This window comes from Eumetopias jubatus, unplaced genomic scaffold, assembly GCF_037043125.1.
Source record: "Eumetopias jubatus isolate StellerSeaLion01/CBP00866 unplaced genomic scaffold, mEumJub1_p1.0 scaffold_4, whole genome shotgun sequence".
NCBI lineage: Eukaryota > Metazoa > Chordata > Mammalia > Carnivora > Otariidae > Eumetopias > Eumetopias jubatus.
This window is the reverse complement of record NW_028274810.1, coordinates 3,626,420-3,768,968: the sequence shown is the minus strand read 5'-3', so window position 1 is coordinate 3,768,968 and position 142,549 is coordinate 3,626,420. Positions and strand designations below refer to the sequence as shown.

Sequence of the window (142,549 nt, the reverse complement as noted above, 5' to 3'; positions counted from 1 at the left end):
GAGTGAGACATTGTCTCAGGAGCCCTAATTCAGTGGACCACTTCATATTTTTTATTTTTTTATTTTTATTTTTTAATTAAAAAATTTTTTTATTAGACACAGAGAGAGTGCAAGCAGGGGGAACAGCAGAGGGAGAAGGAGAAGCAGGCTCCCTGCCAGCAGGGAGCCCGATGTGGGGTTCGATCCTAGGACCCCAGGATCATGACCCGAGCCGAAGGCAGACGCTTAACCGTCTGAGCCACCCACACACCCCTACTTCATATTTTTTAAACAAAAGTTGGCCACAGCATTCTAAGGTCTCTGTGTGTCATGAGTGTATTTGAGAGTAGTTGAGTCTATTTCCTGATCCACGTTATGTGGTCAGCAACCTGCTGCTCCCTTCTACCCAACTCTAGGCACAGTAACCCTAGTCAGAAGGGTTATTGGATTGTTATGCTTTCTCTCTCATCCAGATGGCCTTTTTGGTTTCTGGTGTCTCTTCCAGGAGCTTCAGATAGGACCAGCTGTGAAGCTGTGGTTCCAGGTTGCCTTAGTTTAATCTCCTGTCTTACCTCCCTCCCTGCCCCCACCCCAGGCTCAGGAGGGAGCTCCAGGAGGAAGAAGAGAATGAAGTCTCGGAAGACTCACTAGGTGAACGGTATTTGACTCATTCCAGTCGCTGTGACTCTCACCAGCCTCCCAGCAGCAGTGCCTTCCCCTCTGATGTGCAGGAAGCCAGCTCTGCTGCGGAAGTCACCGGTGAGTACTCCCATTATAAAGAGAATAAAATTCCACCAACACTGGAAAAATGGAGAATAAAGCTCCAGTAGCTTCTACATGCTTACCACCTCTGTCTAGGCTGAATGAGATCATCTCTGCAGGCAGGCCCTAAAGATTAACCTTGAAAAAATTATTAGGCTGAACATAGCTCTGGGACCAAGTTTCAAGTACAGGTCCCTGGTGGGTCAGGTAATTTGCATTGTTCCTGGTCCACACCTCACCTTAGTCACTCTGGTCCCCACTGGCATGTGCAAGCTGATGGACTCCAGGCAAGTCAGATTGAGAGTGAAGGGATCATGGCAGACTCTCTGCTACCACTTCAGCATGTGTACAGAATCTAATAGACCTCCTCTAAGATGAAACATCTTAGCTTTCTGGGAATGTTCTTGCTAATTATAGTTCCTGAACAGTGTCCCTTAAGCTTTTCTAACTGCCTGAGAAATACTAGCAGTTTTGCCCATATTTTTGGAGGTGCATTATCATGGTTCCAATCTTTAGTTTTCATCTCCCCTCAGATGACTTGCTTCTTTACAAGGTTCCATCTGAGTACCAGAATATCAGGTGGTTTCCCTAAGGACAAGGCTCATCTTTTGGCAGCCCTTGGGTAGCTAGGGTTCCCATCCTTTGTGTGATACCATTTTTAAAAAATGTCTGTGGGTCTAGTCTCAGTGCTTTAAGAGCCCCTAGGTGTCACAGCCTCACTGGTTGTGTGTGTGTGTGTGTGTGTGTGTGTGTGTGTGTGTGTGTGTAGATTAAAACCCCAACCTTCATCTCCATTCCCTTTTTTGACTGTTCGACTTTATTTGGGGATAAAAGTTTGGATTGTTAGAGAATTATATGTCTTGTGTCCTCTTGTAGGCATGAGAAGGAAACTTTTTAAGATTTTATTTATCTATTTATTTGAGAGAGAGAGAGCACGCAGGGGGAGGAGCACAGGGAGAGGGACAAACAGACTTTGTGCTCACCATGGAGCCCTAGGAGGGGCTTGATCTCAGAACCCTGAGATCATGACCTGAGAGGAAATCAAGAGTCAGATGGTCAACCAACTGAGCCACCCAGGCACCCTCAGAAAGAGACTATCTTAATCCAGTCAGTGTTAGCTGAGTTTTTTAATAGTGATATAAGCCATGTCAGGTTTTGTCTTTTTGCCAATGGTGGGTGCTTTTTATTACCCAGGCAGTCCCCTTACAAAGGCTTCCTCATTCCTATTTCCCATTTCACCTTGAGATGTCGAGGGAGGTCTTTGTCATCTATTAAAGATGTCCAGTCATAAATCATGTGGGAGAAGTATTTAGTAGAGACATTAACTAATACCTGAAAGTCTTACGTGAAAAGTGGCCACATCTCGGGGCGCCTGGGTGGCTCAGTCGTTAAGCGTCTGCCTTTGGCTCAGGTCATGATCCCAGGGTCCTGGGATCGAGCCCCGCATCGGGGTCCCTGCTCGGCGGGGAGCCTGCTTCTCCCTCTCCCTCTCCCCCTGCTTGTGTTCCCTCTCTCGCTGTGTCTCTCCCTGTCAAATAAATAAATAAAATCTTTAAAAAAAAAAAAAGTGGCCACATCTCTCCCAGTACTAGATAAGCCCTACTCAGAAGGCTTATTTGGTGTTTTCCCGCCTTGTGTCAACCTCCTTTATACTTCCCATATCCTTGTGTGAGAGGTGGTCCTGTGGAGTTTGCTTAGCATTGGACCATGCTTTGTTTGAAGGCCTTTAAGGGCTGTTAAAGGAAGTCCCCTGGTGTTCCCTGATGAAAGAGGAAGTTGGCAGAAGAATGGCGAAAGGCAGGGATCTTGCTGAGAGGCCCTTGGCCACCCCATTAGTGATGAGGATTCTCCATCTTCTACCTCATTCCCTGTCCTGGTGGAATGGCTGCAGAAGATGAGATCCAGAGCCTGCACCAGCACCTGAAGGAAATTATTTTCATCAATGACTGCCTTCAAGAAAAGCTGGAACATCATCTCAGCATTTCTGACCAAGGAAATGGTAGGGGCGGCTCAAGTCGGCCTGCTTCTGGCAATATGTATCTTTCTAAGGACTTGTCGTGTGTTTCAGGGCTTCACAGATTGCAAGAACTTGATATACCTTACTTCACTTACTCTTAGAAATGGCCCAACTAGGGAGAATAGGGCAAGTATGAATAGTCCTACTTTTTTTTTTTTTAAGATTCCATTTATTTATTTGACAGAGAGAGACACAGCGAGAGAGGGAACACAAGCAGGGGGAGTGGGAGAGGGAGAAGCAGGGAGCCCGATGTGGGGCTCGATGCCAGGACTCCGGGATCATGACCTGAGCCGAAGGCAGACGCTTAACGACTAGGCCACCCAGGTGCCCCTGAATAGTCCTACTTTTTAGATGAGTAAATAAACTCAGATAGAGATTTGCCCCAAGGTTGAGCTATCCCTCCATCTTCGAGTTGTCCGACCTCCAAAGCCCTTCTTGTGATTCCTCTGCTATATGCTTTCTGCTGCTCCTGTCCTCTTGCATGGCAGTCATTCAGTAGAACTCAAGTTGCTGAGTACCACGTTCAGCAGAGTGAGGGTCCCTGCTGCTGCCGTCCTCATCCCCCTCTCTAATGTCTTGGTTACTCTTCATTGTCCCTAATGTGGTTCTTCTCCCCACATCCTCCTCTTGGATTGCACTCACACGGAGGCCATCATTCCTCAGTCTTGGGCTGGGCCAGAACAGTGACTGGGTCTCTTCCACACCAGAGCAGCAGCTATGTCATGAGAAAAGTCTACTTCATAATTTCAGCCACTGGGTGTGAATAATACTAATGAATGAGCTGGCATTTTTTAAGGGCCTTGTGAAAATTAAGCTTCTGTCCCATTACACTAAAGTCCCAACCTTTGAGTCCCCAGGGTTTTCTTCTGGGCTGAGAAAGAAGGGGAAAAGGAATTGCAGAAAGCATTATCTCAAGTGAATGTGTTTAACTTGCCTAAACTGTAATTATTTCCTGGACTAGGATACACGTCTAACCTCAACAGGCAGAGCTTGGAGTCTGTTGCCCAGCTGTACAATGAAAACAGAGGTATCAGGGGGAAAAGTCTGAGCCTTTTGGCTCACCTGAATCGTATTTCCAGAGGTAAGTGGTCAAAACCCCCGAGAGAAGGTCACTCTCAGAGCCTTCTTTTCTCTTGCCATACCCAGCTATAAAAACAAAAGGTGATAGGGAGGCCACAGCTACCCAAATCCTCATGACTCATAATTCTCAATCTAGAGAGGGCTACCTCGTAGGTGCTCCCTCTACAGGCCCCCAGACCCCAGGCTCCAGGAAGGAGTACCTCTGGGAAATCCACCGTTTAGGTACAAACCACAGCTCACGAATGCAAGCCTGAGAAAAAAAGAACAATCCTCAAAGGTGAGAAGACATAAGAGAACAATTATTTTAATTGAGTAAAATTCGCCAAGATTAGATAAACTCTGTCTTAGAATGCTGAAAGAATAAGGAAACAGAATTTAGATTCTAGGTCAGTAGTCTTTGAGGAAATGTGAGGACCAGATAGGTACCATGAGCTTAAAAGGAGCAAAACCCCAATTTTCAAACTGATGAAAATAAAGTACTAAAAAATTGAAATAAGTATAGCTTATATTGATCCTTGGCAAAATACAAATTTATTGCAAACTATAATATTCCAATTGCCTTACGGTTCTCAGCTCTTCCTATTGAGAAAAGCCAAACCAAACCAAATTGCCTTCAGATTGGCAAAAATATTTACAAACCTGCAAAATATCTTCAGCCTAACCCCTATACACCAGACTCAGCATTTACTGTGTTTTTGCTGTGTACAATGCCCAACCCAATAGACATCCCTGCCTGATCTGGTAGGTGCCCGTTAAGAAAGGTCACCCAAGATTCTTTTTACCTTCTTTTTTTTTTAAGGTTTTTATTTAGTTATTTATTTATTTGACAGAAAGGAAAAAAAGCATAAGCAGGGGGAGCTTCAGAGGGACAGGGAGAAGCAGGCTCCCCACCAAGCAGGGAGCCCAATGTGGGGGCTTGATCCCAGGACCCCGGGATCATGACCTGAGCTGAAGGCAGAAGTTTAACTGACTGAAACACCCAGGCGCCCCTACCTTCTTTTTTTGTTTTGTTTTGTTTTAAGGTTTTATTTATTTATTTGAGAGAGAGTGAGAGAGAGAGAGCACAAGTGGGGGGAGGGGCAGAGGGAGAGGGAGAAGCAGACTCCCTATTGACCCACTGAGCAGGGAGTCCCACGTGAGGCTCATTCGCAAGACCCTGGGATCATGACCTGAGCTGAAGGCAGACGCTTAACCGACTGAGCCACCCAGGCGCCCCTTCTTTTACCTTCTTGTACCTATGTTGCTTTTGTTTCCAAGGACTCTTCTAAATAGGACTGTCCTCAGATTCCTGGAACCAGTTGCCTGGTGGCTCAGAGAATGGAAGGACCTGGGAGTTCATGTCAGTCCTACAGCACCCAGTGACTGCAGGCATAGGAAAGCCCAGCTACTTGACTTGAGGGAGCCTTTGTGGTGAATTAGCTTTGGGCAAAGGGAATCTGGAGGTGAACTTGGTAAAGACCCAGGTAGATAAACAGAAGGAAATCCTTGCCTTGGAAATCCAATGGAGAAAGAAAGATTCACCTCAGATCGTAAGAAGGAAGATTAAAATCTTTAGGTCCAATGGGAAAGAAGCCCATGGTGGGACAGCTAGAGAGAAACAAAGAGAACCATGGGAAATAGGGCAGGTCTCCTAAGTAGCTTTAAATCATGCTGTCATTATAAGAACCTGGTAAGGTTTTGCCTAACACAAATGCCTAGATACCACAGCTAGAGATTCTGATTAATATGGTTTCACATGTGTTTAGGGTATTAGTTTTTAAAAGCTCCTAGGTGAGGGACACCTGGATGGCTCAGATGGTTAAGCATCTGCCTTCAGCTCAGGTCATGTCTCAGTGTCCTGGGATCGAGTCCTGCATTGGGCTCCCTGCTCAGCAGGGAGCCTTCTTCTCCCTCTGCCCCTACTGCTCCCCTTGCTTATGCTCTCTCTATCTCTCTGACAAAAAATAAATAAAATCTTTTTAAAAATTAAAAAAAAAAGCTCCTAGGTGATTCAAATATGTGGCTACCAATGAGAAGGACCATCAATCTACTAAGATCTCAGCTTACCAATACAGAAGTATCTCAAATGTGCAGTTTCTTATGAAAGGCCGACACTAGCCATTGATGGGATTTGCATTCCTCTCTCAACAGTCTTATTTGTATAGCATGGAAAAAAGAGAAGAGGTAGATGGATGGATTAGATCTATAACCAGTCTATCTGGAGCAGTTTCTCCGATTTTTTTGACCACAAGACACAGTACAATTCTTTGTAACCCAATGTTATGTTTAAAACAAACAAAAAACCTTACTATATATAATGGGCCATATGTAGTATTATCCTTCATGGTTCTTTAAGTAAAACCTATAGTAAACAGTCTACTATATTGATTTCACAACCCACTAGTGGTTCCATTTGCAATTTGAAAAATTTTGCTTTTGATTAGTCTTTTCATTAAACAAAATCCTAAAAGAGTATTGGGGCAAAATTTTTCCTCCACCCATTTAGGTTTGAATGGTCCAGGACCTTTGAATTAACTAATGATAGATAAACTAATGATAAATAAACAGGAGAAAAGACAAGATTCCTTTACATATGCATGTGGGAATTGCTTTGTAATGAATAACTCCCAGAATACCCAGAGGTAAAAGCTTGTATACCAACTTAACAAAGGGTTTCAGGGCTTCATGGAAAAGTATGGAAAATTCTGTTGGACTTTTGATGCTATTGGTAATGGACAGTCTGTATCCATGCCACTGAATTCTCAGGAAACTCTCTTGGAAGGGTGGAGGGTGGTTCATGTGGCACCTGTATTTTTGGGATGTTCTGCTCTAGTCAGATAAAGGAAATTCAGATAAGATTTTAGATTTTTTTTTTAAGATTTTATTTATTTGAAAGAGAGAATGAGAGAGAGAGAGCACATGGTGGGGGAGGGCCAGAGGGAGAAGCAGACTCCCTGCTGAGCAGGGAGCCCGATGCGGGACTCGATCCTGGGAGTCCAGGATCATGACCTGAGCCGAAGGCAGTCACTTAACCAACTGAGCCACCCGGGCACCCAAGATTTTAGATGTTTTAACTTGAAAATAATCTTCACACCAAATCTGATACCTTCAAAAGCTTTTAGATATTACTGCCCTAAAGAGAATATAACAGCAAAAAAATCTAAAACTTTAGGGAACAGGGGCACCTGGGTGGCTCAGTCGGTTAAGCATCTCCCTTCTGCTCAGGTCATGATCCCAGGTATCCTGGGATGGAGCCCCCAGTCAGGCTCCCTGCTCGGCAGGAAGCCTGCTTCTCCCTCTCCCACTGCTTGTGTTCCCTCTCTCGCTGCTTCTCTCTCTGTCAAATAAATAAATAAAATCTTTAAAAAAATAAAAATAAAAAAATAAAACTTTAAGAAACAAATTTATATTTGCTTTCCCTATACTGAAGTGAAATACTTAAAAATAAAATCTCCCCCCCCAAAAAAGGTCAAATAAATAAATAAAACCTTTAAAAAAAATCTTTCCCAAAGAAGTAGTTTGGAAAGAATAAGGTGATAAGGAACATCTAGGAATGATAAATTACTTTTTTCAGTTTTCACTTAGGAGCTCTGTTAGTTGATCCAGTGGAAATATTCCTACAAATGTTCCTAGTAGCAACTGTGTGTTGCCATGTGAACTGGAGAGACCTCCGGCCCTGGTGCTTCCACCCAGCCAAGACCCAAAGGAGTTACTGAAGGTTCTTGGTCTTGTCACGAGAAGAAATTCAAAGACAGACACGCAGTGCAGTAGATGAGTAAAAAAAAAAAAAAAAAAAAAAAGCAAGGAAGCAAGAAAAGTTCATTAAAGCAAAAAAGTACACTCTTGAGAAGTGAGAGCAGGCAAGCTCAAGAGATATGAGAGCAGCATTCCCTGGGGGTTGGGTGTCTTATATTCACAGTTGTTAACTAGGGAGCAGGAAGCAGGGTTTTGGCTTTTTCTTCCTAATTTGGTCAGGGTTTCCTGTGATGGCATCTGCCATCTTGGCTGGTCTGGTTTGATCCAGCTTCTTGTGGAGTGCTGCAGGGACAGGCCTCTGACCTTCCCAGTATCTGCCCATGACTTCCTCATTGTTGACCTCCAGGTATCCTGTCAGAACTTAACTGCCTACTCTAACAACCTGATGTAGAATTAACATTATAGAATATTGTTCTCTAAAGGGTGTAAATGGATCAGTCCAGGGTTTAACGTTGCTCTTTATTTGCTAATTTTCCCTTTTCTCTTTCTGATGATTCCTTTCTTTCTCTGTAATCTCTTAAGACGAATACTTAAAAGAGACTTCCTATAAAGTCTTATTCCAGTCCCAGCTAAGGTACCCAATACACTGTCGGAGCCTGTTGGCTTCCTCCAGATTGGAGCCTTTCCTCTCCCTTTGCTTCAACTTTGTAACATAGTGAAAAGGCTCAAGGTGTGGATTTTAGTCTCAGGATTTTCATTTATAGGTCTTGTGGCTTTAGTTAATACTTTGCCTCTTGATACCACTGTTTCCTCATGGCCAAAGGTGGAACTGTACTTGGATGGTAAATTAATTCCGGTACCAATTCCAACTTGGGGGGGGGGTTGTTTCCCACACCAACAGGCAATTTTTGGGACACCACCTGGATGTCCTACGATTCAACTCGATTCTGACATTACCTACTAGGTTTACCTAGTAGAAGATAGCATCAGATTCCAGAGGTTAAGGGTTCAGTCCTATGAGACTGTCCCCCACCCTGGCTCCCTCTTCAGATGCTAGTAGCAAATCTGGGTTGTCACCCTATATATCTGACTATGAATCAGAGTTTCCTGCGAACCCCCTCCTAGGGTTTGATTAATTTGCTAGAGTGGCTCAGAGAACTCAGAGAAACATTTTACTTACTAGATCACTGGTTTATTTTTTCCATGTATATATGTGTGTATGTATGTATGTATGTGATCTCTGCACCCAGTTTGGGGCTGGAACTCATGACCCCAAGATCAAGAGTCACATGCTCTACTGGCTGAGCCAGCCAGGAGCCCTGATTACTGGTTTATTTTAAAAGGATATAACTCAGGAATAGCCAGAAGGAAGAGATGCATAGGGCAAGTCAAGGGGAAAGGGTGCAGAGCTTCCATGCTCTCTCTAGGAGCTCCACTCTCCCAGCACTTCTGTGTGTTCACCAACCCAGAAGCTCTCTGAACCCCCATCTTTCGGGTTTTTAATGGAGGCTTCATTACATAGGCATGATTGAATAAGTCATTGGCAGTTGATGACTGAAGTCAACTTCAGCCCCTTTCTCATCCCCAGAGGTCGGGGGATAAGACTAAAAGTTCCAACTCTCCAAATCATATGGTTGGTTCCCCCAGGTAATCACCTTCCATCCTTCCAGGACTTTCCAAAAGTCACCTCATTAATATAACAAAAGACTGATTCCAAGCATTTTAGGAGTTCTGCCAGAAACTGGAACAAAGACCAAATTTACATTTCTTATTATAAATCACAGTATTACAGATGGTGTTTAAGGACCTTGCTGGTTTTCACATTCTAGGACTCTTCCCTTGGCACCACCCTCCTATTAAAAAAAAAAAAAAAAAGACATGTATTTAGGAGCAGGATTTCCATGCAAAATACGCTCTCATTTCTAGAACAGACTGTTTCTGAATGTGCATGTTTGAAGCAAGGCACATCTCCTGGGAGGTGTAAAGGCCTTCATTTTTCTCCAGAAGAGTAGAATGTAGAGTAAACTGATCCAGAGGGAGGAGGTGGTAGGGATCTGGCTAACCCACTTGGAGCAGCTTTGAGCAGGGCTATTAGCATTATGAGGTGGTGGGGCCCTGTATACCACACCACCACAGGGCACATGGTATATTTCAGGGGACTTTCCATCTAATCTGCTAGTATAACTCTTTCCAGACTGTAGTTTAGCACCACGACTTACCCACTTTTCAGGTTGCGCTCAGCCTCTTTTCTTTCTTAGCTGTCACTTCAGCCTCAGGTATCAGCAGAACCAATAGAAGGTTCTCATTTAATCTAGTTTTTGTCTTCTCTTCTATTTCAGGTAAGAACTAATAGTGGAAATATGAAAAGTTCTTATTTCAACAAAGCTTAGTCATAAATAGTTCCCCCATTGATGAGAAAAGCTAAGACAACAAAACAGTGAAATTCCCAAATCTGAAAGCAAGAAACCTTCATCTCTAAGAATCAAATTTCACAGCCACTCTAGATTTTTACTCCAAATGGATAGTTTGATTGCAGAAATCACAGCTCTTCAGCCTGCAAATTTGACAACTACGTAAGAGACACCAATACCTAGATTCACAGATGATCTTGAGATGCCTAACCCTTTTCTCTCTCCACCCCCATCCTGTGCATAACTGGAGTCAGCAGCAGCTGGAAGAAAATGTCAAGGACTTGGGTCAAGAATAAGGCAGAATAATGTCATGGCAGACTATTCAGCTCTTCAGCACATGTCCATTTCCTTGAAGGATGAAAGTTTAGAATCTCAAAGAATAAGGGTTATTTTATATACATTCTGTTGCCTGTCATTTTTTTTTAACAAATCAAAATTACAAAGTTTTCTTTCTCCAGCTAACAACAGGAAACTCAATATGTCCACTATATTTATATCCCAGAGTGACAGCAACCAAGTCTGGGTGCATCACTTCATTCCAAAATTAAATGTTATTGAACACCTGGTACTAAATACAAAAACTACATTGTGTCTCACACTCTGGGAACTGAGATAACTCAGGCAGAAAAATCTGCCTTCACAGGCATCTGTAAACAGAGCAGCAGTCTCATACATGTCTACCTGTGGGGGACCCCAAAAAAGGATGATAGAATCACTGCCAGAGAAGGATCCTGAGAGTTTTTGTTCACTCTTGTACTTCTGTATAGGTCTAGCAAAAGTTGCATCCTAGAGGTCTCTGTTTAGAATACACAGGGAGAAATAGTATATCTACAGGAACTGGTAGGTTTCGGATAACTCCACTCTCATTTGGAGCTTTTTTCTGAAAATAATTTCTGAAAATAACTACCCATTGATTTGTCTTTTGCAATTAAATATAAAAGCCAGACATCTTATTCTGAAGCTTTGAAACATATAAAGTAGCCTCAAACTTATCAGATTTCCAGGCTTGAAGGCTGATTAATGTAAGAAGGACAAATCCTGGATGGCAGGAAAGGATCCTTTGATGGGTGTATACAGCAAACTAGTGATTTAACCTTTTCTTGTACTGGTAGGTAGTATTGAGGACTGCCATACCCTCCTGCAAGTGGGAGACACATAAAAGGCCAATTTTTAGTCCAGGACTCAGATAGCTGTTCAGTGTCACATATTTTACAATCAATGTCCCTCAAAATTATTTACTTTGAAACATTTCAAACCTCCAGAAAAGTTGGAAGAATACAATTATCACCTTCATTCTGTTCATCTCAATTCAACAATTAACATTCATTTCTCCTTTTCTCTGTCTACATAGACCCACACCTGCATTCCTATTACTTTAGTAAATGCAAGCCCACTTCACCCCTAAATACTTCAGCATGTATTTCCTGATATTAAGGGCATTATCCTATATAACCATAATACAATTCAATTATCAAATCTAAGGACAATATTAAATCAATAACATCTAATATATGCTGCGTAAATTTTCCCATTGTTTAAAAAATGTCATAGCTATATACACATGTATGTATATAGATAGAGATGCATTTAATATCTGTGTCTATATCATATATATACGAGAGAGATTAAGGATTAAGAGTGTGTGTTGTGATACCGATATTTCCCCAGCTCTAATTAAAGTTCCCAGATTTCACTTGAGTCCTTATTACCTGGAACTCTCTCCCGATGTCTTTTTTTTTTTTTTTTTTAATTTTATTTATTTTTTGACAGAGAGAGAGCACAAGCAGAGGAAGCAGCAGGCAGAGGCAGAGGGAGAAGCAGGCTCTCCGCTGAGCAGGGAGCCCGATGCGGGGCTCGATCCCAGGACCCTGAGATCATGACCTGAGCCGAAGGCAGACGCTTAACCGTCTGAGCCGCCCAGGCGCCCCTCCCGATGTCTTTGTTTTTGTTTTTTCTGATGATATTACATTTTCGAAGAGAACAGGCTAGTTATCTTGTTCAAGATCCTACCTTCTGACCAAACAAGAGTTTTGAAAAGAACAACACATAAGTATTTGTGTTTCCTATTGCAGCTGTCAAGAAGCAAGCCATCCAAGAACAAAGCTACACAATACTGTGAACATTCTTATGTCAAAAATATTAAAGGAAATGCAGCATCTGCCAGCAGGGTTAGTACTCTGTGTTGTGGCAGCAGTAACCTCGGCTCCAATCCAAAACTGTAGTGCCTGGCTTCTATCTTGACAGGGACTGATTCTTTCAGTTTGTTTTTAATCCCAGCACTGACTGTGACCCTGTTTTGCCGCCAGAGATTTACTGCTGACACGCCAGCACAATGTGGTCAGAAGGGAAGGAAAACCCACAGTAAAAACTCCTAGTGTTTGGGAAACTTGGACATGCCCCATCTATGAACATGTGCAGAAACTACTCCAAAATGCTTCCTCTCAAGGAGACTTGTCTCTAATTTCCACTGCTGAAACTGTGCCATCATAGCTGTTTTTCTGGTTGGTATTTAAAATAGTGGAGGCTTTTTAGGAGAAATGAGGATGACCTTAGTGCATTTTTTTTTTAAAGATTTTATTTATTTGAGAGAGAGAGAATGAGAGATAGAGAACACGAGAGGGAAGAGGGTCAGAGGGAGAAGCAGACTCCCTGCTGAGCAGGGAGCCCGATGCGGGACTCAATCCTGGGACTCCAGGATCATGACCTGAGCTGAAGGCAGTCGCTTAACCAACTGAGCCACCCAGGCGCCCAACCTTAGTGCATTTTAAATAAAATCCAAACTCCTGTAGCCATAGGTCTACACAGGTTTATCTCCATTCCCCATCAATATGGACACTAGTTGTTCTAGCACCACTTATTGAACCTCATTGAACTGAAATTTTTACTGAAAACCAGCTGACCAAATAGATGTCAGTTTTAGGGCTCTCAATTCAGCCTATTTATTGGTGTATCTTGCTGCCATTAGCAATTTGCCTTGCCTGCCATAGCTTATAATAAGTCTTTTTTAAAGATTTGTTTTGGAGAGAAAACGGGGAGGGGCAGAGGGAGAGGGAGAAAATTTCAAGCAGACTCCCTGCTGAGCATGGAGCCTGTTGCCAAGGGGCTCCATCCCATGACCCCTGGGAGATCATGACCTGAACCAAAACCAAAAGTCGGATGCTCAAGCAATGTGGGCGCCCCAGGCGCCCCAGTAAGTCTTAAATCAAGTAGTGTAAGTCCTCTAGTTCTCTTCTTTTTCAACAGCTCAATTTTGAAAAATGTGAAACTCTATGTAAACAATTACATAGATTAAGATGTGCTGTCATTTTCATCCTTTTCATTCCAGTGCATTTCATGCCCACCTATGTATTGGTTGACCCCTGTGGTCCAAGGTTCTCTATTGTACCCTCTAGGAAAAATAAATCTCCTATTGTCTGCAGGCTGAGGAAGAGGCAGAATGTCTGCAACACTCAGCAGAGTCTGGATTTTTCCTGAACAACAACAACAAAAATTTGGATCACTTTTCTGGCCTTTGATCTTAGGAAATGTTTCCTTTACTTCTTCCTGAAACATTTCCACCTGTGAAATAAAGCCTTGTGTTATTTATAATTTTTCATTATAGGAAAAGAGTCCTATGAAAGATCCTTAATTTGTTAACCTGATTGTAAGAGCTGATGTTGCAAATTGGAGAGTAAGGAAGACTTGACTTTTCTTTGCTTATGAAAGAAGACGGGAGAGAGGCAAAGATGCGAAGTGGGAAGAATAATCTGGAACCTGAACACTAATGTTAGGAATTGGCAGTGAATGTCAGAGTTTGGAAAAGGGAAGTGACTGGATGGGCATATCTAGGGAAAAAAAAACTTTAGTGGAAACAACAGATAGCTGGGGTGCCTGGCTGGCTCAGCTGGTAGAGTATGTATGTGACCCTTGATCTCAGGGTTGTGAGTTCAAGCCCTGTGTTGGGCATGAAGCCTACTTAAAAAATAAAAGTTAAACATATTTAAAGTCCCTTTTATGACATTGCTTATTTGCTAATATGTAATTCTTTTCCATCTTTGTAAATGTGGCATAGTTGAGCTTGATGTGTTATTTTTTTTTTAGAATGTATATTTTTATTTTTGTAAAAGTATGCTCTATGCCCAGTGTGGAGCTTGAACTCACTGCCCTGAGATCAAGAGTGGTATGCTTTACTGACTGAGCTAACCAGGCACCCCAGGAATGTATATATTTTTTTAAATGACTATTCAGATACTCATCTGTGAACCTCTTAACCACATACATGGCCCTATCAGCTGTGCACTGAGAGTAAAATGGGCCCAACCTGGAGATCTACCTGGGAAAGTGCAATTAAAATTAAGGAGACGGGTGGTGACTGTCTCAGAAATAGTAGCTTTCCCTAATGTAGCAGTTTTCCTTCACACCTGATCCTTTCTTCTTTATTTTTTAAAAAGTTTAAGCGATGGCTACACACAACATGGGGCTCAGACTCACAACCCGGAGATCAAGAGTCCCATGCGCCTCTGACTGAGCCAGCAAGGCACCTCCTTTCTTCTTTAAGGGCAAATGAAAAATAGAAGTACTCAGTTGCACCCTTGGAATCCACAGAAACCTGGCTGAGGAAGTTCAAGGCAAGATTAGAGATTGCCTACTCACTGGTAACCTGGCCACGGCTGTCTGTTTCCCTTACTTTGGCAAGGACACTCAACTCACTTTCACCAGCCATGGGAAGCCAAAGATCCGGATGAGGCTGACGTCGGGTAATTTTGGATCCTGAAATCTCACAGGATTTCTTCCCTTCTCTTTGAACTACCTCTAGCCTACCTGACAGGAGGGATTCACTGCCTTTCTTTCTGGTCAGCACTCTTCGGGGGTCCCTCACGGACATGTGTGAGGTAGGCAGCTGGCTTCTATGTGTCTCTCCCAGGCTGGTTGTTTTTCAGTGACCAGAAGTGACCCGCGACATAACTCCCTACCTGTGGGACCAAAAGTATCTGCACACCAGCGCAAGCTGTAGAGACTGCGTACAATCAGCTCCCAGCTGCCCGAAGCGCACCGCTCGCTTGCTCCCTGGATTTCCGGTAAAGAAGAAAATACTCTCTCTCAATCTTCTCTGCAGGCTAAACTGAATGAAATGCGAGGTTCCAAAAAGGTCAAGAAGAACCTTACTGAGTCGACCCAAACCCCAGCCTGGCCTTCCAGGACAGGCTTGAATGAGGCTGATTTTAGGATAAACCCAAAGAAAAGGAGCAATGGAAGCACAACCCGAGGATAGGGAGACTAAAGACCCAAATCTTAACCTCCCAATGAGGTAAGGGCCATGAGTTGAATCGGTTTCCCACATTTATGAAGAGACTCATTCGCCCAACTTTCAGGGACCAGGACGGCAGTGAGAGCGCACATCAGTGGTTCTCAACAGAGGACGATCTTGCCCACCCCCACCCCTTGCCCACTACGACATTTGGCAATGTCTGAAAACTTTTTGCTTATCACGACGTGAGGGTGTGTTTGGCTTGTACTGGCATTTGGTCCGCAGACGCCTGGGAAGCCCCAGCCTACAATGCAGCCAAATAGCACGCAAGGCACGGGAAATCCCTCCGCAACAAAGACTTACGGTATTCAGTATCAGTGGTGCGAGGCTGAGAACCCCTGGTGTAGATCAGTGTCCACACTTTGTTTACTAGACCACACTAATTACTGACTTACGGATATGGAGTCTGGGGAAAACTGGTGTGTCAGGGAGAACTCTAACATTTTGGTCTGGGCACACGGAAAGACGGAGATCGCATTAACTAAGGCGGGAGAACTGCAGGGGCAGGAGGTTGTGGGCGGGAACAGACCCGGCGTCCAGTTCGGGGCCGCGGGGCCTTGCTGAAAGCGGTCTCGGTCGGCGCCGCCTTTGTTGCTGCGTCTCCCGGAGTCCACCGGGTGACGCTGGGGACCCAGGAGTCTCACGCCGGGCGCCTCCCCCTCCCTCGTGTCCCGAGGCGCTCCTGAGGAGGGCGGCTCCGAGGCGCGGCCGCGCCGGGCCTCAGCCATACGCTCTGGGACTTGCGGACCTGGCCGGGCTCAGGGCGCGCGTCTTTGGCTCCTCCCAGCGCTCAGTGCGTCGCCGGAGGGCTTGGTTTTGGGGCAAGCAGGGGAGGAATAGTAGTCCTCTGGATCTTCCCCGGAGGCAGGGCGGCAGCCCCAAGGGTGGGTGAGTAGTCGGAGCTTCTCGGTGCGCAATTCTAACGAAGCTACCGCCAGTCGGAGGCTGCGAGAAAACGAAGTAACACGTGGTGCCCTGGTGACGTAGTGGCTGGGACTTGGTGCTTTTCCCCCCACCTTGGCTTGGGCTAGATTCTTGGTCAGGTCACGTTTTGGCAACGTCTCCCTTCACGCAGGAATTCTCTTTATCCCTGGGTCCTTGGTGTGTTGCCAAAGCCGCATGCAGAAGAGGCTCCGCAGCGCGTCCCAAAGCGCCGGTGAAGAAGGGGAAGTAATGGCGGTCCGCTGGTGGCTTCTCAGTGCTGAGCACCCAGCTCCTCACGCTCGCCACAGGAGGCCCTCTTACTTGGCGCGCCCTCTTTTTCCCGTTCTGATCCTATCTCCATTTCACACACGGGCCGGAGTGGCTGTAATAAGCCGCTTGTCCAAACGTACACAGCCAAGCGCAGAGGTGCAATCTCGCCCTGGGTTCAGGCCCAGACCACGCTCTTGCTGTCGCCGCCCCTGAGGCGCTCGCTCTGCGGACTGTGACAGTCACAGCCTCTGTGCTTTCCTCTGGAAACGGGCAGGTCCGCTCAGCCTTTTTGGTTCTCTTTGCGTGTAAACTGCTTTTTGGGCGTTATGGAGGAGGTGGCTGCCGGCGATCCGGAAAGGAAAGGAGGGAGGTGAGCTGTGGGTGAGGTCCTCGCTCTCCCAGATGAAGCGCTGCGGTTGTCCGCAGGTCTTACCCTCTCCCGAAACAGGACACAACTTTTGTAGACTCTAGCCAACAATGAAAGGGTTTTTGTGTGCTAAATCTATATTTCTCAACAAATTTAGATATCTTTTTTTTTTCTGCCTTATTCTCTCTTTCCTCTTCTTGAACTCTAAATATGGTAGAACTTTCGGGGCGCCTGGGTGGCCCAGTCGTTAAGAGTCTGCCTTCGGCTCAGGTCATGATCCCAGGGTCCTGGGGTCGGGCTCCCTGCTCCGCAGGAAGCCTGCTTCTCCCTCTCCCACTACCCCCCCCCCCCGCTTGTGTTCCCTCTCTCACTGTGTCTCTGTCAAATAAATAAATAAAAAATCTTTAAAAAAACTTGTGTTTAAAAATAAATAAATATGTTAGAACTTTTGATATTGCCCTATAGGTTGCGAAGGTTCTGTTTATTTTTTTTCTCAATTCTTTCTCTTTGTGCTTCAGGCGGGATGATTTCTGTTTCTCTCTCTTGAAATTCATTGAATTTTTGTCATTTCCATGACTCAATTAAATCCATCAGTGATTGTTTTTTGAGAACTCTTTCCAATTTCCAATTTTACATTTTGGTCCTTCATTTATTCTTTCTATTTCCTGATAATTTTTTCTAACTTTTTATGTATTATGGTTATATTTTTCCTTTACAATCTTGAAATAGTTATAGCTGTGGCTTAGTATTTCTTGCCTCCTAGTTTCAACATTTGGGTCATGTCTAGGTCAGTCTCCCATGATTGTCTTATCTTGAGCATGGGTAGAGTAATATCAGAGTAATGTATTAGAGCATTTTGAGTTGTATTGTGGATATACTGTGAATGGTACACATACAGATTCTGGATTGCTATGTATTACAAAAGCACTGAATTTTTATAAAAGCAGGTCTGGTTGATATCAAACTGCAAATTCTCTCCCTTGCAATGGATGACAGGTGAAATCTCAGTTGTCACTTTAGCTTTTGCTGAACTACTTGGAGGCTGTCCAACATGCATTATGCAGGAGTCAGCCAGAAACTTGGGCAGAATTTTACAAACAACTTAGAACTTCCTTTCAGTGGCTTTTTTCTTTATGAGATTCCTCTCCACCTCTTGTTTTTTTTTCAACTGCTATGCTTGCCCAAGCATTGTCCTTGGCTCCTTTAATCAAGTAAGACAGTTTGGTTTTGTACTGGAATTTAGCTGACCCAAATAGGGCAGACCAAGGTGTGCTCTCAGCCAAAATTTTGTGAAGTGGAAAATTCACCATGTCAATTTTACCTTGTGTCTGCCTCCTTTTGTTCAGTCTCCCCAGCACCTTGAAGTAATGTTTTATTTATTTATTTTTAAAGATTTTATTTATTTGACAGAGAGAGACACAGCAAGAGAGGGAACACAAGCAGGGGGAGTGGGAGAGGGAGAAGCAGGCCTCCTACGGAGCCTGATGCTGGGCTCCATCCCAGGATCCTGGGACCATGACCTGAGCAGACACTTAATGACTGAGCCACCCAGGCGCCCCAAGATAATATTTTAAAAACATATGTTGTCCCCAGTTTATAGTTGTTATCTGTAGGAGTACTCTGAAAACAAGTAAGCAGCCATTACCAGAAGTTTAACTTATTATCTCAGTAATGGCAGCCTAGCAAATTGGGCTTGAATCTCTGCATGGTGGTCTAAGCTTGGCAACAAGCTGCTTCATGGATTTCTAAAGTCACTCCTGCCCCAAGTCTGAAAAGGAGATATGACAAAAACCAGGGTGTATGGAGAGAGATAAATAGGGGGCACAAGTAAGGGGATTAGCCTGTCCAGAGGGTGAGGAGCTGGGTCACCAGCAGCACTTTTGAGAAGGGACTACAGCGGACCATCATCACTTTTCTTCTTTTATCAGTTTTAGGGCTTCACAAATTGCAAGGAGACCAGACCCTTCTACATCTACCCCATTATGGTATACTGCCGAACTCCTCTGTACACAAAGGATATTGCTCCTGCATGCTGAGACTTTACAAGAAAGCACATTCCCTAGCCAGAAATTGAGCCTGGGCCGCAGAAGTGAAAGCCTTGAATCCTAACCACTAGATCACCAGGGAATTGACCTCTAGGTCTTCTGCCCTCTGATGATAGCTCCATTGGAATGGTACTCCAGCTGGTTTCTTCCCCCTATCCTTCCTTGTCTTGCCTGCCCCTCCAGGGATGGTCGAAAAGGTCCTACCCTCCAAATTTTCTCTAAGAAGCAAGCCCACAGGCAATGCACCAGATGTCCTGTCCCCTAAGTAGTAGGCTGCCTAGGCGGCCAGGTGTAAAATCACGGAGGGAATTTGCACCTCTTGGCTACAGACCTGGAGATGAGCCTTTTCACTGCGACAAGGAAGAGACCAGGTTGCTGGGAGGAAGGGGGAGGAGAGGCTCCCAGGGTGAGGAGAAGCTGAGCGCTGAGACCCAAGGGATTAACAACAGGATTCAGACGCATGCAGGAATGGAGATAGGGTGGATGAAGAACTCTTTCAAGCAAGGTCCTGAACAGAACTCCCATGTTCTCCCTAACACATTTTGTACCTTACAGTGTTTCCTTGTCAGTTGGAATCCTTTGTTCCCATCCTTCCAATTCTCAGAGCAAAAAAATTTAGGAGTTCTTTTTGACTCCAGTATTTTGCTCAACCCCCACATCTAATTAGTCAGGAATTCATGTTTTCCTGTCAGTCTATTGACCTCAGAGAGTCGGGGACCTGGGGCGGCAAAGGAACTGAGAAAAAGAGATGACAGTATAGCGAGGCACAGGGGACCCCGAGCAAACAGCCCGAGGTGCCGAGGTTTATTTTCCATAATCTAATATACCTTCTACAATGATATAGATCTATAATGATTTACAGCAGGGGCTTAATAAAGCACATTCTTACATGTACACAAGGTTAGTCAATGGGAGTGGAGAAGGAATAAAGAAATCTGTAACTGGGCGCCTGGGTGGCTCAGATGGTTAAGCGTCTGCCTTCGGCTCAGGTCATGATCCCAGAGTCCTGAGATCGAGCCCCACATCGGGCTCCCTGTTTCTCGGGAGCCTGCTTCTCCCTCTGCCTCTCTCTCTCTGTCTCTCATGAATAAATAAATAAAATCTTTAAAAAAAAAAAAGAAATCTGTAACTGGCTGTGATCAATTAATTGTAAACACCATTGTACTCGGACCTTAACACAGGATAAGAGAACAAAGAAGGGAATGCACAGTGTGCTGTTTACAGCTGGCTTCCTATCTACAAAACATCTTCTGCTGTGTACTTTAGAACAGACCACACACATCCCAAGGGCATTTCACTCTGATCCTTTCGGGTTATTTTTGACCCTGCAATCTCCAGTTTTCTCAGAGATCTCGGAGTCTGAACGAACATGCACCAGTGGTCGTTGTGGCGTTCTGTTTCCCACATCAGTCAAGTATGGATGTTGGTCTACACTATCCTCCTCTTTCTTGATCTCTGAATTAGAGCAAACAACTCTCTTGATAAAAGTGGAGAAATCAATTTAAACGAGTGATCCTTGGCTCGCTCAAGGTCTTAAGTTCCAGACACTTAGTCTCAGGATAGTTGGGTAATGTGAGTTGATGTTTGGGTCTGAGTGAACAGTCAAGAAAGAATTCTTGAGGTGTTTTTCAGTGCAAAAAGGTGGTTTTATTAACGCACAGGCATAGGACTTGTGGGCAGAAAAAGTTGCATTATAACTGTGAGGAGTGACAGATAATATAGGTTTTTTTGTTTGTTTGTTTGTTTTTAAATCCTGTGAAGGGGAAGGTGATGTTAGGGCTCCAGGAAATTGAGTCTATAGGTTCCTGGAGGCCTGGCTATTATTAAGATCGTGTTTTTCTTGTAAAGTTGTAACAAGCTTTAGTTTGTTGTAACATCAGTTTCTTGTAACAAACTGATGGAGTTTCATGTCCTGCATGACTGTGATTTTTTTTTTTTTTTACAGAGAGAGAGACACAGTGAGAGAGGGAACACAAGCAGGGGGAGTGGGAGAGGGAGAAGCAGGCTTCCCACAGAGCAGGGAGCCCGATGCGGGGCTCAATCCGAGGACCCTGGGATCATGACCTGAGCCGAAGGCAGACGCTTAAAAACTGAGCCACCCAGGCGCCCCATGATTGTGATCTTTATCAGTTGACCATTTGTTTTCTCTTTGTTCTTGGGCAGTCATTAGTGCTTGAGGAATGTCACACATATCCCACCTTGGGTGGGAGGGGAAGGAGTATGTGGAGTGCCAGTTTGCCTTTTCCCCTCAGCTTGCCTTTTGTTATCTCATCAGTGGGGTTGGCTTGTTTTCTCACCTTTTCTTTGGCTGTGTCCTCAACTTCAGCCTCTTATTGGCCTGTCCGCTCTTTGTGCCTCCTCTCCTCTAGCAGAGTCAGGGACCCCACACATTCCTGTTCGGCCTGCAGGGTGGCGCCTTGGTGGAATATGACAGGATCCTGAGAGGCGCAGGTGCACTTGAAGTGAGTTTATGGTTTCCCCAGTGAGTGCAGTCCTTCACACTCCTGTAAAGTAAAGGCAACTGCTCCCTTTTTTCTGTCCAGGAGGGACCCCAAAGTGTCCTACAAACAGAAAAATGATGGATGGATCTTCTTCTCTGACTAGGCAGGGAAAGAGGGAGATTGATCAAGGAGGGAAAGAAAGGGGGAAAATGTCATGAAATTTCCTGATCTAAAGCTACCTAGAAGTCTGCCTTATCTGATGCCCCCTGTCACTGATGAGAGTGATACGGTCCATTCCTGCCCTGGTCTCCAGTTTGAGCCAGAGGTGAAAAAGGCCAACCACCTCGGCCTGGTGTCTAATAAACCCATTAGATCTTTCAATTACTCAGTTGCATTTTTGCTCTTTAGCAGAGGCAAACCTGAAAACTTTTCAGACATTACCTTTCTCTGAAAATTAGCTTTACCTCTTTGCTAAAATTTACACTCCAAGACCTGTTTTTTTTAAGATTTTATTTATTCATTTGAGACACAGAGAGAGAGAGAGAGAGAGAGCGCGCACAAGCAGGGAGAGGAAGAAGCAGGCTCCCCGCAGAGCCAGGAGCCCGACGTGGGGCTCGATTCCAGAACCCTGGGAGCCAAAGGCAGACGCCTAACCATCTGAGCCACCCAGGCACCCCACTCAAAGAGCTGTTAAGCAGGAAAACTAAAAAGGCAAATAAAAAGATGTTTTGGGTGTTGCGAAGTTGAAATAAAACTACCCCTAAAAAAGAATCTCAAGACCAATGAGGGAGAAATCCTGTGATCATGAAATGGGCATGGGCTGTCCCCGGGTCCTCCACATTCAGACAAATCCTGAAACCTTTGTGGTCTATATTCCTCCTGGTAGCCTGATCTTCAAGTGAATTTAATACAGGTCAGAAAACAGTTTGGCCTATGTTGGACATCTTCAAACACACAAATGCCCTAAGGACGTCAACTTCTGCTCCGGAACCTGCTAAAAGATGAAAGCTGTGATTAAAACGTTCGACTTAAATCAGTCGACTAGAATAAGTGACAGCGGCGGGAATCGGAAGGACCCCCTCTGCCGAGAGGACCGCGGAGAAGCGCAGAGCGCAAGGGCCGGCGAAGGACGAGCGCGCGGGTGAGGCGCCGCGGGGCCGGCGGGAGGCCGGGGAGGGCGCGTCCTCCGGGTCCTGGGAGGATTCCCGGCGCCGAGCCGCGGCCACGAGCCGAGAGCACCGACCGCCCCCGCGGTGAAAGCGGCCGCCGACAGCCCAGGAGGGCGGGTGACCCCCACGGCCGGGCGGCGGGAGCTGGGGAGTCGGCGGGGCGCCCTCGGCAGCGGGGCCGTCGTTCGGGATCTGGAAACCCTGCGCTCGGTGCGGATCCCGGAGCCAGACTGCCGAGGGCCCCCCGGGGCTTCGCCTCCTGGGGGGAGACGCGGGAGCCTAAGCCGGCGCCGCGCGGGGGCTGAGGTCCCTTTCCCTGAGGCGCCGCGGGGGCTCCCAGGGGCCTTCCGCGCTTAGAAAGACGTCGGTGGCACGACCGAAGGTGTTCAGGGCTCGGGCCCGCGAAGCAGCCACCCGTCCCGTTTCCGTAGTGTAGTGGTTATCACGTTCGCCTCACACGCGAAAGGTCCCCGGTTCGAAACCGGGCGGAAACAGTCCTTTTTCCCTCAAAGTTAATCCTCCTAACGGAAGGATAAAAGGGGACGTTGGGTAATAATAGCTGCACCTGTGATTCTCAGGAACCTTGAGAGAAGTGCCATTACTACGCAACGGGCCCACTACCTATGAGTCTGTATTCGTTTCTCTTCCCGCAAGCCGGTTGAAGAGGCCAGAAAGTTACCGGGTTCCCTCCGGAAGCGCCCAGCAATCCCCACTTCAGGTTGGATTTTATATCAGGAAATCCCTTAAAATTCCCTTTGTCATCTTCTAGCGCTTGAATCTTCTCTGCAGGCTGACTTGGGAAAACGATTATGTTATCTCAAGTATTTCCTAAGGGTACTGCTCAGCTTCCCCCACTCTGGAGCAAAATTGCAAAACAGGTTAATTTCCATGACAAAGCCAAAGTAAATAAATCTAAATCCCTATCTGGATCTCAAGCCAAGGATTTGTGGAATCAATATTCCATATCCATACCAATTAAAAATACATATTTTTGTATTTTACCATAATTTAAAAAATGACAGCCAAGGACACTATATTTTTCAAAGACATGACCTTATTTACATATACAAAGAGATACTGGAATAAAAAGACATATGGTGAACCCCAGAGAGTGTAAACTTCTGGGGGTGGAAAAGGGAATGGGTGTGGATAAACAAAATAACTGAAAGACAAATATGAAAGAACCTTGTTAGAGCATCCATGTTAATGTTTCCTGAACTAAGGAACATAATACTTAATCTTATGTACCCAGAATCTAAAAAAATATATTAACTAATCAGGGAAGTGGAATTTTTTAAACGCTATAGAAAAACAGAATTTTATCTAAGTAAACCAGTGTAGTGAAAAACATAAGGAAAATATTTTTTTTAAATACATGATATGGTGGAAATGAAACCAACTATGTCAGGAATCCCTAACACAAAGACTAAATACTGCTAATTATAATGGATTCAAGTCTTCTCAGGGTATGTATAAAAGTAAATTCCAGTTACAGCAGTGTAGTAGACAGAAAAGGGATAAATATTAAGAGTAGTACAAATCTGTACCAAGCTACGCATGAAAGAACTAAAAAGGGGAAAATATTGTTTCAGGATTTCTTTTCCTTTAGTGCCCAGGGGTCTTGGTCACACCGCTTCTAAGAATGAAGAGGTGGCCCAGACAAAGAGTGGTGGGCAGCAAAGCAAAGTTTATTGAGCAAGAGTATAAAGCTCCTGGAGTGGCGGGGTGGGGTGTGGGGGCAAGTGTGTTTCCTTTGGAGCTTCTAAGTTTAGGGGGTTTTATGAGCTCTTTTGCAGAACTATCTTAAGCAATCAGGGTGTGCTGAGTCGTGCCAATCAGGACTCTGGTCAGACATCTGCCTACCTATCAGGTTAATGTCTCTGTACTGATGGTCTTTTTTTGCTGACATCTGGGGGCTTACGTCTTAACTGCCCCTTGCCCGTGATATTGACAAATGCTTTGTGGTTAATTGTCTTATTTTAGGACATTTTGCACAAGTCATTTCTGCAAGGGCTGCAAAGCAGAATGTCTTATCTAAGCTGCAAAACAGGATGTTAGTGCTCTCTTTATTTTAGCTGTCCGGACTCCATATTTTCTCCTTGGGGACCCTGGCCCTGACTAACTGTCCAACTAACTCCTGATACACAGAGGGCTAAATAAGCACTAATACACACGATATATGGAAAGTGAGGCAGAGAACAACACTGATTGTTCTTGCTCTCCCCTAAAGGAGGTGCACAGGACAGAAAGGTAATAAGTGAGATCTCGACCTTTTTGAAAGAAAGGAGGCCACACAACAAAGACTTTCCAAGTGCAAACAAACACCACGTCCCTGGGTGGGCTCGAACCACCAACCTTTCGGTTAACAGCCGAACGCGCTAACCCATTGCGCCACAGAGACCTAGGCGAGTGTCTGTTTTCCTCCCAACGGAGAGCAAGCACACGCTCAGCGCCAAGGAGAGCCACCGCCTTTGCAGGACCACGATTCAGGTGCCGAGGCTTCCGAACACCCAGAAGGAGGAGTCGACGCGATGTGTTCCTTGCGTTTGAACCCCCTGCGTTGGACGATTCCCACCACAGTGGGAACCAGAAAGATAAAGGGAAGGGGGATATCGGGGTAAGTGGGGAGGGGCGAGAAGCGGGAAAGAGATCAAGGGTGAAGAGGAGCGAAAGAAAGAAGTATGGATGAGACGAAGAGACTGCTAGGAAATCTGTGAAGAAGCACAGGCCCGGATCTGAAATATGAAAGTTGTTTTATTATGTAGCAGAATGGGGAGGGAGAAAGGGAGAACAGTATGAAAGAGAACGGCACGCACATCTATCTGTAGGAGTCCAAGAATAAAACAGCAAAAGAAGTGTGAATATTTTTACATCAAAAAATTATAGTAAGGGCAGTGGCTCCCAGCAGGACCGTGGTGTGTCGTCACTGTATAGTGGTTAGTGCCCTTGTGGCTGGAGCAACCTCGGTTCAAACCAAGTACAGCAGGGTAGTGTCTGACCAGTCTCTTTGGGGTGCTCTTAATCCCAGCGCCAGCTGTGCACCTTAGTTAGCAGCAGTCGGAACAGAGGATATTTAGGGGCAGAGTACACCCTGGCCCCACAGTGGAAGCAGTTACAAGAGGAGTAAATCCCACAGTGCACAAACCTTCTGGTGGCCGGCCAAAGTAAAACCTTGGAAGTTTCCTTGTCTCCCTACTGAGCAGAAAATATCCCCAAAGATGAAATACTGCCTTTCAAGGGGACCAGACTATAGCTTTCACTAATGAAATAGGGTCCTCATAGCCTTTTTTCTGGTAGATATTTCAAGTATCAGTGTGCATGTGGGAGGGAGGGGTAACAGTAAATGAGAACCAGTTTTCGAGTTTACAATAAAATGCAAACAAGATGTCATGGTCTACCCCGGTTTGTCTCCATCTGCCTTCTGCTAGTATTTATGGGAACAGTAAATTATTGAACTACAGTTCACACAGAGTAAACATCACAGATCTTTAGTGTACACTTGGTTGAATGTGGGCAAATGTAATCATCACCCAAATCAAGTTATGAAAAATTGCCATCATACCCAGAGTGTATGTTGAGCCCCTTTCCCGGTAATTCATACCTGATCTCGCTTAGCTAATTATTAGTTTGAGGTCTATTTGCTATAGGTTACTACTGCTTATTCTTGAGATTCAAATGAATGAATGCTTATTTTTTTGCATTTGCCTTTTTTATGCAACATTATGTTCATTAAATATATCCATATTGACATGTACATCTCTTCTTGATTTTGGTATTATTGGAGTAACTTTGGTGTTGTTTGGTATTAATTAGTGTTATTGGTGAATATTGTTAGTGTTTTGATGAATATTCTGTGCCAGTCTTTCTGTGTACTTGTGCCTTGAAAGATGTACTGCAATTGCTGAGTCACGGGGTAGGTATGAGTTTAACTTTATTAGAAATTGCCAACAGTCCTCTAGAATAGTTTGAACCAGTAACTACAGTTGCAATTGCTCCAAATTCTTATCAGCATTTGGTGTACTAATTCTTTTAAATATAGCCATGCTGGAGGGTGGGTAATATTATCTCCTTATATTTTAATTTGTATTTCCCAAATAAGTAAAAATATCAAGAATATTTTTTAAAAATAGGCTCCACACTTCCACACCTCGAGATCAAGATCTGAGCTGAGCTCAAGGGTTGGACACTTAACCAACTAAGCCACCCAGGCACCCTCAAGAATGTTTCTTGTAACTTTTGGTCATTAAGATATCTTACTTTGTGAAGAAAGTCTATTCAAATATTTTGCCTACTTTTATTTTGTTTAGTTTTTTTAAATTACTGACTTACAAAAATTCTTCACATATTTGAATAATTGAGACATTTTAAAGTAACGTAGCTAATATGTTTTCTCAGTTTGTGACTTAACTTTTGACTTTCATATGGTGATTTTTCGTGAGTACAGGTGTTCAATTTGGATGAAATCTTTTTGGCTTCATTTTTTCGTTTATATTTATGGCTTTTTATGTTCTCTAAAAACATCTTTGTACCAAATATTGTGAATGTATTCTCCCAAATTCTCTATGAGCTCTAGAATTTTAGTTTTTTTTTTAAAGATTTTTATTTATTTATTTAATTGACAGAGAGAGAGAGATAGCGTGAGAGGGAACACAAGCAGTGGGAGTGGGAGAGGGAGAAGCAGGCTTCTGGCTGAGCAGGGAGCCTGATGTGGGGCTCGATCCCAGGACCCTGGGATCATGACCTGAGCCGAAGGCAGTTGCTTAACCAACTGAGCCATCCAGGCGCCCCTCTAGAATTTTAGTTTTAATTAAAATATCTGTGACATATCCTCAAAATCAAAATATTCTTGGGCACTATCAATGACAATGCATAGAAAATACTTCTAAAATGCTCCTAGTAGAATCCATTAGGCTCCCATACTTGTAGGAATGATGGTATCAGCATACTCCATGATCACAGGAAGATTCAGAAATTATCCTTCAAACCTGTCAAGTGCTGAGTGAAAATGACTCTTGGAAATCTTTACAACACAGTTTCACCCTTAGTTGCAATGGGTGTTTACTGGATCTAGGGACAGTCTGCATAGATAACCTGCACTGGTATTTTCTGAATTACATTCTTCCCAAGGCTATCTCCAGTGATTCCTCCATAGTATTTGGCTTCCTTTAGATGGTATTTTACTTTATTTTATTTTTTAGATGGCATTTTATTTTATTTTTTTAGATGGCATTTTAAAAAGCCCTATCTGAGGACTTATCATGCAAACACACACACACACACACACACACACTCATACACACACAAACTCACATTTGTCATAATATGTGTCTTTCTTTAGATAGCATTTTAAAAAGCCCTGAGAGCCCATCATGCAAACACACACACACACACACACACACACTCACACACAAACTCACATTTGTCATATTTGAACACTTACCTCCCTCACACATTCCCCTTCCTCTCCCATCCAGGGCAGGGACCTGACCCACAATCTATCCAGGACCAATTCTAGAAGGTCCTGGGGTGGATCCAGCATCCCACGGGATTGACAATTCTACCAGTTCCATGTATCTCCTAGTCCAGACCTTGATGACAAGCATTTGCCGCTACCTCACGCCTACGTTATAAGGTGCCCGCGGGCCCCGGGTTCACAGCTCCAAGCCACAGGAGCCGAAGGCCTCTTCAGGGCTGGTGTTTGTGTGGGAACACCGGGGCTGGTTGGGTCAGGCGCGTTTCTCCCTCCTGGTGCCGCTTTCAGCCCTGCTTGGGAAATCGGGTCCCCACTCATCCTCCTGGCTCTCCTATTTCGTGACTGAAGTGTCTGGATGTAACTGCTTCTTGCACCACACCTCCTGTCCGTCCAAAAGGTGCCAGAGGTACACTCCGCTCATTCCCTACAGCCGCAAGTGTCTGTGGCAGCTCCCGCGCCGGGACCCGCCCATCGAGCTCGGCACCAGGCCGGGAATTTCTCTCAGGCTGGCTGGCGGGCGGGCACCAACAGAAGAAAGGCCACGCGGCCCATATTGGTGGGAAAGCATGGCGGACGTCGCCCGAAGGCCTCCCGCTCCATATTCCCTTTGGGGCCAAGTCGGAAGGAGGCACCCCTTCCAGGAACATGGGGGCCCGAGACCAGCCTTCGCATTCAGGCTCCCGGGTGCAGCGCGCCGTCTCCGTCCCTGCCGCGGCGAGTCAGCTGTTCCTCGCCTCTCACCCGGCTTCTTCCTCTCCCTCCTCGTCTTCCACTCCCGCTGTGTTCCTGGGGACAGGAAGCCGCCACCCCACCACCCACCCCCAACCTGCGGAAATGACCCGGCCTCCTCTCCAGTGCTTGCCGGAGGGAGCTGGATCCACGTTTGCCTAACAATGAGAGGAGAGAGAACCTGCGGCAGCAGGCCACCGGTTCCTGTGCGGGTGCTCCTGGCTCAGCCTCTCGACGGGCCCGGCTCAGCGGCCTGGAATCGTTGCTCCTCCTCGAGGGGCCACAGACGTGCGCGGTTCACGGAGCTGGCCAAGTTAGTGTCTCTCCCACGGCGGAGCCGGAGTATATCCTGTGGGGGCCGCTCTTACCCAGAGGAGACACCGGACAGCTGGTCCAGCCGGAGCCCAAACTCTGCGCACGGGACCACTTCTTAACATCGCTTCCGTCGGCCCATCCATCCCTGGGAGGGCCTTGGAGAGAGGGGGAATGATGGAGGAGGACGCACTCTTCAGTGGCAATAAAAATTCCACTTTGCTCTGACTTGCCTCATGCTCCTCTCCACTCTTCCGTTCTAGCCCCTCTAAGGATATAAGAACGGTGGTCTTGCTTTCCTTGCAGAATTTGTGTGTGTTTTGTTTTTTTGGTCCACGGCTCCCTTTCCTCCAATGGACATTTATTCACATATCCACAAATTACTAGTAGAATGGCATTTGTATGAGTCTTTCCTCAAATGCTGCAGATCAAAATTACTCAATTATCTATCATTTGTCTTTAGTTTTACGATGATGTGATGCTTATCATTACACCATTATCATTAACACCAAAATTAAAGTGTGGCGAAGGCAATAACATATATAAAAATCATAATGTTGCTAGATAATGGCTAGATAGAAAAAGTGTATATTCATTCACGTGAATTTGAAGAAAGGACAAGCTGGAAAGTGTATCAAAGGACCATACATGCTTGGATGATAGAAAATTTGTCTTGATCCTGGTGATGATTGCACATTTCAATATTTAAGTAGCTGTCCCTTAATTATTTGGGCATTTTGTTCTGTGAATACACCTAACTATTTTCCTTTTTAGGATAAAACTCAGCTATCTGATGTTAGAGAATCCACCGTAGACCAGGACCAGTCTGGAGTGTATTGCAAACTCTAAAATCTGCTCTTTTTGTGTACAAAAGTCTCACTAATGTGTGAAATATTTCCACCAGAAAAAACACCGACAGGACTAAACCATTTCCTTAGGGGAAGCTCCACACAGGGCTTATTGAGAGCTGGCACCTCATCTTTAGATACTTTCTGTTAAATGGTGAAATGTGGAGCACGCCAGGGGTTTCTCTGTGACAGAGCTACATATAGCTTAGTGCACTATTGGGTTTTCCTCTCTTCTCCTGACCATATTGCACTGATGGCCGTCGAAAAGCGTGGCTCTCTGCCTGCAGGTAAGGAGAGTGGCCCATGCGGCTTGAAACACAAAAAACGGAATCCTTGCCGTGACTCGGATTCGAACCGAGGTTGCTGCGGCCACAACGCAGAGTACTAACCACTATACGATCACGGCGCGCCACGGCCCCGGGGGCAAGCTCACGTCTTGCTCTACTAATTTTGACAAATTCATTCCAGTTATTGCGCTGCTTTGTTCTCGGACAACTGCAAGGTACTTGTGCTGTTTCCCTCCCCATTCTGACGTATTTATCATCTCCACTGTATCCAGCCCGTGCATCTGTACAGGCCTCCTGGGAAGTATCTTTGCAGCGTCCATGCCGGCCCCATTTCTTTCCCTCCTCCTTACACTTCCTCTTTTGATCCCCGCACCCTCCACTCCAGCTGGCTCCCACCCCACCGACCACAGCCGAGCGCAGATAGGCGGGTGAAGGCGAAGCAACCGGAAGAGCCATCACGCGAGCCCACCAGGCGTTCTGCTTCTCTTGGGCCCCTCTTGCCTCAGGCCCGGGGGATGACGGTCCTGGGTGTGTGTGTGTTGTGGGGGGGGGGCGCTGGCATCTGATTTGGGTATGGAACGAGGTGTGGGGAGGATGTTCCGCTGGCTGCCCTTCTGCCTTTGGAATCGCCCAACGCACGGATTTCAAACGCGACTAACACGCCGTATCGACTCCTCTCGGGTTTTCCGAGACTTTGGAGACTTAACGGCTGTCCTGCAAAGGTGGGTGGCTCCCCCTAGCGTTGAGTGCGTGTGCTTGCTCTCCGTTGGTTGGGGAGGTGCATCTCCACCGGTCTCTGTAGCGCAATCGGTTAGCGCGTTCGGCTGTTAACCGAAAGGTTGGTGGTTCGAGCCCACCCAGGGACGTGGTGCTAGTTTTTAGAGCGTTACAGCGTCTACAGTTGTTTCTACCCTGTGCATCCTCTCACCTAAAGGGAGAGAAATGCCTCTATCACCCTCCGGTCCTTAAGTGTTTTGTGTACAAGAGAAGGACCTGAGCCAAGATCGTCACGATCCTCGGATCCTTGAAGAGCTGGAGGAAAACAGGTCGCCAGGAATCCTCAAGAGTAGAGTCATCATCGTTACCTTCTGAATTCCTTTTAACAATGAAGTTTCTTTGTGTTTGTATTTATTTAACCCTTTCCATATACTTTTGAAATTAGGTTGGTTTTATGCTATTAGTATTATAAGTAATACTGCAGTCAAATGCTTAACCAACTGAACCACCCAGGCACCCCTGTTATTTTTCTCTTAATTAGAAATTGTCCAGGCAAAGATTATAGTTAATTCAATTTAATATCATTCAAAGAATTTAACAATAGATCTTAAAATCTCAAAGGGAGCTGACACATAATACAGAAATATATGTTGGAATCATATATTAGATGATACATTAAACATTTACTGAAAGTTGTGAGTGGAATAATTTTTTTTAAATTAAAAAAAATTTTTTAAAGATTTTATTTATTTGAGAGAGAGAGAGAGAGTGAGAGAGAGAGAACAAAAGGGGAGAGGATCAGAGGGAGAAGCAGGCTCCCCGCTGAGCAGGGAGCCTGATGCCGGATCATGACCTCAGCTGAAGACAGTGGGTTAGCCAACTGAGCCACCCAGGTGCCCCATGAGTGGAATAATTAAGTCACGATGATTTCTAGAATTTTAACTTATTCTTCACTTAAAAGATATTATATGGTATATGTTAGGTATATGGTATTAATTTACTGGAACACATCATTTTAAATTATATAAAGTCAGTTATTGGAATTAAAGTCTGTCAGTGACCAGTAAAACCAGGATAGGTAATTTATGATGTTCAGTGTCACTAGAATTTTGAAGAGAAAATTAATCCAAGACTTGTACAAACTAGAATACTATGCTACCAATATTTTCTAAATTGTTAGAAAATCAGGAAGACAATATAAAGTTTTTAGACCAAAATGATTAAATCAGTCTGATGCATACGAGGAGTTCTCTTTAGAAACGTGACATGACATAAAACATTTTCTATGCCATAATATGTCGATTATTAAAATTCTTTTTAAATAAAGATTTATTTATTTGAGAGAGCAAGAGCATGGAGCAGGGGAAGGGGTAGAGGGAGAGAATCTCAAGCAGACTCCCTGCTGAGCAGTGGAGCCCAACATGGGGCTCAATCTTATGACCCTGAAATCATGACCCTGGGATCATGACCCCGAGACCATGACCTGAACGAAAATCAAGAGTCAGTTGCTTAACCGACTGAAGTACCCAGACACCCCTCAATTATTAAACTAATTTGTTAAAAGTATTTGAAATTCATCCTTACTATCATCTCGATTTTTTTCCCTTGCACCTAGCACTGAGACCACTAATTTATCCACTGCTAAACCTTTTTCCCCCTTCTGAGTTACAGAATCAGCAAGAAAGCAAATGCAAGTACAAAACCTCATCAATAGCATCCTTGGACTCCTCTGGGGTCATGAAAATTAAAGCTGTCACTACCCCACTTCAGGGAGAGACACAATTTTGAACACACACCAATCAGGATGTGCCTGCTTGGACTCAGATGCCGCCAGGACCAGGTCAAGGCCAGGACATAATATCTCACCCCTCCCTGCTCTGGGAGATGCTTTGGACCCTCAGTCCAGGCCTCACTGGAGTTTAGAGATTCAGTACAGAGGCTCTCCGACCCTGGACCTGGGGAAACCCTAACCCTAACCCTCAGGGGGTTAAAAATCTCCCTCTGAGATTTTAAGAAGAGGCTTCTTCATGCTGGGAAGCTGGGAAAAGAGTTTCCTGGACTTGGGTAGTGGCTGTGAAAGAGGGGAATGCTAGCCACTAGACTATCAAACCATGCTAGATCTCTGCTTTAGATTTGCCAGAGGTACAGAGCAAAAGTGGGGGCGACTCCCAGCGGCCCAAGGCTCCCATCCCTTGCCCCGCTGCTCATCACCTCTCCCAGCCTCGGAGGCGCTTTGGGCTCTGAGGTCTGACCGCAAGGTAACTGGCCTGTGCTACGTTCGAGTCTAGCTCGAGCCCTGTGTGTGGCAGAGCCGAGGCCGTGCTCTCTGTCCGAGCCTCGGTTTCCCGGTGAGTGCGGGGCGGACTTGGCTCGCAGCGGGTGGGGAGCAGAGTCCCTCTACTTCGGGACCTGCCAGCTAGCTCAGGGGCTCTCCTGATGCTGGCACCTGCGGGCTCATTCGGAGGCGCCTGAAACTCTTCCTCTACGAGTCCCAGGCGCAGTTGGTTTTCCTTTGCTCTGTGGGGCAAATGCACCCGTTGCGCCGGCGTGCTGGGGTCGGGAAGGCCACGTGTGCCCCACAGGGGAGACTTGGTTGGTGTTCAGAGCCACGGGGCCCGTCCGCCCGGAGAGCGGATTGAAGCGCCAGGGGAGCAGCTTAGGGGGGCTCCTGGCGGGGGGGGGGGTAGCGGAACCCGGAAGTGGGCCTGGTCCCGGGAGCCCTTCTGGGCCTGACGAACTGGCTGTGGGCTGCTCTCGGCTGAGACTCGCGGCGGACGAGCGAGGCCAGGCTGTGAGGTGCCGAGTAGGCTTTCAGGAAGCAAGGGAACTGCAGCCTTGCTTTGTGTTTGCTTTTCTGAATGGAAAATGGGGCTGCGCCCGCCGCGGCCGCCTTGCCTCAGACGGTCCTCCCTTCTGTCTTCAGAACAACAAGAGAACTGGGGGGCAAAAGGGAGCTGTTTCCGCCCGGTTTCGAACCGGGGACCTTTCGCGTGTGAGGCGAACGTGATAACCACTACACTACGGAAACGGGACGGGTGGCTGCTTCGCGGGCCCGAGCCCTGAACACCTTCGGTCGTGCCACCGACGTCTTTCTAAGCGCGGAAGGCCCCTGGGAGCCCCCGCGGCGCCGCAGGGAAAGGGACCGCGGCGCCGGCTTAGGCTCCCGCGTCTCCCCCCAGGAGGCGAAGCCCCGGGGGGCCCTCGGCAGTCTGGCTCCGGGATCCGCACCGAGCGCAGGGTTTCCAGATCCGGAACGACGGCCCCGCTGCCGAGGGGGCCCCGCCGACTCCCCAGCTCCCGGAGGGGGCCGGTCAGGGGCGTCTGAGGCCCCAGGCGCCCCCGCCGCCCGGCCGTGGGGGTCACCCGCCCTCCTGGGCTGTCGGCGGCCGCTTTCACCGCGGGGGCGGTCGGTGCTCTCGGCTCGTGGCCGCGGCTCGGCGCCGGGAATCCTCCCAGGACCCGGAGGACGCGCCCTCCCCGGCCTCCCGCCGGCCCCGCGGCGCCTCACCCGCGCGCTCGTCCTTCGCCGGCCCTTGCGCTCTGCGCTTCTCCGCGGTCCTCTCGGCAGAGGGGGTCCTTCCGATTCCCGCCGCTGTCACTTATTCTAGTCGACTGATTTAAGTCCAACGTTTTAATCATCCCTGTATGCTTTAGGCAGTATCATAGCAAAGGCTACGTGTTAGGACATTTGACTGTTTTAAAATAATCGAACACCATACAGGCCACTCACGATTCCTGGCCAGTACTGCATTCATTTGAAGACCTGATAAAGTAAACATCTATTCAGGACCCAGCGGGAGTCCACTCAAATTTCTGGATTGTTCGATTTCTCCCTAATTGGTCTTGAGACTAATTTTGAAGAGTTTTTTTTTTTTTTAATTTAAATTTTGGTTAGCATACGGTGCAATATTGGTTTCTGGAGTAGATTTCAGTGAATCATGACTTACATAGAACCCCCAGTGCTCATCACAGGTGACCTCTTTAAGACCCATCACCCCCATCTAGCCCATTCCGCCACCCACCCATCAACCCTCAGTTCGTTCTCTGTCCTTAGGAGTCTCTTAGGGTTTGTTTCCTCTCCTTTTGTCCTCCCTTCCCATATGTTCATCTGTTTTCTTTCTTAAATTCCACATATGAGTGAGATTATATGGTATTTGTCTTTCTCTGACTTATTTAGTATAATACACATAGGTGTAAAGTTGCAAATGGCAAGATTTCTTTTTTGATGGCTGAGTAATATTCCATTGTATTCCACATCTTTATCCATTCATCAATCCATGGACATTTGGGCTCTCTCCATTGTTTGGCTATTGTTGATAATGCTGCTATAAACCTTGGGGTTCATGTACCCCTTTGAATCTGTATTTTTGTATCCTTTGGGTAAATACCTAATAGTACAATTGCTGGATCCTAGGGTAGTTCTATTTGTAACTTTCTGGGGAACCTCCATACTGTTTTCCAGAGTGGTTGCACCAGTTTGCATTCCCACCAACAGTGTGTAGGGGGGTTCCCCTTTCTCCACATCCTCACCAACACCCGTTGTTTCCTGTGTTGTTAATTTTAGCCATTCTGACACGTGTGAGGTGGTATCTCATCCTGGTTTTGATTTGTATTTCCCGGATGATCAGTGATGCTAAGCATCTTTTCATGTGTCTGTTAGCCACCTGGATGTTTTCTTTGGAAAAAATGTCTATTCCTGTCTTCTGCCCACTTCTTAACTGGATTATTTGTTTTTGGGGTGTTGAGTTTGAGAAGTTCTTTATAGACTTTGGAAAATAACCCTTCATCGGATATGTCATTTGCAAATATCTTCTTCCAATCTGTAGGCTGCCTTTTAGTTTTGTTGATTGTTTCCTTCGCTGTGCAGAAGCTTTATATCTTGATGAAGTCCCAATAGTTCATTTTTGCTTTTGTTTCCTTTGCCTCTGGCGATGTGTCTAGTAACGAGTTACCATTGCCGAGGTCAAAAAGATTTCTGCCTGTATTCTTCTCGAGGATTTTGATGGTTTCCTGTCATTTAAGTCTTTCATCCATTTTGAATTTATTTTTGTGTATGGTGTAAGAAAGTGGTCCCGTTTCATTCTTCTGCACATTGCTGTCCAGTTTTCCCAACACCATTTGTTGAAGAACAGTTTTGTTTTTACCTTCTATAATGCCCGAAACTTCTTTTATTTGCCTTTTATAGTTTTCCTGTTCAACAGGTCACAGAGTGCAATTTTTAACTTAGGAGGGACAAAGAGGCAAAGGCGGTTTTCACGGAAAGCCTGTGTCTGGAGGGGTTTTCATGTTTACCTCAGAGCGAAGTGCCAACAGGAAGAAATGCTGAGAAAGATTTTAATGCGCGTTCTCTCTCTCTCTCTCTCTCTCGTTTTCCTTTAGAAATAAAGCTTAAAACGTTTGGGGGAAGAAATGTGCCATTTTCTCCAGCAGTTGCTCCTCTTAGCCAATGGTTACCGAGTTTCCTTCACACTCGAAGTTCAAGAGCTCCAACCCTGAGGAAGTAAGGGCAGCATACCCACTGGACACAAAGCCTCAGTGCTGCTCTGTCTTGTTCTGCTTTGCCTCAAAATGCAGTTGAGGATGTGACTGGACTGCATCTTCACCAGCGACCGGAAGGCTTAGCTCCAAAAGATGTGGCCTTCAAAGAAGCATTCAGTCATGAAATTTCATTAGAATTTTCCCCCTTTCCTGCCCTCCAAATTCTATTTTTCTCCTCCCCCCCCCCTGCCCTGCTCCCCCCGCAGAGACAGTGAAGAGGATTCACCGTCTTTCGGTCGCGTCGGGGGACCCTTTGCGGTTCCGCGCGGACAGGAGAAAGGAATGTCCCTTCCTCTACAGGAGCGGGAAGGGCAGTCAGCGCTCGAGGACCACAGACTAACACACGCGCCACACGCGGGGTTCCCGCACACCCAGGCGAGCGCTCGCTCCTTGGAGCTTCTGTGTAGGCCGCAAGGGAGGGCGCGTGGGAGTCCAGACCCGGCGAGAGGAGCCGCGCTGAGGCGCCCCGGCCCTAACCCCTGGCCCCCGAGGACGGGCCTGGAAGAGGGACAGAGCTTTCCCCGACCTCCCAAGAAAAAGCGCCAGGGCGCTGAATCCCACGAGCTCGCGACTTCAGGGTGGAGACGGAGCCAGTGTGCCTTGTACCGGGGGAGTCGTTTGCCGAAAGCGGGCCGCAAGGAGAAGCGTGGCTCCAGGGCCGCGGCCAACGAAAGAAGACACACGAGTTTCCGACCGAGCGGCTGTGTGGCGGGAGCAAGGCCGGCGTCCAAGAGAACAGTTAGGGCCCGAGCGTGCAGAGCGGCGGCGGAGGTAGGGTGGAAGCGCAGGGCGGCGGGTCGTAGGGGGAAGACCCGGGGTCCGGTTCGGGGCCGCCGAACCTTCCCGAAAGCGGTCTCGGTCCGCGCCGCCTCGGCTGCTGCGTCCCCCGGAGTCCGCCGGGTGATGTTGGGGACCCCGGCGTCTGAAGCCGGGCGCCTCCCCCTCCCCCGTCCTCCCGGCGACGTCGTGTCCACACGCGGCCGCCTCGCGAAGGCGCGTCTCCAGGGCAACTCTGAGCGGCGGCCCGGCCGGGCGACTGGTGCCAACTCTCGTGGACCCGGCGGGCCTCGGGGCGGGACCGCTGTCCCGCCGAGCTCTCGGTGTTTCCTGTGGAATTCTTTGAGAAAGCGGGTAGGGAATGGCCTTAGGGGACAATTCCTGAGAGGGGTGTGGCTCACCCAGAAGAACAAACGGACAGGAAACCGCTTAACGCAGAGGGTACTTGTATCCCTTAAAAACAGGCCGTGAGCAGCTCCCCGGTGGTGTAGTGGCTAGAAGTCGGCGCTTTCACTGCCGCAGCCCGGGTTCGATTCCCGGTCAGAGAAAGTTGTTTTGCATGCGGTCCCTAAATGCCGAGGAGGTCAGGCCTCAGGGTCCGTGTTAACTCCCACGCCGGGAGAGGAGACCCCGGTGAGCCTGAACAGAGACTCCTCTCACCTCAGAAACCTAAGGTTTCACTTTCAGATTTCAGAATCTCCATCTAAAGAGAACTTGGAACTTCCAGTCAACTTCTTAAAAAAAACAAAAAACAACCAACAAACGCTGAAACATACAAAACAAGTTGCAGGAGTGGTGACGTCCTGTATCCCTCAGCTAAGTGCATCAGTTAGCTTTTGCCCCCATTTCCTTTCTCTCTCTCCATAGATATGTTTGAAAGTACCCTGCAGACATCTCAAGAGAACTGGCTGGGCCACTGTTGCTCCTTTCCTTGGGCAATGTCCCTCAAAACCAGCCTCTGCAGGACCTTTCCTCCAAGGCCAGGGGAGGACATTGTCCTCTGGAGGAGGCCCCTCTTGTCCCTTCAGGAACCAGACACCTGCTGCCTTCAGGCTGCTAGAGAAGCTTCGGGCAGGCCGAGTGTTACTTGCCTCTCCCAGATGGTGCAGGCCAGCCGTGTCCTGTGCTTGTAGGAACACGATGAGGTTGTCATGCCTCCAGCACCACCTGCCCTCTGGACTCCTTCTGGTGGCTTTGGTGGGCAGTGGGTCCAGGGCCAGCCTGAGCTCTAGAACCCCCCAGCCCAGGAGACACCCTTCAGGGAGGTGCAGGTGCAGCACCCCTTAGCTCCTGCCCTCCTGACTCTCTGTGCCCTGCAGGGATCTTAAAGGGTCCTGGCCCAGCAAAAGGTGAAGAATCCTTTCTGGTGGTGGGAGGATGAAGGGAGCAGGTGGAAAATTCTTCAAAGGGAAGGGGGAAGTTTTCAAGAGCTTTCCAGAGTTGTCTGTGTTGATGCTCTCAGGTAGGTGGCTACCCTGTGATGATGGTGCTTAGTCTTATCTTGTCCTGGCCTTGAGCTGGTCCTGGCTCCAGTCTGAGTCCAAGTAGACACAGGCAGCTTGTAGTTTGTACTCAGTTGTGCCTCTCCCCAAAGTGGGGTAGTGCCTGAGCTTCTATTTCCAGAATCCTAGAGGAGGATAAGGATGCTTTTGATATTTTTTCCTTACATTTCTGTAGAGACCCTTGAGAAGACGGATACATGAAGGTCTTTCACAAAAGCATTACTGCCTGCTCTCTCTCTGGATACTTTCCCGTAAGAAGAACGAACCAAGGGAAGAAAATTCATTTGACTTAAGGGTGCTTCTGTCTGTTATGCTTTCCTTTAATCCTGAGAAAAATTTCTCATTTGGTGACCTCTGGGTCAGCATAAATCCACACATACACATGCACATTTATACATATGCACATATATACATACATACAAGGCAAGAAAATAGATGCTGCAGGTATTGAAAAGCTAGAAATACAGTTGTACCCTTATAAAACATCATTATCTACATCAAAACAAATAATACAAAGTCAAAAGAAGAGAAAGTAGAGCCAACATGGCAGTCTGTTTCCTGGACTTTGGCCCTGCCCTTGGTAGTGGCCTGTGATATATGAGTAATTAACACTTGGTCTCATGGCTGGTCTTCTGTCCAATTCAAGCACCTAATCAAGGACTGACTTCGGTGGAACGTTCACCTTTTTAAGACAGCGAAATGGCCGGAGACCTTCAGCCTTGGCTATGGAGCTGTTTAAAACATGAAGGCCTGATTAAAGTGGTTGACTTAAAATTTGATCAAAAAAAACCCAAGAAAACAAAACAAAACAAAACAAAACAAAAACCCACAAAGTGACAGAAGCCAAAGGGATCCTCTATTTCTGAAAGAAAGGCAAGGCAGAGTCATTGCAGCTTGAGAGGAATGACCTGGCAGAGCAATGTAATGAAAGGGAAGAGAAAAACAGGGAGGGAAGGAGTCCCACTGCTCTTGGCTTGTAAGGAGCTCTCCCGAGCCTCAGAGAGTGCAAGTCCCCCAGCTTCTGAAGCTTCCAGAAGCTCCAACGTCCAAAGGATAAAAACTTTCAATTTGTGTTTTGTTCCAAATTGGGAGTCCTGACTGAAATGTGGGTTTCCGAATCCAGGATGTGAAAATCCTGGGCCCTTGCTTCCAGGGAAAGACAATATAGCCCCTAAGCGGGGGCCTCTGCAGTACTGAGTTCTCATTTGGCTGAAGCACTGCCTTAGTTCTTTCTGAAGACATTGCTTTTGGCTGAATTTTGCAAATCACATGCCCTAAATTTGGACACAGCACAAAGCTCTGTATTCAGGAAGGGGTGGAGACACTACAGTGGAGAGGTTGCCTCACATGTGAAAAATGAAACTAATGTAACACCCTATGTTAGTTATATTTGGATGAAAAAAGAAAAAAATAAAAAAAAGTCCTTTCAGAAATTGGATAGAATTATTTTTTTGAAAGACTTTAATGTACTCTTTTCTGAAAACTCTTGCTTGAAAATGCAAGAAATATAAAAGACATCATTTGCGTCCCTGGAGGGCCCCAAAGGAACCCTGTAAATAGGTCTAAGGTTGCTGAAGCAAGCAAGAGTTGGAAACAAGTTTTGAACACACCAAGCCTGCCTTCCAAGGAAGGATACACAGTTACAAAGTGCCAAATTCTGGCAATACAAGAAAACTACTTTGTAGACAAGTTTTACCTTTATTTCTAGAGCTCCAGATTAAAATATTTCAGTTATATCCACTAATACTCCACTGGTTTGTTAGGGATTGATTGATTGATTTAAGTGAGGGAGAGCAGGCCAGAACAAGGCGGGCTGGAGGGGAGGAGCAGAGGGAGAGGGAGAGAAAATCTTAAACAGATTCCACCCTGAGCGTGTAGCCTGAGTCAGGGCCTGGATCCCATGACCCGGACACCAAGACCTGAGTGGAAACCAAGAGTCAGCAGCCCAATGACTGCATAACCCAAGTACCCCTAGGGCTTTTTGTTATCTGATTTAAATTTTTTAAACTTATTTTATTTAAATTCAATTAGTTAACATATAGTGATCATTAGTTTCAGATGTAAAGTTCAGTAATTCATCAGTTGCATATAACAACCAGTTCTCTTTACATCAAGTGCCTTCCTTAATGCCCATCACCCAGTTACCCCATCCCCCCACCCCCTCCCCTCTAGCAACTCTCAGTTTGTTCCCTATAGTTAAAAGTCTCTCATGGTTTGGGCGCCTGGGTGGCTCAGTTGGTTAAGCGACTGCCTTCGGCTCAGGTCATGATCCTGGAGTCCCGGGATCGAGTCCCACATCGGGCTCCCTGCTCAGCAGTGAGTCAGCTTCTCCCTCGGACCCTCCCCCCTCTCATGCTCTCTCTCTCTCTATCTCATTCTCTCTCTCAAATAAATAAATAAAATCTTTAAAAAAAAAAAAAGAGTCTCTCATGGTTTGTCTCCTTCTCTGATTTCATATTATTTTATTTTCCCCTCCCTTTCACTATGATCCTGTTTTGTTTCTTAAATTCCACATATGAATGAAACCATATGATAATTGTCTTTCTCTGATTGACTTATTTTACTCAGCATAATACCTCCCAGTTCCATCCATGTTGATGTAAATGGTAAGATTTCATCCTTTTTGATGGCTGAGTAATATTCCATTGTGTACACCATCTTCTTTATACACTCATCTGTCAGTGGGCATCTGGGCTCTTTACATAGTTTGGCTATTGTGGACATTGCTGCTATAAACACTGGGGTGCCGGTGCCCCTTCGGATCACTGCATTCCTATCTTTGGGGTAAATATCCAGTAGTGCAATTGCTGGGTCGTAGGGTAGCTCTATTTTTAAATACTTGAAAAACTGGTTAGTGCAAATGCCTGATCCAATATATGGGCAGGAGGGAGTAAGGTGTGTGTGTGTATGTAGGCACAAGAAAGTAACACAGTAGCAGAGATCCAATTTGCTGAAGTTCCCAGTCCTATTTTTTTGTGAGGTGCCATTGTTCTATTGTATTTAACATTGTTGGGGTGACATTCTTGGTTAGAACTGAATTATAGTAAGTGAAGTGGTTCTAGAAGAACATAAATTTACATAATCCAGAATTTGTACTGGATTATCTGGAATTGGGTCTTAGACCTGATTAGATTTGAAGGTATTAAGGATCCTGATGTCAGGGAACATCCTCAGTTTGTTGCAGGAATTCTCTGCCTTCACTGCCCGCAGTTCTTGGTCACGCCATTTCCAAGAATGAAGAGGTAGACCAGACAAAGAGTGGTGGGCAGCAGAGCAAAGTTTATTGAGCAAGAGTATAAAGCTCCTGGAGAGGGAGGGAGCCTGAGAGGGTTGCCTTCGGAGTTCCCAAGTTTAGGTGTTTTTATGAGCTCTTCTGCGGAACTATCTTAAGCAATCAGGGTGTGCTGAGTCATGCCAATCAGGGCTCTGGTCATGTATCTGTCTACAGATTAGGTTAATGTCTCTGTGCTGATAGTATTTTTTGCTGACATCTGGGGGCTTATGTCTTAACCGCCCCTTGCCCATGACATTGACAAATGCTTTGTGGTTAATTTAGGATGTTTTGCAGAAGTCATTTTTGCAAAAGTTGCAAAGCAATGCTGGTGTGGCTGTATCTAAGCTGTAAAACAGGATGTTAGTGCTGTTTTATTTTTGCTGTCCTGACTCCATATTTTCTTGTTGGGGACCCTAGCCCTGACTACCTAACTGTCCAACTAACCCCTAACAAGTTCATGGCATGCAGTAGCAAGACATTTACTCAAGAGGCTTTCACTGTTCACTTGCTTGGTTGACTGAAAACTTGCACTAAAAAGTGGCCTATTGTAAATGAAGTTCAAGTGCCAGAACTTCTTTGGTATATTACAGAGGAAAGTATGCAAAGGCTTAGGGAGATCAGGATGCTAGAGAGGATTTATCATGTATGACAAGCTCATTCACCCCTATCTATATCCTCTGGAAAGATCAAGAATAACACTATTTTGAAGAAGGCTGTGGGAAGTACATTCAAGAAGTACTGCATCCTCCAAGGACTCTGTGGTGGCTGTTTTGGGAAGGACAGTGGGAACTGCTGCCATTGAACCATGATCCCTGAGATTAATGGAGATAATAGAAGATGGAGTTGAGTGTCACGTGACAACAATTAATTCCCAAGGACAAGGTGATCACAGTTAATACAATGGATCCCAGACCTGAAGAACTAATCAGAATGTCTCAGCACTCTTTGTCATTAACTCTTCAGTGTCTCTAGATCTGAAATAGATGGGTAGTCTATTAGAGTTTTACTTGATCTGTAAAAGCAGAAACATTTTCGTTCTAGTGAACATAAGTCTGACTTGAATCACAGTAGCCACACATCCTCATCAAATTCACAATCGTAGAGCCCTTTGAATGAAGAGAAGATAGGTTCCCTCAAAGAAAGCTGCTATTTATATGGCTAAAAATTAATACTCTCAGACCTTTAGTCAAATAGCATGTTCATACCAGAGTGATCTGAGTAGAATGCTCTGTTAGTAAAAGTTAACTTTATAACAGAATATTTGACAATTGTACCATAATAAATATTACTTGACCTTAGCTATTATTGGTTATGCTTAATTGCTAAAAAATATTATATAAGGATTATCATTAGGGTTGATTATCAGTCAAACCAGGATGAGGCAAGTTTAGAATTTGAACATTTATTTGACTGTCATGAGCTTTACCTTTAGTAGGAAGCCAAAATAGAGTATCTAACTCTATTTAATTTAATATCTATTTACATATTTAAGCAGAATTTAACAATTTTATAGGAGCATACATACATTGAAGTTATTTATAACAACATTTGGTATTTTTTTAAAAAGATTTTATTTATTTATTTGACAGAGACAGATGCAGCAAGAGAGGGAACACAATCAGGGGGAGTGGGAGAGGGAGAAGCAGGCTCTCTGCTGAGCAGGGGGCCGGATGTGGGGCTTGATCGCAGGACCCTGGGATCATGACCTGAGCCCAAGACAGATGCTTAAGGACTGAGCCACCCAGGCGCCCCAACATTTGGTATTTTTAACTTTAGCCATTCCAGATAGATGTGGAGTGATATCTCATTGTGGTTTTAATTTGCCTTTGCCTAATGGCTCGTGGTGTTGACTGGCTTTTCATGTGCTTATTTGAAGTCTTTATATCCTTCCAGGTGAAATATCTGTTCTTATCTTTTTCCATTTTCTAATTGGGTTGTTTGTTATTTTACTACTGAGTTTTGAAATTCTTTTTATATTCTAGACACTAGTCCTTTGTGGGTATATGATTTGCAAATATTTTCTCCTTGTCTTTTCATTCTCTTAACAAAGTCTATTGCAGGGGCGCCTGAGTGGCTCAGTTGCTAAGCATCTGCCTTTGGCGCAGGTCATGGTCTCAGGGTCCTGGGATGGTCTCAGGGTCCTGGGATCGAGCCCTCTGTCAGGCTCTCTGCTCAGCGGGAAGCCTGCTTCTCCCTCTCCCACTCCCCCAGCTTGTGTTCCCTCTCTCCCTGTCTCTCTCTCTCTGTCAAATAAATAAATAAATAAATAAAATCTAGAAAAAACAAACAAACACAAAAAAACCCCCAAAGTCTATTGTAGAGCAACGGTTTTTAATTTTTATATGGTCCAGTTTATCAGTCTTTCATTTTATGGATCATGCTTTTAGTGCCAAGATTAATAATTCTTTGCCTAGTCCTAAACCTTGAACATTTTCTCCTACTTTTCTATAAAAGTTTTATAATTTTACATTTTGCTTTTAAGCATGTGCTCTATCTTGAATTACTTTTGTTTAAGCTGTGAGGTTTAAGGCGAGGCACATTTTTTTGCCAGTAGATGTCCAATTGCTCCAGCATCATTTGTTGACAAAGGCTATCCTTCCTCCATTGAATTGCTCTTGCACTTTCATAAAAAAATCAGTTGGACATAATTGTGTGGGTCTATTTGTGAGTTCTCTGTTCTGTTCCATTGATCTATCTTTCTATCCCTTTACCAACACCACACTGTATTGCTTACTATAACTTTATGATAACCCTATATAATAACTTACCTAATCAGGTAAAATGATTCCTCCCAGTTTTTTCTTCTTTTTCAAGATTATTTTAGCTATTTAGGAGTCTGTTATTTCCATATAAGTTTTCTAATATGCGTATCTATTTCTATAAAATATTTTGCTGGGATGTTGATAGGAATTACACTAAACCTATAGATCAGTTTGGGGAGAGTTGACATCGTTACTATCTTGAGATGTCCAATCATGAACACAGTATATCTCTCCATTTATTTCGTTTTTTTCAATTTCTTTCATTAGTATCTTATAATTTTCAGCATACAAATCCTTTATTTGCTTTCTTAGATTTATACCTAAGTATTTAATTTTCTTTGGAGCAATTTTAAATTGTATTGTTTTTAAATTTCAATTAAATTCAATTAAATAATTTCCATGTATTCTTTGTTAGTGTATAGAAATGCAGTTGATTTTTATTTTTTTTGTGAGAGAGAGAGCACAAGCAAGCACAAATGCAGGGGGGTGCAGAGGGGAGGAGAGGGGGAGGGGCAGGGGGAGAAACAGGCTCCCCGCTGAGCAGGGAGCCCAATATGGGACTCTATCCCAGAACCCTGGGATCATGACCCGAGCCGAAGGCAGACGCTTAACCGACTGAGTCACCCAGGCATCCAAAATGCAGCTGATTTTTGTGTGTTGATCTCATATCCCGCAATCTTGTTGAACTCATTTATTAGTTCTAGGTTTGTTTTTTCCTAGGAATTTTCTATATAGACAGTTATGTCATCTGCAAGTAGGGACAGTTTTCTTTCTTTCTTATTAATCTATATGCCTTTTATTTCTTTATTCTTGCCTTAGTGCAGTGGCCAGAACTTGCAGTATGATATTGAATAAAAGTCCTGAGAGCAGACATCATTTTCTTGTTCCTAATCTTTGGGGGGAAAGTGATGAGATAACAAAAAGCAAGCTGAGGGTAAAGGGCAAACTGACACTCCACATACCACCTCCCCCTCTCAAGGTGGGCGTGGGATAGATGTGACATATTTCAGCCACTCACAACTGCCCAAGAACAAAGGAAGGAAAAAGCAAATGGTCAACTTATAAAGATCACAGTCATACAGGACCTAAAACTCCATCAGTTTGTAACTGTCTTAATGATTTACAAGAAAAGCACAATCTTGAGAATAGTCAGACCTCCAGGAACCTATGGACTCAATTTCCTGGAGCCCTAATGTCACCTTCCCCCTCCATAGGATAAAAAGCCCTATATAATCAGTTACTGCTCACACTTAAAATGCATCTTTCTCTGCCCAATGGGTTCTATCCCCATGCATTAACAAAACCACCTTTTTGCATCGAAAACATCTCAAGAATTCTTACTTGACATTTCACTCTTGGACCCAAACACCAAATTATATCAGAAAGCATTCAGTATTTCACCACTAAGTATAATGTTAGCTGTAGGTTTTTGGTAAATGCTCTTTATTAAATTGAGGAAGTGCCTCTCTAGTCCTATTTATCTGAGAGTTTTATTCACGAATGGTATTGGATTTTATTGAATACTTTTTCTGCGTCAGTTGGTGTAATAGTATGTTGTGTCTTCTTTAGCCTGTTTGATGAAGTTTTAGAATATAAGTGCGGTCCGGAGCCGACGACCAAGAAAGAATCCTTAGGACGTCTCTTGTGCAAAAAAGTGGTTTTATTAAAGCACAGGGACGGGACCCGTGGGCAGAAAGAGCTGCTGCCCTGGGTCTTGAGGAGTGGCTGATTATATACTCAGGAGTTGGGGAGGTGAGGACAAAGGGAGTGTCCAGAAGGACTGTCCTATGCTAAGGACTCTCAGGATACTAGAGGCCTGGTTATTGTCAAGGCAAGGCTGTTTTTCCCTCTAACGAGGCACTAACAGGAAGACAGTTGGGAGCTTCCTGGAGGGATGCTACATTCGGCCTTTCACACGTCCTTGTCAATGGGCTTTAGGTTTAGAAGAAATTCAATTTTATTTACATTTCCTTCTGGAAGCTATTGCTAAGGCTTTTGTAAGTAAACTGAGGGAGACTCCTGTCCTGCAAGACTGTGATCTCTATCAGTTAACCATTTGTTTTTCCTTTAGGGCAGCCCGGAGTGCCTGAGGAATGTCACACATACCACATGGGGGAGGGGGGGTTCAGGGTGCCAGCTTCTGCTTTGTCCTCAGCTTGCCTTCTGCTCCCTCATCATGCTGATACAGTGAATTATGTAGAGGCCGCTTTAGACAACAGACTTGAGCACTGGAAATTTGATCACGGCAAAAGGGCCCACAGCAACCACCGGGCTGAATACATACAGGCCCATCTAACTAACAGACAGGCACTAACTAACCAATGGCCTACTTACAACTAGGCACAGTAACCAAAAAGGAGACAATTCCATTCGTCGCCATACCTCCTCATCTTCCCTCTTTAAAAACAGCAGCCTTGTGGCGGATGGTCTCTCCTTTGCTGTCTTGCCCACGGCTCCCTGCCAGTATATTCAATAAATTTCTATCTCCTTTGCTCTGCCTTGGGTGAATCCTTTCACCGCCCATGCCATGCCACCGGCTTCCACCTGATCATCGCCCCACATCTGGAGGCTCCCATCTGTTCAAAAGAGAGGCACCACAAATTATATCAATTAATTTTTTAGTGTTGAACCAACTTTGTACACTTGGAATAAATCCCACTTTGTCATGATGTATAATTCTTTTTATACATTGCAGGATTCAATCTGCTAATATTTTGCTGCTGATTCAATCTGCTAATATTTTTGCATTTAAATTCATGAGGGCTATTGGTTTATAGTTTTCTTTTGTACTATCTTTGCCTGGTTTAGGTATTAGGGTAATATTAGCCTCATAAAATGAGTTGGAAGGTGCTCCTTTCTCTTGTATATTCCAGATTAGATTGTGGAAACTTAATGTTACTTCTTTAAACGTTTCATAGACTTTTCCAGTGAAACGATCTGGGCCTGGAGATTTCTTTATTGGGAGTTATTCAACTACAAAGTACTTCAATCTTTACAGGATTTTCAGATTGTCTATTTCATCTTGGTTGAGTTTTGCTGGTTATTGAGAAATTAGCCCAATGCTTCTAAGTTTTTGAAGGTGTTTTTTGTTATTCATAACAAGCCTCAGGGCTAGTTGTCAGGGGAACTAATTGTGATTAGAAGGTTGGAACTTTCAGTCCTACCTCCTACCCCTGGGGAGGGGAGAGGGACTGGAGGTTGAATCAATCACCCACACCAATGATTTCCTCAATTTTGCCTATGTAATGAAGCCTCTATCAAAAATCCCTGACCTACAGGGTTCAGTGAGCTTCCAAGGTGGTGAACACATGGAGGTGCTGGGAGCCCAGAGAGGGCATGGAAGCTCTGTACCTTGCCCTATGCATCCCTTCCATCTGGTTGTTTCTGAGTTATATATATATTTTTATAACAAACCATTAACCTGGTAAGTAAACTGTTTTCTTGAGTTCTGTGAGACACTCTAGCAAGCTAATTGAACCCAAGGAAGGGGTTCTGGGAACCTCTGGTTTATAGCTGGTGGGAAGCACAGGCAATAACCTGGACTGGTGATTGGCATCTGAAATGGGAGGGAGGCAATCTGGTGAGACTGAACTCTTAACCTGTGGGCTCTAACACTATCTCCAGGTAGACAGTGTCAGAATTGAGTTAAATTGTAGGACACCTAACTGGTGTTGCAGAGTTACTTGATGTGTGGAAAATTCATATAGCTGGTGTCAGAAGTGAAGTAGGACTAAGACTAGAGGAGAGAAACCAGGGATGTTTTTCTTTTACAGGTTCATTGGGGGTAAGTTACTCTCCTAGTTCTCACTGCTTCACTCAGGATGCTCTTTGAGGAGTCTGATGATGATACAGGCATTCCTCAGTGTCCCCTGATTTTTTTGAACCCAGCCCAAAGAACATCTTTAGTCTCTCCACCATTGGCTACCACATGCTCTGCCATTATCTTGACTTTCTTTGGATAATTTTCACCCTCCAAACTTGCTGACTTTCTTCCACTTGTTCTCTTAGTTCTGGCTCTCAGGGCATTGACTCAGCTTAGGTTCTTAGAGGAAACACACAGTAGAAGCCACAGTCAGGTTCCAGCTGCAGTTCCGAGGGCATGTTTAAAACACATTTCGGTGCCCCATGGACTCAGAGAAAACAGAGTGGGAAAAGACCTCGAAGAACAAAAACAATAACCTTATTTTACTGATGAGGAAAACAGACCCGGAGACTAAGAGATTTTCCCAAGCTCCCTCACTACTAGATGGCAACAGAGTCACCACATAAACCTTGGCCTCAAGCTTCTCTGTCCAAAGCACATAACACACCCCAAGGAACCCACATCTAAATTTCAGGGCACCTTGGTCAAACATAGGTATTTCCACTGTGAAAACAAAGAGTCTTTCCTGGGACAATTCTTTCATCACAATTCTATAGTCCTCAGCCAGTTTTCAATTGTGGCTGATACAATGGGATCAAGGAACACAAGCACTAAGTAAAATGTATCACAGCCATAATTAAAATGTAGTGATGTGCTTGTCTATAAGACATCAGGCTCCTGTGCCAGAAGATCCTCTTCCTGAGAGCAGGCCCTGTGTCTGCCTTGTTCACCCCATATCCCCAGTGCCTCCACAAGAAACTGCCACATAAAACATTCAGTAAATATTTGTGGAATGGATAAATAACAGTTATCAGGAATAACTGACTTTTACTGATGTCCAGTCCTAATCATATTTCCAAACAAATGCTGTCCTGGGTCTGTGCTGAAGAAATAAAAGCATGGCTTTAGGAAAAGCAGTCCAAGATTTGATATTTTCATTTATTTATTATTATTTTTAAAGTGAGCTCTACACCCAACATGGGGCTTGAACTCACAACCCTGAGATCAAGAGTCACATGCTCTACTGACTTAGCTAGCCAAACAGGCGCCCCATAAAGCAGTTCAAAATTTCAATACCAGCTTCATCACATATCACATATACTTTAATGGATGATTTCACTCTCCTCTTTCAGCCTCTTCTGCTCACATCTAAAATAGAGAAGGAAGCATCAACCAGGAGAGTTCCGGGATGTTCAAATTAACATCAGCAGAGAAAGCTCCCAACCCCAGCATCATAGTCATTGGTGTGCTTGTTAAAAATATCTGGGGAATATACGAAAAATTCACAGCTAACATCATACTCAATGGTGAAAAACAGAACGTTTCCTCTAAGATGAGGAATAAGACAAGGGTGTCCACTCTTACCACTTTTATTCAACACAGTACTGGAAGTCCTAGCCACAGCAATCAGACAAGAAAAAGACAGAAAAGGCATCCAAATTGGTCAGGAAGAATTAAAATTTTCACTATTTGCAGATGACATGTTACTGTATATAGAAAACCCTAAAGACTCCATCAAAAAACTACTGGGACTCAGTAAAGTTGGAGGATACAAAATTAATATACAGAAATCTGTTGCATTTCTATACACTAATAATGAAGTAGCAGAAAGAAAAATTAAGAAAACAATTCTATTTACAATTGCACTAAAAAGGATAAAATACCTAGGAATAAACTTACCCAAGGACGCAAAATACTTATACTCCAAAAACTATAAAATGTTGATGAAAGAATTTGAGGATGACACAAACAAATGGAAAAATGTTCCATGCTCATGGATTAGGAGAATAACTATTGTTAACATGTCCATACTACCCAAATCAATATACAGATTTAATGCAATCCCTATCAAAATATCAACAACATTTTTCACAGAACTAAAATAAATAATTCTAAAATTTGTATGGAAACATAAAATACCCTGAATAGCCAAAGCAATCTTGAAAAAGAACAAAACTGGAGGTATTGCAATCCCAGGTTTCAAGATATACTACAAAGCTGTAGTAACCAAAACAATGTGGTACTGGAACAAAAATAGATACATAGATCAATAGAACAGAATAGAGAATCCAGAAATAGGCTCATGTTTTTATTTATTTATTTTTAAAGTAGGCTCCATGCCCAGTGTGGAGCCCAGTGCAGGGCTTGAACTCATGACCCAGAGGTCAAGACCTATGCCGAGATCAAGAGTCAGATGCTTAACCAACTGAGCCACACAGGCATCCCTAAACTCATGCTTTTATGGTCAAGTAATCTATAACAAAGGAGGCAAGAATATACAGGGAGAAAAAAAAAAACCAGACTCTTCAATATATGGTGTTGGGAAAATTGGACAGCTACATGCAAAAGAATGAAACTGTACTGCTTTCTTATACCCTACACAAAAATAAACTCAAAATGGATTAAAGACCTCAAACCTTAAAGACCTGAAACCATAAAATCCCTTGAAGAAAACATAGGCAGTGACCTCTTTGACTTCAGTTGTAGAAACATTTTCTAGTTGTCTCATTTGGCAAAAGAAAAAAAGCAAAATTTAAACTATTGGGACTACATAAAAATAAAAAGTTTTTGTGCAGTGAAGGAAATCAACAAAACAAAAAGAGAGTCTACTAAATGGGAGAAGATTTTGCAAATGATGTATCCAATAAGGGGCTTAATATCCACATATATAAAGAACTTATACAACTCATCAACAAAAAGCCAAATAATACGATAAAAAAATGGGCAGAGGACATGAATAGTCATTTTTCCAAAGAACACATACAGATGGCCAATAGATACATGAAAAGATGCTCAACATCACTCATCATCAGGGAAATGCAAATCAAAACCCCAATGAGATATTCCCTCACACTTGTCAGAATGGTTAAAATAAAAAGCACAAGAAGTAAGTGTTGACAAGTGAGGATGTGGAGAACAAGGATCCCTCGTGTACTGTTGGTGGGAAGGCAAGCTGGTGCAGCCACTGTGCAAAACAGTATGGAGGTTCCTCAAAGAATTAAAAATAGAACTACCAGTACGATCCAGTAATTCTACTTCTGGGTATTTACCCAAAGAAAAACACGAATTTGAAAAGATACATGCACCCTTATGTTTACTGCAGCATTATTTACAATTGCCAAATTATGGAAGCAAGTGTCCACCCATAGAGGAATCGACAAAGAAGATGTGGTATTTATATACAATGGAACATTACTCAGCCATAAAAAGAATAAAATCTTGCCATTTGCAACAACATGGATGGAGCTACAGTATATAATGCTAAGTGAAATAAATCAGTCAGAGAAAGACAAATACTATAGATTTCACTCATATGTGGAATTTAAGAAACAAATGAACAAAGAAAAAAAGGGAAAAAAACACTCAACTATAGAGAATAAACTGGTGATTGCTAGAGGGGAGGTGGGTAGGGGGATGGGTCAAATAGGCAAAGGAGATTAAGAGTAGACTTATCATGATGAGCACTGAGAAATGTATAGAATTGTTGAATTATTATATTGTACACTTGAGACTAATATAACATTGTATTAATTATCCTTGAATTTTAAAAAATAGCTGGGGATACAGCCCAAGTAACCACATTTCAGACAAATTCCCCAGGAAATTTTCATGCAAAGGAAAAGCCCCACCATTAAGTAAACAACTTGAGATGAAGATCCCCAAAGCCCTAATTGCAACAAGAGTGACTCAGCTGAAGCATGCAAGTCCTTTGTTCAGGGTGGTCTTTCAATGGTAAGTGTCCCTGTTTTCGTGAAAGAATGTCCCAACTGATTTGGTAAACAAAGAAAACACTGCTTCCCCAGTACATCTTTGGCTTCTTCTGTCCTCCCTCCTTTTTTTTTCCTCTGCTCTAACTGCTGGGTGATCTCAGCTCTTCATATGGATCATTTCTTCATGAAGTATCCCGTTACTGTCTTCTCCTCTTGATGAAAGAGAGGATGGAGATTAGTCTGGATCTCCATAGTTCTAGGCTTTCTGCTAAGCCACCTCAGTGAGCTGAAAGGTATCATGACTGATAAAAAGTCAAAAAAATCGCCCCCCAGAGGAGGACGAGATCATAAGGGCAGCCCCTCATGGGAGATAGAACAATGGCATGATCACTGTCAGATCTTTTAACAAGGGGGAAACGTACCAACTAATTATGGAGAGGACACTGCCATGGAGAAAGGGAGGAGGGTGAGGACCTTCCAGAGGAGTGTGAGAAGAAAGAAAAAAGTAGATTAAATGAAGATGGAAACAAATGGTGTTTTAATTGAGTGGGGAGGAGGATATTTACTGTTGAGATAGTCTCTGGAGAATCCTATGCATAATGAGAAGCTTCATTAGCAACCAGGACAACTGAGAGTGCTTGATCACAGAGAGGGAGGCTCAGTGTGCCAGAGTTTAACGCCTGAGGCATTGCTTGTAGTCCAAGCTCCAACAAAATTCCCAGTTAACTGTCTGGAGTTACAAGCAAAATAGAATATAAGGAGAGCTTCTTACCCAGAGAGGCTCTGCCCTTTGGTTGTCTAGCCAAACCAACACCCAATGCAGCCTGCTCTAAAAGTCTACACTCTGGGCATTGCCTATTTTAGCAGCCATTTGCAGTCTTTTTATACCTTTCTGCCAAAACTGCCAACCAACCACCTTTAAAAACCTAAAATACTGCTGCTTGTTCAATCCTCTGTATATAAGTACAATATCAAGGCATACATATTCCCACCTCCCTACCTTTATTGAGGACTGTCATAAAGTCATTCCTCATCCTCCCCCGTTTAAAGATTTTATTTATTTATTTGAGAGTGAGAGAGAGAGAGAGCATGAGCAGAGGAGAGGGAGAAGCAGACTCCCCTGCTGAGCAGGGAGCCTGATGCGATGCAGGGCTCCATCCCAGGACCCTGGGATCATGACCTGAGCCGAAGGCAGATGCTTAACCAACTGAACCACCCAGGCACCCCTCCTCATTCCCTTTTAATTACAATAGATTTTATGGCTCTTTCTCAAATAAAAAAATCAAAGAGTTTTAGATATTTCTTCTTCTTCTTTGAGTCCTCTCCAGTTTTCAAATGCTCACATTCTTCAAAAAAAAAAATAGTAACTAAAACAAATATAGTATTCTACTGAGGTATGACTAATTTGGTAGAAGGTTTTCTCCCCCTGACTTTTGATATTCTTCTTAATATACTCCAATACCATTTTCCTTTTCCTCACAGTGGAATATATTGATGTTTCATTTAAATTGAGGTCAGTTTTGACCTCCTAATGTCTCATCTCTCACTACCACCTCTGCCTGTGGGATGCTTTTGTTTTTGCCTTTTTTTTTTCGGTACGAATATTATTTTTATACTTGTTGGTTTTACATTTCATTCTGGCTGCATAAGGTCAGTTTACAGTAAGTCTCCTTGAATATAGAAGTGGACACACATTTTGATGATGATTTGCACATCTGATGATTTTTTTTTTATTCTTTTATTCAGGTTACCAGTACACTGAACATGAGAGGGCTCAGGAGGAATTTTGACTGATTGGCTGGAGGTTGCCATAAAGCCATTGTATATGGCCCATGAATGTGACCTTTCTATAGAGCATGGTGAAATCTGGCCCTTAGGTATCTGGTGGGTAATCCATGACCTGCACATGCAGTGGTGCACATGCGGCTGAGATCATCAAGGGATGCTCAAGTGTGGCACAGGAGGGACCTATCTGACCCACCTTGTCTCTCCATTCTAACTGAGGTTGAAGCGTGAGACTGAGGAGGATGCCTTGGAGTATCTATCTCTATGGCTTTGTTGCTAGGCTGCTGGTACCACATGTTTGATCCCAGGTGCCTCCACATGTGCAGCAAAATGTTTATGAAAAAGTGAAGAAAGAAAGACCAGGGAAAATCACTTTTGAAAGTTGTTGTCTTACTTACTCTACTCTGCTCTACATCTAGCTACACAGTGCTATTGCATTGTGAAATGTCTCAAACACATTTCTGAACTCTATTCTCCAGTAACTATGGGACCTGCCATTGTGTTGGAAAAAGACATTCTAATTGAGTCTTTTATTTAAAAAATGATCAAGTCCTAGTTAAAACCCTGTGCTTACATGATGCCCTTCAGTGATGTTATTGACAATGACAATAAGAACAATCACAATAATAGACTTATTGAGCAATTGTGTACCAGGTACTATGCTAAGCCCAGTACAAACATTAACTCATTTAAATCTCCCATTAACATCTTTTTTTTTTTAAAAGACTTATTTATTTATTTGTGAGAGAGAGAGTGAGCAGGGGGAGGGACAGAGGGAGAAGGAGAGAAGAGAATCCTCAAGCAGACTCCTCACTCATCAAGGAGCCTGATGCAGGGCTTGATCTCATGACCCTGAGATCATGACCTGAGCTGAAACCAAGAGTTGGATGCTCAAGTGACTAGGCCACCCAGGTGCCCTGAAATCTCCCATTAACTTTTGAGGAAGTGTTATTATTATGCATAGTATACCAGAAAAGAAGCTGAAGATTAGGGAGACCAAATAATTTCTTTGCTCAGGTGCTCAGGTTTTGAGGGTGCAACAAGGGAATCGCACGCAGACTATCTGTCTCTAAATACTAAGGAGCATCTCCCTGCCCAGAAGATAATGGCTAACTTTAATGATGACTGCCACTTTTAAAGTACTCTTTGTATACATGCCTTTGACTTCTATCAACTGAAAGTAGATCCAGATTTTTAAAAGATTCTTTATATTTAATCTATTGGAATATTAATACTGGAAGTATACCAAATCCATCTTCTCAAGCTCTCCCATTTTAAGATGAGAGAATGTAGGTCTAATTTTTTTTAAAAGTGGCATATAATGCTGTTTTTGATAATATATTAGAAATGTTTCTCTTGACTATAAAAATAACATAGTAGATGATCAGCAATCAAATACAGTTTAACATTTGTATTTAATGTTTGATTACAAATAGTATTGCCAACTGTTAATTCAGTTGATCCCCCTCATGATGAAGTGACTTTATGACTCAGTTTGTTTAAAGCTGAGAGCCAGTGAGTGGTGCTGGCATTATCAAGGTATGTACGTACGTATGCAAATTGCATAAATGGCCTGATTTTCAATGTTGCTGTGAAGGAGCTGCCCATTTTGGGACAGTTTGTAGCTGGTTTATCTGCAGTGTTAGGCAATTCTTATTCCTGGCTGTTTGTTAGAATCATCTGTGCAGAATTTAAAACTCTCAAGGCCAAGCTCCATCCCAGATCAAATAAGTCTCAATTTCTAATAAGGTTTGATACCATTTTTAAAGCTCCTCAGGTGAATGTAAGGAGCAGCCAAAATTGAGAACCTAAATTCCTTAATCTCACCTTTCCTTGAATGTACCTTCTTTCCCACTAAAGCACAAAGATAATGCTCTGCCTTCTGACAGCACATCATTCTCTCCCTTAGGGCCATGACTATCTTAATAATTATTATTTTGCCTTCCTGCATCTCTGTGCATTTTTTTTAAAAGATTTTATTTATTTGACAGAGAGAGAGAGCACAAGCAGGGGGAGCAGTAGGCAGAGGGAGAGGAAGAAGCAGACTCCCCCCTGAACAGGGAGCCCTGGGATCATGACCTGAGCCAAAGGCAAACACTTAACTGACTGAGCCACCCAGGTGCCCCTCTTTGTGCGTTTTTCTAAAACTGGCCCATGGACTCCCTTTATCCAAAGCTAAATTATACTCCCCTATTTTTCATGCCTTCAAGATTCGGTGAGTTGCATTTTGCCATACTGAAAACTTGATATAACAAAGGCAAAGTAAGAAAGAATGACAATGAGATGGTGCATAGAGCATTAAGGGGACAAGGAAGGGGACGGTTGGGGTGGAGAAGGAAAGTAGAAGGACACAAACGTGGGTATGGGCAAATTGTGGGGTATTCGTATAGTACATAGTACTCAACCATAAAAAGAAACTAATGACTAATATATGCAACAACAAGGAAGAATTTCAGAGGTGTTATGATGAGCTAAAAAGGCAGGTCGCAAAGCAATAAATAGTTTATGGCTCCCTGGATATGTAGTGGGTGGAGGGCAGGCTCTGTGACTCTGGCTGGTGGACTGGTCTCAATCCTTGACTTCTTCAAAATAGCATGTGACCTGGTCATTGTAATAGTACAACTAAGTAGAATTGCAATCTGGTCCCAAATTTGACATAGCATGTGTTTTCCAAAGTGCTTCTCTCTCATTTATTCATTCTTCTGTTGTTTCTCATGGCCTCCATTGCTCTCCTTTCCCTGAATCCATAGTTACCCATTTTACAGGCAGTTCAGACACACCTGAGCTAGTTTTCTCCCTGTCATTGTACCCTCTGACCTCAAAGGTCGCTGAACCTGTAGCCGCGGTTCAGGTGGAGTGTTGGAAGCCCACTTCTTCCCCATTCCCTTTCCTTGGCACTCATTGAGAATGAACCTCTTGAGGCTCTCCTCTTGAATGCTGGTCTTCAATTGTCCACTGTTCTTTGAGGGAACTTTCCCGTGTGTATAGTTTTCCCTGAAACCCCAGAGTTAAAGTGTTTGTTGGCTCTCCCTGGGAGAGAGGGACAGACTCTCAGAGGTAAGGAGACCTCAGGCATCTGATGTTCTAGGTCTTGAAACCCTGCCCTCTGCATCTATTTCTGGACTGGCTTCCCTCCAGTGCATCCTCTAAAGTCCTCCAGGTGAAGACAGCTTTCAAGGAGGCTAGAGGATGCACCTGGGAGACCAGTGACTGCACGGGTCCATAAACCCGATGCTAAGGAGAAAACTAACTCCAGGTCAGGCTTTCATTAGAGGTGTTTTAGAGCCAAATACAAAAATAAGAATTCAGATTCTTCGGGTCAAGGAGTAGACCAACTGCGGAAGGCGACTGATGCAATCGAAACCAACCCTGGTGACAGAAGAATCATCCTGTGTGGCTGGAATCCAAAGGCTCTTCCTCTTCTGGCCCTGCCTCCCCGCCACGCCCTGTACCGGTTCTATGCGGTGAATGGTGAGCTGTCCTGCCAGGTTTGCCACAGGTCTCGAGCCATGGGCCTGGGTGAGCCCTTCATCAACAGCTGTGTAGGCCCTGTTCATTTACACGGTCTCACACAGCACAGGCCTGAAGCCAGCTAACTTCATAATTACTTTGGGAGATGCACATATTTACCTGAATCACGTGGAGCTGCTGAGAACCTCAAAATGCTTCTAAAAGTTGAGACAATCGATGCCTCAAGGCTGAATACTTCCAGATTGAGGAGTATAATCCTCACCCTACTATTAAAATGGAAATGGCTATTTAATGAAGTACTTCTAAGGAGGGGTTTGAAGGATCCTCAGTCTTTAGGGGTTGCACTGAATGCCCAGGTGAAAGCTCGTTTGCCCTCAAGGAAGAAGGAATTAGGTCAAAAATCTATTGGTGACCAGCAGTTACTATTCATTAACTTTTAAGGATGTTGCCCCTGGCACACATAACCTTGCCGGTTAGCTTAGTAACAAAAGCCCTTGAGTTTGGTTAACTCACCCAGGATGTGTGAAAATGCCGAGATTGGGAATAAAGTCAGTAGAGTGAAAATTTATATACTCTTAAAAATGTGTGCATGCATTTCAATCCCACATTTTTATAAAGAAGGTCAGTGAATTTCAAGAATTACATATAAGCTATTTCTCCAAATTTGAGCAAACTGAGTAAACCAGCAGTCGTAATAAATGTACAGTTGTGCTCATAAACATTTAAAGTTATATTTGCTTTATGTGTTGCTGTAATAAAGAAGTGTTCTGCAAAAAAAAAATAATAATAAAGAAATAGCTAATAGAGAAAACCCATTTTCCTTTAACCTTTTCTATGAATTTCTGGCCATTATGGGTTTTATTCTTTCCTCACAAATTTTACTCTTTATAGGCATTCAATACATGTAAACAATAATTTTTAAATAAGAATTTATTAATTTGATCCATTCATTTAAAGGTCGATGTCGATGCCTCCAAGTTCACAGCCAAGAATGTTGTTGGATAGGGCTGGAGAAGTTCTGGAGAACATTCTTCTAGACCGTCCAGACATCATATGTCACAAGACGTCCTGAGCAGAGCCGGAGGAGTGACTCTGAGCAAATGAATGAGGGGTTGCAAGGGAGACACCTGGAGCGGACCGTGTGGTGCCTAGGGAGGGAGAGACAGAGCACCAGTGATGTCTGCAGGGACATAGGGAACTCTTCATTGACTACTCGAAACAAACTGACATTCCTTTCCCTCCTTATTCACACTCAGCTGGAAGTGGGAAAGGGAGGGAGAGAGCACCAAGCCGCTATCCAGTTCACAGCTGGTGACTCCTGTTACCTGCAAAGCTGGAGCAAGGGACTAATACATGAGATGTGAATTTCCCAGAGCCCTTTGCTCCTACATTGCTAGGGATGTGTAGATGGGAGGTCCGGACCTTCTAAGCAGCAGCCTTATCCAAATTGAGAATAACTATTACAATTTTGGCCCATGTGGGTCCGGGCAATTTTTGTACTTTCCACCCTCTTCTCTTTGTCTCTGCAACTGGGTACTGCTGTGGAAAGGGGGGACACGGAAGTCGCCAGGTTTGGGGTTTGCCCTCTGTAAGCCTGAAAACTCCAGTTTGCTTTCCTAAAGGCCCTTTTCTTGTGGTAGAGCTGAGGCACAGACTCCGGGTTCTACCCATGGAAGCCAGATGTGGATACTGTCAGAGGGAGTTAAAAAACCCAGACAAGTCATACTTCTGGGAAACAGATGCTCTCAAAGATATACTTCCCTGCAACCACCAAAGTTAGAGCCTTAGCCACACAGAAAGCCTGGGGGTTTTCATGCACTGGCACAACAGTGTGGTGTGGCCGAGTCACACTATAGCGGGCCACACACTCATGTGCAATGGCTGCAGCTGTGGGACAGTCTTGCCCATGAATTAGCTGCTACTGGGATGTTGTAGGGGCCCTGGCCGCCATTCTTCTGAGCTTGGCAAGGGAGAAGGGATATGCAAGTATTGGCCTCTGAGTGACAGCATCCTGTGGAAAGTCTGGGAATATGGGCCTTTCACATATGGGCAGTGGCAGGTGGTATCCAGGGCATGTGGCAGTGGTAAGAAAGTGGGATGTGGTCCTCCCTCTGCTGAAGGGGGGCATCCCGGAAGTCTCAGTTCTATCGCGTGCCAGTCAGGCCATAAGCCAGGTGCATCAGCAGGTAGTGTTGGGAGTTACAAGAACAGGCACTGTGTCAGATAGCCCTGAGCATGAGACCTAGCCCTGCCTGGGGCAGAACACTCAGTGCCTTCATTTATAAAGTGGGGACAACAGAGCCTGCCCTTGCTTCCCTCTCTGGGCAGATTGTGAGGAAGGCTAGGGTATTGCATGCACACTGACGTGCCTTTTAACTGGGAACCTATGTGCCCTTTGAGACTCTAGCTGTGGGCAGAACCAGTTTTTTGCCTTTCCTACTTTTTCCTTTGTCAGCACAGCTGAGCACGTGTTCCAGCCTCTCCTGCAGGCGGTCGTTGAGGCAGATGGACTCCTCCAGGCGCTGGCGCAGGTTCTGGATCTCCACAAGATTCTTTTCCAGTAGGTCAGCCCCTGTTGCTTCCCACCAAGACACGGGAGAGGTAAGAGATGGGGGAAGCCAACCACTTGTGGGCAGTATGGAGCCTGCCCAGAACTTCTGTGCAAGATCCCTGCCCATCCCTGTACTTCTGTCAATTTCTTTCTCTCACCTGGGCACCCAGGAAGCACCAGGCAACTTTGTTTAAAGAACTCCTGGGCTTTCAAATACAAGATGGCCCTCTGTAAGGAAACCCCACAGGGCCTCCTCCCAGATAGAGGCCGAGTACATCTGAGGGAGATGGACACTGGGCTGGAAAACAAGGGTTAGAATCTGCTACAGGCCTCCAGGTAGGATGGGCCTAACAGTGAGAATGTTAGTCTGCCTCCTTTGGTAGCGATCCAGAGGGCCTCTCTCTCTAACCGCACACCTATCCTACCTGAGGATCCATGACTGAAAATCTTTAACATCCACCCACTAATAGAAAGGCTAAGGTAAATGCATATGAAATTAAATCAGGCAGTGAATAATGAATGATATTGACTGTTTTCTTTAACCACTTTTGGTGAAGAGTGACAAGGAAGGAGCTGGGGAGGTGTTAGGACCTGAAGGAGGAACAGGAGAGAAGGGGGCACCTCTGAGGAAGGCAAAGGATGCACAAAGGGAAGGGGGAAGAATGGGCTTCATTTACCAGGACACCTTGCTTAGGGCCAGGTTTTTCTCTGAGAATTTCAAATGTCTTATTGTTATACTGTCTGGGTCCTAGAAACTGAGGTGCTTTAAGCCATTCCTCTTCATGGCTGCACCTCTAGTCACTGGTGGCCATGATGCCTGGCTCTAAACTCAATAGCAAAGTTTGAGAGGCAAGACTGACTTATAGTTGCATACAAAGAGCGCGTGAGTGTGTACCTATAGAAATAGTCTCCCATCCTGCAATAAATAGCTCTTGACCTAAGGAAGACCTTTCCCATGTAAGCCGGAGCTGGGAGTTCTAAGAACAGTCTCAACCTAGGCCTAGGAAGATTATAGCACAGAGAAAAGGGAGCACATGAATGTGAAGCAACTCCTCCTCTCAGTGGAGTACCTCAGAATGCCCCCAACTTCCTGTATTCTCCTGCTAAGAGGAAATCCCTCTGTAGGGGGAATGGGAGAGGCACTTAGAAAGGACGAACACTGGGCTGGCATCTCATTCTCTGGCTGCGCCACAGGATACTGCCCCCTTCATCTCACCCAGTTCTGTGAATCAGGATCTAACAGGAATAAAAAAAATCCTTGGGCCCAGAAAGAATGTATCCACTCCCATCAATGGGCTCTACTTCGCCACCATCTGCTCCTTTGTGTTTACCAGAGGGTTTGGAGTCGGGCCGGTACAAAGAGGAGGAGGAGGATAGATGCCCAGATGCATTCATTTTCTGAGGCCTCATCTCGTCCCATGGGCCACTGTTGCCCTGGTGCCCTGGGTCTGCTGTCCTGCTCAGTTGTGTGGTGCCTCTCAGAGGATGGGAGCGCTGGGCAGATCTGGCATCTGGATGGTTGCTGAGCAATGAAACTGAATCAGCAGGAATGGCTGCGGTGACACCTGTCCAGAAAGGAACGTGAGGGAGGAACCAATGGGAAGTCAGAAATAAAGTGTTTTAAAGATAATCATACTGGGTTGACTAGTGTCCTCCAAAAAGTCATGTCCACCTGGAGCCTCACAATGTGACCTTATTTGAAAATAGGGTCTTTGCAGATGTAATGAGTTAGGATGAGACAATACTGGATTAGGGTGGACCTTCATCTAATATGACTAATGTCCTTATAAGAATAGGAGAGGAGATACAGATAAAGAGACACACAGCGGGAGAAGACCCCATGACGAGGGAGTCAGGAGGGAGACACTCCAGTGTCTACTGGAGTGATCCATCTACAAGCCAAGGGAGGCTCCCAGAGACCACTAGAAACTAGGAAGAGGCAAGGAAAATGGAGCATGGCCCTGATGACACCTTGATTTCAGACTTCTAGCCTCCAGAACTTGGACAGAACAAACATCTGTTGTTTTAAAACACACAGTCTGTGAAACTTTGTTACAGCAGCCTTAAAAAACCAATACAGTAATCCACGGAATGAAGACTAAAGCAGATACCAGAGACCTCAAGCACAGGTAGTGATTTCTTTGACATCTGCCATAGCAACATTTTTCAAGATACATCTCCTTTGGCAAGGGAAACAAAAGCAAAATTAAACTATTGGGACTACATCAAAATAAAAAGCTTTTGTGCAGTGAAGGAAACCTTCAACAAAACAAAAAGACAACATACTGAATGAGAATATTTTGCAAATGATGTACCCAATAAGGGGTTAATATCCACATACACACACACACATATATATATAAAGAACTTATATAACTCAACACCAAAACTCCCCAAATAATCCAATAAAAAAATGGGCAGGGGACACAAATAGATGCTTTTTCAAAGAAGACATACAGATGGCCAACAGACTCATGAAAAGATGTTCGATATCACTCATCATCAGGGAAAGGCAAATCAAAACCACAATGAGATATCACCTCACACCTGTCAGAATAGCTAGAGTAAAAAGCACAAGAAATAAGTGTTGGCGAGTGGGAATGTGGAGAAAGGGGAACCCTCCTGCACTGTTGGTGGGAAGGCAAACTGGTGCAGCCACTGTGCAAAACAGTATGGAGGTTCCTCAAAAAATTAAAAATAGAACTACCAGTACGATCCAGTAATTCTACTTCTGGGTATTTACCCAAAGAAAACAAAAACACAAACTTGAAAAGATACATGCACCCCTATGTTTACTGCAGCATTATTTACAATTGCCAAATTATGGAAGCAAGTGTCCACCCACAGAGGAATCGATAAAGAAGATGTGGTATTTATATACAATGGAAAACTATTCAGCCATAGAAAAGAACAAAATCTTGCCATTTGTGACAACATGGAAGGAGCTAAGTGGAATCAGTCAGAGAAAGACAAATACTATATGATTTCACTCATACGTGGAATTTAAGAAACAAATGAACACACAAAAAGAGAGAAACAAAAAACCACACTCTTAAATATGGAGAACAAACTGGTGGTTGCCAGAGGGGAGGTGGGTGGGGGGATGGGTGAAATACGTGAAGGGGATTAAGAGTAGATTTATCATGATGAGTGCTGAGAAATGTACAGAATTGTTTTTTGTTTTTGTTTTTTAAGAGAGAAAGAGAGAGAGTAAGCATGGGGGAGGGGCAGAGGAAAAGGGGGAGAGAGAATCTTAAGCAAACTCCATGCCAAGCATGGAGACCGACGTGGGGGTCAATCTCACGACCCTGAGATCATGACCGGAGCTGAAACCAAGAGTCGCACACTCAACTGACTGAGCCACCCAGGCGCCTCATAGAATTGCTGAATCACTCTCTTGTACACCTGAAACTAATATAACTCTGTATACTAACTATACTTGAATTTTAAAAAAAGGGAAAACAAAGAAGTAGTGGTTGGATGTAGTATCTGAGGGTTACAGTACATGCACAAGAAAACTACAAGGGCCCTTCTCCTGGCTCCCTCCATGATTCCCAATGCTGGAATGATCCAAGAGGTACTGCAGAAATATCTCCTCCAGGAGCAGAACTCAACTGCCAATCTTAGAAATCATGAGATTAAGGAGATGACGCATTTTGTTGGTCTGTGAACAGGTAATATACTCACCAAACAGTTCATGAGACTGTTCTATATTGGGGGTTGTTGGAGGAGGAAGAGAAAGAGAAAATGGCTTCCATTAATAACCAATGTACAGAGAACTTAAACAGGGTAGGGTGACGCTCCTGGTACCTCCCACTCCTCCTGCCTCCTACTCTGGATGCCTACTGAGGCTGAGGGAGTCTCAGAGGAAGGCAAGTGGTGATTTGGATCCCACCCACAATGGCTCACGAGACTGTAAAAATAATTCTTAAATATAGTTTAGATTGTCTGACTCCTGTCCAAAGAATGCCAGGGTTATTTCTGCATGGGGGATTGTAGACCCAAAAATACATAGCATCAGTGATGCTATGAGAACCTGGCTATGCCTTTTGCTGTCTCCCTTTGTGAAAAAACCCCACTTGGGTGGCAGGGCCATAATTCAACTAAAAATATGAGTCAGCTCCCTTTTAAGGATTATTATCAAGGGCCACAGAGTAACAAGTTTCTCCTCTGAGCAGGTAGGAGTGAAGTCCTTACTTCCCTTCAACCAAGTCAAGTTCCCCTAAGGAATTGTGCACTTAAATCAATATCCAGTGGGTCTTCTCCTTCCTTTATGGATGGTATAACCTAATACCAGATGTAATTAGCATCACTGTGGAATAAAGAGGAAGGTAAACTACATAAGCCTTCAGCACGATGCCCAACAATGTAAGAACTCAACCAAAAGGGGATTCCCAGCCCCTTCCAAACCTCCTTTACCACCCTCTCCAGAAAACCAGCTTACTCTCAACCAAGGCCATAGGAGGTCCAAGTCCATCAGTAACAGCGATCAGCATTCTCATGTCTCCCCTGGCCACACAACACAGAAAACATGCCCTACACTGTACACAGAAAGCAACGGAGAACAGCCTCTTGTGAGGAGAATTTCTCCTCACAGGGAAGCTGCCACACCAGTCACACTTTTTGTTAACTACTCTAGAAGTTTTGGCTCAAAAAGCAAAGGAGGAGCAAGTGATAAGCCATTGCCCCTCTGAGAGGATATTGATTTCGGATGGAAAAAAGGGCTTCAGTCTCCCTCAGAAAAGCTAGAGGTGGCAGAACATAAAGCTGATGCCACCTCAGAGGCCACATCTCAAGTGTGACCATTCCTACAAGTCGTGGCAGGAACTGCAGGTGAGGGGAAGTGGAGTCTGCCCTTCTACTGTCTCTCAGGGTAGCAATGAGGTGGAGTCAAGTGCCTTTGGGCAACCGAGTTCATGGATGTAAGTCAAACCCCAGTGGCCCCTTGGAGGAGATCATATACATATCAAGGGCAGCCCATTTATTTATAAATTCTTGGGTGAAAGTGCAGTGTGTATAGGGTCTTGTCTCATGTGCAGAGGCTAGACCTTTGTCACAAAGAGTGGAGTGGGGACAACACTGGCTCCAGAAACCCAGCAAAAGAGGTGTGGGAAGAGGTGAATCCCTCCCTGCTCTGTCCCTGGCTGTTCAGGCTGCAGTGCAGCGGGCAGTCTGAGCTTTCAAGTCACGCAGGCTCCCGGTGGATGGCACCCCCAAGCTGGGCGCTCTTCAGTAAGTTCCCTGACTTCGCTGAGCCTCGGTGTCCTCGGCTGTGTTGTAAAATTGGGACACCAGCACCTACGAGGTGGATGCTTGTGCCGATTAAATGAGGCAAGAGATGTAAAATAGTCAATGTGAGCATTAAATATGTGCTCAATCCATGTGAATTTCCTCTCTTTCCTTGGTTTCTATAATCCTCAGGGAAACACTATGCTGCTCTGATCCTCAGGGTAAAATGAGAAACAGGAATAGTACCAGGTCAAACCCATTATGGCTCATTCATTGCCTAAAACAGTCAATTCAGGAAAAAAAAAAAAATCAGATATACCCAGAAACGAAGGATGGTTTCTCGGTGTTGTCCACACTAGGATTTGATTGCTGTGGTTCCTTAAAAATAGAAATGCTTTTCTCGGGAGGGAAGTTAAAGAGAAAACTGAGCAGGAGAAAATGAAGGTTTGATTTTAAATGTACTCTCCTCCACCTACCCCCCACCGTGGCTACCCAAGGGCTCTCCTTGGGGGATTCTGGGGAGGGGCAGGCTGGTGATGGATTCAGCCTGAACCCGAGACACATCCCAGTTAATGAGGGTTCAGAGGACAGTATAGCTGAATTATTAGAATGATGGATGGGATCTGGAAATCCACAAATGAGAAAGAATATGTAGTGGTAAACAGAAAATAGGAACCATGACTGTTTACCCCAAGGATTTCAAGATCAGAGGCCCAATGTTAGTGATGGCCATGCATGGCCATGACCTGCAAGATGACATGATTGGGTTGCAGTGATGAGGGAGCGTTTGCCCCTTCTCCTTCCCAACTCATGACTCCTCCCCTCAAGTCCAACACCATGTACGTGCCAGAGGGGGTCTGGTGGCTGAGGCCGTGTGGGTCTAGGAATGGAAAAGAGCTACCTGACCCCTTTGGGGCCTATGCTTGGTGCTGAGTCCTGGGCCCAGGCTCTACCAGGGACATCACAGTGGATCTGCAGGGCCTGGTTGCAAAGATACCTACTCTTGGTGTAGACAAAGGAGCAAGCACTTAGCAACTGGACACGGTAAGGGTACTCACTGGCCACATCCACTGAAGGGCGTTCTTCTTGCTCTTCATGAAGCGGGGAGATGCTGCTGGAGGACATATGGGGGGCAGACTGGCCATGGTTGCTGGAGTGGATCTGAGGCAGAGTATGGGGCTGGGCCTCCTGCCTGGTCCTTAGGACTTCTGTCACTTTACCCTTCTTATGCATTTCCCTTAAGAGACTGGTGGGGTAAGAAAGAGGAAAAATAAAGGTCACCTGAATGACACGGCTGTAATGATCTGGTGGCTCAGAGGACAAGTCAAGGAGACTGTTCCTTTGGAGGAGAAGCCAAACAGTTGGTTTCTGTCTGGGGGTGGAGAGTGGGGGCTAGGGGAAAACAACAGCTGCGCAGTGCCTTGGCCACAAACATCCTAAGAGAGAAGACCCATTCAGCCCTTTCAATAATGCTCCTGGCTCCTTCACAAGACAACCAGATGTCCTTGAGAGTTCAGCCGACTCCGTGACTATGATGCGTTCAGTAGTATGTGCTGTCGCCTATTTAAAACTGCTTCCCGAGGCAATGTGGTCTCCCAGGTGTCTTGTAGTTTTTAGACCTCCTTCCCAAAGTACTGTCATACAGTATAAGTCTTTTTCTTTTTTTTTTGCGAGGAAAATTTGCCAGATATTTAACATCTGCCAGCACCTCTGGGGTCACCATTGAAGAAACCAGATACAATCTCACTCTGGTCTTTAAAGATCTAGGGGAAATCAGAGGGGGCCCCTGGGGATACAGGAGACTCCTAAGACTGAATAGTTAGGTTAGAGCAGCTTGTATTGCTAAATTGGGGAACTAATATGAGAATGGGACCAAAATAATAATAAATTAAAAAAAATAGGAAACAAGACCACTTCATCACTAGGGACACATACTGATTTGATGTTATAATCAGCCATTTGCTTTTTGTGGGGTGTGAAAACTCCTGCTTCTTTGAGCTTCTGTCCCTTGCTTCTAAATCCTTCACCACATTATATGTTTCACAGCCCCTGAAAGTTGGGAGTTACCTGAGGGTCCGCAGCATCTGTCTTGCTTGATTCTTCTCACTTGTACAGTCACCTGAAAACCAGATTCAAAAAGGACGAGTTATAATTTAAGTAGGTCTCATTCCTCAGATTACAGACAGACACTGAATTTTCTCTGGGATCAGATGTGACTGCTTGATTTTCCAGTCCAGGATGCTCTGAATTTTCTCAGGAGACGTTGGATTGAGACTTTGGAGAACTTGCCTGGCAGGCTTTCCTGAGCCCGCGACAGAGATCATCATCTCTACTTGCTCTGTCCTGGGTCAGAGTCAAAAGCTAAAAATGTCTCTTTTCCTACAGGCCATGAGACACTTGTCTCAACCGGAGCCTCCAAGTCCTGCCACAAAGCTGGTTCCCGGTCCCACATCTGTGTGCCCTTGTCACAGCTTTCATGCAGAACCTACTCCTGTCTCTGTAGAGGTGACAGGCCTCCCTGTCCTACCTCTGAGGTAGGCCACAGAGTGGCCTCAAGCCTGCTCTTACTATGTGCCCTCAGGTGCTCTAGGGAATATTCTATGAAAAAGGCACCTGAAATAACTAACTTTCCCACCACCAGTAGTAGTATATACAGTGTCTAAACCATGCCCAAATCAGCATGATTCTTTTATCATTTTTTTGAAATGCACTGATTAATATTGTTGATTTGATCCTTAGAACAATCATGCTGGTATTATTTGACCTAATTTTTTTAGGTGAGGAAACAGAAATCAAGAGAAGCATGAACGTGGCCAGAGCTAGTGACAAACACATACAGGCTAGGGCCAGGGTCTCCAGATCCTAATTCAGGGCTCTGTTCACAGCAACCACCTGCCCCCATTGGTTTCAGAGAAATGCTATCACTCCCCCAGAGATGCCTTTTGCCCTAGCGACCATATTCCCTGAGAGATAAAGGAGCTGGTCATCATCCTGGCATCCCCATTCCTGTGTGCTTCTCCTCATAGTTCCTCACCAGCCAGTCCTGACTCCACCGTGGTTCCAAGATGGTGACTACAAAGCAGGACGTCGGATTGAAAAATCACTTGTAGGTGAATGTGGGCTTGTCTGAGCCTTGGGTCCTTGGGAGGAACTGAAGGTCCTCCTGAGCCCTGGGGCCAGCTTACCTGTGCTGAATTTGCTAGTAAGGCTCTCTGCCAGTTGGCTCCCCTTGGTCAGCTGCTCACGGAAGTGCTCTTCCATGTAGCGGTCAACTCTGCTGCTGCTAAGGAGCTCCTCAAAGGTTCTCACCGTATTCCTGACATGCTGGATGAGAAGGGAAGAGAAAGCCCTCCCCATCCTCATCTTTTGCCTCAGGTGGGTCAACTCTCGAGCCTGATCCTGGATCAAGGAATGGTATTTCCTAAAGTGGGAAAGAAACAGTAAGTAGGGAAAGAGGTGACATCATGATAGGGTATGGTACTTCAGCAGAAGGCACTTGAGAGAACTTCACCACAAAATCCCCTACACTGAATTATATAGCACGTGTTTCATGACTCGAATGTGGTAAAGGGAATGAAGGAAGGGAAACACGGCTTTCTTCTGCTTGGAAGACTCCTTCTAAACGTGTCTTTCCCCAGCCCCATACTTCTGAAAATGGAACCAGACTTTCTTCTCTAGTTCTGCTTTAAAATCTGCTCCCGGTCGCTCTCTTCAGTTTATAAACCATCTCAATACAGTAAACAAAGCCAGGCGTTAACTGGAAAGTTGAAAGGAAAACCATCATGTGAGGAAAAAAACCACTGTTCTAGGCAGCAGCATTCTTCTCTCACCAGGACGGACCTATCTGCGTCTTTCCTGTAGAGAGCCAAGGCTCCACTGGTGGGACATCTTCAAGCTCCTTTAATTTAACCACTGTATTCTGCCACTTCTATATGCTCCCGTGTAATGAACCAGCACAGTGTTTTGCTCAGAGAGTTCAGAAGAATGATCTGAAAAATGATCTCCAAAAAATGATGTGAACTAATTTAGTGTCCCATAATATCCTGGCCAACATGACGACTATTTGTTACAGAGGAGAGTGGAAGAGGAGGTTTTGGGTCATCTTGTTCCTGAGAGAGGCAATGTGGCTGGCTGGCTGGAGCAGGGAGCAACAGGCCCAGATTGTAGCCCCAGTGTGTTCTACCTTCCCGCTGCAAACTTGGGAAGTCACTGTCTACTTTGTGCCTCAGTTTCTTCATCTGCAAAGTGAGGGTAAAATGACTACTTTGCCTTTTTAGAAATGTGATCAGGATTGAACTTTATTTTAAATGTTGGGATGAGTAGAGCAATGCCAGTAAAGCATTTGTCTTATCAGAAAGAGGACAGATCATCACTCATGACTGGTAATGGTGAATGCATCCGACCAACTTGACATCCTCTGTGCTTCTGTAGGTGTGCCAGAGTGGACCCCGTGGCTTCCGATTTCACCAGCTTCCCTTGGAGACTTTGAGCCAGCAGGGATCACAAGGGCTAGCTGTTTCCTGAGAAGCTGAAATTTGCCTGAGGCCCCAAGGTACTGGTCTAGGACAGGTAATCCAGGCGTTAGAAGGAGCCAGAATGGGGATCAGGACAAGTCTTTCCCCAGGTAGCATCAGATCCTATTTGAACCTTTTAGACCATGCTATACTTTATTCATATTTCTGACCAACATTTCTCATATCATAGGCAGCTGCCGGTTCCTAGACTAAGAGCTCTTGCAGAGCTGGGAGTATTTTAGTCATCTTATGTACACCGCCAAACCCAAAAGAGGATCTCAGTAAACATTTTTTCCAATTATGGGAAACAGAATCCTTACAAACCTCCACTCATCTCTCACTGTGTTCCTGCCCTAAATGTCCTCTCAGGGATCCTATGCATTTTCCATTGATGCAGAAAACCCTTGCCCCTAAGAAAGATCCTCTACTCACTTGGGGAGCTCTATGAAATGGGAATGTCCTCAGACTTGCAGGATATTGTCAATCCTGGGCCCCTGACATTGCCTAGTTAGCTTCTCCACTCTACGCACAACACTCAAGAACCTCTTCTTTGGAAAACAAACATGAGGAAGCATTTACTGAAGTTAAATGGGCTTTACAGAATCCTGCCTTGGGACTTCCTGACTATCCTAAACCTTTATGTTGTTTGTTCAGGAAGGTAATAATCATGTTTGGGGAGTCCTTACTCAAAAAAATGAGGGGAAAAATAGGTCTACAGCCTATTATTGCTTACAGTTGCATCCAAAGGCCAGGACATACCCAAATTGTTCAGGGAAATGAATTAAATTTACAGGTTCCTTACGCTGTAGAAAGTTTGCCAAACACTTGAGCATACACACCATTTCTCAGCTAGTAGACAACATTTTGTGAGATTCTACTCTTGCCTCCTCAGTATTCTTTCCTGCATTTCTTTTTTTTTTTTTTTTAAGATTTTTTTTATTTGAGAGAGAGAGCACAAGCAGGGGCAGTGGCAGTGGGAGAGGGAGAAAGAAGCAGGCTCCTCGCTGAGCAGGGAGCTGGATTCCTGCAACTCTTTAAATTCTGCTACCCTCCTAACAGAGGAGAGACTCATAACTGTTGACTACGTCTCCTCAAATCAAATTCCTAGGTTAGATTTACAAGAAACCCCATTAGCCAATCCAGATTTAGTACTCTGCGTTGATGTCTCCTCTGCCAAAAATTCTGAAGGAAAATATCAAGCCGTCACTCAACAACATGAGTTTTTAGGAAGAGGAGCCCTTTCTTTACTTAATTCAGCCCAACCTGCAGAGTTGTTCGCTCTCATTGGAGCCTGTAAACTGACAAAAGAAAAAACGGTAAATACTTACACCAATAGCAGGTATGCCTTCAGAGTAGTTCATGACTTTGGTATGCTCTGAAAACAAAGATTTTTTTTTCCTTCCAAGTAATCTCTACACCCAACGTGGGGCTCAAACCCACAACCCCCAACACTGAGCCAGCCAACTGCCCCTGGAAAGAAAGATTTTCAAAATCAAGTGGTACACCTATAAAATAGAAGCTCAGGTTGCTGACCTCCTCTCTACATTATTATTATCCTCATTAGTTGTTATCATAGAAATTGAGGCTCATACCCTCCCATCAGACCCTGACTACCAGGGAAATGCAATGGTTAACTTTCATGCTAAGGCTCCTACTCAAGAGATTCCTAATGTACCAAAACTTTAAATAAACTCCATAAAATGGCCAAGGGATAGATACTAAACCTTTTGATAAAGGCATTTTCCTGAATTTCCACAATCTATGGCCCACTGTACATACAAATCAGATTACTTAAGACAATTTGTGTAACAGGCAAAAAATTGTATCACAAAAGTGGCACCAAGAAGGATGCAAATTTATCGTAAGAAGAGGACTTTGGAAGGCACATGTGACTGGAGGGTCCTTCTTGAATCCTTCAGTTACCACTCTTGCAAGCGCTTCAAGTGACTACCCACCATGGAACTGACTAAATGTCTCAAATTATGAAAAAATAATCGTGGGTGATTGCTCTCAACTAGCATGATGAGTTTATAATTAATGTTTAACCTGTCAATCATATAACCTGGGTAAAATCATTAAACTAACCCTAGGGGCTGCTCCCCCATATCTGGACCATTTGAACATTTTCAATTATACTTTTTCAATTCTCTCCTTCTATGGGCTATCAATATGTACTTGTGGTGGTATGTTTATTTTCTATATGGGTACAAGCATTCCCATGTGGGCAAGCTTATGACACCACAGTAGCAGAGAAATTACTAGAAAATGTTTTCCATTTTGGGGAATCTCAAATGAAATTTCAAGTGATAAAGGGCTCACTTTAACTGGACAGATTATAAAACAATTAAACAAGGTTATTCCAACATTATGGCACTATCATTGTCTCTATCATCCTCGGTCTTTAGGGGAGGTTGAATGTACCAATGATATTCTAAGATTAAAACTGGCAAAAGTGACTGAAACCACAGGAGTACCTTGGCCTAAAGTGTTACCCTTAGCCCTTAAGACAAAGAAGTCGACACCTTTTGGGAAACATAAATTAACACCTTATGAATTTATCACTAGGCAACTCATGCCTTTGATGATAGAACCCCATGCACATCCTGCTCTGGTAAATTCTATTATGACACAATACTTTAAAGTATGGATGCAATGTTCAAAAGCTTATATTCAATAGGTCAAGGAGGCTTTTAGAGACCCTCTGCCTGATGAAAACTTCATACTTCCTACACTGGAACCTAGAGACTGTGTGTTCTGAAAGAGATATCAGTGAAAAATAACACTTATACCTCGATGAAAAGGGCTCTACCAGGCTCTATTTTTTCACACAGCAGTTAAATTATAGGGTATTGAACTTTGGGTCCATGTCTCTCTACTAAAGAGAACCCCCTTGCTCCTCAATTCTTGGGCTTGTCAACCTATGGCTAACTTAAAATTAAGGATTTTCAGGAAAAACAAACAAACAAAACTTCCCTCGAAGCAGAAAACAAGGCAAATTGGATAGCTTACACCGAAGACCACAGAAAAAGATTCTGCTAGATCCCTTATCTTTTTCCAGGACTCATTTTTATAACAATTAATGTGATATTACTGCTTTACAAACTGACACAAAACATTCACAGTCATGTTCCTTTTTCTGTTAGGGATTTTCTCTCCCCACTAAGGCCTCCCATTCAATGCATACCCTCCTTTACTAAGCAAAATGATTGTTGGTTATGTACCCACTTACATGCTCAGGAAGACTCCAGTTAATATTAGAACCTGCTCCTATACATGCTTGGATGACAGGAAAATGACTTTACAAAAAGGTTTGGTAACCATCTCTTGGCCATTTAACTAATACTTATGGCCAACTAATCTGGTACTGGGAGGAAGCTTGAAAGCCATAGGATAGCCCATAACCACTGCAAACTTCATTTCTGGGAATCTGTCCCTATACATAGAAAACTTTGTACAGACATGGTACTGGACCTATTTTAAGGCATGTTCTAGACTCATTCTATAATCACACACTTTGGTTTGATTCAAATGATGGAGACTGGGCTTCTATATATAACAACACAGGTTTTAAAATAGATAAGGACAATGATATTTTGATTATGCTTTTAGGAAAATTACTGAATCCAAACTTAACTTGGCTTATTCTGCAAAAACAGTAAATATTACCTTGGGTCACTTCTTGCATATGTCTCTGAAAATCATGGATGAAGAATTCAAGCTGTCCCCCCAAATTGGCATGAGGTGGTAACTTTTAACCAACCCTCAATCATTAGGAAAACTCTAATGATATAATCAGTCATTGAAACTAACAAACAACCTCTGCATTCTCACTATATAAGCTGTCTTATAACAATATATCTCTGAGCCTCATTCCACTGTCAATTTGAGAGCTCCCAGGTATAAACTATTTTTATGTGCACAAAAAACTCTGACTAATATTTTAGTGATCTAGTGGTTTCAGTCTTGCTATTTCTAGATTTCTGACACTTAATTTCCTGTAACTTCTTTCACAACAACTTTGGTTACCCCCCATCACTTCTCCCCTAAGAGTAAGAACTCTTTTTTTCCAACCAAGAAGATGCTCCTCCCATCTGTTCTTTCAGCTCTGAGATCTCAGGATATAATGTTGGCACAGTGTTTCTTGCAAAATATACATACATGCACGCACACACATGGACATAGCTGTGCATCAGGGGCCACGGCTTGGTCCTGGCTGCAACTACTAAGTTAATAGACCTTTTAACGTCCCAGTCCATCAAGATGTAGAAAATACTAGTGCAGGAAGGGGCCTCATCTTATCTTACAGATGAAGACACTGAGACCCACAAAGAGTAAGAAATATATCTGATATATGTGAATAATATCTCAATAAAGCTGGAATGGGGAGAAATATACCTGAGCTCCCATCATTAGTTGGTGGAAAAACCATTATTAAAAAATTTTGGCTCCAAACTCTCACTATCAGTACCATCAGTATCCTCTTGCTCTGAGTTTCAGGGGTCTCTGAGATAAACAAGGCTATTCTACTTTTAAGACAAGGCCTTTTTCTGGAATACATTTATTATTCTGGATTCTAATAGGTCTATTATTTATTCTCAGCCAGTTTCCCAATAATAAATAATATTTATCACAATGACAGTTAAAATGTATTTAGGTAGGGGCGCCTGGGTGGCTCAGTCAGTTAAACATCTGACTCTTGATTTCGGTTCAGGTCATGATCTCAGGGTCATGAGATTGAGCCTTGCATTGGGCTCCACTCTGAGCATGGAACCTGCCTAAGATTCTCTCTCTCTCCCCCTCCTTCTGCCCCTACCCCCACCCCCTGCTCATGCATGCTCTCTCTCAAAAACAATTTTTTTAAGGTAATTTCATTTAAAAAATATGGTTATTTGAAAAGGTCAATAAAATCAATAAGCCTCTAGCCAGACTAAGAAAAAAAGAGAGAAGACACAAATTACTAATACCAGAAATAAAAGAGAGGATCACTATAGAGCTGATGGACACTAAAAGGATAATAAAGAAATACTATGAACAACTCTATGCCCACAAATTTGATAACCTAGATGAAATGGTCCAGTTCCTTGAAAAACACAATCTGCCAAAGTGCACACAGGAAGAAATAAACAATCTGAATAGACCTATGTCTATTAGAGACACTGAATCAATAATTATTAACCTTCCCGGGATGCCTGGGTGGCTCAGTCGGTTAAGCATCGGACTCTTGATCTTAGCTCAGGTGTTGATCTCAGGGTTGTGAGTTCAAGCCCCACGTTGGACTCCATGCTGGGTATGGAGCTTACTTTAAAAAATAAATAAAAATTTAAAAAAATAATTAATAACCTTCCAAAACAGAAAGCACCAGGTCCAGATGAGTTCACAGTAAATTCTACCAAATGTTTAAGAAAAATATTATACCAATTCTCTACAGTCTTTCTACAGAAGATAGAAGCAGAGGAGATACTTTCCAACTCATTCTATGAGGTTAACATTGCCCTAATATCAAAACCAGATGAAGAAAAAAAACCCTTATAGAACAATATCTCTCATGAACACAGACACAAAAATCTTCAGCAAAACATTAGTAAATTGAATCCAACAATGTATAAGATGAATTATACAACACACCAAGTGAGATTTATTCCAGATAATGTAGAGCTGATTTCCATATTTGAAAATCAATTGATGTAATTCATCACGTCAACAGGCTAATGAAGAAAAATCACATAATAGGTGCAGAAAAAGCATTTGACAAAATCCAATACCCATTCATGATTGAAAAAAAAAAAGAAAACCTTTTGGCAAACTAGGAATACAGGGGAAAATTTCCTCAACTTGATAAAAAAATATTTACAAAAAACATACAGCTAGCATCATACTTAGTAGTAAGAAACTAGAAGTTTTACACTCAGATCAGAAACAAGGTGAGAGTGTCCCCTCTCACTACTCCTTTTAAACATTACATTGGAAATCCTAGATTATGCAATAAGACACACAAAAAAAGGAAATAAAAGGTTTATAGATCGGAAAGGAAGAAATAAAACTGTCTTTGTTTGCAAATGACACAATTGTCTATGCAGAAAATCTGAAAGGATTGACAAAAAACTCTTGGAACTATAAAGTGATTAAGAAGTCAGGTTGCAGAATATAAGGTTAATATACAAAAATCAGTTGCTTTCTTATCTACCAGCAATGATCAAGTGGAATTTGAAACTGAAAACAATACCATTTACATTAGCATCTCCCAAATGGCATACTTATTTAAAAATCTAGCAAAATATGTACAAGATCTATATAAGGAAAATGACAAAACACCGATGAAAGAAAAGTAAAAAGAACTAAGTAAGTGGAGAGATATTCCATGTTCATGAGTAGGAAGATCCAATATTGTCAGATGTCAGTTCTTCCCAACTTCATGCAAAGATTCAAAGCAATCCCAATCAAAATCCCAGCAAGTTATTTTGTGGATATTGATAAACCAATTCTAAGGTTTATGGAGAGAGGCAAAAGAACCAGAATAGCCAAAGAGAAGAACAAATTCAGAGGACTGACACTACTGACTTCAAGACTTATTATAAAGTTATTAGTAATCAAGAAAGTGTGATATTGGTAAAAGAATGAACAAACCAATGGAACAGAATAGACAGCCCAGAAACAGACCCACAAAAATATAGTTGATCTTTGAGAAAGGAGCAAAGGCAACACAAAAATTAGCTCAAAATACATCACAGACCTAAATGTTAAACACATAATATAAACCTCCTAGAAGATAAAAAAGCAGAAAGTTTAAATGATCTTGAGTTTGGTGAAGACTTTTTAGATACAAATACTAAAAGCACAATCCGTAGAAGAAACAATAATCTGGACTTGATTATAATTAAAAACTTTGGCTCTGCAAAAGACATGGTCAAGAGCATAAGAATCACAAACACGGAGAAAATATTTACAAAAGACATATCTGATAAAGGACTATTAGCAAAAATATACAAAGAACCCCCCAAACTCAACAAAAAGAAAATGAATGGGGCATCTGGGTGGCTCAGTCAGTTAAGCATCTGCGTTTGGCTCAGGTCATGACCTCAGAGTCCTGGGATTGAGCCCTGCGTTGGGCTCCTTGCTCAGCGGGGAGCCGAGGAGCCTCCTTCTCCTTCTCCCTCTGCCCCTCCCCACCTCATGTTTTCTCTCTCTCTCTCAAATAAATAAAATCTTTTAAATAAAGAAAATGAACAATCCAATCAAATAATGGGAAAAAGACCTGAGCAGACATCAAAGAAGATACACAAATGGCAAATAAGCATATGAAAAGATGCTCAACATCATAGGTCATTATGGAATTGCAAATTAAAACAATGAGATACCACATATTAGAATGGTAAAAATCTAGAACATTGATAACACCGTATACTAGTGAGGATGTGGAGCAACAGATTCCCTCATCATTGTTGGTGGGAATGCAGAATGCTACAGCCACTTGGGAAGACAGTTTTGTGGTTTCTTACAAAACTAAACATGCGGGTGCCTGGGTGGCTCAGTTGGTTAAGCGACTGCCTTCAGCTCAGGTCATGATTCTGGAGTCCCGGGATCGAGTCCTGCATTGGGCTCCCTGCTCGGCGAGGGGCCTGCTTCTCCCTCTAACCCTCCCCGCTCTCATGTACTCTCTCTCTCTTTCTCACTCTCTCAAAAATAAATAAATCTTAAGGAAAAAAAAAAACTAAACATGCTGTTATCTTATGATCCAGCAATTGTGTTTCTCACTATTTACTCAAATGAGCTGAAAATTTACATCTACATAAAAATCTGCACACAATGCTTGTAGCAGCTTTATTCATAATTGCCAAAATTTTGGCAGCAACCAAGATGTCCTTCAGTAGGTGAATTTATAAACTGGTACATCAGAAAATGTAATATTATTTAACACTAAAGAAAAAGGAGCAATCAAGAATGAGAAGACATGAAGGAAACTTAAATGTTTATTACTAAATGAAAGAAACCATCTGAAAACGCTACCTAGTGTATGATTGCAACATTCTGGAAAAGGCAAAACTGTACAGACAGTAAAAAGATCAGTGGTTGCCAGGGATTAAAAAGGAAGGAGAAATGAGTAGGCAGAGCACAGAGTATTTTTTAGGGCAATGAAGAGTCATTCTATATATTACTATAATGGTGGATACGTATCATTATACTTTTGTCAAAAATATAAAAGAATGTACAACACCAAGAATGAATCCTAATGTAAACTATGGACTTTGAGTGATAATGATGTGTTGATGTACGTTCATTGATTGTAACAAATATACCACTCTGGGACAGCATGTTGATATCGGGGGCGGAGGCTATGCATGGGCAGGGATGGGGCAGGGACAGGGGATACCGGGAAACTTTGTAGCTTCCATTCAATTTTGTTCTGAATTTAAAACTGCTCTAAAAACAGTCTTTTTTTTAAAAAAAAGGGATATTCATATGAATATAAATTTTTTTAAAGATTTTATTTATTTATTTGACAGAGACAGTGAGAGAGGGAACACAAGCAGGGGAAGTGGGAGAGGGAGAAGCAGGCTTCCTGCGGAGTAGGGATCCCCGACGTGGGGCTCGATCCCAGGACCCTGGGATCATGACCTGAGCCGAAGGCAGATGCTTAACGACTGAGCCACCCAGGCGCCCCTGAATATAAAATTTTTTAAATGTATTTGACAAAGCGGGTGTAGGCTTTGTGGATTAAGAGTCCAAGATTCTAATATTACTTCTGCCAAAGGCTGCAACTTTGATTAAGCAACTGTATCTTTGGGCCTGAATGTTTTCTGGTCAGAAATGAGGAAAGAAAATGAACTGATTCTAAGATTATTTTAGCTCTAACATTCTGCTCTGGGTCAGTGAAATTTAAGTGGTACATATCGACAGTGACCCAGTGGAGCATGAAGCAGAATTTTATCACCTTCAGAGGTGTGCCCCAACTTCTAAGCAAGTGAGTTATGATGTGGTATGTCAGTAACTGGTGTTCACAGGTAAATGTATAATGGATAAACTCCATATTAATGCCTTCAAAAAGTTGTAAGCAAACAGCCATTAAAAACACTGATAAATGTAGCCAACAGGCTGTTACTTGGCAATTTTGTAAGCTTATTTTAAGAACTGAGCTTATCAAAATTGCCATTCCAGAAACAAGGGACAATCTGATTGTCCTGAAATCTCCTGAGGTAATAGGAGATTCTTAGGTGCTCTCATCAATGCAGAAAAGAGACATTACTAATGTGACTGGCAGAGTTCTATGAAATGCCAAACACCATGAAGATGATATATTTGGTGAGTATATGCATTGTTATTTAGAATAAAACCAAATTTCTCTGAATATAAAAGTAACTGATAATAAAAACACTCTAGGTTTTTCTCTAAAGAATTTCCAAGAATGTCTTATGAGAAAGCCCTATAATTAAACTACAGAGCCTGGATGCAGACCCCGAAGCTGCTGTGAGAGCCCTGATTTAATTCTGACAGTGGAATCTCTTACCTGCTGTGGGACACAGAGGCCGACCCTGCCTCCTCAGGCTGAGTCTGCTGCCCATCCACTCTCCTCTCAGCAGGTTCCCTCTCTAGGGGCTGCTGCATTCCAGCTTTTAGTTGGAGCATTTTCTCATGAAGAACCCTCTTCCTGCTTCCTTTAAAAGGAAAGATGGAAGAGAAATGTGTCTGGGTATCCACAATGTCCAGGCTTTCCTCCAAAGCTACCTAGAGGAATCAAAACAAAAATATGGTTTATAAAGTTGGATTACTAAATAGGATCCCTTAGGAGCATAAAGGAGGGGGGGAACCTACCAAGAGGTAAAGAATGAAACCTACAACGTGCCCCCTTGAAGAGCCATGAGGGCCCTGATGACCCACTGGGTTGGAGGAAGGATACAGCAAGTAGGGGGAGATGGTGCTATGAGGAGAAACAGGAGGGTCCAGAGGTCTTTTAGGTTAAAACAAACAAACAAGTAAACAATGAAATAAACAAACAAGGGGCACCTGGGTAGCTCAGTCGGTTAAGTGTGCCTTTGCTCAGGTCATGCTCTCAGGGTCCTGGAATGGAGTCCCACATCAGGCTCTCTGCTCAGCGGGGAGTCTGCTTCTCCTCTCACTCTCCCTCTGTGCTCCCCTACCCTTCCCTCAAACAAATAAAATCTCAAAAAAAGAAAAACAAATGAAGTCAAATGGGCTTTAAACTGGAGTAAGAATATTTTTTTTTAAGATTTTATTTCTTTATTCAGAGAGAGCGCACGCATGCACGCATACGCACATGAGTCGGGGGAGCGGCAGAGGAAGAGGGAGAAAGAGAACCTCAAGCAGACTCCGTGCAGAGCACAGCGTCCAACATGGGCCTCAATCCCATGACCCTGAGGTCATGACCTGAGCCAAAATCGAGTCAGTCACTTAACTGACTGAACCACTCAGATGCCCCAAGAGTTGAGTATTTTTATTCTTAGAGTTGAGATGAAGTTTCCTGGGCGTGTTCCTTCAGAAATCAGAAAGCCTTTTTATCACCCACAGGTTTTGAGAGTCATGAAGGCAGAAACAAAGTTTGAGATACCAGAGGTCAAATCCGAAGTCACTGGGACATCAACAATAGTGCCATGGGAAGAACTCAGGGTTCCATGTCTCAAGTTGTAATCACAGAATTAGAATGTTGGTCACTACAGACCCTGAGAAAGCTCTGCCTTCTGAGGGCCTGCCATACACAACACAAGGCTGCCTGTTTCTCCCTAAATCTCTATCAATGGAGAACCCCTCTCTTACCGGTTTTTTTTAAGCTTTTATTTATTTATCTGAGAGAGAGAAAGAGAGCAACAGAGCAAGAGATGGGGCATGAGCAGGGGGAGAGGCAGAGGGTAAAGCAGGCTTCCCGCTGAGTAGGGATCCTGATTAATGGCTCAATCCCAGGACCCCAGGGTCATGACCTGAGTCGAAGGTAGACGCTTTAACCCTGACCTACCCAGGCACCCGTCTTACCAGCCAATTTTAATATCTGGGTACTCTTTTACTGATACTACCAATCAAAAATTTTAAAGTAATCTCTATACCCAATGTGGGGCTCAAACTCACCACCACAAGATCAAGAGTCTCAATCTTGCTTTTGTACAGAAAAAAATCAAAACAATATTTTCTCAACATATTTATTTTCTTGAAGATAGTTGCAATAAGGGGCACCTGGGTGGCTCAGTTAGTTAAGCAACTGCCTTTGGCTCAGGTCATGATCCTGGAGTCCTGGGATCGAGTCCCGCATCAGGCTCCCTGCTCAGCAGGGAGTCCTCTTCTTCCTCTGACCCTCCCCCTTCTCACGTGCTCTCTCTCTCTCTCTCTCTCTCATTCTCTCTCTCAAATAAATAAATAAAATCTTTAAAAAAAAAGATAGTTGCAATAAAAACAATTCTTCTGGCTTTTCCTTCATCAATTTTTTTAAAGCCTCTAGTGATTCTTTCTTTCTTTCTTTTTTTTTTTAGGGGGGGAGGGGAGCAGAGGGAGAGAGAGAATCTTAAGTACGCTCCACACCCAGCACAAAGCCTGATGCAGGGCGCAATCTCATGACGCTGAAATCATGACCTGAGTCAAAATCAAGAGTTGCACACTTAACCAACTGAGCTACCCAGGCACCTCAAAGCCTCTAGTGATTCTTACTGTTCCTCTTTGGGAACTGTCCAGATTTTACCCCCTAGACCCTCTCAAGAGCATAGTGACCAAAAACTAGAGTATAATGACTAATAAATTTAGCATAATGATGTCTTGCTTTTTCACTCCATAATAATTAATATATCTCAATGCAATGCTGAATTTCTTTCCCTTGCATTAGGAAAACTTGTAGGGGTTTCATTTAACAAGAAGTCATCTTAACCTTTCAAACTCCCTATTTCACCCAACTTGTAGATTATTGTTCCTGCGCTGCTTAAAAAAAAAAAAAACTCAATCAACATTATACTCTGCTAATGTGTGTTTTGCATTTCATTCTGGCTCTACAAGTTACTTTCCACTTTGTCAAAGTCCTTAAAATAATTTATCTCTTTGCATATGGATACTCAATGTGGTGCTGATTTATATATCTAATAGATTTATTTATTCTTTCACTCAGATCTCAACAGTTACCTGGGCTGCCAAAAAGCCATTGAAAATGGCCTATGACAGAGTCCAGTAAAATCTAGTTGATGGAATGGAGCGGATGGATGGCAAGTACAAGCAATAGTTTGGTCACAGCAACTGAGATTGTGAAGAGAATCACAAACACAACACAAACATAACACAAACACAAACATTCCTTCCCACCTCCTGGGCCTCCATTTCGCTGGTGTGTTGGTAAGTGTCTAACAACAAATACTCTAGGGGATAAAACTCTGATTTGTAGCATTTGCCTATCTCTGTGGGGTAAATACTGTCACTGTGGCCAATTTTAAGCTACCAATGAGACATCACTGAATATAGACTTGGAATATGATATAGTATTTTTACTATATAAGTACCACCTTATATCCATTAGGATGGTTCCTATTTAAAAAACCAAAATAACAAAATAACAAGTGTTGTCAAGGATGTGGAGAAATTGGGACGCTTGTGCACTGTTGGGAATGTAAAATGGTGTGGCCCCTATGGAAAACTGTATAACAGTGCCTCAAAAAATTAAAAACAGAATTATCATACAATCCAGCAATTCTACTTTTGGGTGTATACCCAAAAGAATTGAAAGGAGGGACTCAGAGATATTTGTACACCCATGTTCATAACAACATTATTTCCTGTAACTAACCAACTGTGGCATATTTAACCACAATTAAAAAAAATACAATACACACAAATAACCTCAAGAGCATAGATAATAGTAAAACGTAAAATAATTAGGAAGTGATGTGTTTTGGGTATTTATTTTGTTTTTGATATTATTTATTTATTTATTTTAAGATTTTATTTATTTATTTGAGAGAGAGAGAATGAGAGAGAGAGCATGAGAGGGGGGAGGGTCAGAGGGAGAAGCTGACTCCCTGCCGAGCAGGGATCCCGATATGGGACTCGATCCCGGGACTGTGGGACTTGATCCCGGGACTCCAGGATCACGACCTGAGCTGAAGGCAGTCGCTTAACCAGCTGAGCCACCCAGGCGCCCCTGATATAATTTATTTGTTAAGTTGATATACTTTAATTTTTTTTTAAAGATTTTATTTATTTATTTGACAGAGAGAGACACAGCGAGAGAGGGAACACAAGCAGGGGGAGCGGGAGAGGGAGAAGCAGGCTTCCCTCAGAGCAGGGAGCCTGATGTGGGGCTCGATCTCAGGACCCTGGGATCATGACCTGAGCTGAAGGCAGACGCTTAACGACTGAGCCACCCAGGCGCCCCTACTTTAATTTTTAATAATGGCAGATTCCCGTGGATTTAACAGCCAACTTTGAGAGCTGGTGCTAGCTGGCTGCCTACTACTACTGACAGATTCCCATCTAGGGTTTAAGAGCCTAAGACTTGGGTGGGATGCCCTGGTTTACTGTCTCTGTGGCTCTGCTGTCAGGCTTGGGTAGGCCAGTAGTAGAACCTTATTGGTGTGACAATGGCCATCTCCACACCTCTTTCAAAGGATTTGGAAGAAGATGAAGAAAGGTAGTTTGGAAAAACTAATTTTGAAAGTTGTTATTGCTGCCTAATCCTTCTCCTAACTCCTTATAGACTGTGTAATGATATTGCTGTGTGGTGTTAGTAGGACTGTAAGCTAGCACAACCACTTTGGAAAGATTTTTGGGAGTTCTTCATAAAGTTAAACATACACCTGTCCTATGACCCAGCAATAGTACTCCTATTTATTTCCCAAGAGAAATGAATGTATACATCCAAAAAGATTTCTACAAAATGATTACGGCAGTGTTAGTCATCCTAAGCAAAAACTAGAAACAATCCAAATGTCTATCAACAGGGGAACTGATATATTTTTATATTCTGTGGATTACTATTCAGCAATACACATGACCAAATGACATATGCTCACAATAACATGGACAAATCCCTCCAAAACAGTATGTTCAGCAAAGGATGCCTCTGCAAAAGGACGTTTTTGAATATCTAAAACAGCTTTAAAAAAATTTATTCATTCATTTGAGAGAGAGTGAGCAGGGGAGGGGCAGAGTGATGGGAGAGAGAGAACAGGGCCTATGCCCAGCCCAGAGCCTGATGCGAGGCTCGATCTCACAACCCTAGATCATGACCCTGAGATCATGACCTGAGTAGAAATCAAGAGTCAAATCTTAACTGACTGGACCACCCAGGCGCCCTTGAAACATAGTTATTTTAATGTTCCTGTGTGTTACTCATGTATGATTCCAGTTACATAAAGTCCCAGAACAGATGGAAGAGGCAAAAATGAGTTATAGTCTAGAAATCAGAAGAGTGGTGACTTCTTTGAAGTATTATGGCTGGAAACTTACATGAGGGAAACTTCCTGAGTTGATGTTCCATAAAGTTTGGTCTGGTTGATGGTTATAAGGGTGTATACATTTGTCGAGATTCATCAAATTGTACACTTTATATAGGTGTATTGTTTGTAAATCATAGCACAGTAACATATTGTTAACATAAGAACAAGATTGATTATATTTTTTAAATTGTTGAAATTATACAAAAATAATTGTTCAGCTTTTAGTTTTCTGATACCTATTTTTTTTTTTACTTTTATATCTTCTGTAAAATCTAAACAAAAGACTCTAATATAAATTAGAACTTTCATATTTTCTAGACTATGTTAGTGTTGGAGTAGGCAGTTATGTTCTCACAGGATACCTGGAGGCCAGCAAGGAGTAAGTCATGTCAGAGGCCTGTCCTGGCAGCACTCCACTGAAGCTGGATCAGACCAGGCAGGCCCAAGATGGTGGGTGCCAGGACAGGAAACCCCTGACCAAATAAGGATGAAAAGATGAGAAACCCTACTTGGAAGCAATCCCCACCCCAAGAAATGAATCTTCCATCCCCTACTTAACAACTGTCAATAAAAGATTGAAACCAAACCCCCAGGGTGCATAGCTGGAGCCCTCTCCCTCTCTCACCTTCCCTCTCCCTCTCTTTCTCTCTCTCTAGCTCACCTGCTCTCCTATCTTGAGAGTGTATTTTTCACTTTAATAAACTTTCCTGCTTGTGTTACTCTTCTGTGTTGCAGGTCAGTCCTTGAATTCTTTCTTGAGACAAGACCAAGAACCTTCAGCGACACATTTGGGATGAGCTGGATCAAGGCCCCAGGGCCCCAGGGTCTCCCCAATTCATTTGGCAGCACTAGGACTTTACTGATATTAATTCCATTTACTCTCCTGCCTTTTGAGTTTTTGTCATTAATTTTATTTCAAAATATATTTAAATTACACAGACATTATTATTATTGCTTGGGACAGTAATATTTATTTGACTTGCTCACATACTTAACATATCCATTGCTCTTCATTCCTTCTTTCATTTCCATATTTCCCTTGGGATCACTTCCACCTGAGGAACTCTTTTGTATTTCCTTTTCTGAAGGTATTCTGCTTATCTGGAAAGGCCTTTATTTCACCTTTACTTTGAAAGATATTTTGTCAGGGATTAAATGTAGATTGAAAATTATAGTATTTTAGCCCTTTAATAATGAATATAACATAAGTTGTTTTCTTCCAGATGTTCCTATGACTTTTCTGTTTGCTTTTGATTAAAGAGAACAAAACAAGTTCTTTTGTTTTTAATCTTGTTTGAAATTGATAGATTTCTTGTACATTTGGCTTGATAGCTCATCAGTTATTTTTTAATTGACCATCACATTTTACAAAAGTGATTTTAATCCAATTTCCATCTCCTAATGGAAATACAGGTACATTAGCTCTTTAAAAACATGACATGTACTTTTTTTTTATAAAGACTTTATTTATTTATTTGACACAGAGAGACACAGCGAGAGAGGGAACACAAGCAGTGGGAGTGGGAGAGGGAGAAGCAGGCTTCCCGCTGAGCGGGGAGCCTGATGTGGGGCTCGATCCCAGGACCCTGGGATCATGACCTGAGCCAAAGGCAGATGCTTAAGGACTGAGCCACCCAGGCGCCCCATGACATGTACTTTTTTAAAAACTCTCCTCTCTGAAGTTCCCTTCCTTTTAGCTCTTATACATACTTCAACTAGATATTTTATACTTATTATTTTTCAATTACTAATTCCTCTTCAACTGGGTCCAAACTGCTGTTAAAACCGTATGTTGCTTTTTAAAATTCGTTATCACATATTTCTGTTCTAGGATTTCCATTTGAGTTTTCAATAGATTCCTAAGCTCCAGTGTAAATTTCTGTCTTGTCATCTATGTCCTCGAAACCCTAAAACATATATATTTTAGTGTTCCTGAGAAGTCCAATAGCTCAATCATGTTGTGAGTCAGTTTCTATTGTTTGCTCCCCGCCCCCGCTTGCTCTTATTTCTTTGTATCCCTGGAAAATGTGATTGAATGATGGGCCTGATGTGTGAAAAACTATGGAGGCTTTGGATAATGTTATCTTTCGGGAGAGACAGAGGCAAATCATCTCAATTCATCTCATGATTAAGCTGTTTCAGTTTGTTTGCACTGATTGGAAGTCTCAGTCTAGATCTGGTTTTGCCTGCATTCTGAGGCAGTAGATCTTTAGGGCTGCTGTCTGAGAGGTTCCTTCTCTTTGGAAGGTCCTGAACTTCTATTTATATTTATTTCCTCTGCACCATGGTACCACTGAAACTGCTCTTCTTTCAGTCCCACTCAGCTTGCCTTCATAGCTTCTTCCCTGCGGGTAGCTAAATTTGCAAATGCCTTGAGGGTGTGAAAATTAGAAACGGGAAACCTCCAGATTCAGCCTCCTGGAGTGGAGAGATTCGTTAGGGGGAGGTATCACACCCTACTAAATCGCCGACCCAAGAGGAAGAGAAGGACCTCGCAAGTGGCTATTACTTTACTATCCCAGCAGGAGGAAGAGTAGAAAGATAGACTTTCTTCCTTCCCCAGCAGAAGTACAGCCAAAGCAAAACAGTCACAACTCAGCCAATGAAAAGCCACTATACTTTGAACTCCCAGTTTACTGCAGTAGACCTTTTTGTTTAGAACACCTACCCAACTTCCCCTTTTACTTTATAAAATAACTTTCTGCTTCTTTGTTGGGGGGACTTGCCAGGGGTTTTGCTATAGCTTGCTTGTGGATTGCAACTTTCTTCTATTCTCCAATAAACCCATCTTTTGTTGGTAAAATAACTGGCAGTTTTATTTTTAAGGTTAACAAGGGCGAAACCTTTACCAAGCATCCAGCTGACATCCCAGGGCGCTCCAGGATCTTGACTCCTCAAGTCCAAATAGCTGGACAGCCCTACAGGTCTTCCCAGCGCCCCCTCTTTGCTTCCCCCTATGGATTATTTAAAGTGTTGCTATTTTTTTCTGATTCTTAGTAGCTGCTTTCTCCCCAGCTTCTCAGTCTCTGATTCCTGCCCAGGCCAATGCCTTGAGGGGAAAAGGCAGAAATTTAGTTTCATTCCAATGAGCACCTCTCTTGCTGGCTCTCTGGGTCCTAGCTGCACTGGTGGCCTTCCAAAGACTTCAAACAATTCCTTTAAACCGGATTTTATCTACTTTTTTGCAGTGCATGGGCCGGTTTGCTACAGATACCCCTCATCACTGAAAGAGGAGGTCTACAAATTCTAGGTAAATTAAATTTTCCTCTTTTGATTTCTTAAAAACAACAAAAATAGATTACTGGTACATACTTGGACTTTTCCAAAAGTATTTGGGTAGTCTGTTATGTAAAATAACATTAAAATATTTTAAAAAGAAGTTAAATTGTAAATGTAAATTGGCATAAAGTATAATAGGTAATTTAATTCTCACTGCAGCAATTCAAAGTAAATACTATCTCTATTGTTATAGAGGAGGAAGCTGAAATGTAAAAAACTCAAAATTTGACTGACAGGCCAGAGCTAGTGGAAGAGGCAAGATCAAGCCAGTCTATCGTATGCCAAAGCCCCCAAATTCATGTTCTGTGAGACTTAAAATAGATGTTGGATTACAGTGCATGACAACACTGAAATGGGCTTCCACAGTTGGAGAGGAAGATGAGAGAATATTTTCCATCAGTCTCTGGTCAGGACCCTTCAGGGGTCTTTGCTGGGGAGGCAGAGGGGTTAGCACTGAAGCAGAGCTCATGAGCTTCCACAAGCATTCCTTTGTGGGCAGAGGCAGCCTTTAGAGTAACCTAGAGCAACGCTGGGGCTGGAATGATCAATGCAAGACCCTGGTCATGCCTGGTTTACCACTGCCCTGCAGTAGCCAGGGCATGGAATGGTTCCTCTCTACTAGCCCAGGGAAAACAGGAATGTCTTTCTCTCAAAGCTCAGGGACCACTTAGTGATCAGTATAGACCCCAAAGCTGCTGATACTAGGGATGAACTAAATCAACTAAAATCAATTTAATGGTGAGTGAGAAGTCAGGACTTTGAAATAAAAAATCTTATGTGCAACTGACTAACCTCATGAGCTAGGTCTGCAGTTTCCAATATGGTGGCCACTAGAAACATGTGGTAATTGAACATTTAAAATGTGGCTAGTGCGGAGAAACTGAATTTTATTTAGTTAATAATAATTAATTTAAATTTAAATAGCCACATGGGGCTAGTGGCTACAGTGCAGGACAGCACAGGTTACAGAATAATCATTTTACCATAAAATCATTTGCTTTATTTCCCTGTAGCAATAAACAGATTTAATACGATCTTACACTCCAGAACAATTCTGAATGGCTTTCTCTATTTGCCTTGATAAAGCTGAATGTCAGTTCAGCCCCAGGGCCATCTCTCCTGCTGCCTCTGCTTCCTCATCAGATCCACACACTTTCCCCAAGGGACTGGGAGCCCCAGCCAGTCCTGCTCTCTCACAGGTGGGGTCTCGGTCCCTTGGCTAGTCACAGGTTCTACCCAGGTGGTGGCTTCACACCTTCCTCCGAACTAACTGATTTATATTGATGCAGCACTGTGTTGGCCCAAGTGTGAGGTGGTGGTCATTGCAGTTTTCCTGTTTTTGAAGGCCCCTGGGAAAAGAGAGTGCAAATCCAGGTTTGGTGGTGGGAGACCACATAAAGCTAGGCAATCTATGTTAATTAGGTGATTTAAGAATAAGACAGTCATGTCAGCCATTGTGGGTCAGTGGTAGAATTTTTGTCCCATGGCCAGAACACTGGATTTGATTCCCAAGAAGGGTGTTTACTGCATTTTGCAAAGCTAATCTCTCTATTGCACAGATAAGATTGCAGTGTAAGAATGGAAGTCACAGAACTAATGTCCTTAGAGGACAGAGGAGGATGAAGCTTTGTGGTAGGACTTGAATGGTGATGGAGAAGCAACCTTTAACAGGAGCCAAATGGCTGAGCCCAGGGAAGGTCTAGCACCTCAGGGGTTTTGACTCTATATACTATTTCCTCTTCATTCCCCAAGTCCCTCCTGTGAGCAAAAGAGTATCCTGGAGCAAAGCAAAAGCAAAATGGGTCTCCAAGACCCCTCAGAGGCAGGGGGCGAGGCACGAGGAGCAGAATGCAGAAGTAGAGGTTTAAACACAGAATTACAATCGATTTGTTAACCATACCAATAAAGACTGGAACTGTCTTTATTTAAGGACTAAGTTGTCTTCTAGTGGTTCAGGGGCTAAACTTTCCATGGAAGTGTGTCAATCTCAGAATATGATATATATACAGAGATTAATATAAAATTATATTTAAATATTAGTAGTAAGTAAGGGACTGTGAATGAGTTATCTCACATAAGTGTACTCAAAAAAGGGAGACAGTCATCAGAATGTTGTCAAATAAGTAGAAAGCGAAAAGTATGAAGACACCCAAAATATCATAATAAATACTTGGAACATATTTTGTGTTCTGGGAGGTTATTAATTGTTGATTCAATTTCTTTAATAGATATATGTCTATTCAGATTATCTATTTCTCCTTGTGTGTGTTTGGTAGATTATGTCTTTCAGGGAAGTGGTCCATTTCACCTGAGTTATCACATTTGTGGCCGTAGAGTTTTTCATAATATTCCTTTATTACCCTTTAATGTCCATGGGATCAGTACTGATGGCTTCTCTCATTTCTTAGATTAGTAATTTGTGCCTTTTCTCTTTCTTTTATTGGTTAGCTTGGTTAGAGGTTTATTAATTTTATTGATCTTTTCAAAGAGCCAGCTTTTGGCTTTGTTGTTTTTCTCTACTATTTTCCTGTTCTCAATTTCATTGACTTCTGCTCTAATGTTTATTATTTCTTTTCTTCTGCTTCCCTACGATTTAATTTGTTCTTCTTTCTCTAGTTTCCTAAGGAGAACCTACTGTGCATCCTAGCCTAGGCTTTCCCAGGAGAATAAATTTCATTACCAGTTTGGCAAACCTTAGCTAATTAAGGAGCCTTTTAATGATATCTACTCAGTTATAAGAAATGTAAAGTACACTAAGCGTGCAGTTAAGAGTTCCTTGATTAATGCAAACCCACCTGAGTAACCACTACCCAGACTGAGGTACATTACATTTCCAGCTTCCTCATGCCTCCTCCCAGGCAACAGTCCACGGAGTTAGCCTTCCTTAAATTTCTATTACCATTCAGTTTTGCTTGTTCTTTGCTTTCACATAAATGGAATCAGAAAGTAAATACTCTGGGGCTTTGTGTGTGTTTGTGTGTGTGTGTGTGTGTGTGTGTGTGCACATGCGCACATGCAAGCGCCCACGCGCAGGGGATAATCTGACTTCATTCACTCTAAACTATGGTATAGATGTATCCATATTTTTTCCATAGGTTTTTATTGTTGTGTATATTCCATCATATGATTATATCACAATTTATTTAGTCTGCTCTTGTTGCACATTTGATTTGTTTCCAAATTAGAGTCATTTGGAATAAAGCAATTATAAACATTATTTACATGCTTTTTGGTGAACATATGCATACCTTTCTCCAAAGCAGTGTTCTCCAATAGAAATTTAATGCTAGCCACAAAGTAATTTTATATTTTCTAGTAGCCACATTAAAAAGTAAAAAGGAATAGTGAAATAATTTTTAAAAGATTTTATTTATTAGAGAGAGAGAAAGAGAGAGAACGTGAGAGCATGAGTGGGGGAGGGGCAGAGAGAAAGGGAGAGGGAGAAGCAGACTCCCCACTGAACAGGGAGCCCCAACCCAGGGCTCCATCCCAGGACCCTGGGATCATGACCTGAGTCAAAGGCAGATGCTTAACCACCTGAGTCACCCAGGCGCCACTAAGCGAAATAATTTTTAATATATTTTATTTAGCTTGATATATCCAAAATTTTACCATTTCAACATGTGTCACTGACTATCAGGTTAGCAGTATGGTTCCAGGCTATTTAGCTAAAATTGGAATTGTTGGGTCACAGGATATATACACATATGCTTATTTCCCTATCTATATTTATATCTATTTCTATGTTTATATTTACGGTCACTTTAAGTGGATAGTGTCAAATAATTTTCCAAAACTGTTGCACCAAATTACATTCCCATTCGAAGTGAACGAGACAATTATCAGTACATAAATTCACTCTCATAAACTGCTGATCTTTAAACAAAGTCTCTCTCCAAAAAATTATATTAAAACAAAATAGGTGAGAGGGGAGAAAAGAAAACACAATCAGAGAATAATGGATCTCTCTCTCTTTCCCCTTCTTTCTTTTTATTCCATAAGCTGATATTCTGGAATCTGTAAAAGGACTAAGCAGTCTGCCCTGGGAGCAATTTCACTGGGTCATGAAGGAAACCAATTTCAGTGATTTGGAGGTTTTCTGAATAGAATTGGAAGTTTAGCTAAAAACTGTACATGACAAGTTATCCCTACCAGTAGTCCATCTGTTGAAATCAGATTTGTATCTTTTCCTCTTCAGAATTTTTAAGCTGTCAGTGTTTGGTCAAAATTCTGCTTCAAATGGAGCTAATTTGACCATGAGAGGCTCAGTTTCTTTTTGATACATCAATTCGATGTTACCACCTGATAATGGTTCTGTACCAACATTTAAACACATGAGTATTAGTGGAAGCAGGTCAAAAAAAAGTATGAGTATAATTACAGATATCCTAAGAAGTGCTGAACGCACTTCATACCCAGTTTCTAGTCAGTGGAGGCCTAAATAGGATAATAGGCTCAAGAATCACTTTGATCAACCGTAGCTAACAGGTGAACTTTTTTAATTGACTGATTGATTGTTTAAGTCCTCACTTCAAAAAGGTAAAATGGCTTTTGTATGGCTGGCCAGTAAATTATTAAAGGGTAATTTTACTGTTCTGGACTATTCTAATTAATAGAATAGTCTTGTTAATCTGTGGAGTATCTAAAGCTTAAGCTGTTTTGTTATTTGAACCAAAGTCAGTGATAACTTTAAATCACATGTTCTAGTTGAAGAACAACAAGCCAGAATAGAAATTCTCATACATTACAAACCGGTAAAATTCTTAGCATGTTAGGTTCTTTTTTTTTTTTTAAAGATTTTATTTATTTATTTGACAGAGAGACACACAGTAAGAGAGGGAACACAAGCCGGGGGAGTGGGAGAGGGAGAAGCAGGCTTCCCGCTGAGCAGGGAGCTCGATGCAGGGCTCAATCCCAGGACCCTGGGATCTTGACCTGAGCCGCTTAACGACTGAGCCACCCAGGCGCCCCAGCATGTTAGGTTCTTAATAAGATATGAGTAATTGCTTTTTTCTTTTCTTTTTTTTTTTGTAGTAGTAGTTAGAATGGCCACATGACCATGGTCCAGGCAGCATTTTGATGTGAGCAGGGGAAAGTCATTTGATTACTCAGAAATAATAATGTCAGAATATCACATAGAAAAAGCACAAAATAATTACCTATCGAAGTTGAAAGGAGCCAAATACTCTCTGAAAATTTAAGCATAAATAGTAAAATTTCTTTTTTTTTGGTTGAAATACTTAATTTCTCGGGGTGCCTGGGGGGCTCAGTCATTAAGCATCTGCCTTCAGCTCAGGTCATGATCACAGGGTCCTGGGATCGAGCCCTGCAATGGGCTCCCTGCTCAGCGGGAAGCCTGCTTCTCCCTCTCCCCCTGCTTGTGCTCTCTCTCTCCCTGTGTCTCTCTCTGTCAAATAAATAAATAAAATCTTAAAAAAAAATTTTAAAAAAAGAAATACTTAATTTCTCTTATTTTCAATTCATGTAAGTGATTATTAGGATCCAAAAACCAATCTGGGCAGTACCTCCTTTGAATTGTTAGAAACCTAATCTGTCTATACCCTTTAGAAGAAAACAAATTATACCAATTAGTTTCCTTAGAAAACAATTTATAATTATACAATGGAAAAATCTCCTAAAACTATTGGGAATTCTAAAAGAACTAATTGTAGAAAGTAATAACACCATTGAAAGGAAAAGAGGCAATGGCATTTATTAAAAATGCTTATCAGTGAGGAAAATAAAAGGAAATAACTATGTACCATTAAGTGTATGGAGAAGACACACTGCTGGAAATCTAAGTAATTTTGTGATAGCCTTTTCAGTGCAGTAGGGCCTTCTCAGACAGAGTCTTTTGCATTATGCTCACTGAATTTTATTGGTTTTTAAAAATCCATTTTAAGAGGATTTTTCTTCTTTTTTTAATAAAAGAATGAACTAGTTAACAGTTCTGGAAATTATTAAATCCTGGTTTATATAACTGCCAGAAACCCTATTTGTTGACTTAATTGCTTATTGTAATGACATACATATCATTTTCCTCCTCTCTTTAGCCTGATTTAAACAGTTGTGAAATTATTCTATCATTTAGTAACTTCAGTATAGACTACATAAACAGACTAATGGATACCAGAAATTCAGTTTCCTTTCTTTTCTATGATCTCCATTATGTAAAGCAATTTATTAAAGTCAAGAGTTCTTAGGGGAGAATCACCATGTGTTGAGATCATTCTTGTTATAGATAGTATTCCACTTTTGGACCCATAGAATTTTATCTAGTGTAGGATCAGATGTGAACAGATTCTCAACACTGTAGACTCAAACACCAGAAAATACCAAAAACTTCAGGACAAAGAGCCAATCATAAAGGATTCACAGAATAGATTATCTGTCATCTACCATCCAACAGAGAATGGATCCTTGTGAATCACCACCCAACAGAGATCTTCTCTGGATGTTCATTTCATAAAAGCAAAACCAGAATTCCACACTGATACCACTGATGGGAGAAAATAATTGACAATGTACAAATGAGAAAGAAAAAGTATTGTCCAAGAATTACACATAGTATGTAAAAGTCATAGAGCTCAATTTCTGCTCTTGAGGTTCAACAGAAAAATCAAGGGAACATGAACCAATGGCTCTAACACAAGGTACCCCTGTCAGATGCAGAATTCTCTTGGCTACAATGATGTGTCTCAGTATGTGACTTTTTGTGGAAATAGCTGCCAAAAACTGTTAGGGAATAATATAGTATGAGTGATGGTTAATTTTATGTGTCAATTTGGCGAGGTCACAGCACCCAGATATTTGGCCAAACAATATTCTAGATGTTCTGGTAAAGACATTTTTAGATGAGATTAACATTTAAATCAGTAGACTTTGACCAAAGCAGATTGCCCTCCATAATGTGGAGTGGGCTTCACCCAATCAGTTAAAGGCCTTAGTAGAGAAAGACTAACCTTCCTGAAAGAAGAGAAAATTTTGTCAGCAGAGCGCCTTTGGAGTCAAACTATCCAACTATCTTATCTTTCAGTCTATCTATCTATCTATCATCTATCTATCTATCTATCTATCTATCTATCTATCTATCTATCTATCATCTACCTACCTACCTATCTGAAGTGCTAAGGATGAATTAGTATGTTGTGTATATTAGTTCTATATTGATTCTGTTTATCTGGAGAAGCCTAATACAGACAACATACTAATTCACCCTTGCTATTTATAGAGAGAGGGGAAGAAGGACAAATGTCTGGGACCAGTGAGTTTTTTCTCCCTCTGGGTAAGCTGCTTGGCACAAAGCTATTAAAGAGGCCCACACTGGCCAGGCTTCTCTGCACATGGTTGACAGGTCTCCACAGAAATCAATTACAGTTATATAAAAATATCTTGGCAGTTTAGTTAAGGAGTAGATGCACAGATATCCTACTGATTAATGCCCACCATGTCATCTGTTGTATCTCCCTGTTAGTTAAGTGAGGAAGACAACACTCCCCTTATTAGATGATCAAAGATAAGTGTACAGAAAGTGTGTTGTACTAGCGAGGAAAAGAATTCTCCTAGTAAGAAAAATAAATTGAAGTATAAATTGGTACCACTACAATGGATGGTAAATTTACAGGATTTCTTATTTACATTAAAAAATATACTGTAACTACTATGACAGAGCAATTGCATTTACAGGACTCTATCCTATAGAAATACTTCTGTAAATGGCAAAAGATATGGATACACAGATGATGACTGCAGGATTATTTGATTATCATAAGACCAACTTATTTTTTAAAATAACACATAAAAGATTAAGTAATGTTACAAAGAAATGCCTTCATCAAAACTAATGCGGATGATAATGATAATAATGTTCATGATTCTACTGATAGCATTATTGATTGAGCAATTACCAGATCCAGACACATCCCGCAAGAGGCTATTACACAGCTGAAAAATTGAGGTACCTAAAATTTGTTACTAGCCCCAAGAAACAAGATTCCATTCCACAATACACGCTCTTGAAGACAGATTACATCAAGCCTCTCTTGTTCCTTGTTTCTAGGAACTTCCGCATTTCCTAACTACGTTTCTTCCTGGCAGATCTTCTGGGAGGTCAGGGAGCTCGAGGAGGGGCCCTTATGTCACTTGAAAAGAGGGAAGTGAGGAATCTTGCTCTTTGCCAAGGCGAATCCGCGAGAAACAAACCAATGTAAAAAGGCCCTCACCGTCCCTGGGTGGGCTCGAACCACCAACCTTTCGGTTAACAGCCGAACGCGCTAACCGATTGCGCCACAGAGACGCGATGTGCTCTTTATCTTCATTGTAATAGAGAGTGATCCCTCACTAAACGCAAATGGCTACCAACGTCTGCTGTGTGATTGGGCAGGCTCCAAAGCCTTGGAAAACCGAAGAGATTAGAGTGACAAATCAAGCTGTTCGTCGCGTTTGAAACCGATGCATTAGGGGATTCCGAAACTGGGGCACCCGAATGGCCTCGCCCCACCTTGCCCTTCACCAACCTCAGAAGCCAGAACCTCCGGAGACATCCGGGCCGGCGACCCCACCACCCCTCTACCCACTAGGCTGAGTTGAGGGGGCCCAAGGGAAGCTGAATGCCCAGGGCAATCAATTAGGACTTGCTGAATTAATGCATTTGAGAGTCTGAACTACAAAGGGACAAAGGCTAAACCGTATATATATATGTGTACACACACACACACATATATGTTTATGTGTATATATATATATACTCTGATGAACTCTGGTCCTCCACCTGCAGCCACCTCCTAGGAAGCAGCCTGCTAGAAGTCGGCAGATTTGTAGGAAGTCAGGCTTTTAACTCTAGTAACAATCCAAGAAGCTAAAAAATAAACCTGTGGAACAACTGGCTCAAAATGGCCAGGATCTGATAACTTACAGCTTCCCTAATTTTTATCCCCACTGCAACTTAGGAACAACCAGAGAAAGTCAAATATGCACCCTAACCAGTCATACAGGACGCTCAGTTTCTAGTTACCCACCTACAGCTTTCCCATGCCAACAGCCTCCAAAGAGGGTACACCTTAACTCTTCCCTTTTTCCTACTATAAAGCTTTCCCACTCCTCCTGCAGCTTTTGTCTCTTTTTAAATGCAAGTGACCATGGCTGACGCCCTTGCTTCAGCAAGTTCTGTATAAATAGTCTTTGCTTTTCTCCTTTGGTTGGTCATTTTTTCCCATACGTTGTCACCTTTAAACTTTTAATCCTTTGAAGAACTCTGAGAGCTGAAATAGAAAAATGTTTTTAAAAGGGGGAAGTTCTTTTCAAAATGTTTTATTTTGGTCAATTGATTCCGAAGCCTGCAGTGTCCCATGGGCTGGGCAACAGAGGGACCTACAGTGTATCATCTGTGCAGCTTAAGCGCCGAGCTCTCAATTCAAATGCGTTCCATCTTCAGTGGGGTCGATGGGGTCAGTGTGAGGGAGCAGGAAAAGGGTCGGGGCCAAAAGGGAACCTTCAGGAGAATGGAAAAAAGTAGGAGAGGCATGGTTGAGGACAAGGAGACCACCCAAGAGGCTGGTGGAGATGTACTGGCCAGATCCTGAGAGATGAGAATTGTTTTTTAATTTTGTATCAGAAGGGGGGGAAAGGGACAAATGGAGAGAAAGGACCTGAGAGAAAAGTGCAAGAACCTGTAGTTGTTCAAGAACAAAGCAGGAAACTGTTGTGAATATTTTTTGCATCAAAAATATTAAAGGACACATACCAATTGCTGGCAGCCTTGCTGTGTGCTGTGATGGTATGGTGGTTAAGCACTCTGTGTTGTAGTTGCAGCGAGCATGGTTCAAATCTAGGTCACAGCAGTATCTGGCCTTCATCAAGCCTCATTAGGCTGTGCACTTAAGATTGTGCTTTGTATTCTATGTGAATTAGACTTCAATATGTACTATTAGCAAAAAAATTGGGTTGGAGGGGTAGAGAAGGGCATTGAGTTCAGGTTTTATTAGATTTTATTGTAAAATACCCTGTTGAATACAAACTCATAAAAAGCACATTCATAGTGTCTAAAAAGGCCCCATCCACATCTGAAATATCTCAACCAGAAAAACGGTTATGCCTACACCGTTACATAAGTGGAAACTACAGATGGTACTTTAATCTTTTGGGATAGTTCTGCGCATGCTCAGATGTAGGGCACGGTTCTGGAAGACCGAATGAATACCTGACCCCAGCTTAGCGCACCGGCGGGTTTCCTCCCGTTCTCCTGACTGCAAAGTATTAGAGGGCCACCGCAAACCCTGATCTTAGGCCACAAAAAGTGGTGAGGGGATTAAAACCAAGGCTAAAACACTTTTCCAATTTTGTCAAGAAAGATGCCAGATACTGCCGTGACTCGGATTCGAACCGAGGTTGCTGCGGCCACAACGCAGAGTACTAACCACTATACGATCACGGCGCGCCATAGACCCGCTGGCGTTTGGCGTGCCTCCTTTAATATTTTTGATGTAAAAACATCCACACCTAGATAAAGCTATACAAAACTTCCATCAGCCCAGAAACATCAGTACGGCCCTTTTCAACCAATTCCCACCTACTTACTTCGCTTAAGCAAACCATTCTGCTTTCTTTTTGTTGTTTTGAAAGGACTTTATTTACATTTTAGCAACAAGTTAGATAAGTAACTTTGTTAACTGGCAATCAAGATTTTGAGCCCAAGAGAAAAGAAAAAATTACAAGGCCCCAAACAGGCATAATCATTGTTATTTTTTAAATTAATTAATTTTATTATTTTTTGAAAAGTAATCTCTACACCCAACATAGGGCTAGAACTCATGACCCCGAGCTGAAGAGTCAGATGCTCTACCGACTGAGCCAGCCAGGTGTCGCAAACCACTGTTATTTTTTAAAGTGTTTTTAAAAAAGATTTATTTATTTATTTTAGAGAGAGAGCAAGTAAGGGGGGGGTGGGTAGGGCAGAGGAAGAGAGACTCCTGAAGCAGAATTCAGGCTAAGTGTGGAGCCCAACTCGGAACTCGCTCCCAGAACCCTTAGATCATGACCTGAGCCAAAATCAAGAAATGGCCCCTCAACCCACGAAGCCACCCAGATATCATACTGTTATTTTCAAATGAACATTTTACATATGTAAAATAAATTCAGTTACAATCTACTATAGCAATGTGAACTGAACTGATTTAAAAGCAACATCATCCAAAGTTCCATGATTATGCATAGTATCCAGGTTTTTATCTTTAATACCATTCCCTACAAAACGAATAAAGATTTCTTAAAGAAATGACTACTTTCAGGAATGGTGCCGGGGAATTACAGAGTGACCATGGGAAAGCTTGGATCAGAAGGCAGTGATTCATTAACAATCCACTAGGATCTTTAAAAAAACACATAGCCAGCTTGAAGGAATTCCCACTGGCATGAGTTTGTGCAGGGGTCAGTAAACTATGGCCTGCTGACCAAATCCCACTCAGAGCTTGTTTAGTAAATAAAGTTTTATTGGAACACAACCATACTACTCATTTATGTATTATCTATGGCTGCTTTTGTGTTACAATGGCAGAGCTGAGCAATTTCAACAGAGACCATATGGCCTACAAAGCCTAAAATATTTACTATTGGGCACTTTACCAAAAAAAGTTCGCTGACCCCAGTCTAGTGGATTGAAAGACTGAATTAAGGAATATTGGAGTCAGTGAAGTCATTTGCATGCTGAAGTATTTAGGTTCAATGATCATGATATAACTTACTTTAAAATGGTTCAACAAAAACATATAATTAAGTAGATATAAATGGTTCAGATTTCTATCTCCACAGGTTAGTGTTGGCTGTTTTTGAAACTCACAGAAGTGAATATATTTTTTTGTGTGTCTGGCTTTTTTCCCCCCATTCAACATAATGTTTTTGAGATGCATCCATGCTGTTGAGTGTATTATTACAGTGTTCTTAATGAGTGTTATTCCTGTGTGTGACCATACAGCTGTTGATGGATACTTGGATAATTTCTAGTTTTGGCCACTGTGAACAAAGCCCTTATACATGTGCATTCATTTTTCGAGTATATACTTTGTAGTGGAATCGCTGGGTCGGGGGATGGGTGTAAATTTAACTTTATTAGGAACTGCCAAACAGTTTTCCAGAATGTGTGATTTTACCTTGTTAACAGCAACAAGGTATAGATACTCTATATTCTTGTCAGCAGTTGGTGTTCTTCCTCTAAAAGTTTACCGATTCTTGTGAGTGCATAAAGGTATCTCACTGTGGTTTTAATTTGTGCTTCCCTAATAAATAATGATATAAGCATCTTTCCTTATGTCTTTTGTCCATTTAGAAATTATCTTTTGTGAATAAAGCCTATTCTGGTATTTTGCTAATTTTTAATGTTTTGGCTTTTATTATTGATTTCTAAAAAGTTCTCTGTCCATTCAATATTTAAGTCATGTTCAGATAAGAATATTGCAAATATCTTTTCTTACTCTATGGACTGCCTTTTTACTTTCTTATGGTGATTTTTGATGAACAGAAGTTATTAATTTTGATGGAATCTGATTTATTTTTTTTTATTGTTAAGGTATCTTACTCTGAGACCTCTCTCCTGCCCAAGGCTGTAAATACATTTTCCTACATTTTCTTCTAGAAACTTTAATGTTTTAGTTTCCAGCTTTAAAATCTGTGATTAATTTCCTGACCTCAGCACAATACTTAGCCACTTTGGTGAAAGAATCTTTGACTTGCTTGCAGATCACCAACCTCCCAGAAATTTTTATAACTTTTGCTGTAAAAACATTCATAATAGTTTCCTGCTCTGCTCTTTGTTGACTACAGATCTTTGTGTTTCTATCCCTCATGCCTCCTTTTGCCCTCTCTTTCCTTTTCTCTTCTCTTCTCACCCCTACATCTGAGAAAACCAGAAATACCAGAAACTGAGAAGAAAGATCTGATCAATCTGTGCTCAGGAGCACAGGCTCTGGTTTGTAAATCTGATTCTGCCCTTGTGTGGCCTTGGAGAAGTAACTCAAACTTTATGTGCCTCAATTCTTTCTTCTGTAAAATGGGGATAATAAGAGTAGCTACTTCATTCTGTCGTTGTTGGCTGTGCCTGAATTTAGTAGCTACTCAGTAATATCATAATCAGTAGAATCATCATCCTCATTGTCATTATTCTCTTCGTTATTTTTGAAAATCATTGTGCTGATATTTTGCACTTTAGTTTTGCTTCTAGAAATTCTTGTAAATGGAATTACAGAGTGTGTATGCTGCTGTATTCTGCATAATGTCTCTGAGTTTTATTTATATTGTGGAGTATATCAAAAGCTCATGCCTTTTTATTGATGAATAGTATCCCATTATATGGGTATACCACAGTCTGTTTACCAGTGTCCTGATAATGGACACTTGAGTAGTTTCTAGTTTGGGCTATTGTGAATAAAAACACTATGAACATTCTTGTTATAATTTTTTCGGTTTGGACATATGTTTTCAGTTCTCTTGGAAGAATATCTAGGTGAAGAATTTATGGGAATAAAGGGATGTTGGTGTATATTTATGTTTAAATGTATGATAAACTGTAAAACCAAAATGGTTATAGCACATTCCCACTAAAAATGTGTGAGAGTTCTGGTTGTTCCACATCTTCACCAAGACTTGGTGTTTTCAGGCTTTATAATTTTAGCCATGCTACTGGGTGCAGTGGTATCTCAATGCAGTTTTAATATCTATTTCCCTAACAACTAATGATATTAAGCACTCTTTTATGTGCTTACTGGTCATATCTTTCTCTCTGAAGTGTCTGTTTAAGCTTTTGCCCATTTTAAAAAATGGGTGTTTCAGTTTTTAATATTGATTATAGGAGGTCATTTTAAATTCTGGAGATAGGGTCTTTGTCAGATATGTTTTGTGAATATTTTTTCTCAGTCTGTGATTTGCCTTTTCACTGAATGGTATCTTTAATGAGAAAACATTTTTAATATTTTTATTATTTTATAATTTTAATATTTTAAGTATGAATATTATTAAAGTTTAATTTAATACTTGATTAAACTAATATTAGTTTAATATTTTAAAATCTAATTTATCATTTTAATATTTAATGGTGTAAAAGTCTAACTTATCATTTCTCTTTTTACTTTTTTTTGTGTAATATTTACTTTGCCTACCACTGGGTCATAAGAATATTCTCATATATTTTCTTCTAAAACTCTGTAGTTGTAGTGTGTATCATTTGGTCTACGATCCAACTCAAATTAGCTTTCACGTATATAGTAAGGTAGGGACTGTAGGTTTTTTCACTATTAGATATCTAGTTGTTCCAATGCTATTTGTTGAAATGATAGTCCTTTCCCCACTGAATTGCTTTAGTGTCTCTTTTTGGAAAATAATTTGACCAGAGGTGGGTCTATTTTAGGTGTCTCAATTCAGTTCTATTTATATATACATGTATCCTTCTGCCACTCCCACACTGTCTTGTTTATAGTAATAAACAGCTTAATAGTAAAGTCTTCAAGTCTTCCAGGCTTGACTTTTTCACACAGCTCAATACAGTTTGAAATGTGTACATACCAAAGTAGCCACCATACAAATCAAGATCTGTGGTCCCTTAACATCTCTCATTTCATTGTAAGACTTATGCCTTCACATATTATGTCTGATCCCTTAGCCAAAGATCCTCTATTGCAGCTTCCAGAAAAAATAAATCTCCAGTTACCTTTAGAGCTGATGGAGAGATGAAATGTCTGCAACACTCAACCATGAATCAAGATTTTTATTGAAAAAAAAGTTCATTTTCTAGGTCTTTGGCTAGAACAAAATTTTCTATTATTTATGACCATGAATACAACATTTGGTTTGGAATTCTCTGTTCTCTGTAGGGAGATAAAGTCCAGGGAGGGTCTCTAACTTACTGGACAGATAGTAGACTGTGAGGTTGAAGTTGGAGGCTGAGTAAGAATTGAGTTTTATTGTATTAGAAAAGATGAGGGGGAGACGCTGAGAAAAGGTCTAAGGAAGAGTAGGTTGGAACTAGAAAGTCGAATACTGGGTCTTGCAGTGATTGTCAGATTTTGTAGAAAGAGGAATTAGAGGTTACCCATCCAAGGGGGAGGGAACGTTAGTGGAAACAACCAATATTTAAAGGCCATTTTATGATGCTTTCTCATTTATACATCATCTTTCTTTTCCATTTTTGTAAAAATGGTAGGCTTCAAGTGCTTGTTCTATGACTTTTAAAATGTGTACTTAAATTAAAAACTATGAAAATTAAATTATTTATCACGAACGTCCTCAATTCAGCTTAAATTCAACCAACAGTGCATTTAAAATAAAATGGGCCCAGCCTAAGAGACAAACCCACCTGGCTGAAGTGCAGTTCCTGGGTAAGTGTGATTCTCAACTGTAGTTGCTTTCTCTAGTTTCCCCCAGCCCTGGAAGACCTCGTTCAAAAAGAACCAGAAACCATTTCCTTTGCTAAGAGATTTTAAAGTACTTTTACTTCAAGTAAATGCATTAAAAAAATAAACTTAACCAGTTGCATCCTTAGAATCCACAGAAAGCCCAGGGGGAGACGTTCAAATGCCAAAGGAACAGGGGTGCTTACTCACTGGTAACCAGGCCGAGACTTTGGCTCCCACTGAAGACGGGAACTCGACTCACCTTCACCAGCGCCAGGACCCCGATTTCATCTTCATGCGGTTTTCAGACGAGGAAAATCACACGGAGTTCTTCCCTTCCCTTGGCTCTATTTCCACCTCTCCCTCTCTGTCTCTTCCAGAGCGTTCTGGGAACCTAATACTGGGCAGGACCGAGAGGGGAGGCTGCCCTTCTCCTCCCGGTCCCTCCCGCCTGGGCGTCCTGGCAGCTCGGTCGGGCCGGGACGTTAGGGCCCGCGGGGGCGGGCTGCGGGGCCGCGAGGGCAGCGGGGGCGGGGGGGCCGCGAGTTCGCCGCCCGCGTCCGCGCGCATCGCGCACCTGCGCGTCGCCGGCCCCGACGCACTGAATCGACGCCGCCCGGAGCTGGTCCGCTGGCCGCACGCAGGGGCGCAGGGCTCGCACCGGCCAGAGGGGCCGCGCTGAGGGGGCCCGGCGCTGCCCCTGCCCCTGGAGGCCGGGCGCGGAAGAGGCTAGTTTGACGCGCAGAGCGCAGGGAGAGTGTCCACGGCGGCCCAGGCCGGGTCCCGAGGTGAAAGGTCCGAAAGCTTGAAGCGTTAGCGGAGCGGGGCTCGCGAGTGGAGTTCTTCTCGCCGCCTGTACCGGGGGAGTCGTTTGCCGAAAGCGGGCCGCAAGGAGAAGCGTGGCTCCAGGGCCGCGGCCAACGAAAGAAGACACACGAGTTTCCGACCGAGCGGCTGTGTGGCGGGAGCAAGGCCGGCGTCCAAGAGAACAGTTAGGGCCCGAGCGTGCAGAGCGGCGGCGGAGGTAGGGTGGAAGCGCAGGGCGGCGGGTCGTAGGGGGAAGACCCGGGGTCCGGTTCGGGGCCGCCGAACCTTCCCGAAAGCGGTCTCGGTCCGCGCCGCCTCGGCTGCTGCGTCCCCCGGAGTCCGCCGGGTGATGTTGGGGACCCCGGCGTCTGAAGCCGGGCGCCTCCCCCTCCCCCGTCCTCCCGGCGACGTCGTGTCCACACGCGGCCGCCTCGCGAAGGCGCGTCTCCAGGGCAACTCTGAGCGGCGGCCCGGCCGGGCGACTGGTGCCAACTCTCGTGGACCCGGCGGGCCTCGGGGCGGGACCGCTGTCCCGCCGAGCTCTCGGTGTTTCCTGTGGAATTCTTTGAGAAAGCGGGTAGGGAATGGCTTTAGGGGACAATTCCTTAAAAGAGCGGGAGACACGGTAAAAGCAGACCCAGGGGACTTTCTAGAGATCAAGCCAGGGGGCTAACTCTTGTCAGAGGATCTTTTAAAGAGAAGCTGACCTGCAGTTCCCTGGTGGTCTAGTGGCTAGGATTCGGCGCTTTCACCGCCGCGGCCCGGGTTCGATTCCCGGTCAGGGAATGGGTTGTTTGCCTGCATTGAGCGTGATGTGTTTTGCTGTAGTTTGGTTTGTTTTTCCCTTTTCCAAGACTGGCGGGAAAATTGAGTTAACTATTTATTGAGGATACATTCCAGAAGGTAGAACTGCTAGGTGAAATGGAGTGTGAATTTCAAACTCCTATACACTACCCACCAGCCTATAAGCACCAATTAATTGCCCAAAACCTGTATGAGACTTCATTCCCCCCCCATTTAAAACTAACACTATAAATGATCAGTCTTTTAAATATAATCTCAAACTTTTTTTACCACCAGCCAACCTCTTCATAGTTAATTTTCCCATAGACTTTGAGTCCACAAGGGACAAATAAACTGGAAGAACCGCCTAGTTTCTCTGCAGTCTTGAACTGAAGACTCCATGTTCTGCTCCGGTGTTTACCTTTTCTTACACGTAAGATTAGTTGCAGTAAAAATGTAAGCCTGGCCTTTTTGTTTGCAGTGGTCTCCCCGATTCTAAATTTATGGATATGGAGCTGTTGCTTGAATAGTTTCATGGGCATACTTCACCTTTAGGAACTTCGGGAACGTGGTGCACAAGAGGGTCCCTAAATCCATCTTTGGAAGTGTTGGCAGAAATAAATGAACACAAGAAATGAAGGTAACAGTTTCTGAAGACCTAACAGTGGTTGGAAGCAGAGCAGATTTTGAAAAACCAGAGAGAAGTTGTTTCAATAATTTAATTTTCATTTTGATGGCCACTTTATTATTTTTTTTAAAGGAAGGTAAGAGTTAGGGGCACCAGGGTGGCTCAGTTGGTTAAGCATGCCACTCTTGATTTCTGCTTGGGTCATGATCTCAGGGTAGTGGGATCCAGCCCTGCGTAGGGCTACCTGCTGGGTCTGGATCCTGATTAAGATTCTCTCTCTCCCTCCTCCTCTGCCCTTCCTATGGCTCACCCCCAACTCTCTGCTCGAGCTCTCTCTCTCAAAAAAATTAAAAAGAAGAAGACGGAAGATGAGTTATTTTATTTTTTTAATTTTGTTTATTGTTTAAATTTAAGTTAAATTAGCCAACATACTCGTTTAGATGTAGAGTTTAATAATTCATCTGTTGCTCATCACACCACGTGCCCTCTTTAATGCCCATCCCCCAATTACCCCATCCCCCCACCCACTTCCCCTCCAGCAACCCTCAGTTTGTTTCCTGTGGTTAAGAGTCTCTCATGGTTTGTCTCCCTCTCATAACTTCCCACTCAGTTTTCCCTCCTTTCCCCTATGATCCTCTGCACTATTTCTTATATTCCACATATGAGTGAAATCATATAATTGTTTTTCTCTGATTGACTTATTTTCACTCCAGTTCCATATAATACCCTCCAGTTCCATCCATGTCGACGTAAATGGTAAGTATTCACCCTTTCTATTTATTTCTTTTAGTAATTTTGACACCCCGTGGGGGGCTCAAACTGAGGACCCTGAGGTCAAGAGTCACTTACTTTTCTGGCTGAGCCAACCAGGGGCCCCCACTTTATCTGTTTTGATGAGAACATTAGTGGAGGGAATTTGCTTTAATGGATAAGTAATTTTTCTATATTTTTATTTCTCTAAAGGAAATTTAGTGATAATAAAAGTTAATAATATAATAAATTATAATAAAAATAAAATTTAATAATAAAATTTCATATCTTACATTATTCACATTGCTATAGTTGGCTTATGCTGTCATGTGTTGCACACTATATAACACTACCTGATGAGTTATGTTCAACTATGCAGTAATACATACCATACTGCAGCTATTTATTTATTTTTTTTTAAAGATTTTATTTATTTATTTGAGAGAGAGAGAATGAGAGATAGAGAGCACGAGAGGGAAGAGGGTCAGAGGGAGAAGCAGACTCGCTGCTGAGCCGGGAGTCCGATGTGGGACTTGATCCCGCGATTCCAGGAACATGACCTGAGCCGAAGGCAGTCGCTTAACCAATTGAGCCACCCAGGCGCCCCATACTGCAGCTTTTTATAATTCAAAAAATGAAGTATAACGGGAAGGTGTAACCTCTTAGTGTAGCCCTGAGATTAACTGAATTTATGCCATGTTCTCACATACTTTAGAGGATTACGCTATAATAGTAAAATGGCCTACCTTGGCCAGTTGTTGCCCATTTCCTGGCCCAGTATGATACACAGGAGTGACCATGACGGGGGGAATGGCTTTTTGAAGGACTTATCTAATATATCTCTCTTATTGTTACTTGGAATGAGATCAGAAAAGCAAAGGGAAATATTCATGTAGAAAAGGGGAAATTATCTGCTTTCTCTCTTTCCCAACTCTTAATACCCAGTGGAGGAGCAAACACTCTTTTCATTCTTCACATACCAGGACAGATATTGAGCTTCCTTTTCTACTGGTTGAGGACACACTATAATAAAACATCATACAAAAGAGTGTGGTTACTGCTGCCCTTTTTCTACCTGAGCATCAAAACTGTCAGCTGGCTGGTGACAAGGGGAACTTCCAACCCTGCATCTATCTGCCTTTTTTTTTTTTTCTGTCACTTTCCTCTCAGAGGACTTGTACCATTGGATTCATTTGGGGAAGTTTGGGTAAGGTTATTTTGTGCTTAGACAGAGGAAAATCCTCTAAGACCTTGAATTGACCAGTTTACTTGGATTCCCTCTACTGTGACACAAGCCCTACAAATAGCAAATTGTGATAATATACATGTTGCCACTTTTCTTTGTGTGCACATCTCCTTCAGGAACCCTTACATCCACCAGGGAACCGAGGTTATTGGCAGAATGAGATTTGGGAATTCTTTGGTCTCTTGGCCAAACACGGCCAGTTAGTGCTCTAATTTCATCATTTTTGAAATTATACTCACCATGTTTTAATACTGCTTATTTTGGAGAGTTCAGTTTGGAGGCACTGGAGATTATTACTTTAATGTTATTTCGGTACTTTTCAAATTTTAACCAGAGTGTAGATTTCTCATCAAAAAGTATGGAGGCCCGAGGACAGTGGAAGAACAATTTTTACTGTAAAACAAAAAGGTCAAACTTTGGCAGGACTTACAAGTTTAGCGTGCAGTGGTGGCTTCTGTATCAGAAATAAAGAGTTCTTTGTGAGAAAAAACAGGGTTTTTGTTTGTTTGGTTTTTTCCTTTTGGCTGCCAGAAGGATTGAGCATTGCCAGAAGGATTTATCTACATAGTCCCAAGAAACTTGAGTTGGCAAGCAAGCTACTGAAAATTGGTGAGGTTTATCAGTCACTCTTGCTGGCAGAGATCTGTTAGCACTGCAATCAGAGCTGTTTAGATTAAAATTTTTGACTTGCCAATCAATTGACTTGCCAATTTGTACAGTCAAACTTTGGCCATCAGAAGGTTTAGGCACTCATGCTAAATTTTGAGCCACCCATTGGTGGTAAATGTCAGGCGAGTTTGTCCCATTTGCCCTTTACGCAGGACAGTGCCCTGAACAGAAGAATCTCCTCTAACACTTTAAGAGCATTCGTAGTATAAGCAGGCAACTCATTGATTTCAATTATACATTTTCACAACTATACATTAATTTGGCACAGAGGTCTGTTTCTTAACTTTAACTTCTTTTTCTCTTTACCACAAGTTTTACCCACACTCTGTCATTTGAATTTACACACTCTCTCAGGAACACAGACCAAGGAGTTGAACTCTTGCACTTGACGGGTTACACAGCAGCCAGGAGACCATTTTATCTCCTTGACAAAGAGCTCAGGAAGAGCAAGGAGGTGTGACTAGTCTGTGAGGCCCCTTGGAGCAGTGGGGAATCTTCTTATTACCTGAGGTCAGGATAAGGGGAAGAGACAGATGGAGTGGGGGCCATGGAGGGAGCGGTACCATACAGTAAGCACAGCCATGTACTTGTTTTGGTTTTAAGAGGTCATCCACTCAGTCTCAACGAACTTTTAGCAACAGCTAAAGCACCATTTAGGTGGCTGCTTTCAATCCTTCCTTGTCACTGCTGAACCTCCAATTCTCCATGAACATATGGACAGTCAAAAGGCCCTTAACTCCCCTGGCTCATAACCACCGCTTGGGGGAGATCATCCTGGGAAGCCTTCTCATATCCCCTAACCTGGCCCATGTGCTCCCTTCTGTCTTTTCTCTGAGAAAGCACTGTGACCTTCCTGGCCCCACACTGAATACCACATTTGTCAAGCTGTGTAGCAGTCCCTAGCCAGTAGTATATTAGCAGCTGCTAGGTGTGCTTTTCACACTTCTGTAGAATTGACCAGTAAGGAGACCAAACCTCAAATGAACTGAAGTAGTTATTACTTAGACACACAGCATAAGCAAGTGTAGTGTGTTGTCAGCTCCCCACATCCATAATCCCACAGCATGACACCACACTGGAGGGATCAGATGACAAGAAAACACAAGTGGCTTGCTCTGTCATGAAGGAGCCAATTCCATATTGCTGCCAAGTCGTTTTATAGCTTGTAGTTACATCCTAGGGGGTGGAGGCAAGGTGGAAATTTCCAGGTCTCACCAGCACCAGGGAGACAGGTGAGAAACTGCCTACTTGTAGCCTGCCCCAGGACAGGCAATCTACCGCAGGAGATTAATCCATACAATATCCATATAATAGCACCTTACAAGACTGTCTATCTTTCCATGTTCCAAGGGGGTATTCAGCCAAGAACTGGGTCAAACACAGTTGAACCTTGCCTCTGTGGCCCATGTAGAGAAGTACAAGCTCACCGGAGTGCATAGCAAAGCCATTCTCCTATACCTTGAACATTGAAAAGGAGGTTGGCTGCATATAAATCTGTAATTTCCACTTTCTTTACATCAGTTTCTTGAAAATCCTGCTTCACTGTTGCCTTGCTTTCTATGCTAATGCTCATCTAATTCTGTTGCATTTGTAACTTATTTCATAGTTTTACCTGGAGAACCTCAGGATGTTTTCTTTACCTTTAAAGTCTAATAGGTTTACTATGGTATTGTTTTGAAGTTGATCATCTAGGGTCAATCTCAGGTACCTGCTGAGCCCTTTCAGTGTGCCTCATCACCTAAGTAACTTATAATTTTCCTTTTTATAATAAGATCAAGGCCCCTAGATTGTTCTCTCTAAAGCCTGGCTTCTGTTCAGAGAAAAACGAGAATTTTCATTTTTCTCTGTTCTTAAAAAACGAGAATTATATATCACATTACAATGTTTATTCAACAAATACAGAGATTCCCTAACAAGTTAAAAGAGTAAAACCACCCTGATGATTTCAACACAATCTTGCCAGGTAAGGACTTAAAAAAAATCACCATCAGTTTACAAGAAAATGTAGGAAGACATAATGCCAGAATAAGAAAGCCCTTGAACATGAATAAATTATTAAACTAGAAATGTTGCTGACTTGAAAATGGGTTTTAAAAACTTAAATTTTAAGCTATTCTTAGATGAAAATTAATCACCCGGAGGGTCTAACGCAGTCACGCCCCTACCACCCTCAAATCGGAATCCTTCCCAAGCAGCGCCCAAAAGCTAGAAAACAAACCCGGGCCAACAGTTCCCAGAGTCTTTAGTTCCCTTTTCCTTTTTACAAATACACTCTTCGGGCTAACACCTGTTGAGGCGCATCGCGCGGCACGCGGCCTCCTTCCCCTTCCCCCGAACCCCGAGGCACCCGCGGGAGGAGCGCAGGCCGCGGCGGCGGACCACGCGGACTACGCGGACCGACTGGGTTGCCGGAGTGCGGCGCCGCGGCGCGAGCGAGGGGCCTCTGGCCGCAGCTCCCCAAGCGTCCACGCGGGTCCCTCTCCACCAGCCTCCGCCTTCCTTGGGCCGCCGACGCCGCCCCGGCCACTGGGGTGTCTGCCGGGCTCCGTGGTGAGACGTGGCCCCGCGGCCGACCCAAGGTCCACCACGGGCCTCCGTGACCTGGTGGCTCTTTGGGTCCCGTGGGTCCTCCAGGGGAAAGGCCGAAAGTAACTGTGGTCTTAGGTCCAAATAGTCTAAACCGGAAACCCCGCGGAGACCCTCCCCCTTTCAAAGACAGTGGTTGTTGAATGCAAGCTCTGCAGCACTAGCAATCAAAACTCCTAAACCATGATATTTGCCTATGCAGTTTAATTTTGTGGGATAAAAATATAAAAACCCCAAAGAAATGAAAGCAAACAACTTATGGATGGGCTGGGAATCGAACCCGAGTCTCCCGCGCAGAAAGCGAGGTTTCTACCACTTAACCACTGATGACGGGTTTTCTCGCACGCTATAGGTGGGATCTAGGTGAAGTATCCAGAAAGGTTTGCTAATGGTTTCAAAACAGGCTTCTTAGAGTGCTGGCTAATACCTAATAAAGGCACCCAAACCAAAGGTTTTTATAGGAACTTATACTAGGCAAAACTATAAATATCAAAATACCTCATTTGTCTGATCAAACTCTTAACTCTGAAAAGGGCTCTTTCCGACTGCATAACAGACTCCAATAGAAAAACATAAGAAATTCATCTAGGTTCCTTGTTTCTGTTCCTAAATCTTCAATTGTCAACCTCAAACTGTTGTCTTTTAGTGGTTCTGAGAAGGTAACCTAACTTGTAGGTTAGGTGAGTAAAATTCTAATCCAGGGAAGAAATAAGAATTGGAACCAGAATTAGTATCAGACGGAAAAGAGGGGAAAGAACAGAATCAAGTTTGATATAATGAAGAAATAAATTCTGGTCCATGGAGTTAGTTCTTTGTCACTTTAAAAATTTTTCTATTTTATTTTTTTGGTAAAAGAGTAATGATCGATCTTGTAATCATTATTATGTGTCTGGTTTTTTAATGTGTATAAAACATTTGAATGGAAATATGATATGAAAAGATTAAGTTTGGAATCAATATTTGGGAGAATCCAATTTCCCAAATTAATAGGCTTTGATTTACTAGCTGTATGATGAGTAGACTATTTTAAAGAAATACTTTAACATTGAAATATTAACATAGAGGTCTTTTGTTGAAGTTCAAATAATGGAGAAATTTCTTTCTTCAATTTTCCCTGGGGAAATTAAACTGAAGAAGGGAACCTGGAGAGCTCTGCCACATGTTGGGACTAGGAGTCAGTATGACTTTTTGAAGGACAAGAGCCACAGAGATGGAATGACACCTCTCTTGAAGGCAAGCTGAGTGGAGGCTGAGTCAAACTTGAGCTCAATAAGGAAAACCACCATCATCTCAACTTTGAAGAGCTTTGGCTCTATCTGCCCTCTGCACAACACCCAAGACACACACCAGCTCTGGCCACCATGCTTTCAATTACACCTACATCAACCAGGTGCACATTTATTCCCGTATCTCTTTTGAAACTCCAAACCTGCACTTCCAACTCACAATTCCAAATTCACAAGTCAATGCCTCACCCACGTCTCAGAGTCACACGTGCTAAAACTCGACGTACCAGTGAGTTCCCTGTCAGCCTCACATACCACTGCCCACCGTACCACAACACTCTCAGATGAGACCCAGGCACAGCCTCTCCCAAAAAGTGGTAGTGCACTGTCTTGGTTTCAGTTGATCACTAAAACAATACCCAAATCTCTTCCTAGCCCTGCCTAGTACATTTACCCTCACCACCAAGCATCCTGTTGCCCAAACCAGATCTTGTTATTCCTTTTGGATAAATTTTCTCATCCTCCCAAAACAGAAACTTGTTTCCAGTATAAGTAATAAATAGTGGTTAAATTTACTGGACTTTCTACAGACTCACTGCCACTTCATTACTAAACTCTTCCATCTATCACCTCTTACCTCCATTAATATAAGTAGATAAAAAGCTGGTTCTCTTACAGCCAATCTAGTCTACTTCAATCCATTTGCTACATTGCATTCTGACTGATCATTCCATGGTGTAAACCTGGACATACCTATAGCCTAAATCCACATCAACCACCACAGCAGCTAACCAACAGCAATCCTCCCTTCCTTGGTCACTGGAGCCCTGGAGACCAGAGGAAGTGTTGGGAAAGAACTGCAGTGGATAACCCCTGGAGCTAGTGGGTTCGGGACTTGTGTTGGCTTTGAAACACATGTACATATTGGAGAAGCACAAGTCTCTGACAGGTATTGGTAATAAGGAAGCAAGAACAATATGAGTCACTGTGCTGGCAAACCTTTCTAACTTTTCAATTTCACCAAGTCAGTTTCTTTGACGGCTGGGAAAAGGCCACCAAAAGGCCCCTGTAGGAAGTTCCCTGGAGAAAACAGTCTGAAATTTGGTCTTATAGGAATTCTTTGTAGTCAAACTTCAGAGGTGTCCTAGGACCACAGAGGTCTCCACACAGGGACAATTTTGGATTCTTCAGGTGAGAATTTATACCCTTTAGAAGGAGCAGGTCCCACCTGAGGTGCTCTTCATCCCAGATCAGGCTCCAGAGTGGGTTGCTTAGTGTAGCTGGGATCTGTGCGGTCATTGAGTCCATGTATTGACCACTAGCTCCGTTCCTGTGAAGCCCAGTAAAGCCCAGTAGATGAAGTCTTAGGGCCTGCTGTGGGTTGTGAGAGAAGCAACCTCTTGAAGTATTTGGGTATGTTACAAGCTGAAGGATACCTTAACCTAAGAATACTGGTGCTTTCAATAGCAAGCATCTCACCTCCCTGACTGTCCCAGGTTTGGTTGCAGGCCCATACATGTAACTGTTTTTCTTCTTTTTTCTCCACCACAGTAACTTCATTTACTACCTCTTCTTGAGTCTTTATTACAAGGGCAATTCTGGTCTATGCAAAGATCCAACAGGCAGGGGCAACACTGTAGTCAGTTGAGAAGAGGGAGAGAAAGAATAAAATGGGCAGTATTTGGAAAAGAAAAATGATTAAAGAGTGTGTCTACAGTGACTTGCAGCCTTGGGACTGGGACAGGGCTGTGATCGTGGAAGGATTAGTGCTTGGAATGAGGTGTACAACTGTTCCTCTGGGGTGCAAACTAAGTTCTGATCTGCTGCTGGGGACATGTAACATTTGGAACTAATATTCTTGCCACACTCGTGTGCATAACTTCTGATATCATGACATCACCTACTGGCAGATAAGTGTCCTAGAATATGAAGAATAACTTCAGTGTGTGTTTCTCTCTTTGGGAATTATTTTTGGAAAAAGATTTCCCTTCCTTGTCGTGTCTATATTCTTCTGATTTTCTGTTGTCATGATACATGTAAATATATCCCTAGAAGGAGACTTGAGGAACATAAAGAATGTCTCATCCTCTCCTTTAGGTGGCAATTCTATTAACTTTTCTTGAAGCTCCTATATATTACATTGGACCAGAAAGTTGAGAAATTTGGCCAATAGAGAAATTTCTCTTTATAGGTCACTGTACAGGTCATTATATCACGGATGGTCAAAATAATACATGATGTTAACTTCAGGAACCTAGTACCTGAGAAGTCCGTTGTTCCTTTTGAATGCTAATTATTTACCTTTTCTATCCAAAAAGGCCTATCAGGCAGGTACAGGTACTTCACAAATAGAGGAGCATTCAGACTTTCTGACTTAGGTGGGCATAGGAAATGCAGAATAAAAACTGTTCAGAATGAGAGAGAAACTGAAGTGTGGGAGAAGTGCTAGGAAGTTCTAAAGCCAACCAAAAGCCGATCAACTTTAATTGCCAACCACTCAATTAGCAGCTGAACTCCCTAACTGATTGACTGATCACATGGCCACTCTTCACAAATAAGACTACATCAAGCGATAATGTGGATAATGTGATAACTGCCAAAGCAGAAGCGTGTCCACCTTATCTCTACTCTGTCCCAAATGCCAACTCCAGAAGACAAAGTGCAGGAGAGTATACAACCTCTGCTTCTTTGCTACACACTTAGGAAACACAGTAATTTAGGGGATACCCAAATGAGTAGGACAGAGAAATGGCCATCACCAGTTTTGGTGTTCTGCAGTCAAATGTTCTACCACTGAGCTATACCCCCTAGTTTTGGTGTTCTGAAGAGACAAAATTAAGGGGGTGAGGGTTGGGGGACAATGTTGGAAGTTCAGTGGGGGCGGTGGAAGACTGTTCTGGACCAAGTACTTCCCACTGTTGGCCCTGTGATAAGGAAAGCAGTTGGCATGAGAGGAGTCACATTGATGAGCATTTGATACACTGGGGGAGACAGAGACAAAAATGCAACAGAAAGCTGGGTAAGGCAGGCAAGGGATTTGTCACCACCATCTATCCATCCCCATGCCAGGGGCAGAGTCATCCTGGGTTCTCTCTTGCAGTCTCCCTTGACACCAGGCAGTTAATAACCTAGGATTCATCTAGGGAAGAAGTTCTGACTTCAATGCAGGCTGTGGTCAGGGAATCATCCTAAATTATAATATGACAGTAATCACACAAGAATTTAAAAATAAGGTATTTTAAGGATTTATTAGTTTATTATAGTTGGAGGGTAAAGAAGAAAATATCAAAGCTCTTTGTCTAACAAAATGGCTCTTGGAGATTAATTTATATATCATTACCCATGATAACCAACTAGCATAAAAGGCAATTAAAAATGGATGGTTATATTCCAGTAGAGACATATACTGGACCAGACATCACCTACTGGCATGCTTTTTGCCTTAAAGTCTATTAATGTAGCTATCTTTTGGTTAATGTTTTCAGTAATGCACCTTTTCTCTTCTTTTGTTTTCAACCTTTCTATCACTTTATGGTTTGGTATGTCCCTTGAATACAGCATATTGTTAATTTTAAAATCCAGTCTAGCACTATTTATTTTTTACAGAATAATTAGGTCTACTTACTTTTAATATAATTGTTCATATAATTAATTTTAAATCTACTCTCTTTATTTTTTTCTCTTTGTCCTCCTTGATCTGTGTTTTTACTTCTTTCTCTTTTTGGATTAGTTATCTTTTAAACTATTATAACTTTTTTATTGCTTTATGTATTTTACTTCCATTTTTCCTTCTATGTTTTTCATTGTATTTCACTTTGCTTCTATTCTTTCAGTGATTAATTTAAAAATTAGTCTTAATATTTAATTATTTTTCTTTTTTCAGTTAATTTTAACCCTTGATTTATCTCATATAGTAATACTTATTACATTTACCCTCATCCTGGACATTATAGATACCTTGGAATACTTTTATTCCATTTTGTGTCATCTACATATATGCAGTTATTATTTGTTATAGTTCTGAGTATTAAGCCCCAGAAGATATTTACACATTTTAATATGATCAATGTTAGATTTATCCGTGTATTTATGGCTACCTTTCTCTTTATATCTTTCCGCACCTGTCTTTCCATATGGAATCATTTTTCTTCTGCCTGAGAAACATCATTTAGAAATTTCTTTTGTGTTAGTCTGCTTGGGAAGAACTGTTTCAGCTTTTTTTCTCTGAAAGTGCCTTTATTTTACTTTAATTATTGAAGACTTTTTATTGAGTATGTAAGTCTAGGAGGCAGTTATTCTCAGAACATTGAAAATATTTGCATTTGATTTTTGTTTTTCAGAAGTTACTCAATGGTCTGACTGCTGCTGATTGGAATGTGATCTCTCTTTTTTCTCTGTTTTTTTTTTTTGCAATTTTTGTCTTTGTTTTTTATTTTCTGCAGTTTTGATGTCCCTTTATTTACCTTGTATGGGATTGGTTGGCCTTCTGGAATCTGTTGATTTATGTCTTTCATATTGCCTGGAAAACTCTCAAATATTACTTCTTCAAATATTGCCTTTGCCTTGTTTTCTCTCTCTCTTCTACTTCCAAGACTCTAACCAAAATATTAGATACATCTTCTCACCCCATTTGCTATTTTTTTGTTTGTGTGTTTAATATTACATTTTTTCTCCTTGTCCTACATTTTGAATTTTTTCTTCTTCCCCATATTCTTCTTTACTGTTTTCTCTTCAGCTGTGACTTCTCTCCTGTTAAACTCTTTCAATGAGTTCTTAATTTTAGCTATTTTTATTTCATTTCAAAATTTATTTTTCCCCCACCAAGGGAAGGAACTGTTTCCAGGAAGAGGAAAGGATCAACTGTAAAATGTTGCTAGATTAGACTAAATGAGGGTAAGAACTGACCATTGGGTTTAGCAAAAAGGTTTTGGCAGCCTTGACAAGAGCAGTTTCAGGAGATTGATGAGAATAAAGGTGTGATTGTAGTGGATTCTAGATGAGGGATTGAATGTGAAAATTGAACAATGGCCAGACCATATATAAAAATAGAATTCTGAGCCACAGTGTGCAGCAACGGATGCTGGAGACCAATCCATTATTTATACTAACCAGCCCAGATTATAGTTGTAAAAAGAAATGTCTCCTTTTGTCCCTTTCGACTACAAGACGCCTATGCTTACCCTTTGAAAAGTTGGAAGGATTTTGAAAAGATTGTGATCAAGGTGTGAAAAGATTATACATTTACTCCCCCTACCATGCTAAGCTGCCAGGAGATGTAAATGCCTTATCTTTAGACTCTCAGCGCACTTCTATAGCAAAGAATTAATTTTCCCCAGAGGTTATCTGGCTTTGACTTCCTTTCCACATGATAAAGCTGCTAATTGCCTCAGAAAAGATTTCTGAGTTACAGTACAAAGGTAAGCATACTTGGGGTCAATTAATAATTCTATTTTTGCTAAATCTTATCATTAGTATATCACTACTACACAAAACCAGACTTGGAGCTAGTTTGTGTCTCACTGCACCATTTATTAACTTTCTGACCATGAGCAAGTTGCTTGACCTCTTTTAGCTTTATTTCTCATGCACAAGATTGTGATAGATAATAGTAAGATATTTTCACTCAAGTAAAATGTTGGAGTGTTCCAGCCTTGTTTAGATGGATGTCTACTTTGTTATCCTGCCTTTCTAGTAAGTTTTGTTTTTACTTTTTGCTGAGAATCAGCCCGGAAGCTATTGGAGGAGGAGAAACTAAATTGTGGTGGCATAAAACAAGTTAGACTGTGATAAGGGTCAACCTCACCTAAGTAGGATAGAACCCTAAGAAACAAAGTTATTGTGTGGAAATTTTCAAGGATTAAGACCACTGTATGTGCTGCTTCTGAATTCTAAAAGTACAAGATTTTCATTCAAATAACTCTCCTACAAAATCTTACAAGAGTCCATCAATTCACACCTACCCACCCCTAGTAGTTCTGTGAGCTGAGAGCTTTTCAGAGTTCAAAAATCCTGGTCTGACTCCTACAGACTTTGATCACAAAGTGAAGTTTACTTATTATCCGGACTCCGCTGGAGGAACTATATTCATTAGCTGAATCATTAGAGTAGAAGCTTCTAGCTGAAGTAGTGTTGCATTATAAAATGCTCTTCAAACTGCCAATTTCACTTGTAAGTGAAGTTCCTTACCACTACTCTAGTCTGCTTCCCTCATAGGTTACTACAAAGAAAATATCACTATTATTTTCATCAGAATATTGAGGGTCAGAATTGGGTCACCAATATTAAAGTTCTTAGAAATTCTGGATTATGTTGTCATAAAGGGGGGTCATTTCTTTTGCATGGAATGTTGAAAGGATTGATAGTATGCAGATAGCATCTTAGATTTGCTATAAGTTGAAATAGCTTTAAGGAAAACGTGATAAAATAGAGCTTCTATAGAAAACATTCTATATATTAGAATTCCATGACAGTGAGCTTTTGGTAAAGCCACTGATTGATCACTGAAAATCTTAGGAAAGAATCTCAAGGACACACAGGAAAATTAGACAAAGGACTTGATGAATATATTCATAATGACAAAAAAAAAGTGGGTTTAGAGAAAGAGGAAATGGATATGGTCATCCCAGACTAAGACGACTTATAAAACACAAATTATAATACCAGCCAGAAATTAACCATAAAGGCTAGATGATATAAATATAAAGTCATAGATGAAAATTAATTTTTTAAGTTGATGAAATCACTTTGAGGATACATAAAGCAGAGAAAGATTTGATAGATCAAGTATTAAGAATAACTAAAAATCGGGCGCCTGGGTGGCTCAGTGGTTAAGTGGCTGCCTTGGGCTCGGGTCATGATCTTGGAGTTCCGGGATTGAGTCCCACATCGGGCTCCCTTCTTGGCGGGGAGTCTGCTTTTCCCTCTGACCCTCTCCAAAAATCTTAAAAAAGAAAAAGAATAACTAAGAATAAAAAACTCACTGAATTTCTAATGGAAACTTGAAATTGAACCAATCAGGAACTTTTTATAATGAATGGCTGTTGAAGAAAAACATCAGGTAAAGTATCGAATCTCTTGAAAAACACTTTCAGCATTAGCAAATATATAAAGGTAGTATATTACAGCAATTCAAGAGATATATAACAGCATACAAAACATATTAAGCAAAATTGTGTTGTAGACAATTATATGCAATTACTTAAAACTTTGTTGATAGGTTTCAATAGTTCCTAAAATATATGGTTGTTAAAGAAGGAATTGAGTAGAGAATAAACTATTACTGACTGGTTTTTACTTGTAAAGAATGTAAAAATAAAATAAATTTTTGTGGGTGCCTGGGTGGCTCAGTTGGTTAAGCATCTGCCTTCGGCTCAGGTCATGATCCTGGAGCCCCAGGATTGAGTCCCGCATTGGGCTCCCTGCTCAGCAGGGAGTCTGCTACTCCCTCTGACCCTCCCCCCTCTCACGTGCTCTCTCTCAAATAGATAAATAAAATCTTTAGAAAAAAATAAAATTTTTGGTCAATTCTGTATGAGATTTAAATGATCTTACCTTACAAAATATATCAAATAATTGTTCACAAATTATTTTCTGTAGTAAAGAAGAGAAAAATTTTAGTTAAAATAGGGAAATAAGACTTTGCGTCTCCCTTTGAGAAAAGCATATGTGTGATTTTTAAAGTATGAAGCCTATGAATATGGTCTTATAAAATATCGTCAGTATATGGAAATATAAATGTCATATATAGATGTAAAATATCCTGTGGCTCTTAAGAGCATCATGATTTTCATTGATCATTAAATACTGGAGATTAATCTATCTGCCTTAGTTATAGTGTTTGCTCCATTATCCTAGTTGTTTTTACATTTGGAAACTACAGTTGCTTATTAGAAAAACAGTATTTCATCCTTCCAGATCATGGATGTCTTTCACTCCTCTTCCACAACAATACTCATCTCCTCACGTTTTCCTGATCATTCTCTCATTTTTCGAAGAAGCAGCTATTTTACTACAAAGGAATTGTGAAGGATGGGGTGGGTACTGTTATACTTTCTTGGTGAGAATGTGAAGGAAATCAAACTGCCTGTTTTAAACCTGGCTTCTACTTTTTATAACCTTGGGCAAGTTACTAAATTCCTCTTTGTCTAGTTTCTTCATTTACAAAACAGAGACAACAAGAGTGTCTACTCATAGTTTATTATGAGGGTTAAATGAAAAAAGACATATCAAGCATATGTACCTGGCATATAATAAGCACCCTACAAATATATGCGATGATGATGAGGATGATAACAGAGAATCTGACATTTATCTAAAGAAAAAAAACGTACATTTCCTTGGACTGAGTAATGTTGGTTCTAGGAATGTATCCTAGGGAGATAGTAAGTTGAGTGCTTAAAGATAGGTATAAGACTATTCATTGCAGTGCTGGTTGTAACAGTAAAACATTAGAAATATCCTGCATGTCCGTGAAGAGACCTCTCTTTTTAGGGATATTTCCACTCATATATATGTCATTTTTCTTCTCTACAGCATTTACATTAAACAGTTAATTTCCTTAGATATAGCCAAGATAAACTCTCCAAATTCTTAATGTCTTTCAGGGAGGTGACTTTAAAAACAAACAAACAAACCAAAATGGGCATTGATCCTGTATGCATTCCCAGAGGAATAGAGGCCTCATTGTAGTAGGGGAACTCTTATAAATGAGTTATTCCTCACATGTCATGTAGAGATTGATATAGAGTAATCTGGATTCAAATGATAAAATTTTAGAGGCATTGGCCAGGCTTTGAACCAATTTTAGAAATGAGGATTTGCCATATTTTTAGCCCCAAGAAACAGAATTAGTAGAGGGAGAATACAGTTAGAATAGAATATCAATAAAAACTTTAGTCTTTCCCTTGAATTCTGAGAGTTTCATAAGCCCCAAACCCAGAGTTTCAAACTAGGGAAGACATGCTAAGTAGTTTGAGAATGGGGAGAGAATGCTTTAAGAATTAAGGATGTATTTCCCAAAAAAGGAGAATGATGGTAGTGGTTAGAAGAGGCAATTTCCTTCCTCTTTTCTAATTTCGGCTCCAGAGCCTCCAGCAGAAACTCTTCAGAATCTTTCATGTTACAGACTACAATACTCCCATCAGCTTGGAGATAACATGTGGCTTTTGACAGCTCTGCTCCTTTGGGGTAAGTTGGGCTTAGCGGGGATAGCTAGAAGGGTACTGGCTCTGGCTATGGGGACTCAAGAAGACTTTTTGTCTTCCTTTGGTATCCTAGGCTAGAACTCATGAATATGGGGACAACTGTATCTGTGCTTCCACGGTTTATTCATGCTCATTATATCAAAAGCATAGGAAGAGAGACTTAGTGGTTAATATTTAGCCTGGAAGCACCATATCTAAATACAGCCTTATCAATAACCATCTATAGACTGTTCGTACCATTAGTACCTGATTTGGAAATGGGGTAGAGAGAGACTCAGGAGACTAAGCTGGCCCCTCAGAGTCTATATTAGTTTGGACTCCTCGATTCCCTTCCTTGTCATCTCCCAGTGACCAACTTATGCCTCTATTCTTTGGTCTCTTACAGTTCCAGTTGGTGCGCAAACCGGTGAGTAATCTTTAACTCAGTTTCTCTTCCTCTGCCACATTCCTTCTTCTAAAGGGTGAGTTTTGTTATCCTGAAGAAGAGAGTATAGGGAGAGGATAGAAACAAGAAAGATTTATAAATTATGTAAAGTCCCCTATATTCAGAGTATGATTTTGATAAAATCCTGGTTTTTAAGGGTTCTCTCTAAGGTTTCCTGAAAAAGCCCTGACTCAGGACTAAATGCCTACGTGTATATAATAACGGGAAAAGGCCAGAATTGCAAAACCATAGACGTAGCTCTGCTGGGTTTTCTAACATTTCTTGAGCCAGTCCCCTTTAGAAGAAAGCCGAGTACTTTTTTTCCCCTCAGAGAGAACCAAGCAAGTACTGAAGGTTTCAAAGTGAGGAGTTTGAGTCTTGGTTTCCAATGCAGATGCTAATTAAGGCCTGAGTTTAACCCTAAATGACAGTATTGCACAGCAGGTAAGAGAGCCAGCTCCAGTCAACTTGCCTTGGTTTAAAACCCTGCTTCTTTGTTTACCAACAGTGAAAACTAAATTAGTCATTTGTTTCTTAGGAACCCCAAATCTCCAACATCCAGACGTAGATTTAATAACATGAACAGAGCTCTCTGCATGGGGTCTGGATGCTCTCAGTAGCTAGTTTTTATAGGTTCCCACTTGATTATTTTTCAGTCTCATCTAAATATATATTTTTACCTTGTGCTATCCACAAAACCTTACCAGTTGCTCAGACCTTCCTTTTATTACTTGTTTTTTATTTTTCTTAATCCCCCAAACAGACCTTGCAAAGGCAGTGATCACCTTGCAGCCGCCATGGGTCAGTGTATTCCAAGAGGAAAATGTAAACTTATGCTGTGAGGGACCCCATTTACCTGAGGACACCTCTACACAGTGGTTTCTCAATGGCACAGCCATTCAGACCTTGACCCCCAGACACAGAATCACTGCTGCCAGTGTCAATGACAATGGTGAATACAGGTGCCAGACAGGTCTCTCAGGGCCAAGTGACCCAGTACAGCTGGAAGTCCACAGAGGTAAGTATGGCATGGAGCATACTCTCTCCAGGAGAGTTGGAAATCACAAGGTCTTCCTTTGTGTTTTCTCCTTTCTGCATGCCAGATATGTGTGTTTTCGTTTATTGGAGTATGAGTCTCAGCTCTATGTGCCTACTAGGTGAAATTAAGTCAAGATACTCAGAATATCACATTAGGGTCCTTAAACTGTGCCCCAACAGCACCCCAACTGGGACAGCTGTGAGCAGGGGATCTAGTGTAAAACTCAGACCCTAAGATTTTATTATTTAAAATGATCTAATTTGGGGGCACCTGGATCGCTCAGTCAGTTAAGTGCCTGACTTCGGCTCAGGTCATGATCTCAGGGTCCTGGAATTGAGCCCCGCATTGGGCTCCCTGCTCAGTGGGGAGCCTGCTTCTCCCTCTGCCTCTCACTCTGCCTGCTCATGCTCTCTCTCACTCACCCTCTCTCAAATAAATAAATAAAATCTTTAAAAAAAACAAAAACGATCTAATTTTGTTGAAAAAAGTTATGCCTGCACATAGTAAATAAGAATTCAGAGAAACGTGCAATGATGAACAATGAAGTCTCTCTTCCACTGCAAGCCCCTAGTCCCATGGTCACCTGCTGTAGAAATAAAACTGTTAATATACATATGAACTTAAAAAAAAAGTGGTTGGTAGAATACTCTATATACTGTTCTACACCTTGCTTTTATCACTTAAAATACCTTGGAGGTCTGTTTAAATCAATAGACATCTACTATGAACTTTCAAATGTCTGCCATATGGCTGTGCTATAACTGATTTAATCATTCTCCCTATTTGTAAACTTGTAGTGTATTTCCAGTTGTTGTTTTTTTAAGATTTTTTATTTTTTATTAGAGAGAGAGAGAGTACAAGCAGGGGGAGCGGCAGGCAGAGGGAGAAGCAGGCGATGTGGGACTCGATTCCATGACCCCAGGATCATGACCCCGGGATCATGACCTGAGCTGAAGGCAGACGCTTAACCATCTGAGCCACCCAGGCACCCCAGTTTTTTTGTTTTTACAAGCAATGCTGCAATAGACATCTCTATATGTATAGTCTGGGGCACATTTCATAATATATCTGTAAGATAATATTCTGGACATGAAATTACTGTGAGACTAAGCATTTTAAACTAATGAACAGAAGGGGGGAAAACCCACTATCCACTTAAATCTGTAAAAGGTTTCTATTTGTCAAGAAATGAAAACTGCAATACTTTTTAGGGTAAAATGTTTCATTATTCAATACAAATCATTCAAATGTGTTATTTAGTTATTCAAAAGCAGTAAGTTAAAACTCCATTGTAATTGATCATGTAAAAGTTAATCCAGGCTGGAGGCAGAATTAGATTTGTATGGACTAGGTTGCTTTTGGAGGAAATGTGTTTTAGCCAAGGAAATATTGAGAATGTCAGAGGAAATGCTAGGCATTCCTTATTAGTCTCTTAGATTTCTGGGAATCAGATCCTAGGCTACAGATGAGAGGGGAGCTGTCAGAATTGTTTGTTTGTTTGTTTGTTTGAGAGGGAGAGAGAGTGCGCAGGCATGAGCACAAGGGGGGAAAGGGGCAGAGGGAGAATGAGAAGGAGCCTCCCCACTGAGCAGGGAGCCAGACCCCGGTGCAACCCCAGGACCCCAGGATCCTGACTGAGCCAAAGGCAGAGGCTTAACTGACTGCCCCCCAGACAGAACTGTTTTAACAAGAGACTTTGTGTAGTTCAAGCAGAAGCAGAAGTGTTTTATGGTTCAAGTGACAAAAAACGAAGCAGGGCTGGGAAGAGGCCATTTTCTTTGCCCCTGCAGACTCTAGAAGACTCAGCATTGATGATGTATTGAGAATAATATATTTTACATTTTTAAAAAAGATTTATTTATTTGAGAAAGAATGAGAGGGAGAGGGAGAGAGAGAGGGGGAGAAAATCTCACACTCCACGCTGAGTGCAGAGCCTGTCGTGGGGCGCCATCCTCAGGACAGCGAGATCACAACCTGAGCCAAAATTGAGTCAGATGCTTAACCAACTGAGCCACCCAGGGACCCCTCTATTTTGAGCCTCTTATAAATAGTACCACTGTGAACATTTTTTTTAAAGATTTTATTTTTTTAAGTAATCTCTACATCCAACATGGGGCTCAAACTCACACCTCAGGATCAAGAGTCGCACTCCAGCAGCTGAGCCAGCTAGGTGTCCCCACTGTGAACATTTTTATACGTTTTTTGGTGCACATATGCACAGATATGTGTTGGAATATGCCTAGGAGTGGAATTGCTGGGTCACAAAATGTGCATATATTTGTTCAGCTTTAGTTTTTCAAAGTGGTTATGCCACATTACACTCACATCAGTGGAGTGTGAGAGTTCTGGTTCCTTTTCATCCCCATCAATACTCGGTGGTTCCTTTTTTTTTTTAACCACTCGGTTTCTATATTTTTCAGTTTCGCCATTCCGATGCATGTGCAATAGTTATCACATAGCTTTAATTTGCATTTTCCTAAAGACGACATTAAGCATTTTTCACATTTATTGCCTATTTGGATATCCTCTTTTGTAAAGTACCTGTCTAGGTTTTTTGCCAGTTTTTCTTTATTGTTGTCTTTCCTTATCGAATTGTAGGAGCTCTATATTTTGGACATGAGTCCTTTTCAAGTGTTGCAAATATCTTCCACTCTGTGGCTTGTCTTTTCGTTATCTATGCTGTTTTCTTTTTTCAGTGAAAGAAGAGCTTACATTTACTGTAGTATAATACATCAGGTTTTTGGGTTGCTGCTCTCTATGCCCTTATTTAAAAATGTTTTGCCACAGGGATGCCTGGGTGACTCAGTTGGTTGTCTGCCTTCAACTCAGGTCATGCTCCCCAGGTGCTGGGATTGGGTCCTGGGATTGAGCCCCGAGTCAGGCTCTCTGCTCCCTGGGGATCCTGTTTCTCCCTCTCTCTGCCTGCCACTCCCCCTGCTTGTGCTTGCTCACACGCTGTCAAATAAATAAATAAAATCTTAAAAAAAAAAGTTTTGCCATTGTTAACCAGCAGTGGAGGATTCAACTGCAGTTACACTAGCTCTCAGTCACTTCAGTTAAATCTGTGTTTGCTGAGACCACAAAACTACAGCTGGTTTGAGGACCTAAGTCCTAATCATATGGCTTAGAATGAGCGTCCCCATCCTGCTCCAAGGTGATGAAGATGGAGAGAATGGCTTTTGAGTAGGAAATTAGTAATGTTTGCTAAAAGCTGCATCCTACAATTTTTGATATATAATACTCCCACTATCATTTAAGGCTAAATATTTTTAATTTTCATTAGTATGTATTTTTTTTCTCATGAATTATTTAGAAGTGTTTTAGGAAGGTGGCTTTTTGTTACTGATTTCTAATTTTATGGCATTTTGGTCAGAATTTATGTTAAATATGGTATCAGTTCTTTAGTTATTTGTTGAAAATTGCATGTGGCCGAGTATGTACTCGGTATTTGTAACTGTTGCAGGTATGTTTGGTAAGTATGTGAATTTTCTCTAAGCTAAGCATCCTATACCTACAAAATCAACTCAAAAGCACTACTGTCCCTTCTCTTTTGTCCTTTAAGAACCTCATCCTCATTTAGCCCAACCCACTGCCCCAGGGAAAGAAAAAGGAAGCATTTTTAGTTATGTATAGAGGTGTACATCTAAAGGGAGGGCCCCTTGGACTTGGAGCTCATTTTTACCAGCTAGATCACTCATCTTCACATGTATGTATATTCTATCAATTTAGAAGCACATACCATCTGGAGATGTTTGCTATTCTGTGTGTTTGTCTTAGTATGTGGGATCTCATTAACAACTTAGGAGTTGGAGTGTATTTGTTTTTTATTTCTGTGTAACAATTACCACAAACACAGCAACTTAAAACAACATATATTTATTATCTTCCATGGGTCAGGAGTCTCAGCATAGCTTAGCTGGGTGCTCCACAGGGGCCGAAATCAGGTATGACTGGGCTGTGTTCCTTCCTTCAGTTCTTCCAAGCTCACGTGGTCATTGGCAGAATTCAGAATTCAGTTCCTTATGTTGTAGGCCTGAGGTCCCTGCCTTTTTGCTGGCTGTCAGTTGGAGGCCAATCTCGGCTCCCGGAGGCAGGCCCTGCCATAGAGCCCTCTCCCAACATAGTGGCTCACTTCTTCAAGGCCAGTGGGAGACTCTTTCAGGCTAAGACAGACTCATATAATGTAACATCATCATGACAGAGACATCCCATAACCTTTGTCATATCCTGTTGATTAGAAGCAAGTCTCAGGTTCTACGCACACTCAAGGGGATTACACAAGGGTGTGAATCACTGCGGTCATCTTAGAATATTGCCTACCAGTAATACGGTAAACTGTTTTTCTCCCAACCAACTTCTGAAATCTGGAAAGGGAAGTCTTACAAGAAGGGGCTGTGTGCATGGCTGCTGGTAAAGACTACTCTTCTTCCCAGCAAAGCTAATTGAGGGATGGGCAACAGGCCTCAAATTCAGCAGAGCTCTTAGGTTAGAATATTGTAAAGAGAAAAAGATGAGAACCCCCCTCCCCCCACCAGGGCCCAGTTCCAGCCTCCTTGTACCTCTGCTACTATATATATACATTTTGGGTCTATATTTTCCAGATTGGTTACTGCTCCAGGTCTCTAGCAGAGTCATCACAGAAGGGGAACCTCTGACCTTGAGGTGTCATGGATGGAAGAATAAGCTGGTGTACAATGTGCTTTTCTACCAAAATGGCAAGGTCTTTAGGTTTTCTTCTCAGAATTCTGAAGTCACCATTCTGAAAACCAACCTGAGTCACAATGGCATCTATCACTGCTCCGGCAAGGGAAGGCAACGCTATGAATCAGCAGGAGTATCTATCACTGTAAAAGGTATGTATCTGAATAGTCATAGAGCTGTAGTTTTAAGGACCATCACAAATCATCACTTAAGTTTGCAAGTGAAGACTTAAGTTCCGGAGAGGTAGCAGTCTCACTGAAGCCCATGCAATGACTAGTGGCTGGGCCTCAGTCTGTTGCTCTTTCCAGTAAACCACAATGCCTCATCAGTAACCCCAGGAGCTAACATGAAGGCCAGGGCATAGTGAGGATCTATTTCATCAATTTTATTTTAGTTGCAAGGACTAGAGATTCACTCAAGGGAGATAGAAGAGTTATTAGAAAATAACTCAATGGAATCTCATAAAAAGCTCTATAGAAACAGAAGCCATGAAGACATTAGGACTTGATTATACTTTCTGCTATCTCTCGAGGCAATGTGGCCTCTCTGGTTGTACTTCTCTCTGAACATCTGCTAACTACAGCAGCTTTCTCTGTTCTAGCTTGCATGTGGGCCTGATTGTGGTTCTTTCATCTTAGTACTCATAACTACTAGCAACTTTTTTCTATCTGAAAAAGAATTCATTCCTATGGGAAAGAGAGGATTGTCCCAAATTATCTTTTGAGGCAGTAACACAAGTAATGAGTCACTGACCTGGCTAGCATGTGGGTCTGTATCCATTCCTGGTGGACCATTACCTAAAGGCATGGCCGCATAATCAATAACATGGCTATTCAGGGAAGCATGGACCGTGTGGAGGTATTCTCTACTGTAGGAAATGAGGAAGCTGGTAATTATAAGAGTATCTGTGAGGAAACTCCAAGATTGCCTCTCTGCTGGAAGTGGGAAAAATTGTCTTATGGATGCATTCTCTAGGGGCAGGTTTCCCAAGGAGGAAGGGGGTATACCTTTCTGTAAAAAGAATCTTGACACTGAAGCAGGCAACCCTGTCCCCATCAAATTTTTCTTTAGAGCTATTTCCAGCCCCAGTGCTAAAAGCATCTTTGTCATCGCCCATCCTGGAGGGGCATCTGGTCAACCTGAGCTGTGAAACAAAGTTGCTCCTACAGAGACCTGGTTTGCAGCTTTACTTCTCCTTCTACATGGGCAGCAAGACCCTGCTGAGCAGAAACACATCCTCTGAATACCAGATACTAACTTTTAAGAGAGAAGATTCAGGGTTATACTGGTGCGAGGCAACCACGGAAGATGGCAATGTCATCAAGCGCAGCCCTGAGTTGGAGCTTCAAGTGCTTGGTGAGAATGAGGGGAACTGACAGGAGAAGGCACAAGGAGAAGATGCTCCCTTTTCTCCTTTGGGGCTGAGGTTTGTTTACGGGGATTTTATGGCCCAGCCAGGAAAAACCCATGAACAGGCTTTTCACTCTTGATTCGTAACTTCACTATTCTCATGAACTTCATTAAATTTCCTTTCCTTTCTCCCTTTATTTCCTTCCTTTTTCATTTCCTATTTTCTCTCCTCTTTCTTTCCCCCTCGCTCCTCCTCCCTACCCCCCACATCTAATCAACAATATATTGAGTTCCTCCCATCTATTGTTATGGGTGTGGGGATATGAAGACATTGGGGTGCAGTTCTTACTTCAAGGAGCTCACATGGTAGATTGGTGAGGTCGGGATTTTGTGGATTGCATGTAAATACCTACCCAAGTGTGGATCTGGCTGAGGTAGAGAGACTGTGAGCTCCAAAACAAAGACTCTCTGGGAAGAAAGTTTATCTTCAACCCAAATTCATTTCAAGCATCAAATGACATAGAAATAGGCTTTATGCCTGAAACTAGGAAGTTCATCCACTGAGAGGGCCCTTGGCAGTTAATCTCTTACGAGGAGCCTGCCCCGGGTCTGTACACCACATGCCCCCTGAAATTACCAGTGTCTCCACTGGGGGGACAGGCACACCACATGTCAGCCAGCCTTCCCTCCCAAATATAACCCAGCCAGGTCCCTCTGCGCTCTAACTAGCATTTCTTCTCCTTGTCATTTTTCTTTTTCAGGCCTTCAGACACAAACTCTTGTTTGGTTTCACATCCTTTTCTATCTGGCAGTGGGAATGCTATTTTTGGTGGACACCATTCACTGTATGATTATATATAAGGAACTGCGAAGAAAGAAAAAGTGGAATTTAGAAATCTCTTTGGACTCTGGTCATGAGAAAAGAGTAAATTCCCACCTTCAAAAAGAGAGGTATTTAAAAGAGCCATAACGTCATGAACAACAGCAGCTGCAAGAAAGGACATACCAGAAGCCCCTGGAGGGAGGGCTGCAGCAGCCCAGCAGGTGCCCACCACGGATCTAGACAGTCCCTTGCCTTCTTCTCTGTGCAAGCACTGGGGTGCAAACATCTGAAAGTTTAAACACATTAGAACTATGAGTCTCATGACAGATATCTGATTAACTCTGAAATAAAGCAAACAAATGAGCTGACTTCAGTGGAGATAAACTTGGAAACTGGGTCATCAGGGATGATCTGAAGTGAGACCTACTCTAAAGAAATCTTTAAAAACTTTTAAGTCCAGTCTAACCTGATTATCCTATGTAGTTTGAGCAATATTATTATTTCTAGGGACAGGGTGAAAAGGTAAGTGTGTGCATATGTACAAGAGATTAAGATAGAAAAGAGACAGAATGAGGGTGAGGAGGAGGCAGAAAAAGAGAGAATGAATACCAGGGATACAAGAGAAAAGCATGTAGACCCAAAAGCAGGAAAGGTAACTTACAGATAGATGGCTCCTGAGAGACTATGGGTGGAGCACAGACACGTCCTTGGAGTTAGCGTGGTTATTTGGTGGCTTCTCTCTTCAGCCCACGAGCAAGGAATGCATCCACGCAGCTTGGAGAGATCCACGGCAGTCCCTCACCAGGACACATGGCATGATTTTTGCCCTTTCATATGAGGCTTTCTCATAACCTGTGTTCAGAGACACCAGGGGTCCTGCTTGCCTATCCCACTCCCCCGCCCCACAGGAAGACAGAATGTAACTGGGGCTTTCCTTAATAAATGAAACCCAGACCCAGACCTAAGGAGCTTCAGCTGGGGAGGGGCAGTGACATCATAAGGCCCCCGCTCTTACCTCCAGAGATTTACTCTCCCCTTCTGATTTTCTGGATTAACTAAAAAGATAATGCTACTCTCGGGGCACCTGGGTGGCTCAGTTGGTTAAGTGTTGACTCAGCTCAGTTCATAATCTCAGGGTCCTGAGACTGAGCCCCGCATCAGGCTTTGCACTGGGCATGGAGCCTGCTTAAGATTCTCTCTCTCCCTCTCCTTCTGCCCCTCACCCCCCCCAAAAGATAATGCTACTCTCCCACTTGGGCTCTCATTTGGAGGCAAAATATTTTTCTGCTGTCTAGAACACAGCTGAAATAAAACTGAAACATGTGAAAAGACTTTATTAAAGCTTAGAAAAAACCAAAAGGGGTATAAACAAACCTAGTAACGAATTCTAGATTGTTTTTTTTAATATTTATTTTTTTTAAGATTTTATTTATTTATTTGAGAGAGAAAGAATGAGAGACAGCATGAGAGGGAGGAGGATCAGAGGGAGAAGCAGACTCCCAGCCGAGCAGGGAGCCCGATGTGGGACTCGATCCTGAGACTCCAGGATCATGACCTGAGCTGAAGGCAGTCGCCCAACTGAGCCACCCAGGTGCCCTAGATTTGGTTTTTTAAAACAGTGTAGCTTATCTGCCAAACAAAGATACTTCCCAGCCTAACCTCTGTCCTGGTTCCACATGGCAGGGCTCGCCTTTAACATCCACCACCTAATGCTCTTAAAGCAACTCAGTACTGTGAGGTAGATGGAAGAGCAGTGCACCTTAGCCCACTGCTTTCCTAGTCTGTGGACAACGAGAATGTTCGCTCTTTCAGAATAAAGTACAGCAATTATATCGCAGTAGTACAACTCCAACATTTAAAAAACAATTTGAGAGCGTGAGCATGAGTGGGGGAGGGGCAGGAGAGAATCTTCAAGCCGACTGCCAGCTAAGCGCAGAGCCCGATGCAGAGTTCTATCTCATGACCCATGAGACCATGACCTGAGCCGAAACCAAGAGTTGGAGGCTTAACCTTCTGAGCCACCCAGGCACCCCAGTTACGACTGCAATACTTGAATTAAAAGAAATGATCATACATAATAGTAGGAGTTTCATTAATTGCACATAATGTTTGGTCTTACTGAGAAAATGGAAATGAGAATTGCAGGGAATGAGTCACATAGGAAAGAGGCCCAAAGACATTTGTAGAGGGACCATCTGTAGAACAATCTAACCTGAGGAATTGGGAACTGAAGCAGGAAGTGACATTCACACTCAGAGGAAAGGGCTGACCCTCAGCAGGGTGGATAGAATTTCAGGGAAAGGACTTTCTAAGAGAAGAAGATGGGGCCAGACAGATACCATGACCTGGGGTGGAACTGGAATGGAGACAGTCATTACTAAAGCATCATGAAGTGCTTCCTCCTTCCCCCACTCTCTTTTGTGCTTCCTTTAACCTGCTCTTCTATTTTCGTCACAATTTTTTTCTCACATGTACTTTACTGCTTAAATAACTGATTTGGTTAAATCAATTTTTTTCCCTCTTTTTGTGATTAAATCAATTTCTTAGTTGTGTTGCTGGGTAAACTGGGGAGATCCCAGACCCTGAGGCCTTGACCCATCCTGTCCCAAAGATTAGTCATGAGAAAGAATTCAAGGATCAAGCACAGCAAATGAGCTGAGGGACACTAGCAGGAAAGCTTATTAAAGTGAAAGTACACTCTTGAGATGTGAGTGGGAAAGAGGGGGGCAGGGGACTGTGCCTGGGGATTCAGGTTTCTATTTTTATCAACAGTTGTTAACAAGAGGGTGGAATATTCATTATTTGGGGCAGGACTGGAAGCAGGTTTTCTTGCTTTTTCTTCCTTATTTGGCTAGGGGTTTCCTGTCATGGCACCTGCCATCTTGGGCCTGCCTGGTTCAATCCAGCTTCTTAAGGAGTGCTGGGGGCCAGGCCTCTGACATTCACAATGGCTGGCATGACTTCGTCTTTGCTGGCCTCCGGGTATCCTGTTAGAACCTAACTGCCTACTCTAACATTTGAACAATTTGCACTTCAGTCTACCCTTATTTCTGGCCTATAGCTGTGACAGGAATAGGTTCTTGGAGTCTCCCAAATTGATGCCAACCTGCTGGTTCCCCAAGCCTTGGTGCTGGGTCTAGTCAAGGCCTGGTACCACCCCACACTTTCTCCAGGTGGGTGTCCAGCCCTCCAATTTCCCTACAGAGGTTGGGTGCCCTGTCCCTGACACTTGTCTCTACCTATCTAAGGGCTCACTCCTCTTTATTTTTATTCCATCCAGTACTGGAAACACACACAGAAATGACTGGATCCAAGTGGGGAGAGAGGCCCAAAGGGAGAGAAGGGAAGGAACTGCAAAACCCAGCAGAAGGCAAAGTGTCACCTGCTGAGACCCCCCCCTCCCCCACAGCTCTCCCAAAGTCATATCCTTCCTGGAGCACCTAGCATGTCTTGCCTGAACAGAACAGGACATTTCAGCCCAAAGCAGGACATGCTTGAGAACAGTATTTGCTCCGGAGCTCCTCAGTGGGTTGGTCAAGGCTTTATCAAGTTTTCGTTGCAGTCTGATTTCTTCCACTGCCCAGTCCTACCTCTTCACTCTTCCTTTCACAGGGGTTCATCCTTAATAAACACCTTGCACCCCAAACTCTGTCCAAAATCTGCTCCCAGAGTCCAGTCTGAGTGTTTTGTATGCCAGTGCAAAATTTATAAAGTCTTTGGAGTCTTATAAGACCCATTTGTCCCAATAACACTTCTAAGGACATACATATTTTTAACAGAGAACAAAAGAAATTGGTAAGAAATATGCACACATGGCTCCATTTTGCACAGAATAAGCTTGATATTCCTGTGAATGTCCTTTGTTTAACACCTTATCAAATTGAGCTGGCTTATGATGCAAAATGCTCTCTCCCTCTATCTGAAAAGGAGAAGGAATATCTTCATGTATTCTTTTTTTTTTTTTTTAGATTTTATTTATTCGACAGAGAGAGACAGCGAGAGCAGGAACACAAGCAGGGGGAGTGGGAGAGGGAGAAGCAGGCTTCCCGCTGAGCAGGGAGCCCAATGTGGGACTCGATCCCAGGACCCTGGGATCATAACCTGAGCCGAAGGCAGACGCTTAACGACTGAGCCACCCAGGCGCCCTCTTCATGTATTCTGATTGTACTTTATGAATAATGAAGACTTGCATTTTAAGGTCAGCATTCCAAATTTCACTAGTTAGCATTGGAAGCAAAACACAAGCCTGCTAATTTTACTTATAGAAATCAAGAAACTGATCAATAGAATTTTATTCAATTATGGTGAAACAAGAAACATACAGGACTTTATGTCTCTAGAGTCACCCCCACCCCCCACTGTCATATATATGGATTGCTTTACCCACCTGACCCGTGTCTTCCTGGAGTGTGTGAATCCACAGGGATATGTGAAGATGTTCTTGCAGGTACATTGGCAATGACCGTTTAAGACAATAAGGCTCCCAATCCTCAACTTCCATGCACTGTCTTCCACTACAGTGTGTGCCTAAGAACATGCCTGCTGTAAATGTTTGAAGCTAGTTCTGCTTTTCTACCTGCTCTTTCCCACTCACCCTTCACCCAGTTTGTAAAAGAAAGGCATCTCTTGCCCATCCCGAATGATTTATTGCCCTGAGGATAAAAAAAATCTGTGTAGCAGAGACAAAGGCACTATAGACCAAAGGTAAGTTTTTGTGTCTCTCATATTTATGGGTATTAAGGGCAAAGCTAGGAATTAGAAATAAATATGTTGGCCCAGGTGGAGATGTTCTGAATCCTGGTATATTTTGAGAGGTAAAGCAGAATTTATGACAATTTTCATGTAAAGACCTTGCCTCTTCTTTATTATTATTTAAACAGAACCAACAGCAGCAAAAACAGCTTGGCTCTTGAGGAAGAGTCCTGAGACAAGGCAAAGAGTGTAAGAAATACTGACAAATAACTGCATCTGATCTCATCTTAGGCAACAAACTTACGGACAGCTCTACACCTGATCTATTCATCTGTGAATCAGGCTGTGTAAGAATAGGCTACCGTTTAAGGTAGCAACTCCTAAATCTCAGCACCTTAAACCAACAGAGGTTTGTCATTCATTCATGTTACACCAGAGTCAAATAAGGCTGCTAAAGGTGGCACTTTCGGGAACATCGCCGGCAGCTGTGCCAGAGCTGAAAGAGAGCATGGAGTATCCCATACCAGGAATTAAATTCTCCAGCCCAGACGTGACACACAACACTCCCACCTCACTGGTCAGAACTAGTTATCTAGCTCCATTCAACCACAAAGAGGATGTAAAACTCTACAGAAAGCATAAGGCAAGAAGCTGGAAACATTGTGAAAGCACAAACGCTATCACGGAGTAGTCGGATATATAAAAAGCATGCTAGAAATTATCAAGTGGCTTCCAAGAGCAGTCTCCCTGCATTTTCAGTAACTGCATTTTCAGTATTCTAAGTAAAGGTCAGGAAGGAGTTGATAACTCGTTCACCCATGATTCAGTGTTTCTCAGTTGCATATTCTGCCTGAATAGAGAGGAAACTTCTACCTCTAACAGATCAACATTACATCTCCAAGTAAAAGGAATGTACAGAAAGTAAGTTGGTGTTATACATTTTCTTGAACAATTTAGAAGAACTTTTCGTTAATTTTTACCAAAAAAAAAAAAAAAGTACCGGATACTGTAAATCCGTGTACACATTTTTACTTGGTTGCAGATATACTCATCAACCATTTCTTTGTTCCTAACTGGCACATGTTAGTAGATTCTACCGTAAATCAGCTCTTAACGGTCACGAATACTTTTTTAAGGCCTACATTTTTTTCCTTTTTTATTATGTTAATCAGCATACATTACATCATGAGTTTTTGATGTAGTGTTCCATGATTCATTGTTTGCGTATAACACCCAGTGCTCAATGCAGAACGTGCCCACCTTAATACCCATCACCGGGCTAACCCCTCCCCCCACCCCCTTCTACATTTAATTAGTAACTAGAAGCGGCTCGTTGGTTGTGGCAGCGCGCGGAGGCGTTGTGCTCCGAGTACGTCCCGCAGCGGGCCGTTGGCTCCACCCTGTGGCCACCTGTGCACACTGCCACCTTAGCTCGCCTTTCGCAACCTTCCCCAAAACCTGGTAAGAGATCTTGCTTCCCCAGAGCCGGCAGCTGCAAGAAATGGGCTTTAGGCTGGGTCGGCGGCAGCGGCGGCGGACGAGTCGAGGCGAGCAAGGAGTCGTGCGTGCCCGATTCCTCCCGCTATCCAGATGAGCACCCAACTCGTGGGCGGCCCCCAAACCCCGAAGTACTTGTTTGTTCGGGGTTGGCAGGTCTGAGAACCCGGTTCCCCACTGGGTCCGGGCACCAACAGCAGGAAACAAGGCGGGAAACCAAAAAGTGCGGGTTGGCGGGCGGCTTCCCGGAACTGCATAGCTGAAACACCTCCCCCGAGGCCGGGCCGGGGCCGACCCGCCTGCTCGCAGACCCGGCGGTGGCGCCACCCTGCGGAGAGGAGGACTACGACTGGGAGACCGCGGGAAGGGGACGGGCGCTGACCAGCCGGGAGACCCAAGAGAAAGGTGGCTGGAGGAGACGGCAGCCGGGAAGGAGCAGGTGGGGAGTGAATGACGGCCGTTCAGTCAAGCACAGATGACTTTCCTGCCGGTTCCGCCATCGTCAGAGCCAGGAAGGGACCCCGGGCCCGCAGAACCAGATGGGCAGTGGGCAGGGAGCCCCGCAGGCTCTTCAAGGGCTGCTCTGAAATGCATTCGGGAATCACGTGGCTTCTCCCAAAGACCTGTCCTATCCCGGATGACAAGAGCTACCAGGACTGAGAACAGGGCCCCGGGGGGATTGGTGCAGGTGGCGGGGAGGAAGGTGGTGGGTGTTGGGGGCGGGGCTGAAGGAAGGGTGTTCTTTCATCGCTTTGAGATTCAGCAGGTACAATACCCAAAAGCCTGCTGGACTTACCAAGGCTCTCGGGCACATTTTGTAATCCCCAGAGCTTACAGAACTAAGTACAACACCCCAGAGGAGAAAGTTAAAGAGCAGAACAGGCAATTGGTTGTGAGAAGGGTGGGTCAGTTTTTCATCTTCCAGGCTCCATACGGAAAGCCCTAAACTCATTCGAGCTTCTACAGGAGTTCAGGCCCATTTCAGAACAGATTGTTCCTAGCCTGAGAAGGAAACCCCAGAGCATATCGACTGGTTTGGGGTAAAACGGGAAGAGTTGGGTCCATTCTACGTCTTTCTTGGCTACCACACAATTGGGAGAAAACCTAGAGCCTTCTGGACCCACCTCCACCCCAGAAGCCAAAGATAGCCTGACCTCCTGAAAACCAGATGGAATGGAGGCATGGTTGGCAGTTGGCTGGAAGGGGTTCAACAGTTCTCACTGCCACCAGGCCAGTTGGAGACAGACCCCATTGGCAGTAAGGGCTGGACAACATGGAAGCATGGAAACCAGTTAGGAATCTGGTGAGAGACAATGGTATTTTGGATTTACAGGGAGCAGTGGAGGTGTTGAGAAGTGTTGCATTTGGAATATATTTTGTACGAAGTGCCCAAAAAGCTTGCTGATTGATTAGAGGTAGTGAATGTGGGAAAAAGAGGAATCAGGAACAACTTCTAGATTTGGGCCTGAGCAATAAACTGATTCTATTGACCAGGACCAGGAACTGCGAAAGAGCAAGTTGGTGTAATGGGAGAGAGGAGTAGCAAGAAGCAAAAGTTTTGTATTGGACGTATTAAGATTCCTATTTGACATTTAAGTGTAACTGTTGACAAAGCCATGGAATATGAGTGGAGCTCAGAGAACAATGTTGGAGTAGAGATAAAAATTTGAGAATCATCATATATATGTGGCATTTAGAGCCATGGGGTTAGAAGAGACAATGTAAGCAGAAAGTACAGATAGAAAACAGAAAAGGGTCTAAGGCTGAACCCTGGGATGTACCAAATCTTAAAGGTTGCGTAGAAGCGTTGGCAGCAAAAGATGTTGACAAGGAATAGCCAATGAAATAGGAGAAAAACAGAAGAAGAAAGGTCTCAAGAAAAAAAGAGTGATAAACTATATCAAATTCTCCTGAGAAGACTATGGGATTTGGAGTGGGATTGCATTAAATCTGTAGATTTTGGGAGTGAGAGTGAAGGATAGAGACTGACATCATTAAAATATTGACTTTTCCAATTCATGAACATGGTATAACTCTCCATTTTTTATATCCTTGTTAATATCTCTCAACAATCAAATCAAAAAGGATTTTCTCCCTAGAAGTCTTGTTCATCTTTTTGTTAGATTTATCCCTAGGTTTTTCATTTTTGTAAGTTATTGTAAATGGTATTGTTAAAATCTTAGGAAGTGATTATTACCAGTCTCATAGTTATGATAATATAAAAACTGAAAGAACCTAAGAGAACTGTCTATTAAGGTTGGCAATGGAAAGCAGGATGTAAAAAGAAAATTCTAGTAAGTTGAAAATCTGGGCCTCCATAAGGTCTTTTAGGTAGAGATTTCCCTGTTAATGCACACTGGCAGTCAAATGAGATCCAATAAAATTGTCTGCTGTCCTTACATTATTCCTTATTTCTTGGTTTGTTTCTAATTGTAGGGTCCAAGTTCCTAAAAGCTCATCTTTCTGCCTTCCCCATTTCATTCCTTATCACACAAAGTCCATTACTCCTTACCTCCTCTGCTTAAGAATAAATTGTGAAGAGGGAGCATGTGTTAAAGGGAAAGTTTCCCAAACATGACAAGTGAGTTAATGGAGATAGAAAATCTCTAAGGAAGACTAGAAATAATTGGTTTACACATTCTGGAGAAATAAATTCCCCAAATGTGGTTCTCTCTAAGAAGAGAATTTTGAGGAAGCCATGACATGATCTCCAGTAAATCAGCTCTGGAGTCCGGCTGTGACTTTGAAGACCATTTCTTCTGAAAGGGCAGAAAAAGGCCTTAAAGATAAGAAGAAATAGGCATTTGCAACAGGTTTATAAGAACCATATTTATTTTAGAAAATAATCATTTCTTTCTTTTTTTGAAAATAATCATTTCTTAACTTGAATTCAATCACATCTTGAAATTTCACAGGCTTTGGGTACAACAAACTAAAATTCAAATCTTAACCCTGCACTTAACAGCTTCTTGAATTGCAGTTTCTTATCCCAGTTACCTTTCATTCCACTTTCAAATCTGTATTGTGGCCCATGATATCTAAGATCTATGGATTTGTTTTATTTACCAAAAACCCTTTTATTTGCTTTGCAGGGCTTATTTCACTTAATCTTTTTTTTTAAGACTTATTTATTTATTTTAGAGAGAGAGGGCAGGAGGGAGGGGCAGAGGGAGAGAGAGTCTTAAGCAGACATGTGCGGAGCATAGGGCCCAATGCAGCGGCTCGATCTCACAACCCTGAGATCATGACTTGAACTGAAACCAAGAGTTGAATGCTTAACCAACCACACCACCCAGGGACCCCTGTTTCACTTAAACTTAATAGTATCTGTTGCTGTCTTTGTCTCATAATATTTGCATGTGGCTTTTAATCTTTTTTCCATTATCTTGGTCAATTTATATAAATATCGTCTCTTCCCTCAATGTCTGGTGAAACTCTCCGGAGAGTTTCTTTGCTGTTTTTAAGGGTAGGTCTTTGCCTATCTTTTCAGTTTCTCCTATAGCTATTTTTATTCAGTCATTCTACCTTTCTTAGGGCAACTTTGATCACTTGTATTAAAAAGTAAATATTTTGTCTACATTTGCAAATATATGTGTCAAATACACATACCACTTAAAATATCTTCTATACTTAACGTTGCTGATATAGTAGTGTGTTTTTCTCTTTCAATATTAAATTGCCAAAGGATTAACCCTTTAATTTTCTTTCAAAGAACCAGATTTTGGCTTTATTGATTAGTTCTATTTTGGGGGAATGAGGAAGTATGATCTATTCATTTCTGCTTCTATCCTAATTTATTCTTCTACTTCCCTCCTGTTTTGGTGTCCCTTTATTAGCTTTATGTTAAAAGCTTTACTTCATTATTTTTAATAATTCTCATTCTCTCATAAATGCATTTTAAAGCCATGACTTTTCCTCTGACCTCTTAATATAAGTTTTAATATATAGTATTCTCTTTGTTATTATAATTGTATTGTTATTGTATTAATATTGTATTATTATTTGTTACTATTATTGTATATAATTTTAATTTTTTTTTCTCTTTAGTCCATATGCTATTTCCTAACAGTATAGATCAAGGAAAATATTTTTAGTTATGTCCTTGCATTATGATTAGTGAATGTATATCATATAGTTTCAACTTTTCAACACTTGTTGAGCTTTCATTTGTCATCTTACACATGGTCAGTTTTTATCAGGATTTACGTGAATCCAAAATGTACATTTTCTACTTTGGATACAAGATGGTGTGGGTATAAGTACAATTATGACTAAGTTTGTTGACCGTGTTCTTCAAATCCTCCATATCCTCAGCAAGTTTTAGTCGACTTGATCTGCCAATTCCTGAGACTCTGCTTTTACCCACTATAAATGATTTGCATATACTAATCCAGAAAGATTGATCTATTATGCCCCTTTCCCATCTAAACACATCCCACAATCATAATACCATGAAATACACCTCCCTTAGGCAATGAAAAGGTTTCTTAGGTTTTTTCTCTAGGCCAAGGATTGAAATTCAAGTTTTACCTTGGTTAACTCTCCTGCCAATCCTAAAATTGTGTTCTCTACACACATCTGCTATTTCTGAAAAAAAAATTCACTTAAGAATAATTTCTTAGGGGAACTTGGGTGGCTCAGTCGGTTAAGCGTCTGCCTTCAGCTTGGGTCATGATCCCAGGGTCCTGGGATCGAGGCCCGCACCAGGCTCCTTGCTCAGTGGGAAGCCTGCTTCTCCCTTTCCCTCTGCCACTCCCCTTGCTTGTTCTCCCTCTTTTGCTATCTCTCTCTCTCTGTGTCAAATAAATAAAATCTTTTTAAAGAATAATTTCTTAATTATTGATAGTAATGTGAAAAAACGACAACAACTATGAACAATTCAACAAATCAAACACCGGGGGGAATGTCCCCTACAGAGACACTTCAATAAGCAAAATAATTTTTCTTCATTTTTCATAGTGCAGCAGGCAGAGGAGGGAAGAAGCCTAAGGAAACAAAGGTATATTCACTTGCTGGAAGTAACCCTAATATATATAGGTTAACCAGTATGCCTTTCTCTTGCTCATTATTCTACATGTTATAATGTGGGTCTTAAGTCTAGACATGCCAAACTAGATGAAACGCATCTCCAGAAAGAAATTCAAGTAGTTTAAGGCCCAACCCTAGATTGGGAATTATATTAAGAACATTGAGCAACATTTGCCCAGGGTTTTATCTGTGGTGTATCTGAACTGTGTTTCACACTCCCTCTTGGCCTAAAGAGTTTTCTTTCAATGCATTTGAAAATTAGAATCCTACCAAGTAGAAACTAAGACTTAGACAAGACTCAAACATCATTGCCTACAAAAACAAAGCTGATGTCTTTACGTATATTCTCTTCTCCTGAATGTTAAAAAGATATGATATCAAAAGAGTGATATGGACTTCCCCCAACCTTCTGGTAATTTATAATCACTGCTCTTGATCATGTGAAGCAACAGAGAAAATTTGCTCCTTACTTCATTTCACTAACCTGTGTTTTCCATTTTTTTGTCACAAGATTCCTTCTTCTGGATGCCTGGTATTATTCAAGTCCCAAGATCAATTAAGATCTCGATCTCTCTCTCAAAATAATCAACCAATCCCAAGCCACTACCTCTTTACTACCTTGAGACAGTAAGCCAGCATCCAAATTTGGTCCCCAAAGGTCAAATACTGGAGAACTGCATAAGTTCTATTATTTCCCCACTTTGGTCTTTCTGGCTTTGGTCATCTAAGCAAAGTTCCTTGGATTGGCTGATAGTGAGACTCTAGATTCTTATGCCTCTTTTTACTACAACCATCTGAAATATATCACCTATTATATAATGTGTTCTTGGCCAAAGAAAAGAAATCTTGAGGTCTCAGAGCTATCATCTGCCTTGTTTGCTACTCCTTGGACTATAGTTTACATAAGAAAGTCTTCCTTATATTCTTGGGAAAACTTTGGTTCCTGAGTAAGTGGCAAAAACAAGAGCTTCATCTCGAAAATACTGAGAGGAAAAATGTGAAATACTTTAAATAAGCAGAAATGATTGACCCATAAGTCATCAACCTGGCTCCACCAAGCCCATTTTAAAATTTCTGATTTTAACATTTCCCAAATATTTGCCTATTCTCCTTTTGGTTATAAGGTGTGTCCTTCTCTGTGCTACCTCATAATGTGCCCTAAATCATTTTTATTCACTCGACTTGCTCCTGGGTTAAGTCCTTAAAATTCAGAGATTTCAACTCAGAAATCAGAAATAGGAAAGAAGTATTTAATGAAAGTATTTCATTTTTCCTAAAAACATTGATGGAAAGTATTGCAAACATAATCTGATTTTTTTAAAGGTATTTGCCAGATAATATAGGTCTTTATAGAGCACTGGTAACAGATACTATACATAAGGTCTTGTTTTCTAATTCATTTTTTTTCCCTATCGGGACATATAACAGATATTGAAGGTTCTACAGAATCAAAGTCCCCACAAGTAAATTGTGGAATTGTCTCCTTGGATGATGTTTTAGAAAATGAAGGTCTTATTGCTCCAACATGTAGGGAGGTGACTCTCAAATCACTAGAAATATGCTCTGGAGGTACAGTGGTACCTGCAGGAAGTGCCTTCCTAACCATAATCATAATGAAATACTGATCAAATATTTACTGTGTTCCAGCTACTCTAAGTGCATAAAACATATTAGCTCATTTAATCTTCATAACAAACCTATAATGTAGGTTCCATTATTTTTTTCATTTTACAGAGGAAGAAATTGAGAGAGGAGTGAAGACACTTTCCCAAGGTCATATAGCTCTCAGGTGGGGAAACTGGGACTCACCGCTAATGTTCATCACCACACTGCCTTTTCAGCCAGTATCTTTTCTTTTTTTTAAAGATTTTATTTATTTGACAGAGAGCAGGAGAGCACAAGCGGTGGGAGTGGCAGAGGGAGAGGGAGAAGCAGGCCCCCTGCCCAGCAGGGAGCCTGATGCAGGGCTTGATCCCAGGACACTGGGATAATGACCTGAGCTGAAGGCAGTCGCTTAACCAACTGAGCCACCCAGGCACCCCTCTTTTTTTTTTTAAAGTAAGTTCCATACCCAGCATGGTTCCCAAAGCAGCAGGGCCTGAACCCATGACCCCAAGATCAAGAACTGACTGAGCCACCCAAGTGCCCCTCAGGCAGTATATTTTGACTTTATTATAATCAGTTTGCTGGAAGGGGTCCGTGGCTAGAGACCGGGGGTGGACGGTGACATAGTAAGAAATATTTATTTGGTCTCTGCCCCTG

The 142,549-nt window shown here is 42.6% G+C and overlaps 5 protein-coding genes, 1 long non-coding RNA gene, 8 other non-coding genes and 1 pseudogene across 15 annotated transcripts in view; 7 read left to right on the top strand and 8 right to left on the bottom strand.

Annotated features, from left to right (window-relative positions):
* The window catches only part of LOC114197262 (NBPF family member NBPF6-like protein), a 24,152-nt gene extending 8,977 nt beyond the window's left edge, over positions 1 to 15,175 (top strand). The window contains exons 5-8 of the mRNA XM_028088230.2: positions 575 to 738; positions 3,720 to 3,839; positions 10,182 to 10,309; positions 15,020 to 15,175. Coding sequence (XP_027944031.2) covers positions 575 to 738; positions 3,720 to 3,839; positions 10,182 to 10,309; positions 15,020 to 15,175 — 568 coding nt within the window. The remainder of the gene's footprint in view (positions 1 to 574; positions 739 to 3,719; positions 3,840 to 10,181; positions 10,310 to 15,019) is intronic.
* A 7,673-nt stretch (positions 15,176 to 22,848) lies between these two features.
* On the top strand, positions 22,849 to 22,921 carry TRNAV-CAC (transfer RNA valine (anticodon CAC)). The gene has a single exon. It is a non-coding gene; the product is annotated as a tRNA-Val (tRNA).
* A 1,833-nt stretch (positions 22,922 to 24,754) lies between these two features.
* TRNAN-GUU (transfer RNA asparagine (anticodon GUU)) lies at positions 24,755 to 24,828 on the bottom strand. Its single transcript has one exon. It is a non-coding gene; the product is annotated as a tRNA-Asn (tRNA).
* A 5,295-nt stretch (positions 24,829 to 30,123) lies between these two features.
* Positions 30,124 to 30,195, bottom strand: TRNAH-GUG (transfer RNA histidin (anticodon GUG)). The gene has a single exon. It is a non-coding gene; the product is annotated as a tRNA-His (tRNA).
* Positions 30,196 to 30,868: 673 nt separating this feature from the next.
* On the top strand, positions 30,869 to 30,942 carry TRNAN-GUU (transfer RNA asparagine (anticodon GUU)). The gene has a single exon. It is a non-coding gene; the product is annotated as a tRNA-Asn (tRNA).
* Positions 30,943 to 31,419: 477 nt separating this feature from the next.
* LOC114197286 (uncharacterized) lies at positions 31,420 to 38,261 on the bottom strand. The gene is made up of 3 exons (XM_088022247.1): positions 38,196 to 38,261; positions 36,558 to 37,602; positions 31,420 to 36,431 (listed from the first exon to the last, which is right to left on the bottom strand). Exons 1-3 carry the CDS (start codon positions 38,259 to 38,261, stop codon positions 36,412 to 36,414), a joined length of 1,131 nt encoding a protein of 376 aa, XP_087878373.1. The 3' UTR covers positions 31,420 to 36,411.
* On the bottom strand, positions 33,749 to 33,821 carry TRNAV-CAC (transfer RNA valine (anticodon CAC)). The gene has a single exon. It is a non-coding gene; the product is annotated as a tRNA-Val (tRNA).
* A 16,319-nt stretch (positions 38,262 to 54,580) lies between the features above and the next one.
* On the top strand, positions 54,581 to 57,978 carry LOC114197287 (thymidylate synthase pseudogene; annotated as a pseudogene).
* Positions 57,979 to 58,386: 408 nt separating this feature from the next.
* Positions 58,387 to 103,373, bottom strand: LOC114197302 (myomegalin). 2 transcript variants are annotated; one of them, XM_028088283.2, is made up of 8 exons: positions 103,098 to 103,373; positions 79,271 to 79,488; positions 68,440 to 68,675; positions 67,322 to 67,373; positions 66,313 to 66,500; positions 61,357 to 61,590; positions 59,915 to 60,046; positions 58,387 to 58,622 (listed from the first exon to the last, which is right to left on the bottom strand). In XM_028088283.2, the coding sequence occupies exons 2-8, from the start codon at positions 79,387 to 79,389 to the stop codon at positions 58,531 to 58,533; spliced, it is 1,053 nt and encodes a 350-aa protein (XP_027944084.1). In that variant the 5' UTR covers positions 79,390 to 79,488; positions 103,098 to 103,373; the 3' UTR covers positions 58,387 to 58,530. The 2 variants fall into 2 exon arrangements, with proteins under 2 accessions (XP_027944084.1, XP_027944083.1); XM_028088282.2 differs by having other exon boundaries at positions 59,915 to 60,052; positions 103,098 to 103,371.
* On the bottom strand, positions 95,684 to 95,757 carry TRNAN-GUU (transfer RNA asparagine (anticodon GUU)). The gene has a single exon. It is a non-coding gene; the product is annotated as a tRNA-Asn (tRNA).
* TRNAH-GUG (transfer RNA histidin (anticodon GUG)) lies at positions 97,822 to 97,893 on the bottom strand. The gene has a single exon. It is a non-coding gene; the product is annotated as a tRNA-His (tRNA).
* Positions 103,017 to 120,619, top strand: LOC148164464 (uncharacterized). The gene is made up of 4 exons (XM_088022244.1): positions 103,017 to 103,460; positions 103,653 to 104,881; positions 104,981 to 105,065; positions 119,445 to 120,619. The coding sequence occupies exons 1-2, from the start codon at positions 103,017 to 103,019 to the stop codon at positions 104,313 to 104,315; spliced, it is 1,107 nt and encodes a 368-aa protein (XP_087878370.1). The 3' UTR covers positions 104,316 to 104,881; positions 104,981 to 105,065; positions 119,445 to 120,619.
* Positions 104,357 to 104,428, top strand: TRNAE-UUC (transfer RNA glutamic acid (anticodon UUC)). The gene has a single exon. It is a non-coding gene; the product is annotated as a tRNA-Glu (tRNA).
* Positions 120,615 to 129,438, top strand: FCGR1A (Fc gamma receptor Ia). The gene is made up of 6 exons (XM_028088281.2): positions 120,615 to 120,716; positions 121,119 to 121,139; positions 121,921 to 122,175; positions 126,798 to 127,049; positions 127,969 to 128,253; positions 129,009 to 129,438. The coding sequence occupies exons 1-6, from the start codon at positions 120,686 to 120,688 to the stop codon at positions 129,215 to 129,217; spliced, it is 1,053 nt and encodes a 350-aa protein (XP_027944082.2). The 5' UTR covers positions 120,615 to 120,685; the 3' UTR covers positions 129,218 to 129,438.
* On the bottom strand, positions 126,057 to 135,581 carry LOC148164463 (uncharacterized). The gene is made up of 2 exons (XR_015767953.1): positions 133,458 to 135,581; positions 126,057 to 129,922 (listed from the first exon to the last, which is right to left on the bottom strand). It is a non-coding gene; the product is annotated as an uncharacterized LOC148164463 (long non-coding RNA).
* Between the last annotated feature and the right edge of the window lie 6,968 nt (positions 135,582 to 142,549).

Excerpts from the sequence above, each read along its gene's own strand:
- LOC114197286 (XM_088022247.1), bottom strand. The coding sequence starts at position 38,261 with ATGACAACCTCATCGTGTTCCTACAAGCACAGGACACGGCTGGCCTGC. Across the intron at positions 37,603-38,195 it reads GCACCATCTGGGAGAGGCAA|CCACTACACCACCGGGGAGC; the intron begins GTAACACTCGGC and ends GCCGACTTCTAG. Across the intron at positions 36,432-36,557 it reads CCCGACGCGACCGAAAGACG|GCCACATCTTTTGGAGCTAA; the intron begins GTGAATCCTCTT and ends GCTTCTTTGAAG.
- LOC114197302 (XM_028088282.2), bottom strand. The coding sequence starts at position 79,389 with ATGCTCCAACTAAAAGCTGGAATGCAGCAGCCCCTAGAGAGGGAACCT. Across the intron at positions 61,591-66,312 it reads CCCTTCAGTGGATGTGGCCA|GTGTCACCGCAGCCATTCCT; the intron begins GTGAGTACCCTT and ends CTTTCTGGACAG. Across the intron at positions 60,053-61,356 it reads GCCCGACTCCAAACCCTCTG|CAACAGGGGCTGACCTACTG; the intron begins GTAAACACAAAG and ends CTTGGTGGGAAG.
- LOC148164464 (XM_088022244.1), top strand. The coding sequence starts at position 103,017 with ATGCCAAAGGAACAGGGGTGCTTACTCACTGGTAACCAGGCCGAGACT. Across the intron at positions 103,461-103,652 it reads ATCGACGCCGCCCGGAGCTG|CGGAGCGGGGCTCGCGAGTG; the intron begins GTCCGCTGGCCG and ends TTGAAGCGTTAG.
- FCGR1A (XM_028088281.2), top strand. The coding sequence starts at position 120,686 with ATGTGGCTTTTGACAGCTCTGCTCCTTTGGG. Across the intron at positions 122,176-126,797 it reads ACAGCTGGAAGTCCACAGAG|ATTGGTTACTGCTCCAGGTC; the intron begins GTAAGTATGGCA and ends TATATTTTCCAG. Across the intron at positions 127,050-127,968 it reads AGTATCTATCACTGTAAAAG|AGCTATTTCCAGCCCCAGTG; the intron begins GTATGTATCTGA and ends ATTTTTCTTTAG.